Source organism: Microcebus murinus, chromosome 7 (genome assembly GCF_040939455.1).
Source record: "Microcebus murinus isolate Inina chromosome 7, M.murinus_Inina_mat1.0, whole genome shotgun sequence".
Taxonomy (NCBI): Eukaryota; Metazoa; Chordata; class Mammalia; order Primates; family Cheirogaleidae; genus Microcebus; species Microcebus murinus.
In genome coordinates this window covers 64,218,187-64,362,365 of record NC_134110.1, presented here as the reverse complement: position 1 = coordinate 64,362,365, position 144,179 = coordinate 64,218,187, and the positions used below count along the sequence as shown (strand labels likewise).

The 144,179-nt window shown below is 39.8% G+C and overlaps 1 protein-coding gene and 1 non-coding gene across 4 annotated transcripts; one reads left to right on the top strand and one right to left on the bottom strand.

The window, feature by feature from the left end:
* Window positions 1-64,422: 64,422 nt before the first annotated feature.
* On the top strand, window positions 64,423-132,282 carry MTDH (metadherin). Of its 3 annotated transcripts, XM_076005136.1 has the most exons (13): window positions 64,423-65,160; window positions 83,567-83,665; window positions 97,531-97,615; window positions 98,295-98,471; window positions 99,876-99,941; window positions 101,541-101,777; window positions 105,288-105,377; window positions 108,091-108,189; window positions 115,095-115,219; window positions 119,160-119,267; window positions 123,030-123,170; window positions 128,397-128,553; window positions 129,192-132,282. In XM_076005136.1, the coding sequence occupies exons 1-13, from the start codon at window positions 64,780-64,782 to the stop codon at window positions 129,260-129,262; spliced, it is 1,836 nt and encodes a 611-aa protein (XP_075861251.1). In that variant the 5' UTR covers window positions 64,423-64,779; the 3' UTR covers window positions 129,263-132,282. The 3 variants fall into 3 exon arrangements, with proteins under 3 accessions (XP_075861251.1, XP_075861252.1, XP_075861253.1); XM_076005137.1 differs by lacking the exon at window positions 105,288-105,377; XM_076005138.1 differs by lacking the exons at window positions 105,288-105,377; window positions 108,091-108,189.
* LOC142872277 (small nucleolar RNA U89) lies at window positions 92,371-92,609 on the bottom strand. Its single transcript, XR_012920485.1, has one exon. It is a non-coding gene; the product is annotated as a small nucleolar RNA U89 (small nucleolar RNA).
* Window positions 132,283-144,179: the final 11,897 nt, after the last annotated feature.

Sequence of the window (144,179 nt, the reverse complement as noted above, 5' to 3'; positions counted from 1 at the left end):
CTTTCCATTTGTAGGGAAGAGAAAAGAGTGGAGCAAAAGGCCAGAAATGTGGATGAAAATTCCCTCCTCATGGAAATCAGAGGAGTGGGAGGAAATGTTCTCCTCCAACAAGGAATCATAAGAGCTATAAAGAACATAAAATAGGGTAGTATGAGAAAGGAGGGAGGGAGAGTGTTGTTTGTCTGGGATGTTCAAGGTGGCCTCTCAGAGGAGATGCATTTGAGCTGGAGCCAGCCACACAATGACTGGGAAGAAGGACATTTTATTATCTGACATGTAGTGTTAAGAAAAAAAAAGGACATTTTAAGCAGAAAGAACTTTAAGAGCAAAAGCTCTGAGGTGGCAATGAACCAGGTGGGATTGAGGATTGAAACAAAGCCAGAGGAACTGCAGTAGTGGAGTAGGCTGGATAATGGTCCCCCAAAGATGTCCACGTCCTATTCCTGAGACCTGTGAATATGTTACCTTAATGGCAAAAGGGACTTTGCAGACATGATTTAGTTAAGGATCTTGACATGGGGAGATTATCCTGCATTATCTGGGAGGGCCCAGTGTAATCACAAGAATCCTCATAAGAGGGAGGCAGGAGAGTCAGAGAGAGAGAAGGTGCCACATCGCTGGCTTTGAAGATGGAAGATGGGACCACAAGCCAAGGGCTATAGATGGCCTTTGAAAGCTAGAAAAGGCAAAGAAACGGATTCTCACCTCATCTCCAGAAACAACACAGACCTACTAACACATTGATGTTAGGATTCCTGACCTCCAGAACTATAAGAAAATAGATTGATATTGTTCAAACCACTGAAGCTCATGGTAACGTGCTACAGCAGCAAAACTAATCCAAGCCAAGTGAACTAGAAGAGAGTAGAAAAGACAAGGTCCAAGAACTTGGTAAGGGCTGGATTATGTAGCCCTTGTAGGGTGTGGTGAAGAGTTTGGATTTTATTCTGGTTGCTACAGGAAGGAAGCCACAGGAGTGATTTAAGTAGAAGTGTGATATTTTCTAACTTACGCTTCAAAAAGATTACTCAGCCAGGTGTGGTGACTTATACCTATAATCCTAGCACTCTGTGAGGCCGAGGCGGGAGGATCACTTGAGGCCAAGAGTTTGAGACCAACCTGAGCAAGAGCAAGACTCTGCCTCTACAAAAAATGGAAAAAAATTGCCAGGTGTCATGGCTCATGCCTATAGTCCCAGCTACTACAGAGGCTGAGACAGGAGGATTCTTTGAGCCCAGGAGTTGAGGTTGCAGTGAGCTATGGTGACACCACTGCATTCTAGCCCAGGCAACAGGTAAAATGCTGTCTCAAAAAAAAAAAAAAAAAAAAGACTACTCTGGGTGCTACATTTGGATTTGGAAAGACCAAAGGCCAGAAGACCAGTTAGGAGGCTGTTGCAATACTCCAGGTGTCTTGAACCAGGCTTGCAGCACTGGAAAGAGTGGAGAGCGGTCAGCTTTAGGTTATAACTTAGAGGCAAAGATGAGAATATTTATTGATGGATTGACTGTGAATTTTAAGGGAAAAAAAAGAGAAAAATCAAGGAGAACTTCAGGCTTTTTAGCCAGCGTTACCAAAATGAAAATGATAGATGTTAGTGCTTCTAACTCAAATAAGGAAGACATTGTGGAAGGAGAGGATAGGTATGGGGTGAAATATAGCTCTATATTTGTCATACTAAGTTTGCTATGCCTAGTAGACATCCAAGTGGAGAAGTTACTTCAAAATGTGGAGTCTAGAGACCGGAGGACCTAGGGTGGTAATCAAAATTTCAATGCCATGAGCACATAGATGGTATAGAAAGCCCTGGACTGGAAGATCCACCCAGCAGGAGGGTATAGAAAGAGAGAAGGAGGATTGAGCCCTGGAGCACTCTTACCTTTAATGGTCAGCTGGGGGAGGAGGCGTCAGTAAAGTAAATGGAGACCAAGTGATCAATAAAGAAGAAAGGAAGGCCGGGCGTGGTGGCTCACGCCTGTAATCCTAACACTCTGGGAGGCTGAGGCAGGCAGATCGCTCGAGGTCACTAGTTTGAAACCAGCCTGAGCAAGAGTGAGACCCCGTCTCTACTAAAAATAGAAAGAAATTAATTGGCCAACTAAAAATATATAGAAAAAATTAGCTGGGCATGGTGGCATATGCCTGTAGTCCCAGCTACCCGGGAGGCTGAGGCAGGAGGATCGCTTGAGCCCAGGAGTTGGAGGTTGCTGTGAGCTAGACTGACTCCACAGCACTCTAGCCCAGGCAACAGAGGGAGACTCTGTCTCAAAAAAAAAAAAAAAAAAAAAAAAAGAAGAAGAAGAAGAAGAAGAAAGGAAATCAGGAGAATGGGTGTCTCAGAAACCTAGAGGAAAAAAGTGTTTCCAAGTGGAAATGGTCTACCAATGAATTCTACACTTTTTAAAAAATTATTTTCAGCCACCAATTCAGACTTATGATGTCTGATTAGTGAAAGAGGCCTGAGAGTTAAGAGTTTCATAAGCTTAAAAAAGGAAAAGGCACACCACTCTCCATAACAGATCCTAGCCAGTTTGAGAATTTACTTCAGCTGGTGCAGAATATGAATAAACTATTTGGCATTTTTATGGTCACTTCATTATGTTGCACATTATGTTAACATGTATCATGAAAATTTATATTTGTAGTAGGTGAATATTAGCTTCCTTTTATCATGACTCTTTTCAATTCCTTACAAGTGAAGTCAATACCTTTGTTATTTGTCTCACTTTTGAATAAATAAATGTCTGAACATTTCATGAATGAGCGTTAGACTCAGCAGATGTTTTAAAGTTGCATTCTATTAATATAAGCGAACTTCATAGATAGCTATAACGGATATTTGGAGCCTTATCTTACCAAACCTTCTATAAGATTGGATTCTAGAGTTGGAAAGTTTTAGCACATCGAAAGAAGTCAATGACAAAAACAAATCTCCCAATGTGTGTATGAGACAGAGAGAGAGAGAGAATATGTGTGTCTGATGTTTTCTTGTAATTAGACCCAGCTTCTGCATCATCTTTGTCAAAAATAACACAGAAGGCCAGGCGCAGTGGCTCACGGCTATGATCCTAGCACTCTGGGAGACCAAGGTGGGAGGATTGCTCGAGGTCAGGACTTCAAGACCAGCCTGAGCAACAGCGAGACCCTATCTCTACTAAAAATAGAAAGAAATTAGCCAAGCAACTAGAAATATAAAGACAAAATTAGCTGGGTGTGGTGGCGCATGCCTGTAGCCCCAGCTACTAGGGAGGTTGAGGCAGGAGGATCACTTGAGCCCAGGAGTTTGAGGTTGCTGTGAGCTAGGCGGACACCACGGCACTCTAGCCCAGGCAACAGAGTGAGACTCTGTCTAAAAAAAAAGAATAACACAGAAGTGATGCTGCATTCTTCTCAGTGCCTTCCACCAAAATCTAGAGTGCCCCATAAGTCTCCATACAAAAGAAAAATTTTGTAAAATTTTGTAATGAATATTTCATAAATAAAGGCACATTTAGCTAAAATTTCCCATTTTCCCTATATACGGTGACTTTGGGAATATCCTATATTAGCAATGATATTAACTTTAACCACTTGATTAAGGTAGTGTATGCCAGACTTCTCCAATATAAAGTTACACTTCTCCCCTCTGTAATTACTACATATTTTCTAGGGAGGTACTTGGAAAACATACAGATATCCTGTTCCTCCCCAACCTTTGACTTATTTATTTACTTATTTGTATCATATTGATTCTCAGTTCTATTTTATTCAATGGATTTTACTGCACTACTATCAAGCTGGCTTCTGCATCCTTTGGCACAAGAAGATATTTCAGGATCATCCTGTGCTTTCCCCGCTCGACTTCTCCTAGGGGTCCTGGATCCTTTTAGTGGGGGGTGGTTCTTACAAAGAGAGACCTCGGCCAGGAGCAGTGACTCACACCTGTGACCCTAGCACTCTGGGAGGCCGAGGCAGGAGGATTGTTCAAGATCAGGAATTCAAGACCAGCCTGAGCAAGGGTGAGGCCCCATCTCTACTAAAAATAGAAAGAAATTAATCAGCCAACTAAAAATACATAGAAAAAATTAGCCAGGCGTGGTGATGTGCGTCTCTATAGTCCCAGCTACTCGGGAGGCTGAGGCAGTAGGATCGCTTGAGCCCAGGAGTTTGAGGTTGCTGTGAGCTAGGCTAATGCCATGGCACTCACTCTAGCCTGGACAACAGAGTGAGACTCTGTCTTAAAAAAAAAGAAAGAAAGAAAATGAAAGAGAGACCTATATGCTAGATATGCTCCTTGCTATTGGTGTGTACTACACGCAGGCCTCTCGGGTAGCAGAGCTAGGGAGTATATGTATGTACACACAAACACACATACACACACACACACACAATCTATGTTTATTTCTGTATCTGTCCATCTAGGTTTCCTGAAAACTATGACCTCGCAATAATATCTCCAATTCCAAATGAACAACAGAGAGAGTTCATCAGTGTTCTCCCTTTCCGTGTGTTGTCATTCCCTTCTCTGACAGTGAGAAACATTGTTCTGAAGCATGTAACATGTAACATCCCCCCACCACCATGCCCTGTCTACACAGACACCCCTGGCCCACTCAGGCCCTGACACGCCCCCGCCAGGTTGCCCTCCCTTGGCTGCCAACACATGCCGCTTGCCCTCACCAAAGGCCCCTCTCATCCCACTCGGCCTCTGACACCTCATGCTGGGCTACCATAGAGACATGCTCCCTCATTCAGGACCTGACACCCGTGCCAGGTCCCGTCACACCCCCCCCCCGCCCCCGCCACCGTGCATCTGTCCTCACTCTGCTTGGCCTCCGCCACCCCACCCTGGCCTGCCTCCCTGCGTGCTCACACACCTGAACTTGTTCAGGTGCTGATGCCCATCTTGGGTCACTGATCTGCTCAACCTTGTCTACTAGCTTTTGAGTTGAACTGTTCTGGAAGGAAAGACAAGGAGAAACAGAGGAGGAAAAAAGAATAGGACAATGTTGGGGTTTTTTGAGACTGGGTCTCGCTCTGTTGCCCAGGCTAAACTACAGTGGCTTCATCATAGCTCACTGCAACCTCAAAATCCTGAGCTCAACTGATACTCCTGCCTTACCCTCCCAAGTAGCTAGCACTACAGGCACGCATCATCATGCCTGCCTAATTTTTTTTGTAGAGACAAGTTCTCATTATGTTGCCCAGACTAGTCTCGAACTCCTGGTCTCAAGCAATCCTCCCACCTTGGCCTCCCAAAGTACTGGGATTACAGGTGTGAGCTACTGTGCCTGGCCTAATATTCTTCTTGAAATGCTATTAATATGATTTAAAAGCTATTTTTGAAAAATATTCTGTGAAAAACATTCTATATGCTTTTTAATTGCAACTGTTTATAAATGTTATATGTTATCAGAGACAACTCAAACAAGTGAAATGCTGTCAGATTTAAATTTAGGAATATGTAAGCATTGTATAAGAAGCTCAAGATATGGTAGTGGTTGAGAGCAGAAGTGGTTTCTTTCTCTGTTTTATTAGGCAGTGAAAAATGAATTCTTTTTCTTCAAGAGAAAAGAGATCTTATTGTTAGAGCAAACATGGGGTTCATCATTTGCAGTCTCTCTTTCTGCTTTGAAGAAGATGCAGGGGAATCAGAGGGCATGACAACCTTCCAAAGCATTAAGGAGGCTAGGAGGATGAACTTGGCTGACCTTTAATGAGCGTGGATAATGCCACATGCAGATGAGCATCCAGGAGCTGGGAGAAGTGGAGCCCCAAAGGGGCCTGAAGTCCAGAAGTGTATGCCTTCCTCGGAGTGATCTGACTCCAAGATTAGCCTTCAGAGTGAATTACAAAGATCAGGACTGGCTATTTTACCAGAGTTACTTTAAATCAGAACTGTTAAAGACTGGCTCCAACTATTATGAAAGTTACCAAATTGTACTAAGATGTTTCATTTTTATGCTAGCATAAAAATGACATTATATGTGACATTTAAATTTCAGCTTTCAGGGCCAGGAGTGGTGGCTCTCACCTGTAATCCTCGCAATCTGGGAGGCCAAGGCAGGCGGATTGCTCAAGGTCAGGAGTTCAAAACCAGCCTGAGCAGGAGTGAGACTCGGTCTCTACTAAAATTAGAAAGAAATTAATTGGCCGACTAAAAACATATGGAAAAAATTAGCCAGGCATGGTGGCGCATGCCTGTAGTCCCAGCTACTCAGGAGGCTGAGGCAGGAGGATCGCTTGAGCCCAGGAGTTTGAGGTTGCTGTGAGCTAGGCTGACGCCACAGCACTCTAGCCCTGGCAACACACACACACACACACACACACACACACACACACACACACACACACACAGAAAAATGTCAGCTTTCAGTAATGATGAGCTAGATCATGCCCAACCAACTCTTCCACCAAGAACAACTAGAAAAGGTGGATAAAATACAAAGGCATCAGAAAGCTAACGAAACAGCCAGGAATTGAGAGCCAAAGATCCTGTCCTTGAGTTCTCCATTGAAACAGATTCCAAAAGATGGATTTGAATATAAAGAGATGATTCTAGGCAATATTAGTAGAGAAGTGGGGAAGTGAAAGGAGGGGAAGACAACCAAAAATAAATAAATAAGAGTTGAATGTTAAGCAGACTTCCACTATTAGTAATTGGAGTGTCAGTCCACTCGGGAAATCTAGACTTCGTGCCTCAGTTATTCCATCTAAGGGACAAGAGAGCTAGAGTATTTATATTCCAATTGCATTTTATCAGGTCTTCGTGATCATGATACCAAAACTAGACAATGATATGACAAAAAATAAAAATTGTAGGCTATTCTGTCTTACGAACATAAATGCAAAAATCTAAAACAAAACATTAGCCAATCAAATATAGCTATAAATTATATGTCACATTCAGATTGAGCTTATTCAAAGAATAAAAGACTAAGTTATGCTTGAAATCAGGCAGTGTAATTTACCACACGAACAAAATAAAGGAGAAAATTATATGATCATCTACATAAAATGTTATTTAACTTTCAGTTTGGATATTTATTATATATTTATGTTTTTTAAAAAACAATGCATGCTCATTTCCACTCAGCTAATGCATGACTTATTTTAAATCTAATAAATAAAATGACCAGGGTATAAGACTAGTACACACTCATTATAGAATCAAGTTTTAAAGGACTTGGGGAACCTCTTGAATGGGTATATCTATATTGAAAATAATGACAATGATCATAAAAGAAAATGTGTATAACTTAGGATCCAGTGAGTTCAAACCAATTATTCAGAGGTAGCACATTGGAATATATTGAGAGAGGGCAAGACCCAGGCCAAAAATGTAGGTAATTTATAGTATAGATATGATTATGGGGAGCCAGCATATAGAAGCATGAGTCTAGAAGATAACGGAAACCAACATATCAGTCCAGAAACAGATAGATGGTCACCTTAAGTCATGATCCAAGTAGAACCTTACATGCTAATCTAGGTAGAGGGGGAGCAAGTGGAAAGTGTGTTGTAATTCCCACAAATGTGTGCCTTCTTAACTCCTTGGTGTTTGGGTAGCTTTTTGATGCCTTCAAATAGATGACTTCTGTATTTTACCCAGCTTTTCTAGGAATGAAGTGAGTCTAGCAGAGATTCAGGTCTAGTTGGCAGCCTGAGGGTGAAGGCCCATTTGGACAGCCAAGGCTCCATCAGTGCATGCGGCAGATGCTGGTATCTGTCTGGAAGGCCCGGCACTATTCACTCATTCAACTGACATTCATGGAGTGGACCATGTCGCGAACCCATCCTTTCGCTCAATGAGGGCGCCATCTGGTGGGGGAAACAGGAAAAGAAAAAAGCAAATGTGACATAATGAGGGAAATGCAAAATTAGAGCAACACAGAATGTATTTTATAAGCATGAAAAGGAGCACCTACCTCACTCTAGAGCTGCACTATCCAATACACTAGCCATTAACCATGTGTGGCTATTTAAATTTAAATTAATTAAAATTAAAAATTTAGTTCCTTAGCCAGGCTAGCCACATTTTAAGTGCCCAAAAGTCACATGTGTCTAAGGCTACCAGAAGGGACAAAGCAGATATAGAATACTTTGCTGTTGCAAAAACTTTTATCAGACAACACTTTGATTCTTGAGAATTCAGAGAAGGCGTTTTGAGACCTGGGTTGACTCTTTAAAAATGCATGTAAGTGCAAGATGCCACTAAATCATGCATGGGGAAGAGAGTCATTCAAGTACAAGACCAATTGGTTTTATGTAACAGAGATCATTATTCTGTTCAATATGATTTCAGATTTTATATTTCAACTAACGTTTAAGAAGCTACCACTTGTTTTGTCATAGTAGCAAAGAATAGCCACAATTACTTAAAAAGACTATTAAAACATTCTGACCCTTTCCAAATACATTTTGTATGTGAGGCTGGGCTCTATCCATTTAAAAAAATGCATCAAATTCAGGCAAGCATAAAACAAAGCCCCCAAAAAGTAAGATGAATATTATTCCAAGAAAAGAAAATGAACATAATAGAGAATAATAAGAATGGATCTGGAAATTTAGGCAGGAGCAGATCATTCGGGATTCGAGAAGATCATTCATTATATGCCATGTAAATGAGCTTAGGCTTTATCCCCTATGTAGGAGGGCCCCAAATTAACTCTCAGTGCAACTCAGAATACAGAGAAAACGTAGGTAGGTTTCTTTTAAGTATGACTTACGTAACGTCACAGTGGCAGAGAAAGAGGGTGTCAAAACTGGCATCCGAGCTATTTTGTTTTTCCTGGAGCACTAATTTACCAGCATGTCACCAATTTCCCCCTCCACAGGGACAGGTGGGGCTCCCTGGCTGCTTCAGCCTCACCTTGGCCTTCACTGGCATCTGTAGCTCCTCCGAGTCTCTTCCACGTCTCCCAAATGATCCTTGGCCTAGGACTCAGGTTCCCCTTACATTTTGCTGTGGCAGGCCCCGGGGCAACTCTCCTGGCTCTCAGCTTGGTAGACAGTATAAAGATGGGGCTACACAGGGAAATAGGGGCAACATGTATTAAACCTTCTGCTTAGGAGGCACAGGTTTCAGAGAATAGTTCTTTCTAACTCGGCCTGGTTTTCCTTTGGATGGCAGTTTTGTGATGGTAATTCACTATTTCGTGATGTCCAATACTCCCGTTTAGCCTAAAATGTGTTATAGTCCTTCTTTTTTTTTTTTTTTTTGAGAGGTTTAAGACATGAAATTTTCAGTTTTTTTAAGATTCATACAGTTAGAAGTGATGTTTTTGGCCCCAAGATACCTCTGAGGAATTTTGTGGATGCTGTATACCACAGAACGTATAGAAACCAAAAGAAGAGAAAATCACAAAGGCTACCACTGAGGAGAAGACCTTGCAAATGGTGGCAAAGGCACAATTTACAAGCCCCCTGGCTCCACTTGGATACTCCTTCCCCACCACCATTCTTACCAGTACATAGTCATGGTGATGGGGAGTAGGCTGAAGTGGGAGGTGCTTTTGTGAGATTTGTAACATGCAAGTTACAGTGTCTAGATCTGTCAGCATTTGCTCCCCCGAGCCAGCTTGGACACAGCATATTTCCCATGGCCATGTTTCCAGGGGACGCCACATGGTCAGTTATGTGGCCCAGGAGTCTGCAGGGCAAACTTCTGTCTGATCTCAGTCCACTGCTCAGGGACCCTGGGGAGGCCACAGTTATACTATGAGAAGAATCCCAACAGACATCCAAGCTAATGATACAACAAAAGGCTGCATCATTTTAAGACTTTCTCCAGCAATATCTAACCTTACATTTATAGGAAGAGAGAAGACAGGTTGGTTTAGCGTTTGAATTCTAAGGGAGAGTGAGAGAGAAGGGTAAGGATGCAAAGAAATGGTAGAGCAGTTTAGGTGAATAACCCTAAGATGGCCAGGTAGGGAATGAAGAAAGCCTAGAAGGCTGGAAAGACTGGAAAAAGACTGAGTGATTCATCCAGCATCAGAGAAGGTGGGGAAGGAGGTCGAGATGAAGGTGCAGTGGGAGTGAGGCCGTGGGGAAGACAGAAGGATAGATGGCTGAGGTGAAAGAACAGAAAAGACAGATGAAACCTCTCATAGTTGTTTCCAGTGACAACACAAGTGACAGTGAGGCCCACGAAGCAGGTGGCTAACAAGGATTAGAGGTGAAAGTTGGGAGAAGTTCAGGAACTCAAGGCCACGTTCTGGGATGAGAAATCTATAAGCCATTGAAATATCCTAGATCGTGGCAGGCTTCCTTAGCAAGAAGAGTGAGCCCACCTCAAGGTCTTCAGTGAACAAGGGGGATGAGCTCCAGCTTGCTAGGGGGTGACCCTGAGCAGTGGGGCAGATCCACCTGAATACCAGGGCCTCAAAGGGGGATGCTCTCGCACGTGAGGATGGAGGATCCACGGCCAGGAAGAGGCTGAGGGGAGCCAGGACGAAGCCAACACTTCCTCCCTGCCCTCCTCCGCCAACAGTCCTTGGGTGGGGAGGATAAAAGAGCTACAGAAGAATGTTTTGGGGATTGAGCCAGGTTTCAATTAAGGCCAGGAGGGGGAGACGGGAGTCTGAAAGTACACGAGATGTGGAGGAGTTTGCTAACAATGGAATCGATCGCAGACTGTGCAGTGGGAAGGAGGCTGAGAAAGCGCAGAACAGTGAGACAGGAAAGGCACAGTGAGGATGGGGAGCAGAAACCAGGGGCGAGGGGAGAGAGATGGCTTTAGCTTTTCTGGTCATAAAGGCTCACAGAAAGGAGAGGCCCAGCTGCAAGTGACTGACAGGGCCGGGGTTAGCGCCTCACTCGCCCGGGGCACAAAATGTAAGAGGGTGCCAGAAAAACTCATTAACCAAGATAAATATTTTAATAGCAAATGTTTAAAAGTCAAAGTTAATGCCAAAAAAATCCAATGATGACCCAAATATCAAAATGTTAAATAAATATGGGAGAAGGGCACGCTTGTAGCCCTGGCTTGGACGAGGCAAAGGCATTACATGTAACCAAAATATTTGTACCCCCATAATATTCTGAAATTAAAAATAACAGTTAATAAAAATAAATAAATGTTAAATAAAGACAAGCTGTCTGTGCTATAGCACTACGCTATTGTGCAACAGGAACAGTCATTTCCAATTAGCCCACTGTTCCCAGATCCAGCCTGTGGAGTCCCCGACTAGGGGACTGGGGTTTATGATAGTTGACAATGGCAGTCAAACAGATTGAACAACACAGGACTTTATATACAGTTATGTTTGGGGACTATTCAAAATACAGGAGGAAGTTTTGATAAGTATAGATAGGGGGCCACGTTGCTCTTTTTGCCTCAGGCTTCAATATGGCTCCGCAGGGCATTGTGACTGGCCGCACAGGGCCTAACTTCCCCGAGTCTCCCTGTGCAGGGAGTGACCAAGGGGCAGGCAGAACCACCTGGTCTGAGAGGGGTGGGCGGATTTCCTGGGACTGTGACAGGTTGTGCTTTGAACAGGCTGAGCCACAAGGTGCAGGGCAGGGGGGAGCCATGCTGGTGGCAGGGGTCCCACACAATTGTAGAGCAGGCATGAGGGGTCCACAGACCCCAGAGTGGATCCTGAGCAACTGCACTTAAGGGCAAGGCACCGAGAAGCACAGGAAACACCAAAATCTAGATAGACCAATGTATCAGGAGCAGAAACCAGCTGCAAAAAGGGTGAGTAACTAGTAAGAGATGAATCCAACTGCTAAAAATCTGAATCCCAAGAAACATTTAAGGCTGGACTACATAGGGCAGAAATCAGCTCTCAAACACCGGGCCACCAGGGTCAGGGGATAGGCCAGAACAAGGTGACTTGACCCTCAGTCCTTGTCCCTGCTTCCCAGGGTAGGCAGAGAGGCCGAGAAGAGGGGGATAAGAGGCTCATGGCAGGAAGGCTAAAAGATTCGGACCACACCTGCTCTCAGGAAAGTAGATCACCAAATGCCTTGTAAGCCTTATTCAAGTGGGGTTGGAATTTCAGAATCCAAGAGAAGGTGTCTGGTTACCAAGCAGCTCTGTGGTGGTGGGAAGGACATTACGTGAGGAGTCAGGAGACTCGCCATCTTGAAGTATGACCTCACGCAAGTGATTGGGTTTCAACCGCCTCGTCTATAAAATGATGATGCCCTTTCAGCCACTCAATAGGTGTCAAGATCAAAGGATGTGGTTGGTGTAAGTGAAAGAACTTGGGGGAAAAAGCAACCTTCTTCGAAAATCATAGTGTCATTTATCTATTTGTAAAGCATATTTATAACTGTCTCTGGGTAAGTTAGCCCTCCAACTCACTCCCTCATTCAGCCAGGAAATAATTAAGAGTTGACCATTTGCAAAAAGCACTATAACAGGTGCTGTGATATTTGTCAGTTGATGTTTTGGTTGCAAGAAGTAAAAAATGAGGATCTCAAGCTAGGCTGATGCCACAGCACTCTACCCCTGGCAACAGAGTGAGACTCTCGTCTCAAAAAAAAAAAAAAAAAAAAAATGAGGGTCTCTGCAGCTCGGGGCCTCTGCTAAAAACTTCTTCCTCATTTCCTTACCTTATTTCCTGGGTAGCTCTATGAACATGAATCAAGCTCTGGTATGATCACATTTGTGTATATGATTATGTCTTTCAAAAATAACACAAAAATGATTTAGGAATGTCTACCATAAGCTACGTTTAATGAAACTAGTATTTATAAAATCCAGCTCCTCTTTGCTAATGAGATCAACAGGTAACTTACTCAACTGTCAAATCCAGAAGACTGAACCCTTGGAAATAATACCATGAAAGAGCTCTAAGCAGAACAGGTGAAAGGGAATGCCTTGTGGCATGAATTCATTTTTAATTGATAATATAAATTGCACGTGCTGCCTGTGTTTTTATTTTAAACCTCAAGAAGGTAGAGCATATTCCTATGATTTTTTTCCAATGTCCTTTCACACTCACATTTACTCGAATCACAATAAATATATAAATCAAACATAGAAGCTCCTCCTACTTTTAGCATATTGGCATTCATCAACTGAAAAGATGCAAGGAATTTACTATTCAACTGATAAAATTCCAACCAAAGAATGATAATTAAGAAATATAGTTGCCTTTTAGGCACCAAATAAAATTTATACCCAGAAGTTGCTAGTGTGGAGACGTGAATTTCAGTATTTAGATAAAGAAAGCAAAGTTCTCTTCAGGGCAAAAAGTCTTCAACACTGAATGGATTATAACTGAGTGGGTTCTCATGATATTTCAGTCAACTGCAGACATTTCAAGTAGGCTTAGAGAGAAAAGTCAGACCGGATATGCTGCAGGTAGTTATCTTTCCTCCTTGCCAATAAAATCCTGGTGCTTAACTACTTTCTGGCAATGGTAGAACAGACATTCAAATTATAAGCCTTGACTGTTTTTATGAACTAGCTGTTGTAACAGGGTTATGAAGGTCCAGTTACAGACAAATCAATAGAGATTTATTAAAGAAAGGCAAGATTCCTAAAAATAATGGTTGTTGATTAGAATCCTTACAATGATTACTAAAGAAAGCTGAGCTTGTTTCATTCGATAAAAGCTTATCACTAAGGTTTCTGGATTTAGCTCCTTCTTGAGGAATCAGCTACCTGAGAAAGTGAGGACAGGGGAGACCCACTCATGGAGTGATAGATAGGGCTGATAGGTTTCTGTACTTATTGCAAAGCCCCAAAAAGCTTTGCAATAAGATTGTGTTTCACAGTATTGCAGGTCTCACGCCTTTAATATAAACATCAACTCCTAGGACAGGAATTATGTTTGTGCTTGATAAATTTCTGATGAATAAATGAAGCTTTCATGTCATTTTTGTTGTTGTTGTTGTTGTTGTTGAGACAGGGTCTGGCTATTTTGCCCAGGTTGATCTCGAACTCGTGGGCTCAAACAATCCTTCTGCCTCAGCGTCTGAAAGTGTTGGGGTTATAAGCATGAGCCACTGCACTACATTATTTTGGTGTTTTGTTTTGTTTTGTTTTGTTTTGAGACAGTCTCACTATGTTGCCTAGGCTAGAGTCCCCTGGCGTCAGCCTTGCTCACAGCAACCTCAAACTCCTGAGCTCAAGCGATCCTCCTGCCTCAGCCTCCTGAGTAGCTAGGACTACAAGCACGCACCACTATGCCCGGCTAATTTTATATTTATATATATATACTTTTTTTTAGTTGTCCAGCTAATTTCTATTTTTTTAGTAGAAACAGGGTCTTGCTTGCTCAGGCTGGTCTTGAACTCCAGAGTTCAAACGATCCTCCTGCCTCGGCCTCCCAGAGTGCTAGGATTACAGGCGTGAGCCACTGCACCCAGCCATTATTTTGTTTTAATACAATGAGAATTTCAGAAAGCAGGTTCTGAAAGGTAAAACCCTCAGCCTAGCCTTTTCCCATCCCTCCACAGGGATTAAAGCCTCTCGCTTTTGGGAGGCCGAGGCGGGCGGATTGCTCGAGGTCAGGAGTTCGAAACCAGCCTGAGCAAGAGCGAGACCCCGTCTCTACTATAAATAGAAAGAAATTAATTGGCCAACTAATATATACAAAAAATTAGCCGGGCATGGTGGCACATGCCTGTAGTCCCAGCTACTTGGGAGGCTGAGGCAGGAGGATCCCTTGAGCCCAGTAGTTTGAGGTTGCTGTGAGCTAGGCTGACGCCACGGCACTCACTCTAGCCTGGGCAACAAAGCGAGACTCTGTCTCAAAAAAAAAAAAAAAAAAAAAAGCCTCTCGCTTTAATCCAGAGAACACCTGGATGCCCTTCAAATCACAGCTCACCCATCATTTTCTCTTGAGAATATTCCATCACCACCTTCCCCCAATGCTGGGTTTAGGTGACCCTTGTGTGGGGGTCCACAGAAGCTTGTGATGATGATGATGATGATGATGATGATGATGATGATGATGAATACAAGCTACCATTTACTGAGCACTTACTATGACCCAGGCACTATGTTAAGTGTTTTGCATGCTTTATTTCATTTATTCAGTCCAGCAACCTCATATAGGTACTATTATTATCTGCATTGTCACAGATGAGGACAAGAGACTTAGGGACCTTAAGTAACTTGTCAAGATTGTACGAGAAATCACTCCCAAAATTATGATGATATATAATAGCTGCTCATTTTTCTGCCTTCCTCCACTGGACTGTACGCTTCTAGAGGGCAGTAACTGTGTTCCATTCACCATTCACAGTTGCCTCCCTAAGGTTGAACTCTTGCCCGACACACGGAAACATTCATCAGATAACTCGCTGCATCCTTCCCATTGCTCAAGTCAAAAACCTTGGAATCAGCCTTTATTCCTCTCCTCCTTTCATACCCACATCCTGTCCATTAGCAAATCCCATCACTTCTACCTTCGACACATATACAGAATCTGACCACTTCTTGCCACTTCCACCACCACCATCCTGGTCTAAGCCACCATCACCTCTCCTGAGTCAGCCTTCTACTTGTTTCTGCACTTTGGGACCTTGTCCCCTACTAATGCTGTAGAAACTTAAGGCAGGTACTCTCGTTCACTGCTCAGAACCCTCTAACGGCTTCCCATCTCACTCAAAGGGGAAGCCCAGTGCCCTAAAAGACCCTGCCTCAGTCCTCTCCTCCAGCCATGCTGGTCTCCTTGGTGTTTCTTGAGCACACCAATGTGCTCCTGCCTCAGGGCCTTTGCACTGCTCCCTTTGCCTGGCATATCTGGCCTCAGGTATCTGCACTGCTCGCTCTCTCAACCTCGTTCAAGTCTGTAATCAAATGCCACATTTTCAGTGAGACCCTCCCTGGCCACCTGAGTAGTTATTTCTACCCATCCCACTTCCCAGCACTTCTGGTCTCAATTCCCTGTGTCATTTTTTTAATCAAAATTTAGCATCATCATATGCTATATAATATACTCTTGTTTTGGGTATTGTCCATTTCTTCCCTTTTCTCCTACTAGCATGTAAGCTCCACGAAGGCAAAAACTTGTTGTTGTTGTTGTTTTTTACTAAAGTATCATTGACACATAAGTAGGCACTCAGTATATATTTATCAAATACCTGAAAAAATGATTGAATAAATGAATGAATTGAATAAGTGGATATTTTCCCAACTATACCAAATTTCTGATACCACGTAGTGGGTGAGTCACATTCACCAGCTCATGGGGTCCATCCTGAGAGAGGCCCGGGGAAACAGGCTGCCTATGGTCTATGGCTCCCAGCCTGATTCTGGGGATCCCATCTCATTCAGTGCACCTTGCATTCACAAGAGAGTCCCAGAGAGACAGCTTCAGCCTGTGCAGGGTGCTTCCAGGTCCCTGGCCTCCAGGGAGAAGTTCTGCACACTGAAGTCTCTTCAGGTAAGTTAATAATGTGCTGAAGGAAATGCCATGTGCCACTCGCTACCTGGGCACATATAAAAAGCTTGTTCAGGCCAGGCGCAGTGGCTCACGCCTGTAATCCTAGCACTCTGGGAGACTGAGGCGGGAGGATCACTCAAGGTCAGGAGTTCGAAACCAGCCTGAGCAAGAGCGAGACCCTGTCTCTACTAAAAATAGAAAGAAATTAATTGGCCAACTAAAAATATAGAGAGAGAGAAAAAAAAAAATAGCCGGGCATGGTGGCACATGCCTATAGTCCCAGCTACTTAGGAGGCTGAGGCAGGAGGATCGCTTGAGCCCAGGAGTTTGAGGTTGCTGTGAGCTAGGCTGATGCCACAGCACTCTACCTGGGCAACAGACTGAGACACTGTCTCAAAAAAAAAAGCTTGTTCAGGGGAGATTCCCAAGGGAGGGGGTCACTAGCAGAAAAACACTGTAATTCTCACTTACTAATAGAAAACTTGACAGGTCTAGAATCGTGCAATCATAGTATGTTAAAGTGGAAACACCCTATAGATTAGGAGTTCTTTGGGTCCTGGGTCTATTTATGGTGAAGCAACTGAATCCCTTCTAAGATTAATGCTTCGTTTTTATATATTTGTATAAGTTTATAGAGTACAAGTATAATTTTGATACATGGATATACTGCATAGTGGTAAAGCCAGAACTTTTGGGATATCCATCACTCAAATAATATACATTGTACCCATTAAGTAATTTCTCATCATCTGCCCCCCTCACCTCTCCACCCTTCCAAGTCTCCATTGTTTATCATTCCATACTCTATGTCCATGTGTTCACATTATTAGCTCTAACCCCAAGTTAGAACATGCAGTATTTGTCTTTCTGTGTCTGAGTTGTTTCCCTTAAGATAATAGCCTCTGCTTCCACCCATGTTGCTGCAAAAGACATGATTCCATTCTTTTTTTGGTTGGATATATTCCATTGTGTATATATGCCACATTTTCTTTATCCAATCATCCATTGATGGATACTTATGTTGATTCCATAGCTCTGCTATTATGAATAGTCCTGTGATAATATGTTAAGAGTGCAGGTACCCTTTTGACATAATTTCTTTTCCTTTGGGTAGGTACTCAGTAGGGGGATTTCTGAATCAAATAGTATAAGACTAAGCTTTTAAATGGATAAAATAAATAGAATCACAAGGAAACCTGTATTAGTTAGTTCAGGCTGCTGTAACAAAATTCATAGACTGTGGGCATTAATCCTATCATAAGGACCCCACCCTCATGACCTCATCTAACCCTAATTATCTCACAAAGGCCCCATCTCCAAACATCAACATCTTCAGGAGTTCAGCATATGAATTTTGGAGGGATAAAAACATTCAGTCCATAACAGAATCTATTATGTTGAAACATAGCTATCAAAATACTTTTAAAATTCATGGTATAGTAATATGTATGAAATAAGATCTATCCACAAGTCTAATAACTACCATAATTTCAAAGCAGTGAGGGGAGTAAATATTTTGAGATATCTACAATTACTGTAATGTGAAAAGAAAATATCTGTGATTTCTATGAATCAGAAAGTCTCAGGTACAACCACTACAATTGCAGTCTGTTGCCTGTATTAGTAATTAAAGGAAATACTAAACATCAGAGGTTAGTGAAAATAAAGATGTTTTTATGAGCCACCCATTATTCACCATCTTGCTCTGCCTCTTCCTTTTAGGAATGAGAAGTCTAAGGTGGGGGGACAAAGATGACACCCAGCCTCCAACTCCCCAACAGGGCCCAGTGCATTGGAGGAAACTCAGCCGACATAGCAGGATGTTAAAGACTCAAAAAAGTCATTTGGCTTATGACTGTGAATGAGTCAAATAAATGAGAATTTAGCTTTTCCATCTTCCCTTAAGGTCTAGCTTCACTGTCATCAGAAACCTCTTTGTGGGCCGGGCACAGTGGCTCACGCCTGTAATCCTAACACGCTGGGAGGCCAAGGTGGGAGGATCGTTTGACCTCAGGAGTTCGAGACCAGCCTGAGCAAGAGCAAGACACCATCTCTACTTAAAAAATAGAAAGAAATTAGCTGGACAACTAAAAATATATATATAAAAAATTAGCCGGGCATGGAGGTGTATGCCTGTAGTCCCAGCTACTTAGGAGGCTGAGGCAGGAGGATCGCTTGAGCCCAGGAGTTTGAGGTTGCTGTGAGCTAGGCTGACACCATGGCACTTTAGCCCTGGCAACAGAGCAATACTCTGTCTCAAAAAAAGAAAGAAAGAAACCTCTCTGTGTATTAATGCCACCATTGAGACCTAAAACAGATCTTAAATCTTGCTATTGAGTTTCCTCGTCTGTAAAATGAGACCGACAACTGTACTTACTATACTGGGTCGTTGTGAGCACTATATAAAATAAAATATTGAAAGCTCTTATCATAGCACCTGGCATGTTATATAAGATCAATAAATAATACTTATTAAATTACCTTCTGCTACCTTACCTGTAAATTCTTCCTGATGCCAACAGGTCATCTGGCAGCTAAGCTATAGAAGAGTTAAATGTCTGGGCCTCTGTTAAAGACAACAGATTAAACTTAGAGGTCATGTTTTATTTCTTTCTAGTCCTAGTTTAATTTCTGGACTCCTGCTGTTGCCTCCTCCTTTCTGCAAAGAATGAGCTGCCACAAACTCTTAAAATAATGCCTATGGATTCCCTCAGGAGTTTTTATGTCTGGAAAGACAAAAGAAAACCTCCTGCGTGGGGTGAGGGTGGAAAAGGAAGCCCACCCTCCACGTCACCCAAGGGATATACTTGACTGACGTTTTCTAGCTTTCCTACTCTGCGGGGGCCTAGGCGTAAGTATCAGGCAAATTAGATACAAGCCTGGACCTCAAAATATTTCATGTGTTAAGGTAGAAGTTCTGCTTAATTCACAGAAAATGCCTGACTACTCTGCAACAAGGCTTCCTGACACGGTAATTTTCTGTGAAGGAAGGAGAACAGTAGACACTGGAAAGTATGCTAATTTGGGGCTCTAGGGTATATGAAGGAGACTGATAGGGGGTCCCAGGAGGCAGGCCATGGGTGGAACATTTACTGGAGCCACTGGGTAGAAGTGTCCTGGCCTTTTCTTTTCACATTCTGCTCTTTGTCCCATCTATGCCACATCTTTCTGCTCTTCTGTCTCCACATCCCTCATCCTTATCCCTCTCCAGGACCAGCTACATAATCTGGAGGGCCCCATGCCAAATGAAAATGTGAAGCCCTTTGTTCAAAAATTATTAAAAATCCCAAGATGGCGGCCAGGTGCGGTGGCTCACACCTGTAATCCTAGTCCTCTGGGAGACCAAGGCTGGTGGATGGCTCGAGGTCAGGGGTTCGAGACCAGCCTGAGCAAGAGTGAGACCCTGTCTCTACTATATAGAAATAAATTAATTGGCCAACTAAAAATATATAGAAAAAATTAGCTGGGCATGGTGGTGCATGCCTGTAGTCCCAAGCTACTTGGGAGGCTAAGGCAGGAGGATTGCTTGAGCCCAGAAGTTTGAGGCTGCTGTGAGCTAGGCTGACGCCATGGCACTCTAGCCAGGGCAACAGAGTGAGACTCTGTCTCAAAAATAATAAAATAAAATAAAATAAAATAAAATAAAATAAAATAAAAATAGAAAGAAATTAATTGGCCAACTAAAAAAATATAGAAAAATTAGCTGGGCATGGTGGCGCATGCCTGTAGTCCCAGCTACTTTGGAGGCTGAGGCAGTAGGATCGCTTGAGCCCAGGAGTTTGAGGATGCTGTGAGTTAGGCTGGCGCCACAGCACTCTAGCCCGGGCAACAAAGTGAGACTGTCTCAAAAAAAAAAAAAAAAAAAAATCCCAAAATGTCAAAAGCAGGGCATTAAACCAAGCTCAGCACCCGTCATGACTGCATGAGCCACACACACCAAGCTCGGCACAGGCCACACACCCATGCAACTGGCCTGCCCCTCCTGGTCCCTGCTGATGCCTCTTTCTCACCTGGCTGCCTCTCCTCCCAGATGACACTTCCCTCTAATCCAGGACCTGCCCAACGCTGCCTCCTGCAGCCATTAGGATTATAGACTCCCAGATTGTTCTAGCTCCAAAGGATGCCAGAGACCAGCCCGTTTGTTTTGCATACAGGAAACCCAGGGGTTGGTTGAGAGACAACTGTGAGGACATACAGGGTTGAACCAGAGTTTTCCGACAACCATCTCAGGGCTCTTCCCACTGAATCACCTCCCTGCCTACTTCTCTCCTCCAGAGAGTTTTCTAGTTACACTCATTGGGGGGAATGTGTATGGGGGGGGCCTTCTGTCTCTCACCCCACCTGACTATAGAAAAGAGTAAGGGAAAAGAAAGAGAAGGAAAAACAGAACTAAGAATAGCCTGAAATGATCAGCAAATTAAAACATTAAAATCATTTTCCCTTAAGGTAGGATCAAGAGTTGCATGGCCTCAGAGATATAATCTTATAAAAATAGAGGGGAAAGAAAAAAACACACATTCAGCTCTTGGAACATTTTGCTTAGTCATGTGTTACTGGGAAACTTTTTTAAAAGTTTGTACTTGTTCAATCATTAACTGAACAGGCATGTGCCAGGCACTGTTGCAGGTATTAATAATACAACAGAAAATAAAATAAAGTCCCTGATCTTAAGGGCCTTATAGGAAGTCAGATCAGTAAAATGTCACAAAAATAAAAAGGTGAAGTTAAAAAAAAAACAAAAAACAGGCTATTAAACTGTGTATACCTATAACACCAATTTTGGTTATTTATTTATTTTTTTGAGACAGAGTCTCGCTTTGTTGCCCAGGCTAGAGTGAGTGCCATGGCATCAGCCTAGTTCATAGCAACCTCAAACTCCTGGGCTCAAGCGATCCTCCTGCCTCAGCCTCCTGAGTAGTTGGGACTACAGGCATGTGCCACCATGCCCGGCTAATTTTTTCTATATATTTTTAGTTGGCCAATTAATTTCTTTCTATTTATAGTAGAGATGGGGTCTCGCTCTTGCTCAGGCTGGTCTTGAACTCCTGACCTCGAGCAACCCACCCACCTCAGTCTCCCAGAGTGCTAGGATTACAGGCGGGAGCACCATGTCCAGCCTGGTTTTTTAAATATTAAAATAAAATGTACCTAAATGGCACCTAAAAATTGGTTTTCTGGCTAGTGAAATTACAGGTCATTTAATTTTTCTTATACCTTAATGTAATTTCATTCTGTATTATATTTGTAATATACATTACATTAATGAGACAAAAAAATTTTAATGTTTATATCTTTTGACAATGTGATAGTATTTCTAAGACTCTTTCCCTTAAGAAAATAATCTAAACATGAATACATTTGACAATTACAGCATTATGTATAATAGCAAAAAACTGAGAACATTTTGCTCAAGGCAAAATTGTTCCTGAATTATTCCTGAATAATTTCAAAATGTTGCTACAATTTAGAGATGGAGCCACTAGGTGGAAGTAGGGAGTCTCTGCCATTAGAGCCCAACTTCAAGGTTAGCTTTCAAGCTTTCAGAGACCAAGGCTGGTGGAGTATCCATTGAGAATCTTTATCAAAGTGATCTAAAAATGTTGCCAAAATAAAAACCAAGCCTTTATCCTAGAAATCCCACTTTTAGAAATAAATTATTAAAAATAATAGACTAAATGAACAAAGATATATGCACATGTATTAGTCTGAGCTCTCCAGAGAAATGGAACCAACAGAATAGATAGATAGAAGATAGATAGATAGATAGATAGATAGATAGATAGATAGATAGATAGATAGATAGATAATAGATAGATAGATGGTAGATAGCTAAAAAGAGATTTATTATTATAAGGTAGTGGCTCACCTGGTTATGGAGGCTGAGAAATTCCACCATCTGCAGCCAGCAAGCTGGAGACCCAGGAGAGTTGGTGGTGTAATTCCAGTCTAAATGCAAGGGCCTGAGAACCAGAAAAGCTGAAGGTGTAAGCTCCAGCCTGAGTCTGACTCTGAATGCAGGAGACCAATGTCCCAGCTCAAAGACAGGGAGAGAGAGCAAATTCTCCCTTGTACAGCCTTTTTGTTCTGTTCAGGCCTCCAACAAATTGGATGGTGGCCACCTACATTGGGGAAGGCAATCTGCTTTATTCAGACTACCATTTTAATGTTTCTTAATCTCACCAGAAGCACTCTCATCAACACTCCCAGAATAATGTTTAATCAAATATCTGGGCACCTCATGGCCCAATCAAGTTGACACATGAAATTAACCATCACAGTATACAACAGCAAAAAATATACTACAACTTAAATGCTCATGGGTGGAAGATTGAATACATACATTATGATACCTTATTAATGACAAAGATCTATACTATCATGGAAGGATATCCATTATACTCTATTATTAAGTAAATAGAAAGCAGATTACAGAACACTAATATGGGACATAATTTGTTCTAATAGTTAAAAGCACACAATCTAAAGTCAAATGGCCTGGGATCAAATCTTTCCCATTAGCTGTGTGACCTAGGGCAAGTTTCTTAATCTCTCTGGGCCTTATCTATAAAGTGAGAATGTACTCTGTCACCTGATTGCTGTGAAGATTAAACAGGATAAAGCCCCAAGAATAGTGTCCAACATATAGTAAGCTGTCAGCAGCTGTTAGCTACCATTATTATGTATAATGTGATCAATTATCTTTTTAAATATCCAAAATATCTATCCATATGTGAATACATGCATTTTCTAGAAGGATACATATCAAAATGTTACAATGGTTATATCCCAGTGGTAAGATTACAAATAGTATTTTAATTAAAGCTCTTAATAGTTTGGGAGAAAAATTCTGATGGTGGCTCTGTATGCCCAAATACACAGAGATCTGTAACTATGACTTCCATACCACATTTAAAACAAAAAAATAAAAGATTTTTATTCAGAACAATTCTATTTAATTAATAAAAAATCACTGTTTTGGGCCAGGCGCAGGCTCATGCCTGTAATCCTAGCACTCTGGGAGGCTGAGGCGGGAGGATTGCTCAAGGTCAAGAGTTCGAAACCAGCCTGAGCAAGAGCGAGACCCCGTCTCTACTAAAAATAGAAAGAAAAAATTAATTGGCCAACTAAAATATATAGAAAAAATTAGCCGGGCCTGGTGACACATGCCTGCAGTCCCAGCTATTCGGAAGGCTGAGGCAGAAGGATCACTTGAGCCCAGGAGTTTGAGGTTGCTGTGAGCTAGGCTGATACCATGGCACTCTAGCCCTGACAACAGAGCAAGACTCTGTCTCAAAAAAAAAAAAAAAAATCAGTGTTTTAAAATAAATCCTACAGTGCTTCTCACTAATAATTTTCCTTTCAAAAAAAATTTTTTTTAATTTCATCTCTAACCTAACCAGCACATATTTGGAATGTTTATATCTAACCCAAATTCAAGCTTGGTGTAGGGCCAGCCAGGGACCACTCGGAGCACTGGTTTCTGCGCTGGCCTCCCTGCGCGGTGCCCATTCCCCTTCCCAGCTCTCTGGCGGGCTAAAATAGGATCCTCCCATCCCACTTCCACTTCCTTTCTTCCTACCACAGGGACCCCAGACCCCCAGAAAAATGAATTCCCCAATTAGGTTCCCTTGAGGCAGACCAGGTCTTGGCCTCTTTACCACCATTTCCCTTTTGTTCCCTTTAGATAAAAGAATGGCTCCTTTGTCCTTAGCTCACTGCACCCACCTTTCAAACCCCCTTCCTTTGCCATTGTCTGGTCGCTTTGTGTACAATGTCTCAGTGATGAAACACCCCTTGGCCACTTCCCTTCACAACCTTGCCAGTTCCCTCAGAAACCAAGATTAAAGTTTCAAAATCCTCACATACACTAGAATGTTTTGTGAAGAGAATTAACAGCAAATTAAATGGCTTTCATTACTGCAATTCACAGTACAGTATTAGCTTTAATTGTAGCCCCACTCAATTGCTAACATGAACTTGATATTTGGTTATTGAGTTACGAAACTAACTCTTTTACCTTCGCCCTCATTCTCAATGCTAAGAACAAATAAATGGCCTTCAAATATGAGCCTCTACATTTCAACCTTTGGAGGTAGAAGTAATGAATTCTCAATAGTAGGAATCAAAACTGAAGCTGACCCCCTCTGCTGATTTAAAAGGGCCAGAGCTTTGCTGACACTGAGAATTTGCCACAACAGATACTGACTATGGCCCAACCAATTTTTTGCATTGGTTTAGTGATTAAAGCAATTGGAAGCAACTGCTATTACAACTTTATTTTATTTTTTAATTGAAGCAAGAAGCAACTATTAAATTTAATTTATAGGCCTGGCGAGGTGGCTCACGCCTATAATCCTAGCACTCTGGGAGGCCGAGGCGGGCGGATTGCTCAAGATCAGGAGTTCGAAAACAGCCTGAGCGAAAGCGAGACCCCATCTCTACTATAAATAGAAAGAAATTAATTGCCCAACTAATATATATAGAAAAAATCAGCCGGGCATGGTGGCGTGTGCCTGTAGTCCCAGCTACCTGGGAGGCTGAGGCAGCAGGATTGCTTGAGCCCAGGAGTTTGAGGTTGCTGTGAGCTAGGCTGACGCCATGGCACTCACTCTAGCCTGGGCAACAAAGCGAGACTCTGTCTGTCTCAAAAAATAAAAAAATAAAAAACAAAAATAAATTTAATTTATAGAAATGCATATTGCAGGTAAAATAATGGCACACTTTCTAAGGATAAAATACAGTAAATGAAAATAACTTCTGAGTTTGCTCCAATCAGCCTTAGAAATATAGATTGATTCAAAAAATAATTTTTAAATCAGTTTTCTGTTGTTTTATGTGGGGTTTTTTGTTTGAGAGAAGTTTTATTAATGTGCTAATATTTCAGCAAAGTTATTTCAATAATTTAAAAGGTAGACAGACACTATTACAGGCTGTAAAGTAACAAAAGAATTCTGCACAATTAAAATATTACACAGACCTATGGGATTTATTGAATAACTAACAGACCTATAAAAGAAATTAAATCTGAAAGATTAAACCAGCATTAGCACCTACAATATCTCTAAAAGTAAAACTTTTAACCATTTCACTCACCTAATGTATTCCTTAACTTTCTCCCAAATACTGTGCTCTCAAACCCCAAAGATAAGCAAAAAGCATAAGAAGCTCCAATACTAAGAACATATGATGAAAAGAAGAGCTAGAAATATTGGCTCAGAAATGAGAGTTTTACTTAGAAATAACTTAACTTATTCTATTTGACCCAATCATAAGATTTCTGGGCATTAAATACTGTATATGAGGCCGGGCGTGGTGGCTCACACCTGTAATCCTAGCACTTTGGGAGGCCGAGGCGGGTGGATTGCTCAAGGTCAGGAGTTCGAAACCAGCCTGAGCGAGACCCCGTCTCTACCAAAAATAGAAATAAATTAATTGACCAACTAAAAATATATATACAAAAAATTAGCCGGGCATGGTGGCGCGTGCCTGTAGTCCCAGCTACTCGGGAGGCTGAGGCAGTAGGATCGCTGAGCCCCGGAGATTGAGGTTGCTGTGAGCCAGGCTGACGCCACGGCACTCACTCTAGCCTGGACAACAAAGTGAGACTCTGTCTCAAAAAAAAAAAATAAAAAATAAAAATAAATAAATAAATAAATAAATAAAAAATAAATACTGTATATGAGGAAATTCTATAAGTCATAAGGTTTGCCAGGAGGGATATTTAAAAATTAGTAATATATAGTATTATTCCTTTCAATTTTTTCCTCCTAAGTTGTATTTATTAACAAAACTAAATTAAACCTGTGTAAATCCCATAGGTCTGTGTATTTATTTTACTTGCTTATTACACATTCAGGGACATTTATGTGTTTGATGTTTTAGCATCCACTTTATTGTGCTTACTTATTTTTTATAATGAACAAGCAACATATACCACATCTTCTCAATAGTTAAGGTAATGCAGTAATAACATAAAATTCTCCAAAGAAAATAACTAGAAATTGCATTAAATTTTGCTTTAATTAGGAATAATTGCTATAATAAAACAAATAACATTGTACAGTAATTTTTCAATGAGCTTCAGGTTGAGAAACTGAATAGCAGAAATAGATCTTAAGATCTGAGTCATGGCAAAACTGGTAGTTCTTTAAAATCTGAGAGATGCATTAGCAAAACCACAGACACAGCCAACCTCTCACCAAAATCCTGGAGAAAAAAATTTTATTAATTTGAGGAAATAAAACTAAACCCTGAGGCCAGGGGTGGTGGCTCACACCTGTAATCCTAGCACTCTGGGAGGCTGAGGTGGGAGGATGGCTCAAGGTCGGGAATTTGAAATCAGCCTGAGCAAGAGCGAGACCCCGTCTCTACTATAAATAGAAAGAAATTAATTGGTCAACTAATATATATAGAAAAAATTAGCCAGGCACAGTGGCGCATGCCTGTAGTCCCAGCTACTTGGGAGGCTGAGGCAGGAGGATTGCTTGAGCCCGGGAGTTTGTAGTTGCTGTGAGCCAGGCTGATGCCACAGCACCCTAGCCCGGGCAAGAGTGAGACTCTGTCTCAAAAAAAAAAAAAAAAAAAGCTAAACACTGGCTAAGTTCTGACTTGTGGACGTCTAAAGCCACGTGAGAAGCTGGTCCAAGGAATGAAGAGAACCAATGGTTCCTACTGGTGACTGACAAGAAATAAACTTTGCATTGGGCTGAACAACTGCCTATTTTGCTAAATGGCTTTGGATTAAAAAACTGAAATGCTTCATTGTGTTTGCTCAGAAACTCACTAAAAGATTGCAGAGTCACCCCAGGTGTGGAATTTTAGAAAGTTATTCCTTGGAGTAAATGGCTCTGGCAGCAGATACAAAGAAATAAGAGGAGGTAGGGACACTCTGGAAAGGAGGTAGGGACACTGCCATCAGCACCTGGAGAGATGAGGGCCCCAGCTGGAGGTAGGATCTTTAATTCTATGGAGTATCTTTCACTGCTCATGCCTTTGTCTTCAGAATGGCAATTTCAGTCTATGCCTTGGGAAGCATCTCTCTTACTCCCCCCCTTTTTTTTTTTTTTTGAGACAGAGTCTCACTTTGTTGCCTAGGCTAGAGTGAGTGCCCTGGTGTCAGCCTAGCTCACAGCAACCTCAAACTCCTAGGCTCAAGCAATCCTACTGCCTCAGCCTCCCAAGTAGCTGGGACTACAGGCATGCGCCACCATGCCCGGCTGATTTTTTCTATATGTATTAGTTGGCCAATTAATTTCTTTGTATTTATAGTAGAGACGGGGTCTCGCTCTTGCTCAGGCTGGTTTCGAACTCCTGACCTCGAGCAATCCGTCCGCCTCGGCCTCCCAGAGTGCTAGGATTACAGGCGTGAGCCACCGCGCCCGGCTTTTTTTTTTTTTTGGAGACAGAGTCTCAGTCTGTTGCCCAGGCTAGAGTGCCGTGGCATCAGCCTAGCTCACAGCAGCAACCATGCCCGGCTAATTTTTTTTTTATTTTTAGTTGTTTGGCTAATTTCTTTCTACATATAGTAGAGACAGGGGGTCTCGCTCTTGCTCAGGCTGGTCTCGAACTCCTGACCTTGAGCAGTCCTCCCGCCTCGGCCTCCCAAAAGTGCTAGGATTACAGGCCTGAGCCACCGCGCCCGGCTTCTTACTCCCCTCTTGAATGTATTTGAAGACTTTCTTCAGAACCTTCTCATAATGAGTTTCTATGCATGAGATGATGGTATATGCTGTTAAACAAGCCAAACAGCCTTCAAGGTATGATTGGCCCCCAAGCTCTTCTGCTTCTGCATAAAGGTTATTTAGAGTCTGAACTGTTCCTTCAAACTGCTGCCTATGGCGTGGTTCTCAGCAGCCACCGGAACGTGGTCTGGAAGCAGCACTGCCACACTCCCGCCGCGTGGATACCTTCCGGACCCGGTGCCCACTGCGGCCTGCAGCGAGCACAGGACCGGCCACGTCAGCCACGCGTCGGAGCCCCAGCCTGGACCCGGGACTCCGGCCAGCCAGCCCCTCGGCCACCCACCACGCAAAGCAGCCCAAGGCCTACCACACCCTGCGTCCCTCCACCCACGCTGTCACAGCTGGCCTTTAGCCACCACCCTGCCCCAACCCCGGGCCTCCAGCAGCCCAGTTCACGCCGGCTGCTTTATGTTTCAATCTCAGAATTTCCCCAAGGATGTTTTCTCATCAATAGAAAGCAAAGCTCATTTTGAGTATGTATTCATTCACCCTACATGAGCTAGAAGGGATGGACCACATATGTTGGGAGCACCAGGGGAGGGAAGAGCTAGGCTACAAAAAACAGAAGACAGTTTCCATTTTCAAGGAGCTCATAATCTACTTAGAGAACAAGATCGATGCATAAAATCTTACTCGTAGAAAATTTTGCCAGCAACATAATAAACAAGTGTATAGTACTCTGGGAGGCCGAGGCAGGCGGATTGCTCGAGGTCAAGAGTTCTAAACCAGCCTGAGCAAGAGCGAGACCCCGTCTCTACTATAAATAGAAAGAAATTAATTGGCCAACTAACATATATAGAAAAAATTAACCGGGCATGGTGGCGCATGCCTGTAGTCCCAGCTACTTGGGAGGCTGAGGCAGCAGGATTGCTTGAGCCCAGGAGTTTGAGGTTGCTGTGAGCTAGGCTAACACCATGGCACACTCACTCTAGCCTGGGCATCAGAGTGAGACTCTGTCTCAAAAAAAAAAAAAAAACAAGTGTAACAATGTTTAAGAACTATTTATTTTTCAAAACCTTTACATTTGAGTTGCCAGGTAAAATACAGGACCCCCAATCAAATCTGGATTTCATAAACAGTAAATAATTAGGTTAAGTACAATATGTCCCATATTTTTTTTAAAAAAGTATTCATTATTTATCTGAAAATCAAGTTTAACTGGGCATCCTGTATTATTACTTGCTAAATCTGGCAACCTTAAACTAGAGGCACATAGGGTACAAAAAGGATCCTTACAGAGTGGAGTTGGTCAGATGAGCTTCCTGGAGAATGTGAATTTTAAGCCAACTGCTGACGAAAGCAATGGCTGGAAACAGAAGACATTCCACGTGTGGGCAGAGTATGTCCATGGCACTGAAATCGAGATGAGCAAGTAATTCCTGGTTAGGTCGGCAACCAGATTAGCTTAGCTGGAGGAAGACAGTTGGACAAGAGAACTGAAAACCACCAATGGGAGTGATCACTCTTAATTAGATTTCTTTCTGTGGAGTTTGTTTAAAGGAAAATATTCTAATCAATGAGACCTTATTTTTTTAACTATTTCCTCCATAGAGGTGAAGACCACAGATTCCAATGATTTGGACATACAGGATTTAAATAGTAGAGGTGTTTATCTCTCTAGGTGACATACATGGATGTTACAAACCCAGTTTTGCAGGTACACATCTTAAAAATTGAAAATGATCTACATATAGTCCTGGTGTAAGCCAAGAGCAGAGTCCTGATATCTGGCCAGGCTTCGTTGGGTGGGAGTCAGGAGGGTTGCAGGGAGGAGAGGGGTGAGACCTTCTGTGCACTGCACAATGACAGGAGCAAGCCTGAGACTGGGGAGCTTGGAGCCTGCAGAGTGCTCCTGCTGGTGCAGAGAAGGTGCTGGGGAGAAGTGAAATAATGAAATAAAACTTCTTGTCCTTCTGCTTTCAAATCTCAATTTCCCATATCTTTTTTTTTTTTTTCTTGATCCAAGGCACTTTGGATCAATTTCCCATATCTAACAACCCCTTTTCTAGAAATCTATCACAAACATATATTGGCCAAACTAAAATTAAACATATGCACAAAGGTATTGATTTGTTTTTATTTTTTTTATGTCAGCGTATTACGGGGGTACAAATGTTTAGGTTACATATATTGCCTTTGCCCCACCTGAGTCAGAGCTTAATGCATGTCCAAAGCTATCCCCTGTAGCACTACTGGCACCAACAAAAAAACTGGAATTTACCTAAACGTTCATGGATAAGGGACCAGTTGAGTAAACTACAGGGCATCCCTACAATGGAAGACTGCACAACTGTCAAAAGAGAGAAGATGGCCAAGCACGGTGGCTCATACCTATGGTCTCAGCACTTTGGGAGGCTGAGGCAGGAGGGTTGCTTGAGACCAGGAGTTTGAGACCAGTCTGAGCAACATAGCAAGACCCTGTCTCTCTATAAAAAAAAAAATTAAAAATTAGCTAGGTGTGGTGGCACATGCCTATAGTCCTAGCTACTCAGGAGGCTGAGGCAGAAGGATCACTTGAGCCCAGGAGTTCAAGGCTGCAGTGAGCTATGATCACACCACTGCACTCCAGCCTGGGTAACAGAGCAAGACCCTGCCTCCTACAAAAAAAATTTTTTTTTAATTTAAAAAAAGGGAGAGGATACATTTTTAAGCAAATAAAGTCAGATGTAGGAAAGTGTGTATATTATGCTACCGCTTATGTAAGAACACAATATATAAATATATTTGCTTATATTTAATAAACATATGATTATATTTTTAAAATAACAAAAGGATAACCATAAAATAATAATACCTACCTATGGGGGAGAGAAGAAATAGGGTAGAGAAAAGAGGGACAGAAACTAGATTTCTCTAAATATGCCTTGTTGAGCAGATTTAACTTTGGGATCATGTAATTATTTAATTAATTTATACTTAAATTATGAAAAAGCAATTCTGAAAATAAAAAACTAAAAGGAAACAAATGGGCCGGGCACGGTGGCTCACGCCTGTAATCCTAGCACTCTGGGAGGCCAAGGTGGGTGGGTCACTCAAGGTCAGGAGTTCAAAACCAGCCTGAGCAAGAGCAAGACCCCATCTCTACTAAAAATAGAAAGAAAACTAATTGACCAACTAACATATATAGAAAAAATTAGCCGGGCATGGTGGCACATGCTTGTAGTCCCAGCTATTCAGGAGGCTGAGGCAGAAGGATCACTTGAGCCCAGAAATTTGAGGTTGCTGTGAGCTAGGCTGATGCCACGGCACTCTAGCCCTGGCAACAGAGTGAGACTCTGTCTCAAAAAAAAAAAAAAAAAAAGAAACAAATGAACATAAATGTGTATCTACTTGGTGTCATAATCACCAAAGAGGAACCATTCCAAGTGACTTAAACACAGTAATTTCATAGGCATTCCCAGTGGGATATACTCTAAGGATAAAAAGAATTATAAAAAAATTGAATAAAGAAATCTTTAAACTTTTGGAGTTTGTACTGTTCGTATCTGAGATTGTCATATGTATAACTTGGGACAAAGCAAATGAGTAAGTATGTGATGTTCAAATTCTCTCATACCCAGAGTTATTGAGAAACTGAGATTCTTGACATGGGAAGAAGGAAATAAATATTAATAATTTAGATAGAAGAGGTTAGAATCAGATAGTCAGAAATTTGAATATGAAGTATCAATATGAATAAAAGCTGCATTTTATCCTTACAACAAAACCAAAAACAATTATTTCCTAGCTCCATTTGATGAAAAGTCCTAGAAACAATAACAAAAAAAGTAGCAATGAATATCTAGCGCCCCAATTGAGACCTTGAAATACTGTTTTCCACTAAAAGAAACAAGGGCTTCTTAGAAAGGACTAATCCTAGGGGCCAGAGAAATAAAAGATGAGCTTGGAACATCTTGTCCTACCCGACAACAAAGACTACAGAATCATGTCAAAAGGGCTCAGGAGGCTGGGCACGGTGGCTCACAACCTATAATCCCAGCAATTTGGGAAGCGGAGGCAGGAGGATCGCTTGAGGCCAGAGATTCAAAACCAGCCTGGGCAACATAGGAAGATCGTTTCTACAAAAAAAATGTTAAAATTAGCCCAGCATGGTAGTGTGTGCATGTAGTCCCAGCTACTCGGGAGGCCAAGGTAGGCAGTTCACTTGAGCCCAGGAGTTCATGGTTGCAGTGAGCTATCATGACGCCACTGTACTCCAGCCTGGGTGACAGAGCAAGATCTCATCTCTAAAAAAAAAAAAAAAGAAAAGGGAAAAGGACTCAGAAGCCAACTTTAAGAGGCTCCTACTGCAAGAGATGAGATAATTTGAGCACAATATGAATAAAAATGACAAAGGATTGACATACATCAAATATGTTTACTTCATGAGTTTGTAAAGGTAGTAAAGCAAAATAAAGCCTAATTGGCCACTATTGGAGGATACTAATGAGCCAGATTATTATTCTGAAAACTGATAAAGGGAAGGAATCAAACATTTATCCTGCTTTTCCTGTACCAACTATACCACCGTGTAACCAAATAATATTCCAGCTAAGAAATGAAGGATGACTGAGAATTAGAATATTACCATTTTGCAACCCCTAATGAATTGATGGATCTTGGTATTAATCATCAGTGCCCGCTAGCATCACTAACCAGACATTAGGTACCTCCTGATGGAAGGACTGCGTAACCTATGAGGTGGTCTTGCTGAAAACTTAAACTGAATCTGACCAAGCTTCAAGATCTACCAGTTCACGAGAACCACAGGAGACAAAGGAAAATGCTACATGCTCTGGGAGTACAATGAGCAAAAGCCAGATGACCTAGCATCTTGCACAATTAAATTGCAAAAAACAAAGAGAGAGTGAGGAAATCTGTGGATTAAAAAAGACTTAATAAGCCGGGCGCGGTGGCTCACGCCTGTAATCCTAGCTCTCTGGGAGGCTGAGGCGGGCGGATTGCTCAAGGTCAGGAGTTCAAAACCAGCCTGAGCAAGAGCGAGACCCCGTCTCTACTATAAATAGAAATAAAATTAATTGGCCAACTGATATGTATATAAAAAATTAGCCGGGCATGGTGGCGCATGCCTGTAGTCCCAGCTACTTGGGAGGCTGAGGCAGAAGGATCGCTCAAGCCCAGGAGTGTGAGGTTGCTGTGAGCTAGGCTGACGCCATGGCACTCACTCTAGCCTGGACAACAAAGCGAGACTCTGTCTCAAAAAAAAAAAAAAATAAAATAAAATAAAATAAAAAAGACTTAATAGACATATCAACAATCACAATATGTGGACCTTAATTGGATCCTGATTAAAACAAATAAACTGATTTTTTTAAATTTTGATAATTAGAAATTTGAACAGTGGATTTAAGGAATTTTTATTAATTTTAATATGTAATAATGGTATTATGGTTAGCTAAATACATGAGGCTTTTCTTTATCCTTCAGAAACATATACTAAAATATTTATGAGTAAAATTATATGAAATATGAGATTTGCTTCAAATGAATACTTGGGTAAGGACTGGGAAATAAGGTGAAATAAGATTGTCCATGAAGTAATAATCACTGAAGCTGGAAAATCAGTACATGTAGGTTTATTGTACTTTTCTCTCTACTTTTATACACACTTGGAATTGTCTTTAATATTAATAAAAAGTTTTTAAAAATCTATATTACCCATTAATAAATAGCCACAATTTATTGTAAATTAACATGAATTATTATTTTTTGATTCTGACAACAACCTTGTAAGGTAGGTGTTATTACCATAATCTCCATTATAGAGATGAGGAAACTGAGGCTTGGAGAAGTTAATGTATTGAAGGTCACATAATCAGAGCAAAGATTCAAATCTACCTTTATTAACCACCATCCTGTAAGTGGGTTTTCTGGAGACTGCATAATGGTGCCAAGCCATGTGTCTAGGTTTGCATTCAGTGAGAACAGAAGCTGTCCTTGGGGACAGCTGGCATCTGGGTTTCAGTCATTTAAAAACCCTAACTCTCCAAAATACATAACAAAAATAATTGGGATAACAATAGTGTGTCCAAGCCATGCCAAGGAAAATGTATCACTGCTTCTATTCATAGTAAAAAGCCTATTTAGACCAACACATTACCCAAAAAAGTATTACCGAGCCTTTCAAGGAATGAAAAGCAAGCATAATACTTGTAGACAGGCAAAAAGACATATGGTCCTTAAGGGAATATGAATTTGAATAGAAAAATTTGAACAATGGAGAGCAGTCTGCCTCTTAGATCCCCTGATGTATGAAGTCTGGCCCGTTTCCAGCAGCAATCAGCAGTTCTGGCCCTGGCACCGGCCCAGCTGGCCCGCCTGTAAGACCATCTGGAAGAGAGGGAAGTGTCCGCCACACACTGGTCAGGCTGACACCAGCACTCAATTGTTTGCTCATTTCTACAGTACCTGGGGAACGACCAGAGAAGGTTAAAGAGGAGTGACATCAACTCCAAACCATCCACAACTTCACAGGAATTAAAGTGTCTGCACAAGTTATTAAAGGGGACTTTTTCAGAAACATAAGGAATCAAGCTTAGAATGGACTTATTATCAAGTTTTCAAAAATTGGTCTGGAGTTCATCCCCGGTCTAATTAAGGCCAAGATTATCTTTTCCCCTGAATGTAACTCAAGAAAGCTATCTTTATCATTCTGCTTGTATCTTACAACACAGACATTAAGTCTCTGACTTGAACATGCTGCTTTGAGGTTAAAAACTGTTCTCTCTCCTACACTGGCTGTTGTGGGAGGAAATTGCTTTTTATGCAATAAAAGATCAGACTAATTTTTTACTCTTTTCTAAGAAACAGAAATAAATATTCACAAATATTCCTCAGACACGAGAGATAAAATACTTGATCACAAAAAAGTGATTAAAAAATTCTTACTAGATTCATAGGGGAAGTGTGATGGATTTGAACAATACAACCAGAGTTGTTTTACCACAAATTTACTGATACTAAAAAGGTTTTCGCATGGTAATAAGATATATGTGTGTGTGTGTGTGTGTGTGTGTGAGAGAAAGAGAGAGAGAGAGAGAGAGAGAGAGAATGCAAAATTAATCACTATTTAATGCAAATAATCTATAAAAAAATAAAAACCTTAGGGGGGAAAAACCATCTAGATCCTCTAAAAATTTCCAAAGGGGTTAAAAAAGAACCATGAAATTGAAAAAGCATATAGTAATATAAATATAGGTAAATTAGAAAATCTAAAATAGTTATAGATTTCCTATTTTATCAATTTTTTCCATTGAAGAGAATGTGTTGTGTCAAGATTTTGTATGCAATCAGAGAAATAATAGATGTTGAATTGCTAAAAAGAAAAAATATATAACTGCAAATCAGGTCCACCATCATACTCTCAGATTACTGATAATGTAGACGTTGTCATCCTCATTTTCACTTTTTTTTTTGTTTTAGACAGAGTCTCACTCTGTTGCCTGGACTAGAGTACCGTGGCATCAGCCTAGCTCACAGCAACCTCTAACTCCTGGGCTCAAGCAATCCTACTGCCTCAGCCTCCCAAGTAGCTAGGACTATAGGCACACCTCACCATGCCCGGCTAATTTTTCTATTTTTAGTTGTTTTGGCTAATTTCTTTCTATTTATAGTAGAGACAGGGTCTTGCTCTTGCTCAGGCTGGTCTCGAACTCCTGAGCTCAAGCAATCCTCCCGCCTCAGCCTCCCAGAGTTGCTAGGATTACAGGTATGAGCCACCATGCCCAGCCCATCATTTTCACGTTTTAAAAGCACTTGTTTATAATGCGTGTAACTCTTCCCTACCATAGGTCAGAACAATGTAGATGATATGTCTATTCATTCACTTAACAAATATAGCAGTAAGCTTGACAAACTACTACATTATATGCTAGGCACTGGGAATACAACTGTGAATGAGATATATACGGTCCTTGCCTCCATGAAGCTTTGGGAGAGACAAATAACTAAATGGATAATTACAGTAGCATAAATAAGATATCAGGAATTAATTACAACCATGATAACTCCCAGGAAGGAGAATATAAGGTGCTATGAGAGAAAATAAGTGAAACCTAAATTTGAATATTTTTTTCACCAGAAACCTCAATGAAATACTTAGGGTCTTTAGAATATCCACATGGTCCCCCAGATTTCCCAAACTTCCTTGCAATTAGGCAGTCATGTGATTAGCTTTGGCTAATGGGCTGGGAGAAGAAAGGTATTCCTTCTAGGAGGAAGCATTTAAGAGACAGAGTCACCCTCCAGCTCTTTCTTCCTCTACTATGATAGTCATGGAGGCCACATGTGGACATAAAGACTCACAAGAACCTGGAGCAGCCTGGATTGTTAGGTCCCAACAAGAGGGACAGGTACCCTGGAAAGTCGCCAACTTCCCTCAAACTTCCTGTGAGCAGGAGATGAACTTCGATGTGCTAAGCCACTGAGATTTAGAGGTCCATCATTACCACAACATGGCCTATTCTTCCTTGACCATAGTCTCACAAGAATCATTCATTGTCATGACATCTCTCCAAAAATGGAGAAATGAAGACACAGAACATTTAGTGAGTTGCCAAAAATTAGTCAATAGTGAAATAGGATATCCTGCCTTCTGGGTGAGAGCTGTATTCAAAAGGCAAGTATTATAAATAAATAAATAAATAAATAAATAAATAAATAAATAAATAAATAAATAAATAAATAAATAAATAAATAAATAAATAAGGCAAGTATTTTTCAAAACCAGGTCGAGACTCACAAATTTTAAAATCAGTTTAAGTCGTCACAATCTGGAATTTTTAAAAGATAAATTAGGACACACTAGCCTAAGGTAGAAAATATCAGAATGCATTCCATTAATTATTGTTTTAGAAAACTTTTTTTTTTTTTTGAGACAGAGTCTCACTTTGTTGCCCAGGCTAGAGTGAGTGCCGTGGCGTCAGCCTAGCTCACAGCAACCTCAAACTCCTGGGCTCAAGCCATCCTTCTGCCTCAGCCTCCCGAGTAGCTGGGACTACAGGCATGCGCCACCATGCCCAGCTAATTTTTTCTATATATATATTAGTTGACCAATTAATTTCTTTCTATTTATAGTAGAGACGGGGTCTCGCTCTTGCTCAGGTTGGTTTCGAACTCCTGAGCTCAAACGATCCGCCCACCTCGGCCTCCCAGAGAGCTAGGATTACAGGCGTGAGCCACTGCGCCCGGCCTGTTTTAGAAAACTTTTGTTAAAAAATACACACACATTTTTATTGCATTATACATACACATGTATGTGTGGATGCATTAGAGGGTTACCATGTAAAATGCATTTCTTACTGTGTCATAATAAAAAAGTTTGAAAAATACAGCATTAGACTGCAAAATAAGTTGTTAATTAATAAGTTGTTAATAAGTTGTTAACATAGAGAAAGCAATAGAAGCATATTAATGAAGTGGAGGCATTGTTTTGACACCATTTAATCAGAAGCTTTGTTAGCAGGGAAAAAGTAGCACAGCATAAGAGGAATTATAGATCCACTCTAAGATGCCAAAAAAGTCATTAAATAATAATTAAAATTATATTAAATGTAAGAAAAATGTAAGTGTATCTTGGGCAGAGGGAAAGTGAGAGTGAGAATTTGGACTTACTCATTCGTCCATCTGTTCATTCAGAAAACATTTATGGAGCACCCACCATGTGCCAGATCCATAGCTGTGCCATGGCTAGGCTCTTAGACAATGGCTGTGGACAAGATAGAAATGTTCTCTGCCCTTAAGGAGCTTATATTCTTAGCAGGGAAGACAGACATTAGATCTTAAAAACACACATTTAGTTATTGAGGTATGATTGCAGTGAGTGCTAGGAAAGAGAGGACTTTGAATGCAGCAATGTGCTGCTAAATAATTAAATCTGCTCTCTAAGAAAAAAAAAACTTTTGTGCATATATAGGAACATATGTTTGCTATAAAACATAAAGGATGTGTAGCACACAATTTTAAAATAATACTAAAATATTCAATACTCTATTGTAAATTCAATGCAGACAACTGATTCTTATGGAGCATTTTCACAGATTTTTGATGAACTCCTATATCTGTAGCCAATGTATGGTTGCAACTGAGAAAAGATTGTAGCTCTGATGTAAGTGTCAGTGGATATTTTCATTTATGTTAAAGAGTAAGATGAAAGTAAAACAATGAGTACCTATGTCAGAACTTGACTCATGCATCGATGACATCAGTGATTTCTCTGCTGAATCAGATTAATTGCTTTAAATACCAGAAGAATATTTTCTCCATTTTTTATGCTCTTCACAAAGGAACTGTTTGAACACTTTTAAATTTAATCTGCATTATTAACATTTTCTCCATCAGTTTCTTAAGTACAAAGAATAGATAAAACAATAATAAATCAGGCATTGATTTGTAGCATTTGCAGATATCCATGGTGGAAAGTTCATGGGAAGAGCATGGCCATTTCAAGCTAATGAGGTGACATCACAGGTCATGGAAAACACAGAGGTGGAAATTGCTTTTCGATACTACATCATTAGGTTGTATTTCTGCCACACAGATAGAATAGATATAAATAACCTCAAGAACTCAGATAACAGTAAAATGTAGTAAAATCAGTGCAGAATGAGGAGCTTTGAGTATTTGTCTCAAAATACTTATGTTTTTAACATAATTTTTGTTTTGAATATAATTGTAAGTGTATATAACTTAGTTTTTAATTATGGCTGTCCCCAAGAGAAGCACTTGACAACTAGCTCTTAGGCAGCGGAGTGGGGGAGAGACCTGATTTGTAGCATTGCCAACTTCTGTGGCATAAATACTCTCATGATAGCTGATTTCAAGTTACCAATGTGACTTCATTGAACACAGATTTGAGAAGAGATGCACTTCATAGACTCTCACAACCCTACGTCAGCTCACCGTCGATTTAAACCTTATCAGTAGGCAGTGGTCACCAGCATGACGTTGGAGTTGGACAGAGCTGAAGTCTACTTCCAACTCTTCCACTGTGTGACTCTGGACAACTTATTTAACCTCTCTAAGCTTCTGTTATATTTCTTTATTCATAAACTGGGTATAATAGTAGTAGCTACCTCATACTTCATGAGTGTTAAATGAGATGATGCATATAAAGTGCTTACCACAGTGAGGTGCTTAAGAAATGTTAGCTACTATCATCATGATCATCATCATCTTTATTAATCTCCTACCCTGTAAGGGTCACCATTCAGTGCTTCCACAGGTTGACAGACATCCCCATCCCCATCTGCACGGCCTGCCAGTTGTCACAGGCAACCACATCTTATCTGGCTTATTGTACAAATATTTGCATAAGCATCAGCACACACAAATCCTGTTATATTTTTGTTATTCAACTTCAAACAAGATGGAGATAAGTCTGGAATATTTGCCACTAAGAATGAATGGGACTAATTTATTTCTGTAACAGAAAGAAAGAAACAGAGCCTGCCACTTGTTGAGTACCTACTTTGTGACCCACAAGACCTTGTGCTAGGGACTTTCCTTGTTATCTAAATTTAATCCTAACAACAACCAGGAGATATTAAATCTTAGCCTCATTTCTGTGGATGAGAAAACTAAGGCTCAAAAGGATTAAGTAACTTGCCTGAGGTTACATGGCCAGTGTTACACAGAGCCAGGATTCTTCCGACTGATTCCGAAGCCACCCGCAGCACTGTACCACGGTATTAACCCCATCAAAAATACCCAAGTAGTGAGATGAAATACTAAAGCAATGCAAGCATGCACAGCTGCCACACTGGATGGCAGTGAATGTATCGGACAATTAAGTTCAGACTAAATTGAAGCATGTTTTCCCATTATCCTAGTTAGGTTCGTGTTAGCCTGCATGTAACAGTAATTCAATTAGAGTGTCTTCAACAAAGATTCTTTTTCTCATGTAATAAGAAGTCCAGAACCAGGCTCCTTTCGCTTCCTGATCGTCAGTTTTTAGCACGTGGCTTTCTTGTTCAAAGTTATAACAGGGCCATCCCATCTCCAGGTATTACATCTACATATCAAACAGGAAGAAGAAAAAAGACACTTATCTTCTAACTGTGCTCTTTTTCTATAAGGGAAATAATCAATTTCCCAGGATCCCTATCCAGTGGGCTTTTGCTTACATCTCAGAACTAGGTCACAAGGCTGCTCCTAGTTGCAAAGAACCTAGAAAATTATTTCTTTTTAACTGGACACACTAATGCTCTAAACACAATTGGGTCTTTGTTACAAAGGGAAAAGGAGAGACTAAATGTAGGAAAAGCAAGCAGCAGGGCCTGCCCTTCCATGAGTATTCAGAGAAGCCTGGACTTTTTCAGGGTTGAAAGGAGAATAGACTCTTAGGATGTAAAGAAAACTTTGGGGTCATTGGTCTAGTCCAACGTCCTGCCTAATGAAGAAGTCACTTCTACAACTTCTCTAACAATGGCCATCCGGCTCCTGCTGGATATAGATGAAGAAGCATTGCTTGATTATTACATGCAAAAGAACAAGATTGAGAGTTCTATCAATAAATTGACTATAGAATTATGGTCAAGAGCCAGATAAGAAAAAATATAAAACCAATGTATAGTCCAACCAGATAGCAAGGGGGAATATTACAATACAGATGAGGAAGTATAGAATTCAATGAGTACTAATCATGCAGTAAAAGGATTTTAATCTTCAGCAAAAATTATTTCAATTAAATCATATGATTAAAAGTTGGAAAAATGGGCTGGCTCACACCTGTCACCCCAGTACTTTGGGAGGCCGAGGCAGGAGGATCGCTTGAGCCCAGGAGTTCAAAACCAGCCTAGGAAAAGATTAAAAAAAAAAAAAAGAAAAAGAAAAAAAAGATTAGAAAAAAAAGAAAATAACAAAGAAAAAAAAAAAAAGAAAAAGCATTAAAAAAGAAAAAAAAAGAAAAAAAAATAAATAAAAAATAAGAAAAAAACAAAACAAAGAACGAAAAAAACAGAACAAAGAAAAAAATGAAAAGATAAAAAAGAAAAAGAACAAAAAAAGAAAATGAACAAAGATGCAAAATACAGAAAAATAAATAGTAAAAAATAACAAGAAATAAGAAAGAAAAAAAAAAGAAAAAAAAACGAAAACAAAACAAACAAAAAAAAAACCAGCCTAGGCAACAGGCAACACAGTGAGACCCTGTCTCTACAAAAAAAAGAAGAAGAAGAAGAAAAAAAGAAACCTTGGTGGGGTGTGGCACGTGTCTGTAGTCCCAGCTGCCCCATAGGCTGAGACAGGACGATCAATCAAGCCCAGGAGTTGGAGCTGCGGTGAGCAATGATCGTGCCTCTGTGCTCCAGCCTGGAAGACAGAGTAAGACCCCGTCCACAAAAAAAAAAAAAAAAAAAAAGTTGAAAAGATTAAGGATGAAATCTAAAAGATGCTTAAGAGATGCATGATGAAAAGCGTGAACTGCCCCCATCGACACAGCAAAGAAAGCTAACTGTAAGGGAGGGCTTAGCATGTTAACCTGTGGCTTGAACAGAATTATCCTGGTATGGAACACCCAGGTCCTGGACTGGTTATCTAACTCAGTGGTTCTCAAAGTGTGGTCCAAGACTTTCAGGGGATCTATGAAGGCAAAATTATTAATATCTTCCCAGCAATCATGAGAAATCACTGACCTTTTTCTCTCTCATTCTCTCATTAATATACAGTAGAGTTTTCCAGAGCCTACATGATCTGGGGTTATCACCACAGAGTGAATGCAGAAGCAGATATGAGACTCCAACTCTCTTTAATTACAGAAGACATTGAAAAAATTTGCAAAAACATAAAATGCAACTTTTCTCACTAATATTTTACTTTTTTGCTTTATGTTAACATGTAATGGTTTTTTTTTTTTTTTTTTTTTTTTTGAGACAGAGTCTCACTTTGTTGCCCAGGCTAGAGTGAGTGCCGTGGCGTCAGCCTAGCTCACAGCAACCTCAAACTCCTGGGCTCGAGTGATCCTTCTGCCTCAGCCTCCCGGGTAGCTGGGACTACAGGCATGCGCCACCATGCCCGGCTAATTTTTTATGTATATATCAGTTGGCCAATTAATTTCTTTCTATTTATAGTAGAGACGGGGTCTCGCTCTTGCTCAGGCTGGTTTTGAACTCCTGACCTTGAGCAATCCGCCCGCCTCGGCCTCCCAAGAGCTAGGATTACAGGCGTGAGCCACAGCGCCCGGCCTGTAATGGGTTTTTTATTGTCATTTTTTAAACGAAGCAATAAAAACGTTTTTAATTTCTCAGATTTAATTTCTATTATAGTAAATATAAATAGTTATAACCCACATAAACAAGAGCTCTTTAGAGATCTCAATAATTTTTTTTTTTAATACAGGTTTCACTCTGTCACCCAGGCTGGTAGAGTATTTCAGCACAATCATCGCTCACTGCATCCTCGACCTGCTGGGTTCAAGTCAATCTCCTGCCTCAGTCTCCCAAGTAGCTGGGACTACAAGCATGAACCACTGCACCTGGCTAATTTTTTAATCTTTCTGGAGAGATGGGGTCTTGCTGTGTTGCCCAGGCTGGTCTCAAACTCCTGGCCTCAAGCGATCTTCCCACCTTGGCTGTCCAAAGTGCTAGGATTACAGTGTGAGCCACTGTATCCAGCCTCTCAATAATTTTTACATGTAACGGTGTCCTGATACCAAAACATTTAAGAACCACTGATCTAGCACATAATCCAAAGGAGAGTTTTAAGAACCAGTAACCCCAGCCTGAGATGGTAAATCTGCTCGCTAGACAAGTGACTCTACAACACCATGGCCACATCAAAATAAGAATAAGGATGATCAGGTAACTAAACCCATGTATTAATTCTTTGTTTAATCTGTTTTATAAGCATCAAGAAAATCTATGTGTGTTTACAGTTTAAAGTGTTTGGAATGTTTAAGAGAGTCTGACATATTATAGAAATGACATGATTTCTTGCTTTCTTGAAATTTTCCTTTTCTAAACTTATTTCAAAATGTATAATAGAATTTGATTACATTTATAAACAGTATCTAAATACTTAATATTTAGAAATCTGCATATTGGCTGGATGCAGTGGCTCATGCCTGAAGTCCCAGCTACTCAGGAGGCTAAAAGAGGGAGGATCGCTTGAGCCTAGAATTCAAGGCTTGCAGTGAGCTATAATTGGGCCACTGCACCCCAGCCTGGGAAACAGAGCAAGACCCATCTCTAAAAAAAATTTTTTTAGAAGAAATATGTATATTAATCTAATGTGTTTAGAATTATAAGAGCTGCTTAAATGCTTAGAAAGATTTTGCTTGTCTCAAACCTAACAAGAAAAAAGTCTGCATTTTCACTCTCTAAGATATTCAGATATATATAGCATTTTATCAATTCCATATGCACATTTTTTTCTCATTTTAGCAAATGTGCAAAATGGATCTGGATGTCTCTTACAATCAATGTGATAAGATAGCATTAGCAGTGTTTTCTCTTTCTGGTAGTACATAAAATAATCATGTATCTTATAATTGATGGTATCTTAGATTTGATGCTATAGTATTAAACTCGTAAAAGTAGTTTAAAATGTTGAAGGAAACTCAATAAACTAATTTTACTTAGAAAACTCTAATATGTTGAATTTTAAATTAATAGAACATTGAGGCCAGGTGAGGTGGCTCACACCTATAATCCTAGCACTCTGGGAGGCTGAGGAGGGCAGATTGCTCAAGGTCAGGAGTTCAAAACCAGCCTGAGCAAAAGCAAGACCCAGTCTCTACTATAAATAGAAAGAAATTAATTGGCCAACTAATATATATAGAAAATATTAGGCTGGGCGCGCTGGCTCACGCCTGTAATCCTAGCACTTTAGGAGGCCGAGGCGGGCGGATTGCTCAAGGTCAGGAGTTCGAAACCAGCCTGAGCGAGAACCCGTCTCTACCAAAAATAGAAAGAAATTAATTGACCAACTAAAAATATATATACAAAAAATTAGCCGGGCATGGTGGCGCATGCCTGTAGTCCCAGCTACTCGGGAGGCTTAGGCAGTAGGATTGCTGAGCCCAGGAGTTTGAGGTTGCTGTGAGCCAGGCTGATGCCACAGCACTCACTCTAGCCTGGGCAACAAAGTGAGACTCTGTCTCAAAAAAAAAAAAATAAAGAAAATAAAAAATTAGCCGGGCATGGTGGCACATGCCTGTAGTCCCAGCTACTGGGGAGGCTGAGGCAAGAGGATCACTTGAGCCCAGGAGTTTGAGGTTGCTGTGAGCTAGGCTGACGCCATGGCACTCACTCTAGCCTGGGCAAAAAAGCGAGACTCTGTCTCAAAAAAAAAAAAAAAAAAAAGAACATTGATTTTTTTAAGTGAAAGTGATTTTTTTCTTAATTTTTACAACAATTTACAAGATTTATTAATAAAATAACAGAAGTTGCAAGTCTAACCTAGAGGCATAAGAAAAACAAAATTTTCTAATTTATAATTCTAATACATTGAACATTAATTAAATACAAACAAATGCAGACAACCCTTTCCATGCCCAATAGTGCCCTCAGATACAAACTCAAAAGACCTCATAGAATGGCATGCAGAATAGGGGTTACAATCTCCATTGAGAGTTCTTCTCGGTATCCAATGGGTTAAGAAATATATGGCTGGGTGCGGTGGCTCATGCCTGTAATCCTAGCACTCTGGGAGGCCAAGGCGGGCTGACTGCTTAAGGTCAGGAGTTTGAAACCAGCCTGAGCAAGAGCAAGAGCAAGACCCCGCCTCTGCTATAAATAGAAAGAAATTAATTGGCCAACTAAAATATATAGAAAAAATTAGCGGGGCATGGTGGCGTATGCCTTTAGTCCCAGCCACTCGGGAGGCTGAGGCAGGAAGATTGCTTGAGCCCAGGAGTTTGAGGTTGCTGTGAGCTAGGCTGACTCCACAGCACTCACTCTAGCCTGGGCAACAAAGCTAGACTATGTCTCAAAAAAATATATATATATATCATCGCTTGTATATACCTGGAATATTTTAGTAATGAGCAATTTACCTTTCTCAAAGATTAATTTTGAAATTAAATCAATAGATTCATTGTGATTGGTCTTATACAAATTCATGAACTTTTTTCCATAACCAAAACTTTATATACAGACGGGCGTGGTGGCTCATGCCTGTAATCCTAGCACTCTGGGAGGCGCAGGTAGGTGGATTGCTCGAGGTCAGGAATTCGAAACCAGGCTGAGCAAGAGTGAGACCCCATCTCTACTATAAATAGAAAGAAATTAATTGACCAACTAATATATATATAGAAAAAATTAGCCGGGCATGGTGGCGCATGCCTGTAGTCCCAGGTACTTGGGAGGCTGAGGCAGGAGTAATGCTTGAGCCCAGGAGTTTGAGGTTGCTGTGAGCTAGGCTGACGCCACAGCACTCACTCTAGCCCGGGCAACAAAGCAAGACTGTCTCAAAAAAAAACAAAAAACTTTATATAAAGGAGTTCCATCTGCACTGGATAATACGTCATGTGCGTTTAGAGGTTATCCTAGGAGAACACTTATTGCAAGCACTGCTAAAACAGAGGACAATCACCTCACTAGAGGAAATGCTCTGACTGTAATAGTATTACCTACAAAAGCAAGACGCAGGCAAGTGAAAACATCTTGTGTGTAAACCCTTCAACTGGCCCATGGTGAATAATATTACCTGTCCTTCCAGTGATCAAGCTTGACCCCTTGTCTGATCTCTGTCCAGTCAGGAACCAAACTTCAGCTCCTCCTTTCACACAGCTCAGACCAACTCTTTCCTCCCCAATTTCACAACCACCATCACACAATTGGCCTTTATTCGTTCCCAACAAATGCCTTCTAAATAGGGAAACATTTAAAAATTCAAAACCCAAGTGTGACAAGCATCTCTCTTGATTATTACAAAATTGAATTTAAATAAAAGGCTAGTCTGCTGGCTTTGGATTACTGGAAAAAGAAAAAAAAAGAAATAAAAATACAAGGCTAGTTTTGCTTTTTCTAAGGTGGTATCTATTTTATCTTCAGCAGATCCCTAAGGAACTAACACAGTACCTGTATGTGAAAATACTAAAGAATTCTGCAATTCTTTTTGCAGTGCCTAATCTTTGGTGTCCTGCAGGAATACTAGTCCTCCCAGTGTCCATCAGTTGTCCCTGTGAAAGCCATCAGAGTTGACCCTGGGGCTGCCCGTGCAGTTGCTCTCAGAATGACCAGCTCAGCCTCTCCTGCCGGGGTCACAGCCTTGCAAAGGCGCCTTCACAGCCAATCAGCTGTTTCTTCTGGCTCTGCTTCAGTCCTGGTTAGTACTCTGTTTAAAGGACTGAAGGTTAAATTTGAGCCAAAGAAACAGCTAGGAGGTGAAAGCAGTTAAGCCCTCATGGCTTTAAATAGAGTAAGACACTGAAATAGAGTAAGACAGGGAACAAGAAGCTTCCCTGGAGCGCTCCTGCGTGGTGAAAGGGATCTTTCATGAAAGTCACCCTCTGTGCATCATGCCTGCATGCACGCAAAGGCCAGTTTTAAAAAAAGGTGGAGGGAGCAGGAGACAGATTACCTTATTACTGTCGTTATAAAGTATGGAAAACACATCATTTGTTATGCCAGGGGGAAAGATGTTTCACACAACAAATGAGAGGAATGTGTCTATTGATCCATCATTTTATCTTACTCTAGGCATTACTGAACTTCAGATAAAGGATTCTTCACCACAGGAGATATCGTTCCTAAAGAGTCCCCCAAAGACAAAGCCAGGCAAGCCCTTAAATGTATGCAAGATAAAAGTGGAAAACAGGAGTTAATGGGTAAGTGCACCCCCACCTGAAGACATTCAGATTTTAAAATATTTATAATAAAAACAGTGAACTGGCCTTACAAAACCAAAACACAGCTGTAGGCAAACCTGGCACACTGATGCTGGCTTTCCTCTCTGGCTCTCAGGTTAAGCAAAGAGATTATAAGAATCATCGGAAGTTTGGAAACCTTTTTGTTTTTTTAACTACATGGTTTAATTTTAGATCGCATGGGTTGACTCCCTGCTATGAAAAATGAGGTGATTACACTCTTAACAATTTCTCCTTCCTACACTCTTCCCCATTCCTTTTCTCATTATGTTTTACTTTGCCAGGTTATAAACCATCACATCATGTTCTATAATTATGATACTCCTAGTTATTTAGTCTTTGTTCTAGTTTAAAATAGATCCACTGTTCATTTCCAGTTCTTTTACCACTCCTAAATTTTTATCTTGATTCATTTCTTTGGCTGGAATTTCAACATCAAATGGTTTTTTGTGTTTTTTTGAGAAGAGCTTACAGGTTCTCTATCTTTTACACACTAGATTCTAAGTACTGTGTTCCCTTTGTTTTTTATGTTTAAGAAAGCCTCCTTGTTGACTTTATAACCAAACAACAATTTTGCTGGGCCACATTTCCTTGTCCTTAGAAGTTTGTAGATATTGCTCCATGGCCTTCTGTACATCAAGCCCAATTTTCCTCCTTATGGGAATATGTATATTATATATATGTCTTATTATTTTACTGTCTTTGTCCTCCATATTATCTTCTATTTATTTTAATCTTTGTCTCTTTACTCTGCATTCACTGATTATTGTGAGGATGTCATTAACTCTATTTTCAACCATGTTTATCCTATTCCCTGCTCTTCCAGAAATTATTTATTAGATCTATAATAGCTCTCTTTGGGGTTTCAATTAGTTTCCTTAACTCTGAAAATTCTCTCATTCATTTCATTCTGTTATTGTATTACCTCATTTTTGAGCCTTAGTGTTCTAGAATAATAGTGTTATAAAGTTATTCTATACCTTAAAACAGTGATCACCAACCTTTTTTGGCACCGGGGACCGGTTTCATGAAAGACAATTTTTTTTCTGGACTGGGAGATAGGGAGGCGATGGTTTCAGGATGATTACATTTATTGTGCAATTTCTATTATTATTACATTGCCACTCACCACTCACTGATAGGGTTCTGATATGAGGCTACAAGAAACTGATTTATTATGGTCTCTGTGCAGTCAAACCTCTCTGCTAATGATAATCTGCATTTGCAGCTGCTCCCCAGCACTAGCATCACCACTTAAGCTCACCTCAGATCATCAGGCATTAGATTCTCTTAAGGAGCATGCAACCCAGATCCCTCACGTGCACAGTTTACAGTAGGGTTAGTGCTCTTATGAGAATCTAATGCTGCGCTGATCTGACAGGAGGCGGAGTTCAGGCAGTGGTGCAAGTGCTTCGGAACAGCTGTAAATACAGATGAAGCTTCACTTGCTCACCCGCTACTCACCTCCTGTTGTGCAGCCCAATTCCTAAAAGGCCGCTGACTGGTACCATCTGCAGTTCAGGAGTTAGGGACCACAGCCTTACAGCACTTCCAGGGAAATCTTTTTTGTTGTTTGGAGGAGGCATATTTTCATTATTTCAAAAGCTATTTTTCACCTCAAAACATCTGTCTTTTTATACCATGTTCTTTTTCTTCTCATTTTTCTTTTCTTTCTCCTTTTTGTTCCTCCTGCTCTACTGTGTTTGCTTACTTGCCCTGCCATTTCTTTTCATTTTTCTCAATTTAAATTACATAGCTTTTGGCTGGGCGCAGTGGCTCATGCCTGTAATCCTAGCACTCTGGGAAGCCAAGGCAGGAGGATCGCTAAAGGTCAGAAGTTCAAAACCAGCCTGAGCAAGAGCGAAACCCCATCTCTACTAAAAATAGAAACTAAATGGCCAACTAAAATATATAGAAAAAATTAGCCGGGCATGGTGGCACATGCCTGTAGTCCCAGCTACTCGGGAGGCTCAGGCAGGAGGATTGTTTGAGCCCAGAAGATTGAGGTTGCTGTGAGCTAGGCTGACGCCATGGTACTCACTCTAGCCTGGGCAACAAAGTGAGACTCTGTCTCAAAAAAAAAAATTACATAGCTCTGTCCTCTTCATTTGGTCTGGTATATTGTTTCTACTTTATTTAGGACCAGACTGTCTGCCCCATTTGGAGCTAGTTTAAGGTCTTGGGGTTGCTTTCTATCCACTTACCTTTAGCCTGAGTACATGGTGAGGGTTAGGTGAGGGGCGACCCACACCAGGTCGGGAGGAGCTCTGATTTCTCTTTTGAAGTCCTGTTAAGCATCCCGAACCAGTGCACACCCCACCCAGCTATGGATATATCCCTCTTGTTTGTCCAACTCAGCACAGGGGCCTGGAAGATCGGAAGCTATGGAGGCCCTACCTACCTCTGTCAGGACCCACAAGGGTAAGCAGAGTCTGATACACTTGAGGCATTTTCTGTTACATTTCCTAGGACCACCTAGTCACTCCTGTTTCTTTCCAAACTGGAAGACATTAATACAGATTACCAGAGTTCTCAGCACTGTGCCTGCCAGGTGAGTGTCAGAAACTTCTGCCACTTCCTTTGGCCATTGCTTTTTGAGGTTTATGGTGTGTAAAGTAGTTTTCCTTTGTTTTTGTTTTTGTCACTACTTCTGCTCATTTCATTAGATTTGGAGGCAGATTATTCAATCTGGCTTTATTTTACCATTGGTAGTCAGAGATCTCTTTCCTTTTTCTACTTGCAAATCTTATATACTTATAATATTGAATGGACAGAAAATATCTAGAGAATTATTACCAACCTATAACTTGTTAAAAAATAAAAATTCTTGATCAGACTGTTTCTTGCTCTTGGGTAGTGAAACATTCCTCAAAACTGCTACTGTGTGACAGTTAAGAGCCAATATAGCTTAGACGTCAGCCCCGAACTCTGGAGTCTGGCAGACCCATATCCACAATCCCATCTCTGCCACTCACTAGTTGTAGGGTACCGGGCAAGTTACCTAATGCCTGTAAGTCTTAGTTTCTTCATCTATGAAAAGAGGATGATAGGCTGGGCGCGGTGGCTCACGCCTGTAATCCTAGCACTCTGGGAGGCCGAAGCGGGAGGATGGCTCAAGGTCAGGAGTTCAAAACCAGCTAAGGAGGGTAAGGTCTGAGTGTTGCAAGAGTGAAACCCCGTCTCTACTAAAAATAGAAAGAAATTAATTGGCCAACTAAAAATATATAGAAAAAATTAGCTGGGCATGGTGGCACATGCCTGTAGTCCCAGCTACTGGAGAGGCTGAGGCAGGAGGATTGCTTGAGCCCAGGAGTTTGAGGTTGCTGTGAGAGAGACTGACGCCATGGTACTCTAGTCTGGGCAACAGAGTGAGACTCTGTCTCAAAAAAAAAAAAAAAAAAAAAAGAGGATGATAATAATACCTACTTCATCAGTTGCAAGAACTAAATGAAATAATGCGTGTTAAATGCTTATCACAGTCCCTGACACCAAATCCACCCATTAAGTTTTGTGTGCTGCTTCCACTTTCCATGATGCAGACGATGGAATAGGAACATTTACAATGAAAGGAACCTTAAAGGTTATCTTATCCAAGCCTCTAACATTACAAAAGAAGAATTAAGATCATGAGAAATGACATCAGAAATAATATTATATCAACTCCCCAATATCTTGATACTGGAATTAGATCCTTGGTCAAGGGATATGAACATTCTGATCATTGGGAAGGGGTATTTCTCATCATAAACGACTAACTAGGTGTCTAATTTATTAAAAACACAACTAAATCATTTTAGCAGGACCTGTGACAACAACCTAGGACCTCTGAATCTAGGTCCAGTATATTTTCCATTAATAATAACTATATTATTAAAGAAATTATCTTTAATCCCATAAAGGCTTATAAAAATATTTATATATAAAGAAATGTAGGCCGGGCATAGTAGCTCACACCTGTAATCCTAGAACTCTGGGAGCTAAGACAGGAAGATCTCTTGAGCCCAGAAATTTGAGTTGCAGCCAGCTACGATGATACTACTGCACTCTACTGAAGGTGACAGAGTGAAATTCTGTCTCAAAAAAAAAAAAAAAAAGTAAAATTTTAGAAATAAAGAAATGTAATTGAGTTTTTAAAAAACATGTTTAAGTTAGATACAGAGACATATCATTAAATATCCAAACTCTTCATAAGATATGTCTCTCATAGAGCTACATTAAGCTCATGAAAAGCTTGCCTTTTTCTTATTTTTTGTTTTTGTTTGTTTGTTTGTTTTGGTTTTTTGTTTTGTTTTGTTTTGTTTTTTGAGACACAGTCTCTCTTTGTTGCCTGGGCTAGAGTGCTATGGCATCAGCCTAGCTCACAGCAACCTCAAACTCCTGTGCTCAAGCAATCCTTCTGCCTCAGCCCCCAAGTAGCTGGGACTACAGTCATGCACCACCACTCCCAGCTAATTTTTATTTTTCTATTTTTAGTTGTTCAGCTAATTTCTTTCTATTTTTAGTAGAGATGGGGGTCTCACTCTTGCTGAGGCTGGTCTTGAACTCCTGACCTCAAGCCATCCTCCCGCCTCGGCTCCCAGAGTGCTAGGATTACAGACATGAGCCACCACGCCCAGCCCCTTGCCTTTTTTCTATACCCATTAGCATAAAAGTTATAACTCAATTCATAAATCATAATAATATACCCATTTAAAGATCACAGTACTAAAAATCAATCAGTATGCAATGTAATTAGCTCAAAAAAAGCAAGAATCCTTAGAAGAAAAAATGATTAATAGAACACAGTGATTTGGACCCTCATAACAATGTATGTTGCTTCCAACCCAGAAGTTCTAAGCCTAAAAGAAGTCAGAGAAGGAGCAGCCTTGGAGACCATGTTTCACTGCATAAAGCTTGTGTGCCACTCTGTTCTGGTGCATGGCCACCAGGCCCTCTCCTTTGTGCAATGCAACACTCAGACCTTACCCTCCTTAGCTCACACCCTCAAAACAGCCCCTGGTTATTCGGACTGTATTGTTGCTGGCATACTTGTCACACTATTGCAGCCTGAAATGCAGATGCCATTAATTCAGATCTCTCTTACTCCCAATGTGGCAACCAGAGAATCAGATAAAAAGGTAAGTGATAAGATGTGGTTATGATGAAAAAATAGAGATGCAACATCCTACTCCCTTAGCCTCTCTGGAAATATATACATGTCTGAGGCTTTCAGAGACGGTGTCTTCACCTTTATGGCTTAACCTAAAGGAATGCCTTCAGTGGTAGAAAATTCATGCCACTGAAGCCAGAAGGAAGCTATGGCATCCCATATTTGCTAGAGGTAACTAAGGGCTATAGTAGACCACTAAATGAAATATAATATGGCTGGGTGATATTTGGAGGACTCCTCAAAGATGCCCAAGTATATGGCTGTTTAGACTGCTCTGTCATCAAACATCCCAAGGCACAGTGGCTCCAGTGTTGCAGAAGATGGCCACACCCAGACTCTCCCTCACCACCTGCTGGGGTTCTGATGCTCTCAAATGGACCAGAGGGGAGAAGTACCAATCTTTTCCCCCACTGAGCTGGACTGCTGACCTTTCTGATCATCCTTTCCTCCATTCCAGTTGGACCCAGGCTGGGTCACTGGCACTCCACACTTTCTGATCCTTCACATGCTCATAGGCTGCACTCTTCTTTTCCTTCCCAGTCAGGTCTGACTGTGCTGAACAGAGCACTGGCCAGAAGACTGGAGGATGCTGTTGCCCTCCAGGTCACCTCTGGTTGAGGTAGACAATGACAAGCCGGATGATAGAGTCTTCCCTGTGCATAAAGTCAAAGTACTTTCCAACGCTCAACAGACGGCCGGGCACGGTGGTTCATGCCTGTAATCCTAGCACTCTGGGAGGCCGAGGCAGGCAGATTGCTCAAGGTCAGGAGTTCAAAACCAGCCTGAGCAAGGGCAAGATCCCATCTGTACTATAAAAAGAAAGAAATTAATTGGCCAACTAATATATATAGAAAAAATTAGCCGGACATGGTGGCACATGCCTGTAGTCCCAGCTACTCGGGAGGCTGAGGCAGTAGGATTGCTTGAGCCCAGGTGTTTGAGGTTGCTGTGAGCTAGGCTGACACCACAGCACTCACTCTAGCCTGGGCAACAAAGCGAGACTCTGTCTCAAAAAAAAGACAAATAAAAAAAATAATAATAATAAAGCTCAACAGAGAAGCTCTGTCTAGGAGGTATTGAAACCCACTGCACTGTACTCTTAACTGAAAACTTGGCTACCCAAAGCATTTAGCTTTTCTAGTAAAGCTGATTGATTCTACCATAAAATTTCAAAACAAAGGACAAGCCAGAAATTTCCATACATTATACTTCATCTTTTAGATTTGGTTTTTGACAACATATTTTTAGCATATTGCTAAAGATGCACAATTTTGCTATTGTTTTTTTCTTTGCAGTTGAATATACAGTCAACTAGATTAGTCCAATGAACATTAATTTGAGACCATAAAGTCACAACTTCTGGCAGGCCAAAGCCATACTTTTCATATTCCCTTAACAAATAGAATATCCAAGTTTTAGCTGGGCATATTTCCCAACCTAACGTGTAGCTGTATGGCCATGTGACTACATTCTGTCCAAGAGAAGTAAACAGAAGTAACATATGGGCCGGGCGCGGTGGCTCACGCCTGTAATCCTAGCTCTCTGGGAGGCCGAGACGGGCGGATTGCTCAAGGTCAGGAGTTCGAAACCAGCCTGAGCAAGAGCGAGACCTCGTCTCTACTATAAATAGAAATAAATTAATTGGCCAACTAATATATATAGAAAAAATTAGCCGGACATGGTGGCACATGCCTGTAGTCCCAGCTACTCGGGAGGCTGAGGCAGTAGGATTGCTTGAGCCCAGGTGTTTGAGGTTGCTGTGAGCTAGGCTGACACCACAGCACTCACTCTAGCCTGGGCAACAAAGCGAGACTCTGTCTCAAAAAAAAGACAAATAAAAAAAATAATAATAATAAAGCTCAACAGAGAAGCTCTGTCTAGGAGGTATTGAAACCCACTGCACTGTACTCTTAACTGAAAACTTGGCTACCCAAAGCATTTAGCTTTTCTAGTAAAGCTGATTGATTCTACCATAAAATTTCAAAACAAAGGACAAGCCAGAAATTTCCATACATTATACTTCATCTTTTAGATTTGGTTTTTGACAACATATTTTTAGCATATTGCTAAAGATGCACAATTTTGCTATTGTTTTTTTCTTTGCAGTTGAATATACAGTCAACTAGATTAGTCCAATGAACATTAATTTGAGACCATAAAGTCACAACTTCTGGCAGGCCAAAGCCATACTTTTCATATTCCCTTAACAAATAGAATATCCAAGTTTTAGCTGGGCATATTTCCCAACCTAACGTGTAGCTGTATGGCCATGTGACTACATTCTGTCCAAGAGAAGTAAACAGAAGTAACATATGGGCCGGGCGCGGTGGCTCACGCCTGTAATCCTAGCTCTCTGGGAGGCCGAGACGGGCGGATTGCTCAAGGTCAGGAGTTCGAAACCAGCCTGAGCAAGAGCGAGACCTCGTCTCTACTATAAATAGAAATAAATTAATTGGCCAACTAATATATATAGAAAAAATTAGCCGGGCATGGTGGCTCATGCCTGTAGTCCCAGCTACTCGGGAGGCTGAGGCAGGAGGATTGCTTGAGCCCAGGAGTTTGAGGTTGCTGTGAGCTAGGCTGACGCCACGGCACTCACTCTAGCCTGGGCAACAAGTGAGACTCTGTCTCAAAAAAAAAAAAAAAAAAAAAAAAAGAAGTAACATATGCAACTTCTGAGCTGTGCCCCTTAAATGGATGATGTGTCATTTTACTCTAACCTGCCATTTCCCATCCTGCTGCCTGGAACTTAGATGTGGTAGCAAGCCATCTAGGACCAAGCAAATGAAGCTAATGTTTTAGGGATACCAGAACTGCAGGACGGAAGGAGCCAACTTACCAGCATTATATGAGAAATGAATCAGACTGTTATATGAAATATACAAGTCTATCTTGTTTAAATTCTTGTTGGCCTTTGTTAGAGCAGCTGAATCTTCATCCTAGTGGAAACATCTTATAATTTCAATTTCACTTGTATTACATTTAGTTTTTGTTAGATTTCATATTATATTACATTTAGAATTCATGTTACTAATTGCTACTTCATTTTGACTAATTATTACAGAGTATTTAAGGTAAGGAGCAAACATTCAAAGAATTATACAAATTCTATACAAACAGGAATAGTAATTTTGCTAAAAGTAGTGGGCATTTACATCATGCAATAGTTCCAAGTGGTCATTTTATCAACTAATTATAAAAATCCAAATCCAGTGAACAAGTCCGATATTCAAGTTTATGTAAAATGCTGCCTACTCATGAAGAACATTATCGTAGTCTGTTAGGGGAGTGTGCCTGAACACTGAATTTGGTTCTTGGACTTTTGGAGTGGTTAGGGCAAAAGCTAGAAGAATGCATTCCAGTCATTCATTGCAAACAAGTAATTTCCTGGTGCTAAATCCTATTAGTGGATGTAATCCAATTACTCTCAATCTATATTTAACAACTTTTTAGAGTTGGCCAAGAATAGTTTGTTCAGAAGAGATAATGGCCATGTTCAAAAAGTTTCTGACATAAATTGAGATTGTTGTAATTATAAGCTCTTTCAGAAAATAGATTGCTATTAGATGCAAATTTCCATTCGCAAATAACTCAGCTAGGGAACTGAGAAAGAAAGTTTTGAGTCATTTCTCTTAGAATTATTAATACAAGGAAGCAGTAAGGAAAAGAGAAATAATCTTGAAATAAACAGCACTAGTGCCTATAAGTTTTATTTCATTGTGACACCTGGTATGACCATAATTTCTATTTCTACTATGGCTACCACAAATACAAGAAGTAGTAGTATTAGAAAGAGAAAAGAAATGTGTATTTCTAGTCCTTATAATTCTCTTTGGACTACCAAAGTAGGGTGAGAGTGGTAAGAAAATAGGATCCTTGAATGTTGCTGGAAGAGAAAGACATCCTATGTCTTCAGAGAACCCTCAGGGAACATGTGGGAAAAGCTATAAGGATTTTCAGTTTCTCAACCCATGAATAAGTCCTAAGAGTAATCTCATTTTAAAGTAAAGTCAGTAGTAGTGAACTAACTTGTCTTAGCTTCTCTATTTTCACTAATGGGACAGTGATCACCATGTCACTTGGTCACAGAGCACTAGTCATCCATGGCTCTTCCCTCTCCTTTATCCCACTTCTTGTCACTGCTCATTGTCACCCTTCTTTATTCCCACCACCACTGAGTTTAGGCATTTGGTACCTCACATCTTAAGCCACTGAAATAGCCTTCTTTCCTACCAAAATTTCCAATCACCACATTCATTAGTTCAATATTTATGCTAATAGGTACTACAGTAAATTCTAGAAGTACCACAGCATACAAGTCAGACACCCCCATGGAGCTTATCCTCTATCTAGCAGGGGATGTTAGCTAGCCAATTGTATAACATACTTGTCCTTAAATCTATAGAATAATTCCAGGCCTTATGCTCTGTTATGAACTGAATTATATTCCCTCTCCTCGCAAATTCATATTTGGAGCTCTAACCCCCAATATGACAGTTATTTGGAGATAGAGCCTTTAAGGAGGTAATTAAGATTAAGTGAAATTTTATGGGTGTGGCCCTAATGCAACAGGACTGGTGTCCTTATAAGAAGAGACATCAGAGACCTCTCTCTCCCCAAGGATACCCATAGCAAAGGCCACACAGAAAGAAGGTAGGCATTTACAAGACAAGCAGTCCAGGAGAAACTAATCCTGGTGACATTTGATCTTGGACTTACAACTTACAGAACTATGAGAAAATAAATGTCTTTTGCTTAGGCCACCTAGTTTGTGGTATTGTTATAGCAGCCCAAGCTGACTAATACATCCTGTAACTATTGTTCCCACCAGATTTAGGCACTCTTCTCTACTACCATCTGTCAGCTCCAGTTAACTAAAATTTTCCAAAGACATACCACTTCCTTTCTATTCCAAACCTTTGCTCAAGTTGCTCTTCATTATTACTAGACCTGACTCTTTGAACACAAAACTCCATTATTTCTAAGAGCAAAGCCTGTTAATACCTCTCTTAGATCTTCCTGCCTGTGATTGAAGTCTGAGTATTTGGAAGAGGAGGCTATAACTAAAACACTAATAGGAGGTTTTCTTACTTTAGTTGTAAAGTAGGGAACAAAACAACTCCTTAGGAATAAGAATCATAAGTATAAAGTAACTGCCTGCTTGGTAGATTTGCACCTGTCCAGCACTTTCACATATTTAGATTTCATCTGTAACTTACAGAAAAGTAGGAAGCTGATAGTTATCTTGGCCAAAACTAGGTACAATTATGAATTTTATTTTAAAGTAATTAGGTATTCCATATTATAGTTTTTGTATTTATTTTTCCAAGAAAATAATGTCCTAACATGTTTATCTGAAAAAACACATCACCTATCAAAAATCTATTTTTTTGGTAATGGTGACAGGTTTGCACTGAAGCTCTCATATATATTCACAAAATGGCTTATCAGGATTAAAAGTCATGGCAGAGACAAAATAAGTTTCTCCAAATAGTAACCACACTTGCAACTAACTTGCACCATATTTTAAGGAAAAGAGGGAAAAAAATTCACTAGGTTCCAGTAATTCATCAAATGTAGGATTTATTATAATAATGTATGTAGCAAGGCCATATTGGAGTGAAATACATTCTCAGTTCTTGTTTGCGTATCTGAGGTTACTAATTTGCATAAACACTTTGGTCTTTCCCAGCAGGGACAGCTGTTTCTTTCCTTTCTGCTCAGCCACCAGAATAGCTACTCATTTTCTTATATACTTTAGGTCTCAAACGAGGTTTGAGGTATAATTTTTTTGTCTCTCCAGGAGAGGCTACTTAGCACCTTCTAAAGAAGTTTTTCCTTTCAGCAACAAAGGTTTCATGGCTTTAGAAAAACACTTTAAAGTAACTAGAAGGCTCTGGGGATATATTAATAAATGAAATGGATTGACATATCTTAACATTTAGTGGTGGTATTATTTGGCAAACTGCACCTCAATGAAACACAACACTTAAATAAATATTACAACTCTTAGAAAGTGTTTCCAGGGAGGCATTTTCAACTTATATTATACTAATAAATATTACTCAAAAAATGATAATCCTTTCATCTCTTCCTGTTGTAAAAAAAAAAGAAAAAAAGAAAGAAAAAAATGATAATCCTTTTGGGACAAATTTTTCTGTGGTCAACAATAAGCTTCTTCTCGAATTTTATTATTTTTTATTTATTTATTTATTTTTGAGACAGAGTCTCACTCTGTTGCCTGGGCTAGAGTGCCGTGGTGTCAGCCTAGCTCACAGCAACCTCTAACTCCTGGGCTCAAGCGATCCTCCTGCCTCAGCCTCCCGAGTAGCTGGGACTACAGGCATGCGCCACCACGCCCGGCTAATATTTTTTCTATTTTTAGTTGTTTTGGCTAATTTCTTTCTATTTATAGTAGAAACGGGTCTCGCTCTTGCTCAAGCTGGTCTCAAACTCCTGAGCTCAAGCAATCCTCCTGCCTCGGCCTCCCAAAGTGCTAGGATTACAGGCGTGAGCCACCGCACTCAGCCTCTTCTTGAATTTTAAAAGACAAATGAAAACTTATTTTATTCTGATTAATTATTTACATAAAATATTCAAATAATTCAGAAGAGCATAGAGAAAAAAGTAAAAATCACCAAACAATGCTAATCCTCAGATACAGCCCTTGTAAACTCTTGTAATGATTTTGGGAATGTCTTGCCAGATGTCCCTCTATCCACATATACACCTACACATATTCTAAAATGTTAATGAACTAATGCTAAGCATGTTATTTTTGTAACCTGATTTTATTCACTTAGCAATGTGGCTTTTCATGTCACTGAATAATTTATATTCATAAATATATATCATATTCTTTAGTGGCTGCATAATACTTCTATTCTTGTATATGTCACAATGTATCCAAACAATCACTTCTTTAGGTTTCTTCCAATTTTTTTTTTTTTAGATTAAAAACTGTAATGTAGTGACTATGTGATTATACTTTTGTATTTTGTCCAATTATTTCTTTTGGATAGTTTCCTAGCAATGGACTTCAGTGGATAAAAAGATATTTACCTTTTGGGATTTTGATTTTTTTTTTCTTTATATTGTCAAGTTGCCTTCAGAAAGCTGTGTACCAATCTACTCTCACCAACACTGTTTGAGAATGCCTGTCCCCTTACAACCTTGCAAATATTGAGTATTGTCCATCTTTTCTAACTTTGGCAAAAATAATAGGCATTTCCATTGCTGTGTAACAAGTTACCACAAACTTAGCAACTGAAAACATATTATCTCACAGTTTCTGTGACTCAGGCATCCAGCACACTTAAAACTGAGTCCTCCACTTGAAGGTCTCTCATAAGGCTATGATCAGGGTGTTAGCCAGGGCTGGGGTCTTACCAAAAGGCTTAACCAAAGAAGGATTCACTTCTGAGATCACGTATATGGTTGCTGACAGGATTCAGTTCCTTTTGGGTTGTTGGCTGGAAAGCCTCAGTTCCCAGATGGCTGTTGGACAAGAGGCTGCTCTCAGTTCCTTGACACGTGTCCTTCCAACATGGCAACTTGCCTCATCGAAGCCATCAGGGAATAAAGTCTGCTAGCCAGATAGAAGTCAGAATCTTCTGTAATCTGATCATAGAAGTGATATTCCCTCAATATCAAGTATTCTATGGGTTAGAAGCAAGTTACCTAAGAGAATGGGATTACACAAGGCTGTGAATACCAAAAGACAGGGATCACTGGGGACCATTTTAGAAAGTGCCTAACACAGACTGGGCACAGTGGCTCACACCTGTAATCCCAGCACTCTGGGAGGCTAAGGCGTGAGGATCGTTTGAGCTCAGAAGTTCACCAGCCTGAGCAAGAGTGAGACCCCATCTCTACCAAAAAAATAGAAAGATATTAGCTGGACAACTAAAAGTATATACATATAAAATTAGCCGGGCATGGTGGTACATGCCTATAGTCCCAGCTACTCAGGAGGCTGAGGCTGGAGGATCACTTGAGCACAGGATTTTGAGATTGTTGTGAGCTAGGCTGACACCACACCACTCTAGCCCAGGCAACAGAGTGAGACTGTCCCAAAAGAAAAAAGAAAAGAAAATGCCTACCACAGTCTGCCCTTTTGTCCCCAATGATTTACATCACTTCCACATGCAAAACACATTTACCCTCTTCTAACGTCTTCAAGAGTCTCATCCCATTACAGCATCTGCTCAAAGTCCAGAATCTCACCATACAAACCAAGTCCAGGTGTGGATGAGGCACCTTTAGGTGTAGCTTGTTAAGCACACCTCCTGAAGCACAACTCCTCTCAATCTGCAGACCTGTAGAGAGACAAGTTTCCTTCCCCTAGACGGCCAACATACAATGGTGCTACAGGCAAAGAAAAACAGCACAGGTATTCCCATTCAAAAGTAGGGGAATGGAAGGTACAAAGGCAGTGGTCCATAGCAATTCTGGAATGTAGCTCAGCAAATGTTGGAAGTTCCTTGATTAAGTTTCAAAATCTGGGAATACTTTTCTGTAGGTCTTGGTGCCACCTTCTGTGCTCTTGGTTCTACCTCCTAAGTCTGCCTGCCTTTTTCATGAAAGGTGTAAAGTTTAAAGCTAAGTGGTTTTCTTATCCTGCTTCCTGCTAGTAGAATTTTTGAAATCCAACACCATCTTTTCGTTTCATTAGATGTGGGCTATCCCTGGAAAGAGGCATGACCTTAACTGAGAGTTTTCTTCAGTAATTTCCTCAAAAGTATGACAGTCTAGGAATGTCTTCTGGCAATACTCTCAGTGTTTGGGAATAACTCCTTCATTCCTGAAAAGGGATCCAGGAGGTACATTGCAGCACTCACTACAATCCTCAGGCTCAAATCAACTTACTGTAGTCACACTCCTTTGCACTAAGGAAGGCTCCAACATTCTCACTAGGTTTTGAGATTTTTGAGGATACTATGCATTTAAAGCTGAGAGTTGGGATTTAATAAAAATCTGGTGACTGAATAAGTGACCTAGAGAGACTGATTAACCAAAAGCCCAGGACCCAAACTGAGAAAACAGAGTGCCAAATTCTTCCTTTACACCAGTGTTTCTCAACCATTTTTCATCACCACCCCCCTCAAGTCTTTTATATTTTTTACCAATTGCCCCTCATGAAATTTTAATGCCACAGATATATATCTGTGTATATACTATATCTGAAATTTATGCATTAAAAAAGATTTTTTGCCTCCAAGAACCAATAATTTTCACTCCCATGGGAGCTATACCACTTCACTGGGAATGCATGATTCATACCTGTAATTGCTAAGCAGGTCAGATTTACTAAAAGCCAAGCTACATTTCACGCAATTACAGTGCTAGGATTCTAACCTCAGGAAGTAATCATGAATATTCACAAAGATTTAGTTACAAGCATGTTCATGACAGAATTGCATTTAATGGCAAAAAAAAAAAAAAAAAAACGTATGTTAAACTTCAGCAGAGACAGACAATAGAATATCTTGCCATTAGAAATGATACTGTAAGTGAATATTTATCATGCAAACCTGTAAAAAAATACTTTTGCTAATTAACATCAAGGATGTAATATCAAGAAACCTTGTTCTTTGAAATCATAGATTGTCAAAAACTTTGTTAGAAATCCCATCAGTGAGAATGGAACATCTCACTGAGGGATGTTAGGATCTGAGCCATGAGTTGTTTTATAAAAACTTTTCTGAACTGCTTTATTGGAGCATAGTTGACACTAATTAAACTATAGAACTTAAGTATACAATTTGATAAGTTTTTGAAATATGTATATCCATAAAACCATCACAATATCGTATCCGAGTCACGGCACCAAAAAAAAAAAAAAAAAAAAAAAACCATCACAATAAAAATAATGAACATAACCATCACTCCCAAGTCTCCTGGTGCCCCTTAGTAATTCCCTCCTCCCATATCTCCTTGCTCCCATCCCATATACCCAAGTAACCACTAATTTGCTTTCTGTCACTACAGATTGGTTTGCATTTTCTAGTTTTATATAAATGGAATCATATAATATATACTCTTTACTGTCTGGCTTCTTTCAGTCAGTATAATTATACTGAGATTTGTCCATGTTCTTGAAAGTATAGTTCATTCCTTTTTATTTCTGAGTGGCACTATGTGTTGTCACTCCTAGAAAAAAAGTCCTTATTTCCAGCCCAGGTGTAGAACTTCATGTAAGGGGTTTCAAACACAACATCTTAACTTTGTCATTTACAAGGAATTAGGATTCTCTGTCTACTTAGGCCAGACCTGATATTAATTCATTTACGTACAGCCCTGCTTTGCTTTGAGTTTTTCAAAATATTGCTTTATTTAAATTTAGCCTAAACTCCATCCTGCTGCAAATGAATAAACTTAAATTTGTGGGACTACAGGTGTGTTCTTGGTGCGTTTACCAGATGGGCTTTATCAGTTGGAATGAATGTTGATGACTGCATTAAGTGCAAAACAGTAAATAGTGTCTGACTCCATTTTTGTTTTTAAAACGTAAACAAATGGAAAGATGACAAGAAAGTTATACATGGGCCGGGCGCGGTGGCTCACGCCTGTAATCCTAGCTCTCTGGGAGGCCGAGGCGGGCGGATTGCTCAAGGTCAGGAGTTCGAAACCAGACTGAGCAAGAGTGAGACCACGTCTCTACTATAAACAGAAAGAAATTAATTGGCCAACTAATATATATAGAAAAAATTAGCCGGGCATGGTGGTGCATGCCTGCAGTCCCAGCTACTCGGGAGGCTGAGGCAGCAGAATCGCTTGAGCCCAGGAGTTTGAGGTTGCTGTGAGCTAGGCTGACGCCAGGGCACTCACTCTAACCTGGGTAACAAAGTGAGACTCTGTCTCAAAAAAAAAGTTATACATGAAAAATGAGTTTATCTGTATTACCAAATACAGGTAAACATATTTTTGTTTTTCCATTTTTAAGATTTAAAGGTCACAGAAAAAAAGAAAGTGATTGATTTTACTGAATCAATACTTGCTAGTCTGCCAAAAGGACTGGAAATCCCACTACTACTACTATTAATAGTTTAATGCGTTAAATCCATAGGTGTTAATCTACAACAGCTAGTGAAACTTCTAAGGAAAATCATGACCCTTCATGTCTCTGGAAACAAAATATATATGTAGAATTACAAATTTTATTTCACAAATATAAGTGTAACTTGGAAACTTTTAGAGCTAAAGCAAATCCCGATGACATCTTCTAAGTTTTGGGCCTTGTAATTTAATTTTTAATTATAAGTCTGTATAAAGTTTAGCAAGAGTAATTTATTTCTATTATTTACAAAACTCCCTTCCACCCATTAATCACAACATGCGTTACAACACTGTTGCAAAGTAGGTCAAAATACTCCCTAATACATTTTTGGCATTCGGTGCTTACTAATATTAGCCCTGCGATATTCTTTGAGAAAGCCCATATTTAGTTCACTTAAGACACTTGCTCACATGCTAATTATCATTTAATGATAAAACAGTTTTCTTACAGAGAAATGGAATTTTAAAACCCTCTGGCAGCCTCCAAACATTTTCTTGTGATTAAAATTTGAAAAGGCAATTCCTTCCCTTCTAATTGCATCCCACAGGTGGTCAACACAGCATATAAAATAGGATTTTGTAAAACTCTTTTTGCGGTGTTGTATAAAAGCTTAAAATAAAACTCAACGAGAAAGCTACCTCTACACGTAAATACAATCTAATGTGCTTCCTCTTATTTCTTACTAAAGCTACAAATTAGTAGAAGAATAGAGCCGCCCACCAGCTTGCCAGCTTTTGAATACTGAGAACTAACAACAGTGAAAAGCAAGAGTGAATGAGCGAAACGATGCGAACGCGCCCTAGCATGGCTGGCAAATGGCAGGCACGCCAATACGTTAGCTGGCCCTGAAGAGAAATATCCAATTTGTAAATTAAACCTAGGCCTTGCAAGAAGAGTGCCCGGCTTCAGTTCAGACTCCAGTGAGTTCACTGTGGAAGCATCCAGTGGACTGGAGTCCCCAGGAAGAAAAAGCTACATCCACCTCAACACCAACCCCGAAAAGAAAACGAAAACCCTACACCCGCTAGGACGACTTTGACCTAGCAGGTTCCAGACTCTTCACCCTCCTCCTCCCGCCCCCTGACTCATTCAGAGCGCCACGTCTCTGATCTCCGCGCCACCAGCCACCCCGCGGAGGCTTCCGCCACTTAACCCCTCCCAGTCCCCTGTCCAGAGTCACCGTCCCCATGCCCCGCGTCTCAACTAGGCCCAAAGGGCTACCGGCAACCGCACCACAGCCGCGCCTTCGCCCCAACTGCTCCCGCCCAGCCTGACCGCGCCCGCGTCCACGTGACGCCCACGCCCCGCCCACCTGCGCCCACGTGACCGGCGGTCGTCCCCGCGCGCGGCGTGGATCGCTGCCCGAGCCGCCATTGTTCCTCCCGGGGAGGACAGCGGGGCCTGGCGCTGGCGCGGAGACGCCGCTTAGCGGCCGCCGCTGGAGACACTCCCTCCCGCCTGCCCCCTCCTCCTGGCGGCGGCGGAGTGAGGCTGACTAGGGGGAACCTGGGAGCCCCCTCTCGCCTCCCGGTGGCGACAGCGGCCGATCCCCGGCTCGGGCGCGAGGGGCGGCCGCGATGCGCTCGGCCTGAGGCTGCCCGGCCCGGCCCGGCCCCTCCTTGCTTCCTTGACTAGTCCACAGCGTCTCCGCGCCCCAGCGTCATCCTTGAGTCCCCCTGACGGGAGGGAAGATGGCTGCGCGGAGCTGGCAGGACGAGCTGGCCCAGCAGGCCGAGGAGGGCTCGGCCCGGCTGCGGGAAATGCTCTCGGTTGGCCTAGGCTTTCTGCGCACCGAGCTGGGCCTCGACCTCGGGCTGGAGCCGAAGCGGTACCCGGGCTGGGTGATCCTGGTGGGCACGGGCGCGCTTGGGCTGCTGCTGCTGGTACTGCTGGGCTACGGCTGGGCCGCGGCTTACGCCGGCGCCCGCAAGAAGCGGAGGAGCACGCCCCGCAAGCGGGAGGAGGCGACAGCCGCGCCGGCCGCGGCCCCTGACGACCTGGCCCTGCTGAAGAACCTCAGAAGCGAGGAGCAGAAGAAGAAGAACCGGAAGAAACTGACGGAGAAACCCAGAGTGAGTAGGAGAGGAGAAGCGGTGGAATAGGGGCTAGGAGCTGGTGCGACGGGCCGGCGTGGATACAGACCCTCGAGCTAGGGGAGACCAAACCTCAGCTGGGAAGGGAAAAGAGAGGCGTTAGTTGAGACGTAGAGCTCCAAAGTGGAGGAGAAGGTGATAGGTGGACATGTTACTTGGGGAATGGGGAAACTCAGGAAGTATAGGACGGGTGAGGAAGACCAGTTTCAAGGAAGGAAGTTGAAACATCTGGGGGTCCACTTAAATAAAAGTGCCCGGGTTTCAAACTATTTTCGGAAAACGTGACGGCTGGAATAACATATCAACCTTCCTTAAAGGCCTGCAAGGTAGGTTGCATGTGAAGGGTAGTGGGACCATAGGCTGGGAAGTTATGGAAAGACTGCGCTTGGAAGACAGATGTCTATCTCAAATCACATTGAAACGGTAGCCAGTGGAGGAGATACGGTGACCTAAAAACTCTGGGGCTTACAGAGGATTAAAGGTGTCCAGGTCTAGACGCGCTTCCATTTTAGTTGGGACTGTTAGAGGGAAATGGTTCCTTACTCTTGTTCTGGTGAATGTGGCCAACGGAGACCGGAACATGAGCAAGGCAAGAAAGAGTGGGTTACCTAATATACTTTGGGGTATATGGCCCTATGAGAAAGAGGTAAGCCGAGTTCAGTGAAGAGGTCTGTTGTACACCCCTGGTATGGGAGGTTTTTGAAGTAGAGTAAAAGGGAATGACAGGGCAGAATGGTGAAAGCTGAGAGGGGAATTCAGGCAGAGATTTACTAGGCCACGTGTGGAAATGCAGAGGGCATCACCTAAATTTTATCATGCCTTCATGTTTTACTTCTACATTCTTTATTGCCATTCCCGTGATATCTATTATAGGTTTTATGTTTTTTAAATACTTTACAATTGAGCAAATTAAGAATATGGAAGGTGTGCAGAATTAGAAACAACTTCTAACCTTTTTTATTTGTTTTTTGAGACACAGTCTCCCTCTGTTGCCCAGGCTATATAGCACGGTGGCATCAGCCTAGCTCACAGCAACCTCAAACTGCTGGGCTCAAGTGATCCTTCTGCCTCAGCCTCCCGAGTAGCTGGGACTACAGGCATGCACCACCATGCCCGCTAATTATTTTGTATATATTTTTTAGTTGTCTAGCTAATGTCTTTCTATTTTTAGTGGAGACAGGGTCTCTTGCTCAGGCTGGTCTCACTCAAACTCCTAACCCTGAGTGATCCTCCGGCCTCAGCCTACCAGAGTGCTGGGATTAGGCATGAGCCACCACCCCCGGCCCTAACCCATTTTATATCTACCCAAGATAGTGCTTTTACCTTTTCAGTACAATTCAGTAAGCCAGTACCAAGGCCTTGCTATGTAAAGTGTGCTCTAGTGTTTCATGGGCAGTGCGAGGTATACACATACGAGAGTTAATCACGGAGACAGATTTATAATTATAAATTCCATAGACTGATAGGTGCTATAGAGGGGTGAATAGAATGTTTGAAGATTGGAAGACTAATTCCATTGGAGGGCTTTAGGAAAGTTATTGATGGAAATGGGGTTTGAGTTCAAACCAAGAAGAGTATTATTGGTAACAGGACAAGAAGACGACTCTATTAGAGATGTGATAGGTCACAGTGTGTTATCAGGCCTAGATTTTGTCAGCTAATTAAGCAGATGCGAGATACATACAAAACCTAGAAAAGGGCACAACTTTATTAATGTGAATACTCCCTTAAGTTAGGAGAAGAGAAAATAGGACTGATTTGGAATATACATAATTTAAAAATTTATAGAGAGTATCAGGGATTATCTGAAAGTAATGTTATGATAGAAAGAGAACCTGGCTCCAAAGTAAGGGAAGAAGTTAATCTTGAGAAAAACAGATTAAGCGTAAGCCTGTGTGGATGAAGCAGGTTGTAAAAAGTTCAAAGCCCTATTTGGGACGTCTAGAATTTCAGATGGACTTGAGTTGAGAGACAGGTGTTCTAAGAGCCCATATGAAGTACATAACACTCAGATGAGTCATCTGAAGAAGGAACACTGTGGTGAATGCTTATACAGTACTGTGGAAAATGCTCATTAGCCTTAGGACTTACCCCCTCCTCCTTTTCATCTGAGCTAAGGAAATTGAAAATGAATAAGTAAAGCTAGTGTTATCTTGAGTGAAGAATGGGAAGACTGGGTGGCTGAGTATTGAGTGGGAAAGTATCTTTGTATACAGAATGTTGAAAATGTATTGGAGAAGTTTAGTTTAATCAGTATTTACAAAATTGTGGCTTTCGAACCTTTTTGACTGCAACCCACAGTAAGAAATATAGTTTACGTTACAATACACCCACACAAAACTTGTTTTTCTTAATATTATATGTGACCTGCTAAATTGGTTTCACATTTGATTGTGAGGCATGCCCTACAGTTAGAAAACTGCTTTCCAGGGCTAAGGAGTATTTTGTACTTTTATTGCCTTCAATTTGTAAGCCATATCTCACAAATTGTAGGCAGTGAACAGGAATGCAATATTAGTATATCTCACTGTGAAGGGGGATACAAAAGTAAAAGCTCAGTTTCTCTATGGGGAGCTTTTTGTTCCTGTTGTGGAAAAAGGTATACTCAAAAAACTAACAATACAACCTCAGTGTGGGCCCAGGTGGGCTTGATAGGCCTTGTCACAGAAGCTGGCTTTGAAAGTGATAGGAGCAAGATAGTGGGAAGGCCTTGAGAAACAGCAAGGGACCAGGATTGGAGGAAGATTTAACTGTGTCAGCCTGGCAGGAATGAAGAACTCTGAACTTAAGTAAGGCATTTAACCTTGCTCTGTTTAGCTTATCTTGTTTATAAGTTGGAGATCTTAATTAAGTTAAAATACTGAGAATTCTTCAAGTGTTATCCCTGGCTATTTGCAATAGAGTACCTTTTGAATGCTTGTTAAAATTTATATAGATTCCTGAGGTCCACCATAGGTCTTATAAATTCAGAGTCTCTATTCAGGTATTTTCCTTCTTTGAGCTTTTAAAAAAAAAAAAAAGAAAAAACAAATTAAATTAAAAAAAAATCTCTGGAACTGGGTCCAGGAAATCTGCATTTTTTTTTAACAATCTCTGTTGGTGAATTCTTGCCTATTAGTTTGAAAATCACTCACTAAAATAGGGCTATAAGATCTCTTAGTGGAGCCATGTATAATCTTATAATCCATCTTTTATTACTGCATCTCTCTGATATACATTTTAGGATATACATATTCTGATTCAAGTGGATTTTGTGATGTAAACTGCTGCAATTTCTTTAAAAGGGCGTTACATGTTCTTTTTTTTTTTTTTGAGACAGAGTCTCACTCTGTTGCCCAGGCTAGAGTGCCGTGGTGCCAGCCTAGCTCACAGCAACCTCAAACTCCTGAGCTCAAGCAATCCTTCTGACTCAGCCTCCCGAGTAGCTGGAATTACAGGCATGGGCCACCATGCCCAGCTAATTTTTTCTATATATTTTTAGTTGGCCAATTCATTTCTTTCTATTTTTAGTAGAGATGGGGTCTCCCTCTTGCTCAGGCTGGTTTGGAACTCCTGACCTTGAGCGATCCTCCTCCTGCCTCAGCCTCCCAGAGTACTAGGATTAAAGGCGTGAGCCACCGTGCCTGGCCTACATGTTCTTTTAAAACATTTTGCTTAAATATAATTTTTTTTGTTGTTTTGTTTTGTTTTTGAGACAGAGTCTCGCTTTCTTGCCTAGGCTAGAGTGAGTGCCGTGGCGTCAGCCTAGCTCACAGCAACCTCAAACTCCTGGGGTCAAGCGATTCGCCTGCCTCAGCCTCCCGAATAGCTGGGACTACAGGCACGAGCCACCATGCCCGGCTGATATATATATATGTGTGGGTATATATATATATATTAGTTGGCCAATTAATTTCTTTCTATTTTTATGGTAGAGACGGGGTCTCGCTCAGGCTGGTTTTGAACTCCTGACCTTGAGCAATCCGCCCGCCTCGGCCTCCCAGAGTGCTAGGATTACAGGCGTGAGCCACTGCGCCCGACCTTAAATATAATTTTTACTTTCATTTTTTTATTTCACTATTTTTAGCTTTCTGTTAAATCATTTTAAATTTTGCTCCCATTTTCAAAATTTGTTTCCAATAGTTTGTTTTTATTTGTAGAGTAGGTGGTGGTTAGCTTTTGAAAATCTGTTATTTACTTCAACCTATTCATAAACATTTTTGGAAATTCTTTTATCAATTTGGTTTTTATCCCCTAATAAAATCTTGCCATAGGTCTTTTAGAGTATGAATTGCAGTTTTACTCCCTTATTAAAAGTGAAGGGGCCGGGCGCAGTGGCTCACGCCTGTAATCCTAGCACTCTGGGAGGCTGAGGCGGGCGGATTGCTCAAGGTCAGGAGTTCGAAACCAGCCTGAGCAAGAGTGAGACCCGTCTCTACTATAAATAGAAAGAAATTAATTGGCCAACTAATATATATAGAAAAAATTAGCCAGGCATGGTGGCACATGCCTGTAGTCCCAGCTACTTGGGAGGCTGAGGCAGCAGGATTGCTTGAGCCCAGGAGTTTGAGGTGAGCGAGGCTGATGCCATGGCACTCACTCTAGCCTGGGCAACAAAAGTAAGACTCTGTCTCAAAAAAAAAAAAGTGAAGGGGAGGGTGCATTTTTCATTGGACTTAGTTTTTAGCATTTTTGGAAATCACTGTTATATATATTTTTCATGAAACCTAGTTTGATGTGAGTATTACATAGGCACTCAGTAAATATTTTTTTGCTTGATTTTTAATCTGAATGATTTAGATGAATGTGAGATCTCAAATAACTAGTCTATAACAGCTGTTGGCTTTGAATTTCAACTGTAGTAAGTACATAATCAGGATTGACTTCAAAGAAAATTCATTTTAGTGAACAAGCTATTTGTATATTAGTGTAGAAAGTTTCGTAAAGATTTTCTGTAGTGTAATTGTCAGTATTTCTTAGCTTAGATAATAAAGTGTTTCCTCTTGTTTGCTACTATATAACCTTGCACAGTGCTTGGCAGTCAAAAAATAATTACTGAAAGCATAATATAGTAAGATGTCCCACCAAAGTATTTATACAGCTTACCCCTATTCTTCATGCCTGGTAAATAACCATATGAGCCACCTTTTTATTTTTACAGTAGAAGATGGCTTTTTGCCTCATCTGGGTTTCATTTTGTGAGGTCCATTCTTCTGCAGCCAATAAATTACAGTTATGTGCTACATAATGATGTTTCAGTCAACAGTGGACCTCATATATAATGGTGGCCCCATAAGATAATACTTTTACTATACCTTTTCTGTGATACACAAATACTTACCCCATTGTGTTACAGTTGCCTATAGTATTCAGCCCAGTAACATGTTATACAGGTTTGTAGCCTAAGAGGGAAAGCTATACCATATAACCTAGGTATGTAGTAAGCTCCACCATCTAGGTTTGTGTAAGTATATTCTGTGATGTTTATACAATGGTGAAATCGCTTAAAGACACATTTCTCAGAGTGTATCTCCATCATTAAGTGATGTATTCTAATGGTATGAAGTGTCTTTTGTAGTCATTACTTCTGTTCCAGTTTCAGTGCCACTACTCTATTTTAGGGCTTTTATTACCTTTTGCTTAGACTATTCTAACATCGTCCTAACTGGTTTTTCTGCTTCCAATGTCTGTTGCTAATCTTTTCCACCCACTCATGCCAGTTGAATCTTTTGAAGCCCAGTCCTGATCATGTGACTTTCATGTTCACATCTTTTCAGTAGTTTCCCTACCACATGTTGAATAAAATCCGAAGTCCATACTATAGCACTCAAGCTTCTTCATGATCTAACCCTATCTTAAACTTGTTTCGCACCATTACCACTAAGACAAGAAAAAATTCTGCTTAGCTAGATTTCTATCTCTTTGTTTAATGTTTTCGTCATTAAAAGGCCCTTCTATCTCTGTACCAATTTCTACCTGTCCTTCAAGGCCCAGCTGAGTGCTGCTTCAACTGTAAAGCCTTCTCTAGCCCCCCAGCTAGTTATGTGTTCTTTGTAACACCTACCATAATGTTCTATATTTAGTAGAAACGATGCAGTTGCTGTATTTTTAGATCAAAATCGTCTAATATCACCATTTTATGTGATTCTGTCTAAGAGTCATTCAGCAAGTAACTAACCATCTACTCATTATCCATATTAGCATAGAGCAGAGGTCCTCAAACTTTTTAAACAGGGGGCCAGTTCACTGTCCCTCAGACCATTGGAGGGCCAGACTATAGTTTAAAAAAACTATGAACAAATTCCTGTGCATACTGCACATATCTTATTTTGAAGTAAAAAAACAAATGGGCAAAAACACCTGCATGTGGCCCGAGGGCCATAGTTTGAGGACGCCTGGCATAGAGCATATTGCTAGTTGTTTAGGCACATAGAAGGTACTTTATAAACAGTAATGGAAGGCTGGGTATGGTGGCTCACGCTTATAATCCCTGCACTTTGGGAGGCCTTGGCAGGAGGATCACCTGAGGCCAAGAGTTCAAGACCAGCCTGGGCAACATAATGAGACCCTGTCTCTTTTAAAAAAAAAAAACGGCTGGGTGCCGTGGCTCACACCTCATGCCTTGTAATCATAGCACTTGGGGGGGGGGATCGTTTTTAGCTCGAGTTCGAGACCAGCCTGAGCAAAAATGAGACCCCATCTCTACTAAAAATAGACTGAAATTAATTGGCCAACTAAAACAAAATGTGTGTGTGTGTGTGTGTGTGTGTGTGTGTGTGTGTGTGTGTGTGTGTGTATAAAAACTTAGCCAAGGCCGGGCGCTGTGGCTCACGCCTGTAATCCTAGCTCTTGGGAGGCTGAGGCGGGTGGATTGCTCAAGGTCAGGAGTTCAAAACCAGCCTGAGCAAGAGCGAGACCCCGTCTCTACTATAAATAGAAAGAAATTAATTGGCCAACTGATATATATATAAAAAATTAGCCGGGCATGGTGGCGCATGCCTGTAGTCCCAGCTACTCGGGAGGCTGAGGCAGAAGGATCACTCAAGCCCAGGAGTTTGAGGTTGCTGTGAGCTAGGCTGACGCCACGGCACTCACTCTAGCCTGGACAACAAAGCGAGACTCTGTCTCAAAAAAAAAAAAAAAAAAAAAACTTAGCCAAGCATAGTGGCACATGCCTATAGTTCCAGCTACTAGGGAGGCTGAGGCAAGAGGATTGCTTGAGCCCAGGAGTTTGAGGTTGCTCTGAGCTAGACTGATGCCACGGCACTCTAGCCCTGTATCTCGGGCAGAGTGAGACTCTGTCTCAAAAAAAAAACCAACAAAAAACGTAATGGAATAAATCAATATAGTCAATTCTTATTTATTTTATTTTATATTTTTGAGACTGAGTCTCACTCTGTTGCCCGGGCTAGAGTGCCATGGCATCAGCCTAGCTCACAGCAACCTCAAACTCCTGGGCTCAAGTGATCTTTCTTTTTTTTTTTTTTTTTTTTTTTTTTTGAGACAGAGTCTCGCTTTGTTGCCCAGGCTAGAGTGAGTGCCGTGGCGTCAGCCTAGCTCACAGCAACCTCAAACTCCTGGGCTCGAGTGATCCTTCTGCCTCAGCCTCCCGGGTAGCTGGGACTACAGGCATGCGCCACCATGCCCAGCTAATTTTTTCTATATATATCAGTTGGCCAATTAATTTCTTTCTATTTATAGTAGAGACGGGGTCTCGCTCTTGCTCAGGCTGGTTTTGAACTCCTGACCTTGAGCAATCCGCCCACCTCGGCCTCCCAAGAGCTAGGATTACAGGCGTGAGCCACAGTGCCCGGCCTCAAGTGATCTTTCTGCTTCAACCTCCCAGGTAGCTGGGACTACAGACATGCGCCCCGATAATTTTTTCTATTTTTGGTAGAGACAGGGATCTCGCTCTTGCTCAGGCTGGTCTCTAACACCTGAGCTCAAACAATCTGCCCGCCTTAGCCTCCCAGAGTGCTAGGATTATAGGCGTGAGCCATGGAGTCTGACCAATATAGTCAATTCTTATTCGTGGTAGTTCTATAAAATTGCCACAAACATTGAATTAATACTGAACTAGCACTCCTAGGAAAAACCAAAGGTTAGGTTCCTCTAAGCCTCTGGTCACAGTATTTTCACCAGCCAGTCAATACCAGGCCTGTTTTATGTGTGTTTCTATTTAAAAACATTTTCGAACTCCTGACCTCAAGCAATCCGCCTGCCTCAGCCTCCCAGAGTGCTAGGATTACAGGCATGAGCCACCGCGCCCGGCCTAAACACATTTTAATTAACATAGTTGATTCATTAACATTGAACTCATTACTGACAGCAGTAGAACCATAGCTGAACAAAGCTTATTTAATGTGCATATTTTCTCTGTAAGGTATATCACAGCCTTCTTACACATAGGAACACTAGACAGCAAGCACTTCAGTACTACAGTTGGGGATCATTTTAAACAATGAAATTACCAGCAAAAAGCATAACAATGCAAAGTATGTGACACTAAATGACCTCAAATCAGGTACTTGTTTATAGTTATCAGAGCTCAAGTAAGAAGGTAGAGTAGTGCTATATTGACCTCAGCTTGAGAATGTACCTGTATGAGGACTCAAATTTTTTGCAGCTCAATGCATGTCCACAAATGACTGTGAAAGCACAAGTATTGATTTTGATTCTAACAACATCCTAATAAATCTTAGTAGGCAAATTCACCAATACAGCATCCATTGATAGTGAGAATCAACTGTGTATTAATCTACATCTATGTCTGGACCATTCCTTTCATCTCCAGATCGTCATGTCTAGGTGTGTATTTGATTTCTCCAATTGGAAGTCTGACATTTATCTCAAACTTTTTCTGTTTTTTTTTTTGTTTGTTTGTTTTTGTTTTTTTTTTTGAGACAGTCTCACTCTGTTGCCTGGGCTAGAGTGCAGTGGCGTCAGCCTAGCTCACAGCAACCTCAAACTCCTGGGCTCAAGTGATCCTCCTTCCTTAGCCTCTCAACCTGAGACTATAGGCATGCACCACCATGCCCAGCTAATTTTTTCTATATATTTTTAGTTGTTGAGCTAACTTTTTTCTATTTTTAGTAGAGATGGAGTCTCACTCTTGCTCAAGCTGGTCTTGAACTCCTGACCTCGAGCCATCCTCCTGCCTTAGCCTCCCAGAGTGCTAGGATTACAGTCACGAGCTACCATGCCCGACATATCTCAAACTTTTAATATCACCAAAACAGAACTAATAATTCCCTGTCCTGTCCCAGGCTTCTCCATTTCTATCAATGGTAAGCTATTCCACCATCCATTCAGTTATTCAAGCCAAAAATCTAAGAATCATCCTTGATTCTAACCTTTTTCTCATTTCCTGATATCTTCCTCATCCCATATATAACCCATCAGTTTTATCTCCAAAATATACATTCAGTCTGACTATTCTCTTTCTGCTATCACCTTACCTCACCTGAACTTCAACAGTAGCCTTCCCTTAACTGCCTCCAGTCCTTTGTCAGTGCTCTAGTAAGGAGTCTTTTATCAAAACAAATCACCGTCTTGCCTAAAACCAACACTTCAGTAGCCCTTTCATTTAAAATCTAAACCTCTTTCCATGGCCTTTATGGTCCAGCACCTGCTTTTCTTTCTAAGCTGATCTTGAGTTAGTTTCCTTTCACTCACTATTTCCAACTACACTGATCTTTTTTCAGTTCTTCAAACTCTTTCACAACCCAGTGCCTTTACATGAGCTATTATTAATGCTTCTAGAACAACCTTCCCCCCACTATTCTCCTCATCCTTAAGCTCTCCTCTTAAAGTCATCTTCCCAAAAATCCATTCCTGATCATCCTATTTGAAATTGGCATCCTCTTCTGTTTTCTCTCTCAGCCTCATATGTTTCCTTCATAACAGTACAGTTTCTAAATTATTTGGTTTTTTGGGTTTTTTTGAGATAGAGTCTCGCTTTGTTGCCCAGGCTAGAGTGCCATGGCGTCAGCCTAGCTCACAGCAACCTCAGACTCCTGGGCTCAAGCAATCCTGCTGCCTCAGCCTCCCAAGTAGCTGGGACTACAGGCATGTGCCACCCTGCCCGGTTAATTTTTTCTATATATATTAGTTGGCCAATTAATTTCTTTGTATTTATAGTAGAGATGGGGTCTCGCTCTTGCTCAGGCTGGGTTTGAACTCCTAACCTCGAGCAATCCGCCCGCCTCAGCCTCCCAGAGTGGTAGGATTACAGGCATGAGCCACCACACCCAGCCTAAATTATTTGTTTACATATCTGTTTTTGTGGGCTTCCTCCCTACCCCCAGATTGTAAGCCAGTGGTAAACAGTGCCTGGCATATAAGAATTTGTGGTAATTATTTGTTGAACCAAATGCTGGATTAAGTGGCTAAAATGACATCTCATAGTTTAATTGGGTAATCTGTTATTGAGCTAAATAAAATTGTCTCTTAATATATTCCCAGTAGAATTGTCAGGGTTTTTTAATTCTTAGGTAATGGTTTTGCTGGTAAGTAAATTATATCACTTACCACCTATAGGGTTTTCTTTTTACCTTTAAGTCACCATCCTTTTTAGTTTTAATTCTTCAAAGAATAATCATTTGATTAAAAAATGCCAAGAGTTAGGTAAAACAAATATTTATAATTTTACAAAAGAGGAATCTTGAGATTCAGAGCTTAAGTGACTTATTCAAGGTCATAAAGCAAAGATGTTTCAAAGGTTAAACATCATCCTAATTTTTAGTCTCAGAACTTACTGTTATTTCCACTATACCTCTCAGGCTTCTATGGCATGTTCTAGGATATTAAATTGTATTCAAAGAACAAATCCAATTTTCCCAGTGAGTTATAACTTACTTTATTACTTTTAAAATTTGCTTTTAGAGTCAGAAGTTTCTGATGAAAATTATAATGACCTTTACAAAAGCTCCAGAATTTTGGCCCCATTTGTTTGGTTATATGGCAGGACTTTTTCATCTTTTGATTTTATTCTGCCGGAGGCCTAGCATAAAAGACCTTTAACAGTTCTGTCAGAAAAGACCTTCAGTAGTTGTGCTCATCTTAGTTACTAAGAACAGCAATAAATCCTCTCAACATTCATTTTTGTTGTGCTTTGGCATTATTAACTAGTGCATTATTTCTCAAGGTTGTGAAAGCCTTGAAAGTATTTTTGAATAATATTCAAGCAAAATCAAGAGATCTAAGTGAGGGCCGGGCGCGGTGGCTCACGCCTGTAATCCTAGCACTCTGGGAGGCCGAGGCGGGTGGATCGCTCAAGGTCAGGAGTTCAAAACCAGCCTGAGTGAGACCCCGTCTCTACCATAAAAATAGAAAGAAATTAATTGGCCAACTAATATATATAATATAAAAATCAGCCGGGCATGGTGGCTCGTGCCTGTAGTCCCAGCTACTCGGGAGGCTGAGGCAGGAGGATCACTTGAGCCCAGGAGTTTGAGGTTGCTGTGAGCTAGGCTGACGCCATGGCACTCACTCTAGCCTAGGCAAGAAAGTGAGACTCTGTCTCAAAAAAAAAAAAAAAAAAAAAGAGATCTAAGTGAGGAATTGCTGTTATTTGTAACTTACTTTATTTTCTCTCCAGCTATGCTCGTAGTTTTCAAACTGTTCCATGGAATGCCAGACTTCCAGAAGGCATCCATCAGTATCTAAGAAAGACATGCATGGATATGTGTCAGCTATATCACTTGTAGTCCTTATCTCAGTACCCATCAGATATAAAATCTTGAAAACCAATGCTTGTATTTTTTCAGAAGTCATCTTTAGCATAATTTGGCCATGTGACAGGTATTGTCACTTCCCCATCTCATTAAAGTAGCCCTGAGCATCCCTGATGTAGTCAACGAGAAGACAGTTTGGAATCCCCAAAAAGAGTTGAATTTTTGGCTAGCTGTTTAGAAAGCACACAGACCTTCACCACTAAAGGAAATATCTCAGGAAATATAGCAAGATTTTACAAATTTGAAGTATAGGTCATATTTGTAAGATTGTTCTCTTGGTTATTAAGAGTTTAAAATTAGGCCAGGCGCTGTGGCTCACGCCTGTAATCCTAGCTCTTGGGAGGCCGAGGCGGGCGGATTGCTCAAGGTCAGGAGTTCAAAACCAGCCTGAGCAAGAGCGAGACCCCGTCTCTACTATAAACAGAAAGAAATTAATTGGTCAACTGATATATATATATATATACATATATATATATAATTGGTCAACTGATATATATATATATATATATATATATAAAATTAGCCGGGCATAGTGGCACATGCCTGTAGTCCCAGCTACTCGGGAGGCTGAGGCAGAAGGATCACTCGAGCCCAGGAGTTTGAGGTTGCTGTGAGCTAGGCTGACGCCACAGCACTCACTCAAGCCTGGACAACAAAGTGAGACTCTGTCTCAAAAAAAAAAAAAAAAAAAAAAGAGTTTAAAATTAAGGTTTAACTTAAAAATAAATAGGTAAATTATTAAATACTGTGGAGCTGTAGTTCATGTGTATGTTTAATTTATGTAGTTGATATGTGCACATTTGGCAGGGAAAAAAACACATGTTGTGCTTTCACACAGACTGACAAGAAATTGTTCTATCTTGAATTTGTATCAGAACTCCTTACAACTAAAACTAAGAAACCGATCAAGAATAGGTCTTGGCCGGGCGCTGTGGCTCACGCCTGTAATCCTAGCTCTTGGGAGGCCGAGGCGGGCGGATTGCTCAAGGTCAGGAGTTCAAAACCAGCCTGAGCAAGAGTGAGACCCCGTCTCTACTATAAATAGAAAGAAATTAATTGGCCAACTGATCTATATATAAAAAATTAGCCGGGCATGGTGGCGCATGCCTGTAGTCCCAGCTACTCGGGAGGCTGAGGCAGGAGGATCGCTTGAGCCCAGGAGTTTGAGGTTGCTGTGAGCTAGGCTGACGCCACGGCACTCACTCTAGCCTGGACAACAAAGCGAAACTCTGTCTCAAAAAAAAAAAAAAAAAAGAATAGGTCTTATCCATTAAATGAGATAATGCATGTAACATACCTAGCAAGTACTTGGAAATTGTTAGTTATTGTTAGACTATCTTTTAGTGTAACCTATCAGCTAAAGATGATGCCTCTTTTCTTTTGAATTTCCTTTTACCTTTTTTATGATGGACATAATATATATACTTATGCCTCTTGTATGCTAAGTATAACTTTCAGCCAATAAAATTGAGACTCCAATGAAGTAGTAACTTGTCCATGGTGACACATGTTTGGGATTTGAACCCTGGTCTCTTAGCTTGCCTTCAAAACCCATACTCTTGAGAGTATGAGGGCGAGTATACCTTTTGCCTTGTATCTTAGCATGTGCTCTTGTACACCTGTGTCTCTTTGCTAGGTTTAAGCTGCTTAAGTGCAGAGATTGAGCCTTACTTGCCTTTGTTTCAAAGTTCTAAGGATTCTACACATTACTGTATTTGCTTACTGAGCATTGAGGAATGAACACACGAGTGAACATAGTATTATGTAATTTTCTTAGAAAACAGCAATTTTTTTTAAAAAGAAAGATAACATTGCAGTACTGTCCTTAGAGTGAGCCTGGACTATTTTTTAGCCTCTGAGAGGATATATACTTATATCCTCTTATATATATTTACTTATCATTTGTAATCCATTAATTTCCCAAAAGAGTTTGTGTCTGGAGCATTAGGCCCTTTTGATCACCAGGACTTAATGTTTATTTTGAGCTTGCTAGTATGAAAAATGACCCAAATGCTTGAACATGGGGAAAGAAGGTATGGGCCATCATAACTTTGGAGAGAAAAGGATATTAGAAGAGAAGAAAATATTTCTTGAGCAATATGCTTTCAAAAGTCTCTCACTTGGTGTAATTATAACAAGAAACCTGTAAGACGAGTATGTATTTTTCTTATAATTGATGAAATCAAAGGTTAAGTCAAGAAAAATGCTTAAAATGACAGTGATTAAATTTCAAAGTTGGACCTTAATCCCAGGTTCATCCAACTCCAAAACCCATGGTCTTTTCATATTTTTTTTTTTTTTGGTAGTTGGTAGACTGCCCTTCTATATTCTAAACCTAAGGAATTTCCAAGTAATTTTAAGTCATGATCTTTACATTTTGTGTCTAGAAATAAAATTTACATAACTAAGTGAAAATAGGGTTCTAAATGATTTCATTTTAGAAGTCAGTGTTAAGCCTTATGTATGCTTACCTCAAACACACAGATTCTTTTGCAACTCAGTTTAACAAGACTACTCAGATGAAGTAGAAATCTACTATTAAGCATACCTTCTTATTCTGAACTTTAAAATTCAGGAGAGCAGATTACTTTCATATGTCTGTTTACAAAGTCAGTCCCTATCCTGGTGCCTGATACTTGAATACTTAATAAATGCTTATGGAATTGTATGGAATTAATAAGTTTAAGATTGATTAAAATGAAGCATTTTCTTTTCTTTTTTTTTTTTTTTTTTTTTTGAGACAGAGTCTCGCTTTGTTGCCCAGGCTAGAGTGAGTGCCATGGCGTCAGTCTAGCTCACAGCAACCTCAAACTCCTGGCTCAAGCAATCCTCCTGCCTCAGCCTCCCACATAGCTGGGACTACAGGCATTTGCCACCATGCCCGGCTAATTTTTTCTATATATATTAGTTGGCCAATTAATTTCTCTTTATTTATAGTAGAGACGGGGTCTCGCTCTTGCTCAGGCTGGTTTCAAACTCCTGACCTCGAGCAATCCACCCGCCTTGGCCTCCCAGAAAGCTAGGATTACAGGTGTGAGCCACCGCTCCCGGCCTCTTTTTTTTTTAATTTTTTTCTCTTCCTTTTTTCTTCTTTTTTTTTCTTTCTCTTTTCCAATTCTAAGAATTACTACCCAAAGCATTTTATTTTCTTGAAATCAAGAATCATAACTTTAGCTCCTGCTCTCCTAATACTGTGGCCTCCTCTTCCATTCTCCTCTGATGTTTAGGTGTCCTTGTTCTGGTTTACTACCACCCCTGCCAACACACACACACAATTCTTTTGTGCATGCATTTTAAAAAAGGATCCAGGTGGGGGTTTGAAGGGAGTTATATCAATAAGGTAAACATAGCAATAACTACAATGAGTTTATCCATATAAATAAAATGATTACATTTTTCTGTTACTGGTTGACTTTCACCAAATTTGAAGGACATCTTTGCTCTAACTTAAGATACAAATTGTATGCTGTAAGTTTGATTGGTTCTAGAGAGGAAGAACTCAAAGTTCTCCAGAGAATTTTACGATAGGGTACAACGGGAGGCCCATATCTGTATAAATCCACCTTATAAAGTTACATGATCAGAGAACACAATACTTTCACATAAAATCCATATTGGCAGTAACTAATTAGTCACATTGGATTTGAAGTGTTGGGTTTTTTTGAGACAAGAGTCTCATTCTGTTGCCCTGGTTAGAGTGCTGTGGCGTCAGCCTAGCTCATAGCAACCTCAAAGTCCTGGGCTCAAGCAATCTTTCTGTCTCAGCATCCCGAGTAGCTGGGGCTACAGGCATGTGCCATCACTCCCAGCTAATTTTTTCTATATGTTTTTAGTTGGCCAATTCATTTCTTTCTATTTTTAGTAGAGATGGGGTCTTGCTCTTTTCAGGCTGGTTTCGAACTCCCTGACCTTGAGCGATCTATCCGCCTCAGCGTCCCAAAGGGCTAGGATTACAGGCGTGAGCCACCGAGCCTGGACTGAAGTGTTGGTTTGCATTTAGTTGCTTTTCATGTGAGCAGATCTATATAATCTCCCATTTAGGGATTTGCTAATTTACATGTGGTTAATGATTTTCCAGGACAAGGCCTTCTTGACCAGCTAGTGTAGAATAAAAGGACTGATTTGTGCTGCTCTGTGAAGGAGAGCTGCTATAGTATGTTCTTTTTTCCTGCTACCCAAGAATTCTGTTGACTTTACTCTTGAGATAGAAGGCTTTTCGTTTCATGGTATCAGGCGTGTGTGGGGAATTGTTGATGACTATGGAATCTAGTAGTGATGACAGCTGTATAAATCCCAAGAGTTAGTGGAAAATTTGTTGATCTGCATAGGCCAGAGAGAACAGCTGCAGTTACAGCCATTATATAGGTTGATGTTGCAAAGAAGGAACTGAAATTGGCGCAGGTAGGGGCACATGTGCACCTTTGACTTGCTAATCATTTCAGAGCCTGTAGAAATGGAAACTGAGTGTTCCTGGATCTATGAGAGTGCTGTTGGTCACTGATTGAGGACTTCAGAGTTTGTATTTATTTGAAAGGAAAGATTGTTTCATCTTTCATTTAGGAAACTACATCAATAGTGTTTGCAGTTGGTCTCAGATAAATAGCATTGAGCTTTTTGGTAAGTTTTTAAGACAGTTTTTGACAGTTTTCTCATCTTTTAGCATTTAGTAAATAAATGATTCAGTGTATTCAAGTATATGAGTAAAATGGAAGTGGTATATAAGTAACTATGATGATGGCTGGGTGCAATGACTCACGCCTGTAATCCTAGCACTCTGGGAGGCTAAGGCAGGAGGATTGCTTTAGCTCAGGAGTTCAAGACTAGCCTGAGCAAAAGTGAGAGCCTGTCTCTACCAAAAAGAAAGGAAATAAAAACCCAGCTGGGCATTGCAGTGTGCACCTGTAGTCCCAGCCACCCAGGAGGCTGAGGCAAAAGGATCACTTGAGCCCAGGTGTTGGAGGTTGCAGTGAGCTACAGTGATGCCACTGCACTCTACCCAGGGGGACAGAGTGAGCCTCTGTCTCAACAAAAACAAACAAGGCAACTGAACACCCCGCTCACAGCCCCCAACCCCTTCATTAAAAAACAAAAAGTGACTATGGTGGAGTTTCCTATGAAAGCCTTGTGAGTTGCCAGTTGAAGAGGTGGAAAACTGTAATAGAAGCTGCGAAATTATCAATTAGTGTAAGGCTTTCGTGGAATGGTGAGGCTAACCCCAAGAAGTCAGAAAAGGTAAGTTTAGCTAGGAAAGATGGTATGAACTAAGAAGTAACATGAGAATAGACCAATAAGTAGATAATGATATTGGAAATTAAAGTCTTATCCTCCTAATGTAGGAATATATATTTATACTCCTAATGTAGGAATATAATGTAGGAAATCTCTTACATTTCTCCATGTACTACCTCCCTCTTCTATCCTCCCACCATACACATACATATATACAGAAAGAGAGATTAGAAAAGGCAAAACAGCACAGAGGAAAGAACCAAATCAAGAGTGAGGAAACCTGATTTTGGCATTAGCTGTCTGACTTTTAACAAGTTGCCTAAGACCCAGCAGATTAAATTTGGATTAATTAGGAATTTAAGCAGCTAAAAGACAGCTTTTGTTTTGATTTTCTGCCACAAATCTTTGGAAAGCCTACAAATTGGATTTTAGAATATAGACAGCCTCTTTTTCTGTGTGTCCCTAATTGTTTTAACAAATGCAGGTAAAGTCACATTATAGAAACTTTAAACATTCATATTGTTTTCTTGAGTATAGCTCTGCTATAATGAGTAAGTAGTCTGGTAGAAGACTGTTGTGCAAGAACTAAAATATAAAGCCATTGGAACTGTTATAATAGTATATTGGTTTGCTAACTTCATTGAATTTGAGGGGAATGCACAAATGGAAAGAAGTGGTAGAATTTATAAAGAAGGTTAGAATACAGATACCTAGGCTCCATTCTTAAAACTCTTCAATCTATATACATTTCTGATGATGAAGCTCAGAAATAATTATTTTAAAAGATTCTGATTAAAAGCCAGATTTGGGAATCACAGATTAGACTCTGCTCATAGACACTTCTAAGTGCTATCATTTTATTTTAAGAATATTAAGAAAGCTGAGATAGCCTTTTTAGTCTGTGGCAATGGGTTGGAAAAGTTTCTTAATCCCTGAACAGTAGAGTCATTAAATTATAGAATTAGAGGTGACATTAGAGATATTTGACATTCATTTGTTTGTATACTATCTATGGCTGCTTTTGTGCTACATTGGAGAAGTTACATAGTTGCAACAGAGGTTATATGGCTCACAAAACCTAAAATATTGAGTGCAATGTTCTGAGATTACAAAGCTAATTGGTGGTCAAAGTGCAAATATAGGTTAGTTCTCCTTTTAACTGTCACTGTTCCATTTTTGTTAGAGGGACTGATAGATACCTAGATGAGATTAGAAAATTTGTGAGACAGAATTTTGTTTATGAGTATATTGTGTTTATATTCCAAAGCAGTGTTACTGGGGACAATAATCAACCAAGTGTTAGAAACATTGCTGGACAAAAACCTTTTTAATTTAGGTCAGGCAGAAGATTTTGGTTGTAGCATATGCTGTTTCCTGAATATAAATCTTTAGTTTGATCTGCTAAGCATTTGATAACATGATCCTTTTTGTTGCCTGTGCAGCCAAATGGACGGACTGTTGAAGTGGCTGAGGGTGAAGTCCGAACTCCTCAAAGTGTAACAGCAAAGCAGCTACCAGAGATAGATAAGAAAAATGAAAAGGTAAGTTTGGGAGCATATGAAATTGTATGCAAGGTTCTTAATAAAGCGAGTGACATAAAAATGATGCTTTCCTGTTGTGTCAGCTTGTACGTATATCCCCCATTTAAGGGAAACTGAAAATCTGAATTAATCATAGTGGATGGTTGGTGAAAGTTAAACTAGGTTATTTTTTAGTTTTTGTTTTTTTAAAGCAAGGATGTATTGCCAAATATTTTAAACATTGCTATGGCATTATTAAATATTCATAATGCCAGAAATAATTTATTCACAACTTGAACATCTTTTGTATGAGTAAGGTTCCAGATATATAACATACGTCTGATTCAAAAACAGAATTGTGGAATTTTGTTACCTTTATTAATAGTGCATTTCTAGCATAAAAAGCCTAGCAAAATTGTCCAGTGGTATTTAGTATTTAAATAGATTTCTGTTGTACTGGAGATATAATCATTTACTTACTAGACAATTTGACTTTAACAAAAGAAGTGTTCTACACTTGGGTCATTATTAAAAAGCGTGGTTATGCACTTTGATTTGGTTGTAAAGTTTTCCAAATAGGACGACATATCATAACCCAAAAGTGGTACATTCTTGTTATTTTATTAATTTTCCAGTTGCTGGTGTGTTAGAACTGACACATTTTTACTTAATCTAGTTGGGAAGTAGGCAAAATAAATAAGAAACTTAACAGTGGTTCCTTCTGTGAGAGAGTGACTTTTCATTCAATTCCTTTATGTACATTGAATCACCTCTCCCCCCACCCACCTTTTTTTTTTTTTTTTTTTTTTACTCTGCATACGTAACCCCTTTTCAGGATATGCTAAAAACAACAACAACAACAAAAAATCACTGATAGGTAAGTGATTTCTAGGAGCCAGGGTGCAGCAGCTTCAGCCTCATGGAATATTGGTATGAAATGATTGCTGCAGTTTCTTAATGCTTCTAGTTTCAGAATGTCTTGAAAGAACTGGTAAAATCACTTCTTCCCCTGTAACCCAGTGAAATTGGTCTAGAGCCAGGACAGCTACAGGACAGCTCGAAGTGAAAGGTAGTTTGGGAGGGAATTAAATTTGTTTGACTTTGCCTTTGACAAAAAACTAAATAGTAAATGACTTTCATTAATAAATAAGCATATAATTTAAGGATTGTGCATTTACAGAGTGAATAGTTGATATGCCTAATATAGATTGACACATCTCACATGTACTGTTTTCTTGTTCCTGGGCTTTCTTTCTATTAGTGAACAATTTATACTTATTTATACCTGCTTCCACTCCCTGAATTATCCTGAAAAATTTGTAGTTGGGATAATTAAGGAACTACCATTAAGCTCTTATTGCTTAATCATATATAGGTTGAGTGTAACAGGGTATAAAATTGCAGTTTCAAGTTTATAATCATCATTCTAAAATTTCTTATTGTAGGAAATAATTATAATAAGCATAATATAATATAATAAGCATACATAATACAGCAGGCACCATGTAAGGTGAGGTATGTGGGTATGTGTGAATATATTTACAAATCTAATAGGGACAACTTACTGAGCACTTACTAGGGGTACTTTTAAGACTTTGTAGACATTATAAAAAATAATTTGTGGCATTACTTACCCTCACAAGAGCTCTGAGGAAGTAGTAGTATACCATCTTACAAGTGAGAAACCTGAGGCTTACATTAAAGTATATATAGGCAGTTCTGACCCAAACCCATGTGACTTCAAAGTCTGTACTTTTTACTGCCCTAAATTATTTCTAATCCTCTCAGAAACATTGCTGGGCAGATAGTAATAACCCCATTTTATAGATAAGGGCTTTGAAGCCTAGAAGAATTTGTGATTTCATTAATTTCATATAGTTCTGAACTAGAATCTGAACACAGCTTATTCTGAAACAAAGTCCCATGATCTTTTTATCACTTGACAACCTTTCAGTTGCTGTTGCTTTTTCAGTAAAAAATTTCTACCTTTGGTTTGTTGCCTATTTGATTTGAGTTTTTGAATGATGATAAATGCTACAATTCATGGCTGGTGTTTGTTTTTTGCCATCCTGCATTTTGCATTTGCTTTTTAACTTAGTTAAGTCTAAGTAATGCTCATTTTAGTTCATTTTTTATGTTGTTGCACTGTGTGTGTTTTTGTGTATTTTAAATAGGTGGGTTTTTAAAGACTTATTACCTATCTTTTTAAAGAAAAATATCTTAAATCTACTTAGTTATCTTAATATACATTATCATATGTTTTCCTCTCAGAGCTACATCTTAGGCATTTTGAGAAGTATGATTTTTGTCTATAGAGTAATTGTACTCTAAGCTGTAATACTGATTACCTTGCTCTATCACTGGAGTAAGACTTATAGATAAAACTTGTCCAGAAACTGTATATGACGAGCTATAGATCTTAGGTCTATAAAACAGGTTAAACTACCGTAGTCCTCTAGGCCTTTATTTGGGTACGAAGGTCAGTGCTTCATTGATTTTAGTCTCTAGTAGAGTACACATAGGACCAAGAGACAGGCTGAATACTCTGTGCTAATAGATGCTAAAGGGAATAAAGAGAAATGTGTAAAATGTACTTAACCCTCAGAGAGATTACAGTCTAGTTAAGGAAAGGCCAGCAAAGAGAAGTTATCTAGTAACATAAGGCATTAAGTACCAGATATTTGTAGGAGAAAGGTTATCCTGCTTGGGTAGCCAGAAAAGACTGACTTAATTGGACTCTTAAGGATGGGAATGGTATTTCTGTACGTAGAAGTAGGGAGGCCAGTTTTGGAAGGGAAGAGAAACAAATGGACATGCTCAGACATATTCAAGGGAAAACTTTAGACAAATTTGACCATGAAGGTGAGGTAGGAGTATGATAAAAGCTTAGATATGTTCAGCTGGCAGCAACATTTATTAATATTCATTCATTAATTAATGAATCAGTTTTGCATCTCTGAGGGGCTAAATTCAGGTAAAAATGTGTAAAGATTGCTAGTAAGAGAAACAACAGAACCAAAATGTATAAATTTTGGTCACTACCAGGTTGTTAGGGTAGTCAATGGTATCCACTGAAACCCTGATATCATTCATTAGAAATATTAATAAGGTCTTAGATTTTTATGATCCTGTGCAATGTACAACATATTTTCACATCTCTTAATACTGATGAATAACTCTGGAGCGATATTATTATTTCTTTTATATAGCTCAGTAAAGAGTTTAGTGGATTGCCCAAGATCACATAGCTGATAAGTAATGTTCCTTCAATTTTTCTAAGGCAGCAGTTCTCGAAATGTGGTCATTGAACCCCTGGGAAGGAGCCCCAGGTACCCTTTCATTAGGTCCCTGAAGATAGAACTATTTTCATAATAATTAAGACATTATTTGCTTTTTCCACAATGTTGATGATTGTACTGATGGTGCAGAAGCAATAGTTGGTAAAACTGCTGGCTCCTTAGGATGTGAGTCAGGGCCAGCTAAACTACCAGTACTTATTGTATTCTTAACTGCTACCCTTCACAGTAAAAACAAAACAAATCTAATTTCACTAGAATGTCCTTGATGAAGCAGTAAAAATTATTATTTTTATTAGTCAAAATTCTTGGATACATGCTTTTACTTATCCTATATGATGAAATGGAATATATGCATAAAGTATACTACATACTGAAGAATGATGGTTGTCTTAAGGAAAAACAGTTGTGCAGTGACTTATATGCTGAACTAGCCACTTATTTCATGTTGCTCCATTTTTATTTGAAAGAACAACTGATAGACAAGTCATGGTTATTCAGATTTGGGTATTTGCAGACATTTTCTCAAAAATAAACAAGATGATCCTGTCATAACAAAATGATCCTGTCACTTAAAGGAAACTGATAGTACTTGCTGCAAATGATAAAATGATTTGTTGCCACGTGAAGATTAGATATTTGTATCCACAACCATGAACTAAGAATTTCTGATGACATCAGTTGTGATATTAACAAATGTGATTTAAAAAAAAAAACTGTTACAATGGAATGTTTTAAATTTTAGAAGCTCTGTTTTTAACAGTAAACCAGTACTTTCCAATTGACCAATGCTTGCATGTTACAAAATCATGAATAAAAGATTCGTTCAAAGTATAAGGTAGGCTGGGCGAGTTGGCTCATGCCTGTAATCCTAGCTCTCTGGGAGGCTGAGGCGGGAGGATTGCTCAAGGTCAGGAGTTCGAAAACAGCCTGAGCAAGAGCGAGACCCCGTCTCTACTATAAATAGAAAGAAATTAATTGGCCAGCTAATATATATAGAAGAAATTGGCCGGGCATGGTGGCGCATGCCTGTAGTCCCAGCTACTTGGGAGGCTGAGGCAGGAGGATCACTTGAGCCCAAGACTTTGAGGTTGCTGTGAGCTAGGCTGATGCCACGGCACTCACTCAAGCCTGGGCAACAAAGTGAGACTCTGTCTCAAAAAAAAAAAAAAAAGTATAAGGTAAACCAATGGATTTTAATGTAATAGAACATGGAAAGTTCACTGATGCAGTTTCAGATTCCACATTGCAACAACTTTTTTTTTTTTTTTTTGAGACAGACTCTGTTGCCCTGGCTAGAGTGAGTGCCATGGTGTTAGCCTAGTTGACATCAACCTCAAACTCCTGGGCTTAAGCAATCCTCTGCCTCAGCCTTCCAAGTAGCTGGAACTAAGGCATGTGCCACCATGCCTGGCTAATTTTTTCTTCACATTTTTAGTTGGCCAATTAATTTCTTTCTATTTTTTAGTAGAGACAGGGTCTCGCTCTTGCACAGGCTGGTCTTGAACTCCTGACCTTGGCAATCCACCCACCTCAGCCTCCCAGAGTGCTAGGATTACAGGCATGAGCCATCGCGTGCCCAGCCTACAATATCTTTCTAAAAACTACAACTTGATAAGTTTTAGTGTAATGTTTTTCCCTTCCTCTGTCTAAAACCATTTTTTTTTTTTCCTTTTTGCTTTGAGACAGAGTCTCAGTCTGTTGCCCTGGCTAGAGTGCCGTGGTGTCAGTCTAGCTCACAGCAACCTCAAAGTCTTGGGCTCAAGCGATCCTTCTGCCTCAGCCTCCCAAGTAGCTGGGACCACAGGCATGTGCCACCATGCCCGGCTAATTTTTTCTAGATATTTTTAGTTGGCCAATTCCTTTCAATTTTTAGTAGAGACAGGCGTCTCGCTCTTGCTCAGGCTGGTTTTGAACTCCTGACCTTGAGCCATCCTCCTGCCTAGGCCTCCCAGAGTGCTAGGATTACAGGCGTGAGCCACCACGCCCGGCCTGTCTAAAACCTTTTATGCTTTCCTATGGCTCTTAGAAAACACTCCACAACCTTAAACATGACCTAAAAGCCCTGGCTGTGGCACTAGTCTCATCTCCTATTAACATCTCTAAGCTCCAGCCATGTTGGTTTTCTCCTTTTTGTTAAACAGCTTTATTTTAAAATATGTAGTCAAATCACTTGTTTTAAGTGTACAACTTGTTCACTTGTTTTAAATGTACAATTTTAGTGTTTTTACAGAGTTGTACAGCTATCACCATAATCTAATTTTATTAATAGAACATTTTCTCACCCCCAAAAAATCTTGTGCCTATTTTCCCCTCTCCCTAACTCATCTCTAGTCCCCAGCAACTACTAGTTTCTGGTGTAATATCAAAGAAGATTATCTGCAAGTATCTGGAGAAGCTGTTAAAATACTCCTCCCTTTTCCAATTGCATATCTATGTGTATGTAGCCTGATTTTCTTCTTGTGCTTCAGTCAAAACAATGAATCACAATAAATTGAATACAAAAACAGATGTGTGAATCCAGCTATCTTAAGCTAGACATTAAAGGTATTTGCAAAATGTAAAATAATACGAAAGAGCGTATCCTGTGACCAAGATGTTTAAGAATTGCTGTTCTAGGAGTGATCAATGTCTAGAAGGCCAAAAGTGAAATAATTCTGAGACAATGTACATTTACACAAGCGTAAGCTAGAGCAACTCTTAGCAAAATAGAATACCTCCGTGCCTAGCAAGCTTACATACATTTGTATTTTACCCTCCATAATACATCTTAGAAACTACAGTTCAAAACTAGTGGTTGACAAACCATGGCCAAATCTGGTGTTCTTCCTGTTTTTGCAAATAAAGTTTTATGGGAAAGCAACCACACTTTTTTTATTTATTGTCAGCGGCTGCTTTGACACTACAGTGGCAGAGTTGGGTAGTTGCAACGGAGGCAAGGCTTTATGTTCTGCAAAGTCCTAAAATATTTACTATCTAGACTTGTTTGTTTTGGCTGAACCCCTGATTTAAATTCCCATTGTAGTCTTTTGGATTCATCAAATGTTTTATCTGAAGTGCTTTGATGTGGTCTGATTCTCTGAGTCTTGCACTATTGATCAATAGTCCGAGTTCCCTTGTGCCACAATTTATAGCTTTGTGATTACTTGGGTTTCCACCCAAGGAGTTAGTTTTCAAGGTTCTCCATAAGGTAAGCAAAACTAGTAAAAGAGAGAATATCTTACCAGGGAAACTTCATTTCTGCTTTTCTGTCTAAACTCCAAACAAATAGAGGAACAGAGACCAAAACGAGGACTTTCTGCCTCCAGTTCATCATATTTCTACTAGATGATGGTTTTACCAGACAGGGAGTGAGTGGCAAGAGGGGATTGAAACACAGTAAAATGGTGAATTTGGCTTATATATATTAAGATAGAGGTGAGAATAGGATGGCAAAGTGAAATTAATTTTTTAGCCTATTGGAAATCTTGAGACCCAATCTGGGATAGAGTTCATGGCTAGATAGAAGGAGTTCTTAAAAAAGGTTTCTTATAAATTTTTTAAGACTGAATTGATAGCCATGCTGCTTGTACAGTGTACCATACCTTATGAGTCTATACCAGACATACTTAAATAATTTAATGACTTGAATTATGGATCAAGTATAGAAATATAATAGCTGAGAGGTTTTATTTGAGTGAGAGTTAGGTAGACGGAGCTATATGTAATGCAGTCTAATTTTAGGCTCTTTCATTGGTTAACCAAATATTAATTGAATACTTTCTGTGTGCAAGGTACATACAAAAAAATTTTTTTGGCTGGGCGCGGTGGCTCACACCTGTAATCCTAGCACTTTGGGAGGCCGCAGTGGGCAGATCGTTTGAGCTCAGAAGTTCAAGATCAGCCTGAGCAAGAGTGAGACCCCATCTCTACTAAAAATAGAAAGAAATTAATTGGCCAATTAAAATATATATATATATAAAATTAGCCAGGCATGGTGGCGCATGCCTGTAGTCCCAGGTACTCGGGAGGCTGAGGCAAGAGGATTGCTTGAACCCAAGAGTTTGAGGTTGCTATGAGCTAGGCTGACGCCACGACACTCTAGCCCGGGCAACAGAGTGAGACTCTGTCTCCAAAAAAAAAATTTTTTTTGTAATTATCTAGGCATGTAGTCCTAGCTACTCAAGGGGCTGAGGCAGGAGGATTGTTGGTTGTTTTTTGTTGTTTATTTTTTCCCACTCCTCACCTGGCTCCAGGAGGATTGTTTGAGCCCAGGAGTTGGAAGTTGCAGTGAGCCATGATCATGCCACTGCACTCCAGCCTGGGCAACAGAGTGAGATCCTGTCTCCAAAAAAAAGAAAAGACAAACAAAACAAAAGAACTTTTATCAGCCACATAATCATGAGGTAATGGTGATTTAACCAGATGTCATAAATTGGTCCAAAAAAATTAAAATCATCAATTTTTGAAATAGGAATGTATTTTTCTTTTTTTTTTTTTTTTCCAGCTCAAGTAACAAAAATTTATTAAGAATTCCTGGGTTGATGGTTATCTCCTCTCAACCTTGAGGGTAGGAACAATATTAGGAAATCCCTGAGAAATAACACACTGTCTCAACATCCCTGGCCAATACAAAGGAGAAAAATCATTCCCCAGAAAAAGGGCTGGTCTTCAAGTCTTCCTTAATCCAAGAGGGGTAATGAGGCCAGTGCGGGTGCAGGGGACCATCACAAGATACTGGGTTGGGAGTATGCTGGACCACTAGCTGGCTCCTCAAAAACTGAAGAAGCAGATCCACTTGCTTTCTGGAGGTGGAGTTCTTAGTTCCCAAGCTCATGTCTTACCCTTGATGAGGCTGTCACTTCCCCAGGTGAAATTTTCATCCTGTAGGTTCAGCACAGGGTTGTTAACAGTGGGACAGATATGATTCTGTGATGTGGCAGTCATCTTGGAGATGTTCTGGGCTGCCCAGATATTGCGAAGTTTGATGTAGCCAGGGTTCGTTGTTTTTTTGAGACAGAGTCTCACTCTATTGCCCAAGTTAGAGTGCAGTGGCATCAGGCTAGCTCACAGCAGCCTCAAACTCCTAGGCTCAAACAATCCTTCTGCCTCAGCCTCCCTGAGTAGCTGGGACTACAGGCATGCGCCACCGTGTCCAGCTAATTTTTTTTATATATATATTTTTTTAGTTGGCCAATTAATTTATTTCTCTTTTTAGTGGAGACAGGGTCTCGCTCTTGCTCAGACTGGTCTTGAACTCCTGAGCTCAATCTGCCCACCTCAGCCTCCCAAAGTGCTAGGATTATAGGCATGAGCCACTGCGTCTGGCCTTAGCCAGGATTCTTGATCAGCATTTCTCCTTGAGCAGGGTAGGGTTAAGGCTTCACACAAAGGCAGGTCTCATCCCTGACCTCATCCTTACCACTCCTTTGGTCTAGTCCTCCTTTGGGCTGTCAGATCCAAGGTGGCACTCAGATAGCTAGTGCCCAGCCCTACTTTGAGCCTCATCTGTGAGCATCCCTGCAGGCTGCTGCCAGGAACTAGGGGCAGCAGCAGAAATGGAGGCAAAGCCAACATGCTTTCTTTTTTTAAGACAGGGTCTTGCTCTGTTTCCTAGGCTACTAGAGTGGTGCAGTGATGTCATAGCTCAAACTTCTGGGGTCAAGTGATCCTCCTGCCTTGGACTCCTGAGTAGCTGAGACTATAGGTACGTGCCACCACACCTGGCTGATTTTTCTTTTTTCTGTAGAGAAGGGGTCTCACTACGTTGCTAAGCCTGGTCTTAAATTCCTGGCCTCAACTGATCTCTCTGGTCTTAAACACCTTGGCCTCCCAGGTGAGAAACCTACAAGGATTACAGCTGTGAGCTACTACACCTGGCCTTTTATCTGCTTTTGATAAGAAACCTTGGCCAGTTACACTGTGCCTTCAATTTTAGCTAATGATAATCTTAAACTATCCCAATTTAGCAAGATATCTAAACATTTACAATGTGAAGGCTGACCTCAATAGTTTTTTTAGAGATGTTTGTTTATGCATTATTCTATATAATAGAACTTTACTAAATATATTTATAAGTACTTAGAGTAGATGCCTCTCTTGAGGTTTCTTGTTTAAATGAAGAAAGACATATTATGGGAAAATATTTGTTGTTTCTGGCTGGGCGCAGTGGCTCATACCTATAATCCTAGCACTCTGGGAGGCTGAGGTGAGAGGATCACTTGAGGTCACAAGTTTGAGACCAGCAAGAGCGAGACCCCATCTCTACGAAAAATTAGCCGAGTGTTGTGCCCCTGTAATCCCAGCTATTCAGAAAGCTGAGGTAAGAAGGATTGCTTAAGGAGTTTGAAGTTGCTGTGAGCTAGGCTGATACCATGGCACTCCAGCCTGGGTGACAGAGCAAGACTCCATCTCAAAAAATAAAAAGAAAAGAAAAGAAAACTATGAAGACAGGCAGGGCGCAGTGGGTCATGCCTGTAATCCTAGCTCTCTGGGAGGCCGAGGCGGGCGGATTGCTCGAGGTCAGGAGTTCGAAACCAGCCTGAGCAAGACCCCGTCTCTACTAAAAATAGAAAGAAATTAATTGACCAACTAAAAATATATATATACAGAAAATTAGCCAGGCATGGTGGCGCATACCTGTAGTCCCAACTACTCGGGAGGCTGGCAGGAGGATTGCTTGAGCCCAGGAAATTGAGGTTGCTGTGAGCTAGGCTGACACCATGGCACTCACTCTAGCCTGGGCAACAAAGTGAGACTCTGTCTCAAAAAAAAAAGAAAAAAATTGATTACAATGGAAACAAAAGTAGAAATAATTAAGCCTTTAGAGATAGGCCAGACACCATAATTCAGTGAGAAAGCATTAGGCTTCAATTGTTGGACTATTGAAACAATTATGAAGGATAAAGTGAGAATAATGGAACATGTGAAAGGCAGTGCTCCACTGAAAGCATCAATTACTAAGCAGCACAGTGGATTAATTATTCAGAGATTATTCTGAGAGGCCGAGGCGACCGGATTGCTCGAGGTCAGGAGTTCGAAACTAGCCTGAGCAAGAGCGAGACCCCGTCTCTACTGTAAATAGAAAGAAATTAATTGGCCAACTAATATATATAGAAAAAATGAACCGGGCATGGTGGCACATGCCTGTAGTCCCAGCTACTCGGGAGGCTGAGGCAGCAGGATTGCTTGAGCCCAGGAGTTTGAGGTTGCTGTTGTCAGCTAGGCTGACGCCACAGCACTCACTCTAGCCTGGGCAACAAAGTGAGACTCTGTCTCAAAAAAATAAATAAATAAATAAGAAAGGTTATTATTGATTTTGTTAGAAGATCAAAATAAGTGTGATATTCCTGTTAGCTTGGCGTTGATGCAACATTAGATGAGGGTTATTAACCTTTAATTTCTCTTATCTCCTATCTGGACTTTTTGTCTGAGTTTGTTTTTATGTTCCGTTCGTTTGAATTAAAAAAAAGAGCACAGTAGTTTCTGTAACTTATTACAGTACAGGGTATTATTATTACAGTATTACACTATTATTATTACCACATATGAGCCATTATAGTATTGTTGTTTTATTGCTGTATGTGTAGTATTCACCAGGAATCTGAGTTACATGCAAATCTGACCTAAAGATTTTCTCAGGAACGTATCTCATCCATAACCTGGGGATGGCCTATATTCAAATAAAGTAGAGAGTCTAGAGAATATAGTGAAATATCTCTTATTCTCTTGCTTTCGAGAATTTCACATTATTGTTAGATAAACTATGAACACTTGCACACATGGGAAGGTATAATAGTACTGGAAGTTTCCCCAGGAAGTTTGTGACAAATGGCCAAGTCTGTGACAGTTTTAATGTTTCAAGATGCTTATATTTAAGAGAAAGGAAATGGGGAAAGCAATAGTGATAAAGCAAAGGGAGTAGAACTTGAGCTGGAGCAAAACAATTGAGGTCAGGCCTCAGTTTCCTTATCTGTAAAATGGGGATACCCACTTTAGTTAGTTCCTGTAGACCTGTTCATATGGTAAACACTTGACAGGTGGATATTGAACACTTGAAATATGACTAGTCTGAATTGACATTGCTGTTAAATGTAAGATACACATCAGATTTCAAACTTAGCTTAACTTCTTTTTTATACTATCTTATTAAGAGTTTTTTAATATTGGTTACATGTTGAAATGATAGCATTTTTAGATATGTTGTGTTAAATACATTATTAAAATTAGGCTGGGCACAGGGGCTCACGCCTGTAATCCTAGCACTCTGGGAGGCCGAGGCAGGTGGATTGCTCGAGGTCAGGAGTTCGAAACTAGCCTGAGCAAGAGCGAGACCCCGTCTCTACTGTAAATAGAAAGAAATTAATTGGCTAACTAATATATATAGAAAAAATTAGCCGGGCATGGTGGCGCATGCCTGTAGTCCCAGCTACTTGGGAGGCTGAGGCAGAAGGATTGCTTGAGCCCAGGAGTTTGAGGTTGCTGTGAGCTAGGCTGACACCACGGCACTCACTCTAGCCTGGGCAACAAAGCAAGACTCTGTCTCAAAAAAAAAAAAAAAATTAATATCACCTGGCCGGGCCTAGTGGCCCTTACCTGTAATCCTAGCACTCTGGGAGGCCAAGATGGGAAGATCCCTTGAGGTCAGGAGTTTGAGTCCAGCAAGTTCGAAATCAGGCACAAAGGAGACCCTGTCTCTAATAAAAATTTAAAAAATTAGCCTGGCATAGTGGCTCATGCCTGTAATCCCAGCTACTCAGAGGCTAAGGCAGGAGGATCTCTTGAGCCCAGGAGTTTAAGGTTGCTGTGAGCTAGGCTGACACCATGGCACTCTAGCCTAGGCAACAGAGCAAGACTCTGTCTCAAAAAAAAAATTTAATATCACCTATTTTGACATTTTAAAAACGTATCTACTGGAAATATTTAACTTATATATTTGGTTTGCATTATATTTCATTGACCAGCAGCACTCTAGACCAGGGATAGCAAACTCTGGTTTCCTAAATCCAGCCAAATGACTGTTTTTATAAATAAAATTTATTGGAATGTAGTGGAACCCGTTTGTTTATGTATTGTATATGGCTACTTTCATGCTACAGAGGCAGGGTTGTGTGGTTGCTACAAAACCATATGGCCTACAAAGCCTAACATACTTCCTATTTGATCCTTTACAAAAGTTTGCTGCCCCTGCTCTAGACTATTATTGACAGATGTTCGATGTGTTGTCTTTACTTAAGAGTAGATATGATGGAAACAGACAATAGATTAGTGATTGCCAGCAGGGAAAAGAGACATAAGGAGTGATTGCTAATGATTAGAGTTTCTTTCTTTGGGATAAAGAAAATAATGTTACTTGTGCAACTTCTAGTATATTAAAAACCACTGAATTGTGCACTTTAAAAGGGTGAATATTATGGAGTGGATGATATTTCAGTTTTTAGAAAGTGGATATGAGTTTGGTTTGTTAGATATAATAAAGTAGTATGTATGAAACATGGTACATGTTAATGATAACAAGAATATGCAAGGAAACAAATAAATGCAAATCAATTATGAGCACAGTAAAAGAACTTTCAAAAATAGTTTTTTATGTACTCCCTTGTTAAAGACAATTTTTAATTATATTTAAGAGATCTTGCCACTTGAAAATATTTACAAGTCGTTTATTGATAGGAAAAGCAATTAGCTGCCATTATTGCTTACTCATACAAAAGTCTTATAATTAAGATACAATCTCTTATTTAGTTGTAAACTTAACTTTAAGCTGAACATAGTTGATCTCAATAAATAGCTAAAATGAGTGAATACAAATTATAAATAAAAACATTATTTTATGAATGTTAATTCTCTTCTGTAAGCACTTACATAAATATAGAAATCATTGCTTTATAGAATTCTTAGCAAGCTTTTGAAAAAAATAATATTAGCTGAAGGGAGTTGGAAAGTCTTTCCAAAATGTCTGTATCTTGTATATGTATAGGTATTTTATCTTTATAGGATTATTAAACATCAATATACAACTCCCAGGTATTTTTACATTGCTTTGAAACTCATAAAATATTACCAACTTTATATAATTGACTCATTAATTTGTTATACACAGGTTGCATTGACTATCTGCTTTAGGTAATCCAAAAACCAATAATCGGTACATCATTTTCCTTCTGAACAGTGGCAATAGGTTTTAATTTTATTGCTCTGAAAATGCCATAGTACAGTACCTTATTTATGATGTAACTTAGTATAACATGATGTCTGAGAGCACAGACTTTGGAGTCAGACAGACCTAGTTCCTAATTATAACTTAATTTATTAAATGTGACCCAGGACAGCCTTTTTATTAATAATATTTAACATCGCTAAGTTTCCATTTTGTCTCTAAAATGGGGACAGTACCATTTTTTAAAGGAATAAATAGAAAATGCAAATTAGCACATAGTAACCAGTCAATAAATGGTAACTATATTATTACTGCTACTTAATATGTTGAGTTTTTTTAATCAAACATTAAATTTTTTTAGTTGTCAGCATCATACATTTCATTATGTATTTTACTGACTCTACCTTTTCAAAAACAACGAAATATTAAGTAACATTCTATTTTACTTTCAGTCAAAGAAAAATAAGAAGAAATCAAAGTCAGATGCTAAAGCAGTGCAGAACAGTTCACGCCATGATGGAAAGGAAGTTGATGAAGGTACTTGAGCAAGGGAAAGGACTGTAGAAAAATTTTAATCCTTTTTTACCAAGGTGTATTATATAAAAGCTGCATTTGTTTCACTTAATTTTGTATCTAGCTCTTCTTTTTCATTACGGTAGATTTTAATGTACAAATCTATGACATCGTTAGGAAACACTTTTGTTAAGGATCCAATAGTGCTTTTTCTGAGGGGAACTGCCTTATTGAAATGTAAGGTCACACTCAATATTTTGAGCAATTGAAAAGCTACTTGTCTTCGTTTCCCAGAAGTGTGTTTTGGATTTTTTGCCCCATTATCCTTAAACATACCATTCCTGGAAGGCCAGGTACAAAATTCTTCAGGAAGCCATTTATTAGTGATTACATAACACTCTCCTATCACTTCTCCCAGCAAGATAAAAGATATAAGATGACTTACATCTGTCACTTTCTCTAAACTACAGAGGGAGGATTTGATAAAAATTACTAGGATCAATAATAGCAGTTTGTTGCCTAAAACATAATGGGATTAGAATAAATTTTTAGGATAAATTAATATAATCAGCACTCTTGGTTTTTAGCTTAATATCTAAATTTATCATGATATTTTGTGTGCTCCACCCCATTTTCCCCCCAAAACTACAACTTTTTTGTCTTCCCCTTACTGAATAACATTTTTTTTCTGGGGCTATGTCAGGAGCCTGGGAAACTAAAATTAGTCACAGAGAGAAACGACAGCAGCGTAAACGTGATAAGGTGATGACTGATTCTGGTTCATTGGATTCAACTATCCCTGGGATAGAAAATACCATCACAATTACCACCGAGCAACTTACAACTGCATCATTTCCTGTTGGTTCCAAGAAGAATAAAGGTATATTAGTGGAACATAAGAGTGGTACATCAAATCAAACTCCTTTTATTCAGATGTACATAATATTATGTCAAAACCTATTTTGAACTGCTAACATCATTGTGCTGATATACCCTTCTTCGTGAGAGTATTGTGAACCATGTATTGGTCTACCTAATACCAGCAGTGTTACGTGTTACATATTGCCTAATAAATGGCCTATTAAATTAAAATTTGCCTTTCTGCCTTGAGTCACATGAGAAAATGATGTTGCCTCTTTTCCTCGTGTGTATTACTTTACCCCAACTCTCTTGCATCTCCATTTCTTACAGTGGATAAGACATTTACTAAATGAAATAATTTATCATTATTCTGCATGTTGTACGCTTTCATTTAAAGATGAAACAAGCATGTTCTGGTTAGTGCAGGTTGTGTCTGGATTTCTTATTCCCCCCCCCCAGCTTTTTGAGAGTGCCATAGGTGTTTGATAAAGCTAGACCAGAATTTCAAAGATTGTGAGCTAATGTTCTTCCTCCCAAGTATTTCAGATGTTCATACTATCCAATACTGATGGCTTCTTGGTACCTCTTTACATTGCCATCATTTTTACCCTGGCATCTGCAAAGTGATACTATTCAACTTGCCTCAATGCATTGGCTTATCCTTCCTTCATCTTTTTGTTAATGACCTTCCCACCTCCCCATCCTTCAGTTATTTCTGGATCTCACTTTCTTAGCCTTGTTACCTTTTACTGTTTTGCTTGATAATTTGGTGGAATTTATTGCCATGTTACAGCAATGACTTCTACTGAATCCATTTTCATTGTCACATATTAGCTTTGCTTTAGTATTTTTGTTGGAGATTCTTTTTCATTGTCTTGTGCATGCCTTCCATGCTAGCACAATCATATGTCATGCTGTTTTTTTGATGTGTTGTGATCATTATGCTTCTTAGTGTCAGAGAAATAGTATTTTTGTGTTATATATTTTCACCTCTTGCCATATTTCCTAAGTCCTGGTCCCAAATACTGGCAAAGGTCTTTCTTAAGTTGATGTGTTTGCTTCCAGGATTGTTGAAAAGGCAGCTGGTATTGTTGAGAGGTGGCAAAGTTGAATCCAATTACAGAGCCCAGTGCTCCAGTTCCTACTTAAAAGAATCGTGGTAACTGTTATAGAATAGCAAACTCTATCTGTACTTAGGCAGTTTTCCAGGTTCTTTATTGGCATTTTAGTTGACTAAGAATGTGGTAACTAGAGAACTCAATTTGTTACAGACATGTGAAATATGTTGTAAAATTGACTTTTTTCCAGTGGAAGAATTTAGCACTTGAAGGAACAATTTATTATAGATAATAAGTAAAAATTAATTTTTAATGTGCATAGTGCCCTATTTAGTATTAAATAATTTTATTTCTATTTCAACCAGGTGATTCTCATCTAAATGTTCAAGTTAGCAACCTTAAGTCTGGAAAAGGAGATTCTACACTTCAGGGTGAGAGAAATTACATGTAACTTAAATTGAAGGCCCATCAAAATAGAAAATTATATACATGTCTCTTTCCTCATATGAATGATGCAAAAGGAAAGAAAAAGTCTTAAAAATGATTTTTCATTACTAAAGTAACATAATCATAGTCCAGGATTTTGGAAAATAAAAGAAAATCACACCTACTTCTAACAGTCTTTGGTATGTTCTAGTCTTTCCCCCCCCCCACATATAAAAACATTCTTTCAGCAATAGTTTATATGCCGTTTTGATTCTTGCTTACATCACTTAATCCAGTAGAGAAGAAGGATCTTTGTTAGACATGGGTTTAATATAGGTATATGAGATAAAAGACTTTACTCTTACATGTTAAGAAAAAGCCTAAGTTCCTATAATTTTTAAACTGTTTCCTTGATACAGTATCAAATATTTCACAATAAATGGACTATAGTTTGAGCTTTTTTAGTGCTTCACAAATAGAAAATATATTTTATTTACTCATTTATAATAGAGATTGAATTAAATAGTGTATTGCTGACCTGAAAACAAAAGTGTTATAGTAAAACATAAATTCAGAAATGAAAAAAGCACTTTCTTGTTTCAGGCTTGTTCTTAGCACTGGTAGCTTCCTTTGTGCCCATGGTTCTTGATCCTGGCTACACATCACAATCATCTAGGAAGCTTTAAAAAAACAACACGTACACACACATATGAAAAGAAACGTGTGTACACACACACACACACATACATACTGATGCCTGGGTTCCATCACAGAGATTCTGATTTTAATTGGTCTGGGCTAAGGCTCCAGAGTCTGTTTTTAAGAAATTTCTCAGTTGATTTTGATGTGCATCCAGCTTTTAGAATCACTGCCTTAGGGCAGGCACAGTGGCTCATGCCTATAATCCTAGCACTCTGGGAGGCCAAGGCGGGTGGATTGCTCGAGGTCAGGAGTTCGAAACCAGCCTGAACAAGAGCGAGACCCCATCTCTACTATAAAATAGAAAGAAATTAATTGGCCAACTAATATATATAGAAAAAATTAGCCAGGCATGGTGGCGCATGCCTGTAGTCCCAGCTACTCAGGAGGCTAAGGCAGAAGGATTGCTTGAGCCCAGGAGTTTGAGGTTGCTGTGAGCTAGGCTGACGCCATGGCACTCAACTCTAGCCTGGGCAACAAAGCGAGACTCTGTCTCAAAAAATAATAATAATAATAATCACTGCCTCATCCATAATATATGTAAACATTTAAGGAAAGAACATGTATCTAAGGAGAAGTCTTCATATTCTTAGTGGTGAGTATTCTGAGTGTTCCAGAATGTGTCATTTTTCTGTTTGCTCTGTTGTACTTCCTTTGAGCAAGTCGTTCTGCTATTGAAAATTTCACTACATATATTTTACCTTCAAACCTCTGATTAAATTTAAGGCATCTACGGTGATCATGTCACTTTAAAATGTATTTATCTTTAAAGCTCAAGGTATTTAAAGGACAATAGGGGGAGTGAATGATAAATATAAGTTGAAGAGTCATAGACATTTTTAAATATCCCACTTTTAACAAGAAGTCATGTACCTGTTTTTAATCTTTATTTTCTTTTCTTTAAGTTTCTTCAGGATTGAATGAAAACCTCACTGTCAATGGAGGAGGCTGGAATGAAAAGTCTATAAAACCCTCCTCACAGATCAGTGCAGGTGAGGAGAAATGGAACTCTGTTTCACCTGCTTCTGCAGGCAAGAGGAAAACTGAGCCATCTGCTTGGAGTCAAGACACTGGAGATGCTAATTCAAATGGAAAAGACTGGGGAAGGAATTGGAGTGACCGTTCAATATTTTCTGACATTGGTAAGAACCGTTGGAAAAATTTAAGTTCATTTGAAATTGCTAATCTTGTTTGTACGTTTTTTAATTTTCCAGGAAGAGAATACCTCATGAATAGAAAAATTAGTAATGTCATACAGAAATAATATTATAGGAATAATTAACCTCAGATCCTTTTCATGGAGCAAAGTGGGAACTAAATAAGTAAATAACAATGTTTATCATCTACTCTTTACCTAGTGCTTTAACATACCTTATCGTATTTGATTATCAATGTAGCTAACTAGTATAATAGTGTATTCTTAGTGATGTGATACATGTAATGTGTGAACAGGGTTTTTGATTAATTTCAACAGTTCTAATGACTCTAAATAAAAATAGTAAATGGAAGTACAGTTTATAGCATTCATTCATAGAGTATTTTATAGTCTGCAAAGTACCTATTTATAATTAAATTTTCCCCTGAATTTTTGGTTTTTATTTTTATTTTTTTTGAGACAGTCTCACTTTGTTGCCCAGGCTAGAGTGAGTGCCGTGGCGTCAGCCTAGCTCACAGCAACCTCAAACTCCTGGGCTCAAGCAATCCTGCTGCCTCAGCCTCCCGAGTAGCTGGGACTACAGAGGCATGCGCCATGCGCCACCATGCCCAGCTAATTTTTTTTTCTAAATATATTAGTTGGCCAATTAATTTCTTTCTATTTATAGTAGAGACGAGGTCTCACTCTTGTTCAGGCTAGTTTCAAACTCCTGACCTCGAGCAATCCGCCGGCCTCGGCCTCCCAGAGAGCTAGGATTACAGGCGTGAGCCACCACGACAGCCTCCCCTGAATTTTAGTGATAAAGAACAGTAGTTGATCCAAAACCTGTTCTATCAAAAAAAAAAGAACAGTAGTTGAGAAGCTTATTTCAGTTGAGAGCCATCAAGTTAAAAGCAACTTAATTTTCAGGTGTGTGTGTACTATGGAAAAGAAATCTGTGTTAAATGTGGAAAATTGCAAAAAAAAAATAAGGAAAACCCCATTGTAACCATTGTACCACCCAGTGACAACCACTCTTAGTTCTTTATGGTGTTTTTTCCCCTTCTCTTGTGTTTAGTTTTGTTTTTGCTTTTTGTTTTTGGCATAACTCAAATTGGGTATGCATTTTTATATTCCTTCTCCACCCCTTAACATTGTAACAAAACATTTTCCTCACTGCTTATATTTTTATATATTGGCCATATAATGTGTAAGCATACCATAATTCACCTAACTATTCACACATTATTGGAGAAATTATTTTTCTTTTTTTAAACCATTGTAGATAACACTGCATTGAATGTATTTGTTTTTAGGACAGAGTCTTAGGAGTGATTAAAGGGAATACGGATGTTTATAATGCTCTACTACATATTGTCTAGTGCTTCCTAAGAGAGTTGTTCTAAGTTATACTCTCAGCATCAGTATAAGTGCCCATTTATCATGTGCTTACCAAGGTTGAGTATTTTTTTATTTAATCTTTTCTAATTTGATAAGCAAAAAATGCATAAATTGTTTTGGTTAACTTTTAAAATCACTAATGAGATTTTATGTTTTCTCTACAACTTTCTTGATCATTTCTGTTTCTTGTATGAATTGTCTATTCATGTTCTTTGCCCATTTGTCTAATGACCTCTTACTGTATTTTTTTTATCATAATAATTTCTTGTGTGTTAAATATAGGTTTTTTTCTTGTGCTTATTGCAGATATTTTTGTTTATTTCTTTTAATTTAGGAGAATAGACACTAGAAAGTTTGTAGTGTTTAGTGAAAAAAATGTTTCTTTCTTTGTTGTCAGCTTTTCCTATCACATTTTTACTTATTTATTTATAGAGATGGGTCTTACTCAGTCACCCAGACTAGTGACTTGTGCATTGGCACAATGATAGCTCATTGCAACCTCGAACTTCTGGGCTCAAGTGATCCTCCTGCTTCAGCCTCCCAAATAGCTAAGACAACAGGGACATGTCACCATGCCTAGCTAATTTTTTTATTCTTTTGTAGAGACAGGTCCTGTTGTGTTGTCTAGACTGGTCCTGAACTCCTGGCCTTAGTCCTCCTTCCTCAGCCTCCCAAAGTGCTAGGATTACAGGTGTGAGCCACTGCACCTCGCTCCTTATCACTTTTTTAAAGGTTAACACCCTCAAGAATCAAACTGTAGATATAATTTACTAGTACTGTTTTTAAGCTTACTCTCCAAATCCTCCTGCCATGTCCAAAAATTGGATATAGAAGTATCAAAATTTGTTTGAAAGAAACATTCCCTAAATTCTCATTTTTATTTTTTTTGTTTGTTTTTTGTTTTTTTGTTTTTCTTTTTTTTTTTTGAAGCAGAGTCTCACTCTGTTGCCCAGGCTAGAGTGCCATGGCATAAGCCTAGCTCACAGCAACCTTAAACTCCTGGGCTCAAGCAATCCTTCTGCCTCAGCCTCCCAAGTAGCTGGGACTCTAGGCATGTGCCACCATGCCTGGCTAATTTTTTCTATATATTTTTAGTTGGCCAATTAATTTCTTTCTACTTTTAGTAGAGATGGGGTCTCGCTCTTGCTCAGGCTGGTTTGGAACTCCTGACCTTGAGTGATCCTCCCGCCTCGGCCTCTCAGAGTGCTAGGATTATAGGCGTGAGCCACTGTGCCTGGCCCCCATTCTCATTTTTAGCAGAGAAAAAAGCATGAATTTTTGTGCTGTAAAAGAAATGGTCAAGTTTATGGAGTAATGTTAGGAACTGTGACCTTTTGGGATATTTTCAGTTTATTTATAAAAGCTATGTAGTGTTTCACAATTAGGACATACATTAGAAGGTACTTACTTAATTTTGCTACAATTTAAATTAAGCAGCAGGTTAAAGTTCTTGCCTAGATGGATTAGGACCTTTGTTGAAATTGAAAGGGAACTGTATTAGGTTTTCAATGGGTCACTGAGAAGAGACAGGTTGACTAGTCTCATGGAGGTTTATTTAAAATAACTCATATATAAAAAAGAAATGTCTTAAAAGTATTGAGAAGATAGCATGGTATAGAGGAATGAGCAGGGACTAGTTCAGACGGATCTATTAGGTATGAATCCTTTTATGGACATTTAGGCTAGTTATTTAACCTGTATGACCTCATATTTAAATAATTATGAGGATTGGTTATAATGAATGTCAAGTACCAAGTTCAGTGCTTGGCCCAAAGTAGTTGCTTCATTATGATTGATGATAAGGTAGCTTGATATAGTGGAAAGAGCATAGACTTTGAAGATCGACCTGAGTTCCAGTTGTTTTCTAGCTATCAGCAAGTCACTTAACTGCTTGAAACTGCCTAGCAGGGTTGCCATAAGAATTGGAAGTGGCTGGTGTAAGGGGCCCAGCCACATAATGGATATTCAATAAATATTTAGTTGGCTATTACTATCTTAAGTGGTTCTAATCTCTAAGGTTATCTTTAAATATTGTTATCATAGTTTTAAATCTATACATATCTTTCAAGTCTCGTTGCAAATTGAAGGTTCCAAGTGACGTTCTTTATTTTAACAGCTGCTTGGTCTAGTGTGGATAGGGGAATGAATACCTCTGAACAGAATTCTGCTTCTTTTGCATCTCTCACACTTAACTCTGCTGTTTCTGGTATGTGAAAACAGTCTTTCATTTAGTTAACCAAAAAATTTTGTTTAAATTAATTTTAGTGCTTGTTATTTGAAAAACTCATCTGCAACAAATATTGCTAGCAACATAAGTAATAGATACATAAAGTGGCAGAGGCCTTTAAAAAGAGGGGAGAGAAGACCTAAATTCTTATGCACAAGTGACTTAGTTCCTTTCTTTAGGAAAGTAAAGAAAAAAATCTGTGGCCAGAGATCACACAATTCATTGGCACATAGGTATATATGTATGGAAGGCCTTCCCTTCATGGGTCATAATTTTTCTGTTACTACCGTGTTTCCCCAAAAGTAAGACAGGGTCTTATATTTATTTTTCCTCAAGAAGGCACCCTAGGGCTTATTTTCAGAGGGTGTGTTATTTTCCCCTCAAAGCCTCAGCTTGCAGCGCGCACAGGATGGCTGGGACCTGACAGGGGGAGCTGACCTTGTTGGTGGGGCTGCCTGCACCTTTCCGGTCACCTCTGGGATGGGGCAGATGAGAAGGGCTGCTCATCTTCTTTACTGCTCTGCGATGAAATGCATGGGTTGTGCAGTTTCGCTGCATAGCCACGCCCATCACTAGGTCTTATTTTCGGGGTAGGGTTTATATTACGCAAATGCTTAGAAATCTTGTTAGGGCTTATTTTATGGATAGGTCTTATTTTCGGGGAAACACGGTAGTATACTCCTACCATACTTCTAGTTGCAATTTGGCATTTTATTTTTATTCATCCTTACTTATCATGAGTTTCTAGCTAAGCATGTCAGATTTTGTGGACCTCTGCTTAAAAACTCTACTTTTGAGTATCCATTGATTTAGAAAATACACAATTACACAAAATACACAACTTCTTTCAGTTCAGCATTACTTAAATGCATATGCCACTTATTAATCATCTAGAAGCTATGTATAACAAATATTACACAAATGTGGTAGACATTGTTTAGTTTGCAGTATCTGGTTCACATTGGAATTCACGGACTCAGTTTACTAATTGTGTAGTTCAGTAGTATCTAGAATCATGGCCTAGAACAGAGGTCAGCAAACTTTCTCTTTAAAGGGCCAGATAGTAAATATTTGGGGCTGTGTGGACCGTACTGTCTCTGTTTGCAGCTACTTAATTCTGCCATTGTAATAGGAAAGCAGCCAGAGACAATATATAAGCAAATGACTGTGTCTGGTTCCAAAATAATTCTTTTGGTATTTTTTTGTTTTCTTTTCTTTTCTTTTTCCCATTTAAAAATGGTCCTCTAAATCTATTAATGTAAAGAAAAAAATTTTAATATAAAAACTATTCTTGGCTTATGAGTCATGCAGAAACTGGATGGTTGGATTTGGGTCTACAGGTTGCAGATTGCCAAACCCTAATCTCATAGACCACATTTCAGTTCCAGAGGCACAAGTTCATTGTCTCCCTCTTTTGGTGACTTTGTATAACACAGATGCTATTCTCTTCATATATGCAGAGAAAGCAGCATATACCTTTAGTGAAAGGAATAGCACCACTATTGACAATAGTGCTTCTAAGCAACTAATATACTAATTATATATAAATTTTATAAAGTTACTGTTATTTGTTAAAATTTACATTAAAAATATATAACTATTTTATATATATATATATCAGACAATTATCATATTAGTGGAATGCTAGTAAGATCATCTACAGCCAAGTAGAAATGTATAAATTGGTAAGGACTCTGATGGTAGAAAGTGATTATATATAAGTTTTATATTAGCCATGTATCTTTTCTTAACCATTTCTTCATATCAGTGGCTTTGAATCCAAAGTGAATATCAGAGTCATCTAAGGACTGCAGTATACATGGAAAGTCTGATTCAGAAGGTCTAGGGTATATATATACCTGATAGAGAACCACTGCTTTACACTTACAATCTAAAATGAATTTATGTCTATAGAACAAGGCTTTTTGACCTGGCATCTGTGAACTGATATGCTGCAAAGACTGTGTGCAAAATTTAAGTTCTGGAAGTAGGCCTCCATAGCATTTATCAGATTCCTAAGGACTGTGTGAACCCACTCTCACCCCACCTGCTTCCCCCCTGCCACACACACACACACAAAAAAAACAGACAAAACTTAGAAGAAAATATTCTGTTCTCTTTAAATGTACCTGAATTCAGTCTCTAAACCTCCAGCAACTCTTTTGTTTCTTTGGCTTCTTTCTGCCTCACCTGTCTAGATAATTACCTGTTTCTTTAACTTTCCTTAGCCTGATAGTTCTAGCTAACTCACACATTTTCTAGTTCTCTTTTTCAGGGTTCTGAGGATATACGTATACCCTGAACATCCAGGACTAAAATGATCAATGGCAGAGATTTCTTTTATGTTTTATTATTTTCCATTAAAAATAAAAAATTTTTTGACTTCTCAAAATGTGTAGATATCTAACTACCTTGAAGCATAGTAAGACAAAATCATAATGGATTGGTACTAGGGAAAAAATATATTTCTGATCAATGAATTAGATCAAGTGATTATCATAGTTAATTTAAAATTACTCTAAACTCTACTTTTCCTTTTAACTTAAATCTTTTTCTAATGTCTGAATTTTTTCTTGTAGGAGAAATTTTAAAAAATGATAAAGTCTCCGTGTGCGAAGTATAGAGCTATTATTATAAAAGATCATTAGGAAATTCCATTTTTTAATTTTATTGCATTCGTTTTTCATTTAAGGGTCTACTGCTGAGCCAGTTTCTCAGTCTACCACTTCTGATTATCAGTGGGATGTTAGCCGTAATCAACCCTATATCGATGATGAATGGTCTGGGTTAAGTATGTCCTTTTAAAAATTATCAGTTTTTTTATTTGTTTTTTTTTTTTTTCAGAATTTTCTTTCTAGCACCCTGAATTCATGCTTTATGTTTTAATTTTAATCCTAATTTCTCACCTTTAAAGGTCATAATAATACACCAGATGTACTACTTGAAACTTGATTATTGAATATATCTGTAGAATTAAAACTAAATTTTCATAATGACTGAGGCAGTATTTAAATATGAAGTTTTCTTATAGTTGCTCTGTAGTATTTCTGGTTTTTAAAGTTTTTGCTTTAAATTAATGAATGTTTCTTCTCCTAGTTTTAGTGTGATGGAGTAAATAGAATGTACAAGAATGGCTTTGAATTTGTGAAGTGTGCACATATTTGTGCTCGGTAGAAAACAGCTTTCTTACCCCAGTTTCTTATATAAGCATAGGAGGGTTAAAGGAAGTCATAAAGGAGGAAAGGGAAAAAGAATAAGGTTTTTATGTTCAGAAAGTTCATGCTGTCTTCATTTTTTAAAAAAAGATATCTGGAGTTTTTTCCCACATCCGCAAATGTCAGAATTTACTCATTTCTCTGAACTTTTATATCATATTCTTTTCTGCTATTTACTTAGCACTTATATGTTAACCTGTGAGGCTTTTCACTATTTTGGTCTTTCTAAACATTTATTTTAAGAATGTGTTTTATATCTCCAAGTGGAATTGAAACCCTCTGTAAACAGGAACTATCTTTTATTCTTTTATACACTCAGTTCCTAGGGCAGTGCTTTCTGCCTAGATGTTCAGTAGTAATAATGTAATAAAAGTAAACATTGGACTATGCCAGGCACTGGTCTAAGTCTTTTGCACCTTATTAAATAATCTAATATTTATAACTATTCTATAAAGTAGGTTTATTTTTTCTTTCACACTTTCCAGATGAAGAAATAGTGACAAAGAAAAGTTATCTAACTTTGAGGCCACACAGCTAGTTAAATGGAGGACGGTGGTATTCAAACCTTGCCAGTCTGGCTCCAGAGTTCATGCTCTTAACCACTACATAGTACAGCCTTAGTGATGATAGTAATCATGAAGGTAAGCAGGTAACACAGTAGTTAAAATACATTTCTCACAGATTAAGGGAGATGAGGTTAGAAATGTAGATCAGGGAGGGCCATATTATGAAATGCCTTGAATTGCTGGCTAAAGATTAGGGAAGTTTTGAGTACTAGCTTAGAAGGTAGATAGGAGTTTTAGTCCTGACTCTAAAATACAGTATCTCATATGGCTTGGGCTTTCATTGTCACTTATCTGGGAGCTGTAAAATGGAGCAAATAACCTGTCATATCTGCTTCCATAGGTGGTTGTGAGATTTTAATGAAGTAATGGATGAACCTAAAAGCCCTTTGTAAATTACAGTCATTCTCTGAGTAGCCATGGGGGATTGATTCCAGGACCCTCCTTGGATACCCAGATCCACAGATGTTCAAGTCCCTTATAATAAAATGTTATCGTATCTGCATATAACCTACACACATTTTCCCATATACTTTAAATCATTGCTAGATTACTTATAATACTTATTATAATGTAAATGCTAAGTAGATAGTTGTTATACTGTACTATTTAGAGAATGATGGTGAGAAAAAAGTGTACATGTTCAGTACAGACACAACCATGCTTTTTTTCAAAATATTTTTCATTCAAGGTTGAATCCACGTGTGCAGAACCCACAGATACAGAGGGCCAACTATATAAAGTATCATCTCAATCCAAGCTATTACAAGAATGTGAAAATGCTATTTTTGGAAGAAACAATCTACCTGTGCTTTAGGAAGAATTATCAGCTATATGCAGAGTAGAATTGATAAGTGATTATTTAAATAATAAGAGTGAATGTAGAAAAACAGCCATAAAGTATCTTGGGCTGCCATGGGTTGAAACAGGAAAATTGACCTAACAAAACTCCAGGTTTTCCTGCTGAGACAAAATAGCTCCACTTTTATCTGTATTAGCATTCTTTGAATATGAAAAACATGATTGGCTGCTAAAATAAAGAATTTTAAAAAACATGTATCTACAGCATTCTGTATTTAAAGTAGTATGTATCAGGTACACCATCTTCTTCAAGTTTGTTATGCTGTGTTGGTGGTCTTTAAGTCCAAAGTTTCTCTTTAACCTCATTGTCTCTGTGAATTTTATTTTTTGTGTTACCATCTTTAATGTAGCTATTTTTTGGTGCTCAGTGGATTTAATTATTACTTCTGAATTTATAGAATGCGTAATTTAGCATTTGAGATTACTAATCCATAAAGTATATTACATTAGCTTTACATTTATAGTATGATACGATTAATATATTGACCTTCTGGTGTGAGGTATAGGCATCATTATCTTGACAGAAAGGCATTAAATTTGTCTAAGTTCTTATGTATAAGATTAAGATGCTAAAGTACAAAAGATAACATTCTTTAAAGACATATTAATCTATCATTTATTTTGACCATAAAGGAACAATGTCATTATGGCCCCTGTACAAAATCAAATGTTGAATAGAACTGTATTTTTGTTGGCACACAGAAGTGAATGAATTAGCTGCAATATGGTAAAGTGATTAAGAGCATGAGCTTTGAGAACAGACTAACTGAATTTGAATCCTAGCTTCCTGGCCTTTGTCCTTTATGCAGGTCACATGATCATTCTATGCCTCAGTTTCCTAATCTATCAAAACAGTAATCCCCTTCCCACAGTGCTGTTGAGAGGATTAAATGAGTTAAAACACATAATGCGCTTAGAACTCTGCCTCATACATGGTAAATATCCAGTGTTACTGTTGCTGTTGTTGATATTCTTCTTCTAGTGGCAAAATTAGTAGTCTACTCAATGGGGTTAATTAATATTGTCTGTTTAAACACTAGAGAATGTCTTTCTAATGTAATTGTTTTATTTCATTAAAGCTATTAAAGTTAATGTTGAATTAAGTTCTGACAAGAAACAACTGACAACCAAATAAAGACCAGTGATGAGTTGCTTAAGCCTAAAACATTTCACAAGCAAATTAAATAGAACAAATTTCTTACCCTTTTGAAAAGAAAACCAGTATGGCTCTTTGAAAAGACATTGGCAAACTAATGGGAGAATTTTGAGAAGAGAAATTACTCTGTTTATAAATGTAGAAAACTATACTGTGTATCATTTTTAAGGGAACTATGTCCAAGAAGTTTATGGCACATTAAGCCAATGAATCATTTATTGAGACATCTCCTGGTGACTATATTTGGATTTACATGACTGATCTATTGTTTTAAAGTAGTTTTATTTGATCCCATTTAATTAAAAAATATCCAAAATCAATAAGCATGGAAAAATCACCACGAGACTCTATAAAGTCAGTAGAGAATATATGCTTCTGTTAATGTTCTTACAGAAGTTAAGCCATAGGCTATAATTGTTCTCCCAAACTTAATGGCCATCTGAGTGTTTTTAAAAAATAGTTTTACTAAGTACTTTCCTAGATTTTTATCCCTGATCACCTCCCACCGTAATTAAGAAAATAGATCGTATGTTAGTATATTGCCCATTCAGTTGCCTAAACTTTTTACCACTTGATAGTTTCTTCTTTTCTGGGAAGAGGTCTTAGAGATAAGGCTTATGGACAATTTTCCAAATCTGTGTTTCTTATCTGTGAGATTTAAGCAAAACCAATGACAGCTTTGGCATTTGAATCTCCTGATGGTATTGTTAATAAATACTTGTCTAGCACTCTGGGAGGCGGAGGTGGGAGGATCGCTCAAGGTCAGGAGTTCGAAACCAGCCTGAGCAAGAGTGAGACCCCATCTCTACTATAAATAGAAAGAAATTAATTGGCCAACTAAAATATATAGAAAAAATTAGCTGGGCATGGTGGCGTATGCCTTTAGTCCCAGCTACTCAGGAGGCTGAGGCAGAAGGATTGCTTGAGCCCAGGAGTTTGAGATTGCTGTGAGCTAGGCTGATGCCACAGCACTCTAGCCCAGGCAACAGAGTGAGACTCTGTCTCAAAAATAAATAAATGCTTGGTATAAAATTAGCAAATAGATTCCTTTGTATTTGTAAAAATGATTTCTATATTAAAATATACTGAGTGTATCTTATTGAGAGATTATCATGATTGTGAGAAATAAATTCTTCTCCCCCCATGGGGCTATTTGGAAAGAAATAAATTCTTAATTAAATATGCCTGATATATTAGAAACTGGTTTTAATGTTATCAGTGATATTAAAAACAATAGCGGCCAGGCACGGTGGTTCACACCTGTAATCCAAGCACTCTGGGAGGCCCAGGCAGGAAGATTGCTTGAGGTCAGGAGTTCATAATCAGCCTGAGCAAGAGCGAGACCCCGTCTCTACTAAAAATAGAAACAAATTAATTGGCTAACTAAAAACATATAGAAAAAATTAACCGGGCATGATGGCGCATGCCTGTAGTCCCAGCTACTTGGGAGGGTAAGGCAGTAGGATCACTTGAGCCTAGGAGTTTGAGGTTGCTGTGAGCTAAGCTGATGCCACGACACTCTAGACCGGGCAATAGAGTGAGACTCTGTCTCAAAAAAAAGAAAAAAACAATAGCTACCATTTATTGAACACTTAACTGCATTGTTTTGAATTGTTTTACATGTATCTTATGTAATCCTCTCATCAAACTTATGAAGTTGGCATACATCCCATTAAAATTAAGAAACTTGACCAAAATCACATTGTTATAAAGTGGTAGAGCAAAAAAAAAAAAAAGTGATAGAGCAATATTCAAATGTACATCTGTTTGACTCGAAGGCCCATGCTCTTAACTTCTATGCTAATACTGTGTAATCCTGACTCCAGATACCTGCCCATGATAGTGAATTTAGAAATACAGGAAGGGACATCGTTTTTTGGAGCACATTTCACACTTGTAATCACTTGTTCCGTGTTCTTCCTCCACTAGACTATAAATTCTTATCTTCAGTCTCTCCCTATCCTCTACTGGTTTAGCTTCTCTTCTCTGTTTCCATAGCCCCCATGGCAGAATCTGTTACACTTGTCTATTGTACTTACCTATCTCTATCCCTGACTAGACTATGAGCTGCATGTGAGGAGGGATTTTACCTTACTCATTTTTGTACCTCTGATTTTTGCCTAGCTTAAGTTCTAATACCTAGTAAGTGCTTAATAAGGATTGAAAAGATGAAATTCTTGTAATTTGACTATTAAGATATATTTATTAATGTGTTATTTTCTTCTGTCTCTTCATCATATAAAATTGTGATCATACTGTGTAGACAATTTTGTCCTTTTTTGGTGAGCATTTTCCCAGATCATCATATATTCTTCCAAAATAAAGCCTTCATGAGGATGTATAATACCTCCCTATTAAACAAAAATAATAGAGTTCACCTGGAAAATAAGATAACAAAAATAACAGAGTAATGCAAGCAGATTTGTCCTTATAGATATGAAAATGTATTACATTTTCATTACATTTCATATTATGTATGGCACGATCCCAGGAATAGATCAGTGGAATAGAATAGAAATTCCAGAGACAGACTGCAGTGCATATGAAAGAACTGAGTATTTAATAAAAGTAGCATTAAGTGTTAGTGGGAAATGGTTGGATTTTTTTTTTAGTTAAGCAATGTTAGGACAACTTGTTAACCATTTGGAAATAAAGCCTAACCTCTGTATTTTTTAACCAATGTAAATGAAACCTGACCATAAGTAGATATTACAGGAGTGTATATGGGAGTATATGCAAGGAAAGGGGGGAATAATTAATTTTAGGAGCTATTTATTTAACACTGGGAAGAGCCAAAGAGTATTTTTTCCTTTTAGAGTAAGTCGTTGATAGCTTCCTGCAGGAAGTAAAAATTCAGTGCCTCCTAAAGTGAAAGAAATGTATTTGGAAATCTAAAATAACACTTATTTCTGATATTAAGATGATTGAATCTTTGAAGTAACTTAAATATCAGATAAAAGGAACATTGAATAATCTGAAAAATATAAGAAGGTAGAAGTATTAAAAGAGGAGGAGGAAAAGAAGAGGTTAAATATTCTGTCATGACTTGATGAATTTGAAGAACCTAATCTTGAAAGGTGCATAAGGATGGGAGAGTTAGAGTGTGAAATGACAAGTGGAGAGTATAATGTGGGTACTGCTGTTAAAAATTAATTCTGTACCCTAGAAAATAAATCAATTGCAGAAATGTTGTAATAATCAGGGCAAAAAAATAACCAGGTCCTAGACCAAATTAAAAATGAACAGGGGCCGGGCGCGGTGGCTCACGCCTGTAATCCTAGCTCTTGGGAGGCTGAGGCGGGCGGATTGCTCAAGGTCAGGAGTTCAAAACCAGCCTGAGCAAGAGCGAGACCCCGTCTCTACTATAAATAGAAAGAAATTAATTGGCCAACTGATATATATATATACACAAAAATTAGCCGGGCATGGTGGCGCATGCCTGTAGTCCCAGCTACTCGGGAGGCTGAGACAGAAGGATCGCTCGAGCCCAGGAGTTTGAGGTTGCTGTGAGCTAGGCTGACGCCACGGCACTCACTCTAGCCTGGACAACAAAGCGAGACTCTGTCTCAAAAAAAAAAAAAAAAAAAAAAAAAAAAAATGAACAGGGAAAAGATAGTAAATTCATTGATAACAAGGAAGTAGGGAGACAGGAATTAAATGGCCAATAAATACATTTTCTGGAGTTTCTCAGAAGTTCCATTTAACCATATAATATACTAACAGAAGTTTAATAAAGATTGTTACCCATCATGTTACTGGTTTTTTTTCTAGCTCTTAAAATGTGCTTGGGAGAAATAATAGTTTAAAATTACATCTTAGTTCAATATAAGATATTTTTAGTTTTTGTCTTTTAGTTAATGGCAGAAATGATAGATACCTAATTCACACTGTTAAATTTTAGATGGTCTGTCTTCTGCTGATCCCAGCTCAGATTGGAATGCACCAGCAGAAGAGTGGGGGAATTGGGTAGATGAAGAAAGAGCTTCACTTCTAAAGTCCCAGGAACCAATTCATGATGATCAAAAGGTGAGTATAAGAGATAGGTGGGTGTTTATTTGTTAATGAGAGAGTCTGAAGTAGGAGAGTTCTGGGTCACAGAGGCTGAGAAAAATTAATTTAGGATAGGAATTGAGGAGAGGTTGTGGATGACAGGAATATGTGGTATCAGGAAGGGTCCTGCAAGGGGGGGTAGGAGAGTTGTTTATATTTTAATAATAGGAGAGATTTGAGTGTAGGGTTGGCAGCCTTTTTATTAAAGAGCCATACAGTCTGATACAGCAAGCAGCTGTAGACAATATGAAAATGAACTTTGGCTGAGCTCAGTGGCTAAACCCTGCAGTCCCAGCACCTTGGTAGGGTGAGGTGGAACGATCACTTGAGGCCAAGAGGTCAAGACCAGTCAGGCAACATAGTGAAACCCTGTCTCTACAAAAAGTAAGAGAAATTAGCTGGGCATGGTGGCACACACCTATAGTCCCAACTACTTAGGAGCAGAAGCAGAAGGATTGCTTGAGCCCAGGAATTCAAGCCTGCAGTGAGCTATGATCCTACCACTGCACTCTGGCCTAGGTGACAGAGCAAGACCCTGTCTGGGGTAGGGGCAGGGGTTGAAAAAGAAAAGAAAATGACCTTTATTTGCAAAACCTGGTGTTGGGCTGGATTTATTTCTTGCCAGTCCCTGTTTTAGCATATTTGTCAACAAAAAGGGAAAGGATCTAGAATAAAGTAAAAATTTAAACATAGGCTGGACATGATGGCACACACCCATAGTCCCAGCTATGTGGAAGGCTGAGCTGGGAGGATCACTCGAGCCCAAAAGTTTGAGGCCAGCCTGGACAAAATAGCAAAACCCAATCTCTTAAAAAATAAAATTAGGGGCCAGCTGTGGTGGCTCACACCTGTAATCTCAGCACTTTGGGAGACTGAGGTGGAAGGATTGCTTTGAGCCCAGGAGTTTGACATTGCAGTGAGCTATTATGATGCCACTGCACTGCAGCCTGGGTGACAAAGCAAGACTCTGTCTCAAAAAAAAAAAAAAAATTGGGGGCATAGTGGCTCATGCCTGTAATCCTAGCACTGTGGAAACCCAAGGTGGGAGGATCACTTGAGTTCAGGAGTTCAAGACTAGCCTGAGCAAGAGTAAGACCCCATCTCTAAAAAAAAAAAAAAAAAACATTAAAAATATAAAACAAAAAAATATATTTAAAAAAAATTAGCTGAGTATGATGGTATGCACCTGTGGTCCTAGCAACTTGGGAGGCTGAGGCAGGAAGATTACTTGAGGCCAGGAGTTTGACTCACAACAAGCTATGATCATGCAACTGCACCCAAGCCTGGGTGACAGAGCAAGATCCTATCTCTAAAAGGTAAATAAATAAAAAATTAAACATAAATGAGAGGAAAGATTTGACTAATGGTGCAAGATCCTAGAAGAGGGCAGGATCTTCTAGGATCCTATCCTAGGACCCTTCCCCTAGGACCCTTCTCCCTAGGGGAAGCCTTAGGCACAAGTGAATGGAATTAAAAGGCTATAGTACCTCTCATCTTTGTAGACCAGAGAAAGGGAGAGGTATTAATGGGGGACTACTGGTTAATGTAGAGGGGAAAAGTTAACAGGCAATATGAAAGTTGAAGGGACAAAATGAATTTTAGATTGGACCTACAAAAGCTTCTAGTATAGTACCTTAACACACAGTAATCAAAGTCTTTATTCTTCCAACTGGAACTTCCCTATGCCTAGTCACTAGAATTTTTTATTTTTTTATCTTTTTATTTTTTTTTTGAGGCAGAGTTTCAGTCTGTTGCCCCGGCTAGAGTGCCGTGGCATTAGCGTAGCTCATAGCAACCTCAAACTCCTGGGCTCAAGCAATCCTCCTGCCTCAGTTTCCTGAGTACCTGGGACTACAGGCATGCGCCACCATGCCCGGCTAATTTTTTCTATATATTTTTAGCTGGCCAATTAATTTCTTTTCTATTTTTAGTAGGATGGGGTCTCACTCTTGCTCAGGCTGGTTTTTTTTTTTGTTTTTTTTTTTGAGACAGAGTCTCACTTTGTTGCCTAGGCTAGAGTGAGTGCCATGGCGTCAGCCTAGCTCACAGCAACCTCAAACTCCTGGCTCAAGCAATCCTTCTGCCTCAGCCTCCCAAGTAGCTGGGACTACAGGCATGCGCCACCATGCCCGGCTAATTTTTTCTATATATATTAGTTGGCCAATTAATTTCTTTCTATTTATAGTAGAGACGGGGTCTCGCTCTTGCTCAGGCTGGTTTTGAACTCCTGACCTTGAGTGATCCTCCTGCCTCAGCCTCCCAGAGTGCTAGGGTTACAAGCATGAGCCACCTTGCCTGGCCTAGTCACTAGAATTAAACAGTAGAACCAATGAATGGAGTAAAGACTGTATCACTGGCTGTGCACGTTGACTCATGCCTATAAAATTGACATTGATGCAATAAAGATACAGAACATTTCCCTCACCACAGTGATCCCTCATGTTGCCTTTCTACAGCCATACTTTCTTCTGTGTCATCCCCACCCCTTCCAGAACCACTGGCAGCCAGTAATCTGTTCTCCCATCTCTATAATTTTGTCATTTCATGAATGTTACATTAATGGAATTATATAGTATATATTAATATTTAGTATTTTTTTAATCAGCATAATTCTCTGGAGATTCATCCAGATTGTTGTATGTATCAGTAGTATGTACTGAGTGATATTGCATTGTATGGATGTACCTCAGTTTGTTTAACCATTCTCTTATTGAAGGATGTCTGGGTTGTTTAGCTTCAGTTTAGAACTTCAAATAATAGCTTCAGTTTGGAGCTATTATGAATAAAGCTGCTAAACACATTATATTCAGGGATTTTTGTGTGAACATAAGTTTTCTGTTTTCTCGGATAAATGCCCAGGAATGCAATCACTGGGTGGTATGGTAGTTGCATATTTAATATTTTAAGAAACTGTCAAACTATTTTCTGGAGTGGTCTTCTCACTTCACATTCCTACCAGCAGTGTGTGTGCTCTGGTTTTTCTGCATCCTCACCCATATTTGCAGTATTCTGATAGGTGTGTAGTGATAATTCATTGTGGCTTTATTTTTTATTTTATTTTATTTTTTTTTTTTGAGACAGTCTCACTTTGTTGCCCAGGCTAGAGTGAGTGCCGTGGCGTCAGCCTAGCTCACAGCAACCTCAAACTCCTGGGCTCAAGCAATCCTCCTGCCTCAGCCTCCCAAGTAGCTGGGACTACAGGCATGCGCCACCATCCTGGCTAATTTTTTCTATATATATATTGGTTGGCCAATTAATTTCTTTCTATTTATAGTAGAGACAGGGTCTCGCTCTTGCTCAGACTGGTTTTGAACTCTTGGCCTCCCAGAGTGCTAGGATTACAGGCGTGAGCCACCGCGCCCAGCCTCATTGTGGTTTTAATTTGCATTTACCTAATGACTAATAAAGTTGAACATCTTTCCCTGTGCTACTTTGCCATCTGTATATCTTCTTTGGTAAAATGTCTATTTGTGTCTTTTGCATATTTTCTAATTGGATTATTTTTTACTGTTGATTTTTGGTGTACTTTATATAGTCTAGATACTAGTTCTTTGTTGAGACTGTATGATTTGCTTTGTAGCTTATTATGTATTTTGCAAATAGCTCTACATTTTAACTTCAAAGTAATCCAGTGAGTTTTAAAACACTGAAGTTGTACAGCTCTCTAATTGTCTTATAGCGAGTGATGAAAGACATAAGAAAAGAGGAGTCTATCATAGACAATAAGAAAGAAGTTCCACATATTTTGTTATTTTTTAAATATGTAATTTTCAATCAGTATTATTGCTAATTCTTATTTAGATTTGAGGGGATAAAGACTGAACCAAGTGAATGAAATTATTTAATGATAATTTTATGACTAATGGAAACTTAACCAACCAATTGGTTCACTGTAATATTTTGCTTTTAACATCAGGTTTCAGATGATGATAAAGAAAAGGGAGAAGGAGCACTTCCAACAGGGAAGTCTAAAAAGAAAAAAAAGAAAAAGAAGAAGCAAGGTGAAGATAACTCTCTTACACAGGTAAAATATCGAAACACAAACATTCTTTAAGCGCCTACTGGTGAAAATGTGAAAAGATGATGTACAAATGCTAAGAATCTGTAAAGATAAAAGACACATGAGACATCAAATTTATTTGAAAAAAATCAGACTTTTTAAAAATTAATACATCATTGTAATAAAAATGTTACTTCTCTAAAAATTCATATTAAAAGTGCTAAGCCCAAAAATAGTAAAATTTCAAATTACTCAGTGGGTATTTTATTATGTAATGGTGAAATGGAAAAGGAAGAATAGTATTTTACACATAAAAAATTTCTTTGAGTAACTGAAAGGTAACATTTAGCACAACTAGAAAAACCATATGCATAACAAGTGGTCTTTCATGTGACTCTGAGTTTGCTAGTTATTAATATTTCGCTTAGTTATCTTTTCCTGCTGTTTTTGCTTCTAACCAACAGAAACTTTGTGCATCACTCCTGCATTTTCTTTTTCATTTCTTTGATCTCTCCTATCTGGGAAAAAAATTTAGATTGTAATAAAGATGAAGTCAAAGATACTATTTTAATTTCAGGCATACCAAATTACTAGGAACATGCATGGATTTATTTTAAAAGCACTAATACTGTTAAAATTTTAACTTATGGGCCGGGCGCGGTGGCTCACGCCTGTAATCCTAGCTCTCTGGGAGGCTGAGCTGGGCAGATCGTTTGAGTTCAGGAGTTCGAAACCAACCTGAGCAAGAGCGAGACCCCGTCTCTACTATAAATAGAAAGAAATTAATTGGCCAACTAATATATACAGAAAAAAATTAGCCGGGCATGGTGGCGCATGCCTGTAGTCCCAGCTACTCGGGAGGCTGAGGCAGGAGGATTGCTTGAGCCCAGGAGTTTGAGGTTGCTGTGAGCTAGTCTGATGCCACGGCACTCACTCTAACCTGGGCAACAAAGCGAGACTCTGTCTCAAAAAAAAAAAAAAAAAATTTAACTTATGAAAATATTTGTATTCCTTACTGTAACCATGTAACTAATTATTTTCATTCCTTTAAATGTAGGAGGGTAACAAAAATTTCTAGAGATAACCCCCACAGTATTTTTCCTACTTGTTCTATTTAGAAGAACTTCCTACATGACATTCTAAGAAAATACATTGGCCGGGCCCAGTGGCTCACGCCTGTAATCCCAGCACTCTGGGAGGCTGAGGCGGGACAGATTGCTCAAGGTCAGGAGTTCGAAACCAGCCTGAGCCAAGAGCAAGACCTTGTCTCTACTATAAATACAAAGAAATTAATTGGCCAACTAATATATATAGAAAAAATTAGCCGGGCATGGTAGCGCATGCCTGTAGTCCCAGCTACTAGGGAGGCTGAGGCAGGAGGATCGCTTGAGCACAGGAGTTTGAGGTTGCTGTGAGCCAGACTGACACCACAGCACTCACGCTAGCCTGGGCAACAAAGTGAGACTCTGGCTAAAAAAAAATTAAAAAAAAAGAAAGAAAATACATCTTTAGTTCTTTTTTATTGAGCACAAACCTTCATAAATGATACCAATCTATTATCAATATGAGGATTTTTTTCTATGAGTAATAGTAATTTTTGTCTGTATAAAATACTAGTAAAAATGAATGGGTATTAAGGTTAATGTGGCTGAGATTAATAGATATGAACAACTAAAACTATATAATAGTTGTACTTTTCTTGTTAGTTGGAGCAGGCTGATGAGAATGTTATTGACAGCTATCCTTTGTAAATAATACTATCTGAACTCCATTCTGGCTAAGTCTTTCTTGAATTTCTGTGACTTAAATTATGGTCTTTACTAATACTGTTTTTCTGGATTGCAAATTAGTTGAGTTCCTTGTAAAAGAAATTTTGTGGGACAGATCTATTTTGAAATGTTCAATCTACTGGCAAAGGTCATTAATTTGTGAAAGTTCATTTGGTATTCTAAATCCTTTCTAAAATGACCGATTTGTTTTTTAAAATATAGTAAATATGTATTCTGGGTTTAGATTCAGATCTGTATTCAAAATCGACCATTTACTTTTTTTTTTACCTTGCATAAGTTACTTAATTGTCAGTTGTTTTAAGAGTTAAATTAGATATCCTTGAAGTTCTATGCAGAGTACATAGCACATACATCCTATTCATAAAAAGTTATATTTTGGAATTTGTTCTTTTTTTTAGTAAAGCTTTTTTTAGCTATTGGTATGTGGCTGGTGCTGTCCTTTATTATTAGAGTTCAATTTCAAATGGAAATAAACTCTTATCTTCTGATTAACTTTGTAAGATTTAAAACCTCACATATTTCCAAAGCTACCTGGCTCAGCTTAAATTCACAGCAAAATTTTGAATTACTATCTAAATTCAAAATTTACTATTCTGCTATCCTGAAAAAGTTCCATAGAATATCAGTGTTGGAAGAAAACTTTTAAGATCCTCTTAGCCAGTTGTTAAAAAGAACAACTGCTATTTATATGGATGTGTTTACTAAAGAACAATACAATTCACGGTGATGTTCCAGTTCATACTTATTTCACATACCTAACTGTATAATGTGCTCTAGAATTACTTTGTAGAAATTTTTTAAAAGTCTGAGAGACTAAAGGATAGAAATGTTAAAACTTGGATAGGACTTTAGAAATCATCTGGGCAAATTTTATATTACAGTTGAGGAAACAGGCTCAGGGAAACCAAGTGATTTGTCCTGAGATTATATAGCTAGACTGTGGCATAGCCAAAATTGGAAATCTCTATTTCCTTCCTCCTATGTAAGTTTAATTTATCTAGAAAATTCACTTATGTGTAAACATTTTCTTTCTTGAAGTCATTGTAAAGTCTTAGTTCAAATATCAACTGGTTCACTGTGTATTTTTTATTTTTAATCAAAAATATACTAGTTTAGGCTGGGCACAGTGGCTCACACCTATAATCCTAGCACTCTGAGAGGCCGAGGCAGGAGGATCACTTGAGGTCAGGAGTTCAAAACCAGCCTGAGCAAGAGCAAGATCCTGTCTACAGAAAAATACAAAAATTAGCCAGCCATGGTGGCATGTGCCCGTAATAGCAGCTACTGAGGGAGGCTGAGGCAGGAGGATCCCATGAGCCCAGGAGTTTGAGGTTGTAATGAGTTATGATCATGCCACTGAACTCTGGCCAGGGCAACAGAGCAAGGCTCTGTCTTGGGAGGGGAAAAAAAAAAATATATATATATGACTTTGTTTATTCTGTTTATTTTTTTTTTTTTTTTTTTTTTTTTTTTTTTTTTGAGACAGAGTCTCGCTTTGTTGTCCAGGCTAGAGTGAGTGCCATGGCGTCAGCCTAGCTCACAGCAACCTCAAACTCCTGGGCTCGAGCGATCCTTCTGCCTCAGCCTCCCAAGTAGCTGGGACTACAGGCATGAGCCACCATGCCCGGCTAATTTTTTATATATATATCAGTTGGCCAATTAATTTCTTTCTATTTATAGTAGAGACGGGGTCTCGCTCTTGCTCAGGCTGGTTTTGAACTCCTGACTTTGAGCAATCCGCCTGCCTCGGCCTCCCAAGAGCTAGGATTACAGGCGTGAGCCACCGCGCCCGGCCTATTCTGTTTATTAAATTAGAATTGTTATCATTTGGGGATATGTATGTATGTATGTTGTTTAATTCATAATTGGAGTTGTTGGGACAGTTTCTGAATTAAAATTATTTTCTTGGGATATTTTCTAGACAACAAGCAAAATAGATTTTAATTAGTAGAGAACGAATGCTTTATGTAATCTGATAGAATACTTTTCTCTGTAGGACACAGAAGAATTAGAAAAAGAAACTAAAGAAGAGCTTCCAGTAAATACCTCTAAAGCCCGTCCAAAACAGGAAAAAGCTTTTTCCTCGAAGACCATAAGCACTAGTGATCCAGCTGAAGTACTCATCAAAAATAGCCAGGTAATTTTTTTTTTTTTTTTTTTTTTCTTTTTAACAAGTAACTGCTGGTCTAATAGCCAGGTAATTTTTAAGAATAATAAAGTTTTAAGGCCGGGTGCGGTGGCTCACGCCTGTAATCCTAGCTCTTGGGAGGCCGAGGCGGGTGGATTGCTCAAGGTCAGGAGTTCAAAACCAGCCTGAGCAAGAGCGAGACCCCGTCTCTACTATAAATAGAAATAAATTAATTGGCCAACTGATATATATATATATAAAATTAGCCGGGCATGGTGGCGCATGCCTGTAGTCCCAGCTACTCGGGAGGCTGAGGCAGAAGGATCGCTCGAGCCCAGGAGTTTGAGGTTGCTGTGAGCTAGGCTGACGCCACGGCACTCACTCTAGCCTGGGCAACAAAGCGAGACTCTGTCTCAAAAAAAAAAAAAAAAGAATAATAAAGTTTTATTGCTGGACACAGGGGCTCATGCCTGTAATCCCAGTGACACAGGAAGATCACTGAATGCCAACATAGCAAGACCCTCATATCTAAAAAGAAATAAGAGTTAGGCACTGTGGCGCATGCCTATAGTCCCAGCTACTTAGGAGGCTAAGGCAGGAAAATCACTTCAGCCCAAGAGTTCAAGGCTGCAGTGAGCTATGATGCTGCCAGTGCACTCCAGTCTGGGTGACAGAGCATGACTTTGTCTCCAAAAAATAATAATAATAAAAAGATCTGGCTGGGCGCGGTGGCTCACGCCTATAATCCTAGCACTCTGCGAGGCCGAGGTGGGCGGATTGCTCGAGGTCAGGAGTTCGAAACCAGCCTGAGCAAGAGCGAGACCCCGTCTCTACTATAAATAGAAAGAAATTAATTGGCCCACTAATATATATAGAAAAAATTAGCCGGGCATGGTGGCGCATTCCTGTAATCCCAGCTACTCAGGAGGCTGAGGCAGTAGGATTGCTTGAGCCCAGGAGATTGAGGTTACTGTGAGCGAGATTGGCGCCACTGCACTCACTCTAGCCTGGGCAACAAAGCGAGACTGTGTCTCAAAAAAAAAAAAAAAGATCTGTTGACTCAAGAATTGTATCATAATTAATATTTTAGTAAAGCACTGTACTAAGCATTGTAAATACATGGACTAATTTAGTCCTCAAAAAATGGGCCAGAGCCGGGCGCAGTGGCTCACGCCTGTAATCCTAGCACTCTGGGAGGCTGAGGCGGGCGGATTGCTCAAGGTCAGGAGTTCGAAACCAGCCTGAGCAAGAGCAAGACCTTGTCTCTACTATAAAAATAGAAAGAAATTAATTGGCCAACTAATATATATAGAAAATTAGCCGGGCATGGTGGCGCATGCCTGTAGTCCCAGCTACTCGGGAGGCTGAGGCAGGAGGATCGCTTGAGCCCAGGAGTTTGAGGTTGCTGTGAGCTAGGCTGACGCCACGGCACTCACTCTAGCCTGGTCAACAAGCGAGACTCTGTCTCAAAAAAAAAAAAAAAAAAAAAATGGGCCAGGCCGGGCGCGGTGGCTCACGCCTGTAATCTTAACTCTCTGGGAGGCCGAGGTGGGCAGATTGCTCAAGATCAAGGGTTCGAAACCAGCCTGAGCAAGAGCAAGACCTCGTCTCTACTATAAATAGAAAGAAATCAATTGGCCAACTAATATATATAGAAAAAATTAGCCGGGCATGGTGGTGCATACCTGTAGTCCCAGCTACTCAGGAGGCTGAGGCAGGAGGATTGCTTGAGCCCAGGAGTTTGAGGATGTGAACTAGGCTGACGCCACGGCACTCACTCTAGCCTGGGCAACAAAGTGAGACTCTGTCTCAAAAAAAAAGGGCCAGGCACAGTGGCTCATGCCTATAATCCTAGCACTCTGGGAGGCTAAGGCGCACTCTAGGGGGCCGAGGCGTGCAGATCGCTCAAGGTCAGGAGTTCGAAACCAGCCTGAGTAAGAGCAAGACCCAGTCTCTACTAAAAATAGAAAGAAATTAATTGATCAACTAAAAATATATACAGAAAAAATTAGCTGGGCATGGTGGCGCAGGCCTGTAGTCCCAGCTACTCGAGAAGCTGAGGCAGGAGCATCTCTTGAGCCCAGGAGTTTGAGGTTACTGTGAGCTAGCCTGATGCCACAGCACTCTAGCCCAGGCAACAGAGTTGAGACTCTGTCTCAGGGGAAAAAAAAAAAAACAATCCCAAGAGAAAGGACTCGTTACATAAATGAGGATAGAGAAGTTGAATAATCTGTCTGGAGTTACATAACTATCAGTAGTAAAATCAGAGCCACCTACTGTGTTTCCTCCTACTAAATATCTTGTTGGGAGTCGACTGCCTCTCGCCACCCTACCCAACAGAGAGACAGAGACACCAAGGATGCAAATACACAAGAGGAGTTTATTTTCTGGCTAGCAAGGGTCCAAGCCTTGAGCAACAACACAGTGGCCACTCTGGTAGGCAAGGACCCCGACCAGGGTTGCAGTGTGCCTTTTATCCCTATGGTGCCTACGCTATGCATTGGCTGATCACACGTGGATCATGCATTGACCTTTAACATGATTGGTTGGCTGGTAGCCCCACTATACAGGGGTTCAAACAATGCAAAGTTGGCGCAAGCAAGCAAGCAACAGTTTCCATGGCGCAGGCAAGCAAGCAACAGTTTCCAGAAGCGGACGTCTCGGTTAGCCTTCCCGGATGTTGCTTCCAGCTTCACTGGGGGCGCGGGGCCTTGCAGGTGTGCAATGACTCAACCCCTCACAATCTAGGCATAAAGGGATAGGTGGCTTAGAGAAAATGTTACCAGTTGCATCTTCCACAAAAAAACGCACATAATATGACTGTGATTCAACCTCCCAAAATGTAATATTTGTTTAAAATTTGGTGACAGGTTCTTGAATGATATGCCTTCTATGGGAAATATTTATGTGGCAGAGGAACCATTTTATAAAAGGTCTAGGCCAGGGACACTAATTAAAATCTGATTTCTAATTGAGTATATTATACTATATTTAAATATTATACTAATTTTATATTAGTATGTTATAATACACTAATGTCATAATATTAAATATTATACTAATACTATATTAAATTTGGCCAGGTGTCATGGTTTACACCTGGTTCACATTGCTCAAGGTCAGGAGTTGGAAACCAGCCTGAGTATAAGAGCAAGACCCCCATCTCTACTAAAAATAGAAAGAAATTAATTGGCCAACTAAAAATATATACAGAAAAAATTATAATCCCAGTACTTTGGGAGCCCAAGGCAGGAGGATCCCTTGAGCCTGGAGTTCAAGACCAGCCTGGGCAATACACTGAGACCCCATCTCTACAAAAAAATAAATAAAAAGTCAGCCAGGTGTGACATCACACAACCATGGTCCCAGCTAATCAGGAGGCTGAGCCAGGAGGATCACTTGAGTCCAGGAGTTGGAGGTTACAGTGAAGTGTGATCACAACACTGTAATCTGGGCAGTAATACAAGACTCAAAAAAAAAAAAAAGATATATATATATTTATTTGGCTTTTTGGTAGAGACATGGTCTCACTCTTGCTCAGGCTGGTTTCGAACTCCTGACCTTGAGCGATCTGCCCACCTCAGCCTCCCAGAGTGCTAGGATTACAGGCATGAGCCACTTCGCCCATCCCTGGAACAGAGTTTTGTTTGTTTGGTTTTTTTTGTTTTGAGACAGTCTCTCTTTGTTTCTCAGGCTAGAGTGAGTGCTGTGGCGTCAGCCTAGCTCACAGCAACCTCAATCTCCTGGGCTCAAGTGATCCTACTGCCTCAGCCTCCTGAGTAGCTGGGACTACAGGCATTCGCCACCATGCCCGGCTAATTTTTTCTATATGTATTTTTAGTTGGCCAATTAATTTCTTTCTACTTATAGTAGAGACAGGGGCTCGCTCTTGCTCAGGCTGGTTTCAAACTCCTGACCTCGAGCAATCTGCCCGCCTCGGCCTCCCAGAGTGCTAGGATTACAGGTGTGAGCCAGCCCCTGAAACAGAGTTTTAATCATACTTCTTATTTGGACTTAATGCTTTTAATTCCCTGTGGGTCTTTTGGATAGAAAGATTGGATCTCAGTATATGTTTAGATTTAATAATAAATAGCAAAGGGTTGTTTGATATTTTGATGTTTTGATGATTAAATCATTTTCAGAAGCCATCCTGTAAAGAATATTTTAACTCTTCTGTGATTTAATGTAGATAAATAAGAGAATAAAGAGGAAAAGGCAATTAAAATAAAATATATCTACTCCCACTTCCTTATAAAAAATAAAAATAAATTAAAAATAAATAAATAATAAAGCTTTTAGTTTTGAATAAATACAGGGAACATTAAGATGAAGCAAGCAGCGTAAATACAGCTTCAAATACCTGGGATACCTAGGCTCACACCACTTCCTCCTCTTATATCCTTTTCTCATTGTGCTTTCTTGAACCCATGGAGCCTGGAAGAACAGAGGCAAGAGAAATGTTACTTACCTTCTTAGCACCAACAGGTGAAACGATCTTCTCATCTCTCACAACCTTAAGGGCAGTCCAAATTACTGGCATTTTTATCATTACCAGGTCCTGACCATTTATTAACAGACATGCCTCAGTGAGGCAAATCAGTTTATCTCCTTTCTGCTCCCAGGTGTCTCAAGAGAAGCAGAGCTCAAGAATCTAAGCCCTACCCAAGCATTTAATTGCACTACCTGACTGGATAAAACTCTGAAATTTTGGACCTGAGTGGTATTGGTTGCTTGAAATCAGACTGGTAACCACAGTCTGCTTGTAGGAAACAGAAGCTGTTGCTGCTGCTGTTTGAGATATCCCTACTTGGAAAGGAGATAAAGGGGTGTCACCTAGTGGTAGTTCTGAAACTGTTTTCTTTTTGTCTTAGCTGTTTTCGTTTTGTCTTTCACAAAAAGTTCTGAAGAGTTCAGAGTTGGTGGGAAATGGATAGACCCTCTGAATTGCATACAGAAAGTTAATGAAAATGGAATTATTGAATCCTATTGGACATCCTAGAAACATTTTATAATTTATACCTTTATTTTTATCTTAGCCTATAGACATAAATATTGTAGGTTATTTATTTGGTTACATCACTAGAGGGCAGGTGTGAGTTACATTGCTTGTGATAAATTACTTGGAAATCATCTTAGTATTTTCTTGGAGCTAAACGACCTCTTGATATTACTATGATATTTAATTTTATTTGAAAATTCTACAAAAATATCTGAGATAATTTTATTCCAAAATAGCCTATCAAGACTCTTCCACCTGCTGTTTCTACCGAGCCATCTGTTATTTTATCAAAAAGTGATTCTGACAAGAGCTCTTCCCAAGTGCCACCGATGCTACAAGAGACAGAAAAATCCAAGTCAAATACCAAGCAAAATAGTGTGCCTCCTTCACAGAGTAAGTAATCCTCATTTTTGGTTCCTTTGTATATCTTTTGTGCTATGTACATTATTCTTACATAAGTGTTAAGGTTCTTATCTTAGACATCTATCTAATAGATTAATCAAGCAGCTTTTTCTTCATTTACAAATGCTAGATTTTTTGGACTCTTGTGAACTTCAGTTGAGAGGGCCAAGTTGCTAAAATAACTGAACATAGAGTAGGTTGCTGAGGACAGAGAGGGAGGACTTGGTACCTGCCTGCTTGTCTGTCTGGTCCCTCTCTCTTTTTTTGCACACATTCTTGCCACAGCTTGTCCTATCTATGCCTTTTTTCCTCTTTTTCTCGCTTCAACTACCTTAAGTATCTATTTTACCCATTTTTCTCTTTTATTAGCCATATTAAATGGTGGTTTTTCTAGGTCAAAACGGATTGAATATCACAATTCCATATGGTTAAACCTAATACATCCAGACTGAAAAGAAAGGGGGGCGGCAGGCATAGAGTAACTCTAAATACATAACTAAGACTTGAAAACTTAAACATAAAATTTGAGGGTTTTAAAGCATTTTTTCATACTTACTATTTTTGTATTATTGAGACATAACAGTGTTTACCATCCTCCTAATTTTTTTCTCACCCCTTTTTTCTTGTAGCCAAGTCTGAAACTAGCTGGGAATCTCCCAAACAAATAAAAAAGAAGAAAAAAGCCAGAAGAGAAACGTGAATTTTTTTTCCAAAATTGGACAGACACGTGTTTGCAAACACTGTCTTGAAGATATGCTGTTTATGCAATAATTTGTGAACATGTACAGAGTTTTATATAAATTTAAACCAATTTTTAAAACAAAACTGTGAACACAACCACCATAAAAATGGAATCAAAGGAAAGTTAATTTATGAAATTAAGAGGTCAGCAGAATATACTACAGTGCTGGAAGACACTTGGGAAAGTCTCTTTAATTGAACAAGAGTGATCTTAATTTAAGAATACTATCCTGGTTTTACAACAGTGCCCTGTTTACAACAGATTGTGCCCTAACTCATCTGCAGTCAAGGAATAAAGGATTCTGATTAGAAAGAGGGTTGCCTGCAAATTAGTAGGCAACTCCTTGGATCTTATGCACAGAACTTGTACCATTTGCATCTGTTTTATGCTTAAATCAAAGTGCTTTGATCAAATGCATAATCTGCCATATCTTTACATATTTGTTGGTTGCAATTTGTATTAAAGGAATCACAAGTGCAAATAAAAAGTCATTTATCATTTATTTAACTAAACTGTCATAGTTTAGTTTATAATTTTTAAAAAGTTCTTAATTAAAATATTGAAAATGCAGTTGACACTTGTATGGCTTATGAAGTTATTTTTGATAGTCTTACATTACTTGAATTGTTCAAAGTACAGTATATTTTAAATTAAGAAAAGTAAACTATATGTATTTGTTTTATACATTGAAGGGTCAGACTCACAAATAATGCTCTTGTTTATGATTTGAAAACTTTCAGGCAAAATCCAACTTACATTTTTCCTTTCCCTAACAATTACTTTTTTCCAGCATCAGCTCTCCTTAGTTACTGATACTTTTTGACTTTAAAAATGAAATCATTCACAAACTTTTAGTATATGATGGAGAATGAAAAACTAGAGTCAGACAGCTTTAATTGACATTGTCAAGACCTCCAGTTATCAGGAATACATTTTTTTACTGCCTTAACCTGTAGTGCGTAGAATATGCATCAATTTCTTGAAGGGGATTCGTGTTTTTATAAGAATTTTCATGTAATTATTGCAATTGTGGTCAAATAAGGAACGTTTCCTGCTTGAAACTATATTGATTTAAATGATGTGTGAGATGTTTCACCATTTTCAGGCACTGTGTAATTCTATTGTAATAAACTGGCAGGTATCTTTGTAACTATAAATAGTGCATGCTCAGCCATGTACACTGTAAATAGCCTTTACCAAACGTGTTTGACAAGGACCATAATTAACAACACTTAGTGAATTGTGATTTTAAAAAAGCCATGATTTATTTGATGTGATTGGCTTAATTGTTTTTACGTGGCGCCAAGAATGAAACTGTTTAACAGCTGTAACCAATGGTACTGATCTATCCATCCAATGTTGTCTATATTATATTTGATTGTGGTTTGATAGTATCACATCAGACTGGGAAAGCTAAAGAAACAAAATGATTTAAGTTTTGCTGAAGACTGGCCTTATTAATGGACAGCTTTCCTAACAAGCTATTATTAACTTTTATCAGGTGTCAACATCTGTTTCAGGAACATGGCAGTATGTTTACATGTCAGAAGTTTTGTTTAATTCTATGGTATTTCTAAATTGATTTGTTTAAATAAATTCAGCAAATGGATAGCATTGTTTTTATTTGCTTCAATATGGGGGTAAATAATAGCTAATGAGCCAGGAATGGATTTCTTCAAGTGTCTTTACTGTTAGTTTTACATAAATGTTTCATAAATATATTGGAAGATTCCTAAGGTGTCAGCACTTTGTAAAGTTATCACAAAGGAGAATTTGATGGGGAGTCTGTAATTTTAGAATGTGCCAAATCGTCTATGCTCAACAATTTAATTGAACTCTCTCAACTCTACCTCACCATTTCTTTATCTTAGAATTCTGTTGGCTGTGTCAAACATAATGAGACTTTTTTCTCCAGTTTGGTATCTTCCCATTCAACCACCTATGCCAGGTGTTAAAGACACCATCTTTTGAGGAGACACATATTGTGGAGATGGAGAGACACGTGGCTAAATTGCGGTGGATCCAGTATAGAGATACCTCTCTATCCCTTCTCTCTGGCTCAAAAGTTAGGACGTGGGTTTTGTTTTAAGATATGGCAGCTACATGAATGGTAGAAGTAATTACATTCTCTTTCACATTCATGAAGTGCAAACTCTTTTTGCACAATTATTGTTTATCACTCTTTACCTGAAATCAAAGCAGTTTCTGGCATCTGAACAGGAACTGATTTCCATGTCAACTCAGGAGGCACTAAAATCTAAGTAGTGATTCAGGGAGGAAAGGGAGGGAAAAGACCTATTGTTCTATGGTGGCATAGATTAGATGTTCCCAGAACTGCTAGTAGGGAAATAACTGACTCCTTCAGGCTTTGTCAGGCCTAGAAGAGAACCTTGTTCCTATTAGCAAGCAAGGTCTCCTCAAGAAACTACCCAGAAGTCTCCCTGATCCTGCCTGCCTCCACATACTTACTGAAAATCCTTCCCTATTCTGGAGCAGGGAGTAGTGGTTTAGGGTTTCTCCAGACTGGAATCCTACCTGTCTACACCTGGAATTGAGCAAAACAAAAGTTGAGAGAGTCCAAAAAAATATATTAAAATAAAATGAGATTAATGTAACTTACCATGTTTACTTTGTGCATGCATTTTATTGGGGAGGGAGGTTGGAATAATTCATCCAAATCTAATGGTCTTATTTCATAGGCTAACCCGGTTTATATTTGGGTTAAAAATACTAGAGGACAATATTTACAGAGTTTAGTTTTTCTTAATTAAAAACAGTCCTCTATTAATACAGTGTGAAATATCTTTCAAAATTTAGAATTTAGGTTTAAGATGTCTATTAGATGTCTTAAAATTTTCCTGTAAACCTCTTGCACAAACTGGAATTACTTTCCAAAAGGCTTAGGGAATGCAAATATGTTATTTGTAAGATGCATTGAGTATTATAAATAAAACAAACCATTTTTGATTTGTTTAAATTGCTTGTTATAGTTCTCTTGTGGGAAGGGACTTTGTCAGTCACTTTGCATCCTAAGCTATTCTAAAGGCAGTTGCTTTTTGATTGTTTTTCCCTAAAAACCATAGGTGCAGGTTTTACCACTGGGAAAGCAAATTAAATTAAACACCTCAGAAAATGTCTGTGACACAGTGTTCTCTGTGGGAAACATTCTCCATCTTTTAAGTAAATTAGACTGAAACTTGGCATTTCACATTAGTTTGTATGTATTGGTTTGGCTGTTTCCACAAACAATGATGGCTTGTACAAGATAGAAGTTTGCTTCTCTTGCATATAAAAGTCTGGGAAGACAGTCCAGAGCTAGTATGACACCGCAGGGCCAGGTATCTAGGTTCCTGCTATATTGCTCCTTCTCACAATGTGGCTGTCATGTCTTGGTTGAAGACATCTGGTCCAGCTAGAAACATCCTATCAACATTTGAGCCTGCTGGGAGAGGGCATCCTCCCTCCTCCAAGAACACTTCCTAGCAGTCATGCACACCACATCAACTTACATTTCAAACTTAATCACTTGATCCCACTAGCTACGAAGAATGAGCAATAATAGTCTTTATTCTGTCTAGATTGTCAGCCAAATTAACATTTTGGGATTCTATTATTGAAGAAGAAAAGAATTGGATATTGGGCACTGCTGGCAGTCTTGTCACAGAGTTAATGTACACTGTGAATCTCCTACACCCAAGCATCATTTTTGAGGTCAGATACTAGCTTTTCCAGCTGAGCAGAAATTTGGAAGGCTCTGGGATGCTACTTAATAGCAGCTAATAATGTCCCAACTTCTACATAATAGATTTCAGAAAAAATTTCTGCCTCTCAATGATTGCTTTAAATTCTAGAGACAAGCTGAGACAAATGTAGTAGCCTGTCATCACACACAGCAAGTATAGATTATAACAACTTTTTTTTTTTTTGAGACAGAGTCTTGCTCTGTTGCCCAGGCTGGAGTGAGTGCCATGGTGTCAGCCTAGCTCACAGCAACCTCAAACTCCTGGGCTCAAGCAATCCTCCTGCCTCAGCCTCCTGAGTAGCTGGGACGACAGGCATGCACCATCGGCATGCACCATCATGCCCGGCTAATTTTTTCTATATATTTGTAGTTGTCCAATTAATTTCTTTCTATTTATAGTAGAGATAGGGTCTCCCTCTTGCTCAGGCTGGTCTCGAACTCCTGACCTTGAGCAATCCTCCCACCTCGGCCTCCCAGAGAGCTAGAATTACAGGCGTGAGCCACCGCGCCCGGCCTATAACAACTTTTAATAGAATTACCCTGGTATATATTATAAAAATTAAAAAGGCATTATATAAAAATAGAAATTAATTGGCAAACTAAAATATATATATAGAAAAAATTAGCCGGGCATCCCTGTAGTCCCAGCTACTCGGGAGGCTGAGGCAGGAGGATTGCTTGAGTCCAGGCTATAGCTTTAATTTTGTGATGATATGTGTTATAGATTTCCTGGTATCAACCTATCCTTGTATCCTTGATCAGTGTTCTATTCTTCTGATAAATTATTAGATTTTATTGTTTAATAATAGAAATGCCCCAAAATTTCTGGCATTTGGATGCCCCCCTTCCTAGTTCTAGTGCTAAGGCAGGTTTTCTTGCATTTTTCCATTGTTTTGGTCATTTCAATTTTGATTAGAAATGGGAACAGCTGCAACTTTTCCAGGTACTGTTACATTTTTTAATTATTAAAGACTGTTTAGAAGAGAAAGAAATCATTGGTAATCCCACTACCTTAAGTTAACTAATAGCTCTTGCTGTTTTGCCACAAAATATTTTTTCCAGGCTATAGCTTGTCTTTTTATTTTCTTATCAGGCTTTTTTGCGAAGCAAGAGTTTTAAATTTTGATAAAGTCCATTTCATTGACTTTTTCTTTTATGAATCATGTCTTTTGTATCATGTCTGAGAACTCTTCACATAAAGATAATTGACAAAGGAGGAAAACACAAGAGAAAAATAAGCAAATGATGGGAATAGATAATACAAATCTATCCCATGAATAAGCAATACAAAATGATCAAACATATTAAGAAATGGTTAAACTTATTAGCACCTAGAAAAGACAAATTAATGCAAGCATGAACTATCACTTCATACCCATCAGACTAGCAAGACTTAAAAAAGAGGCATAATTCCAATTACCAATGGTGATACAGAGAAAATAGTATTCTCTTTCACTGCAAGTGGCAGCATAAATTAGTATAGTCCTTTGGGAGATCAATCAGGTGTTATTTATTTTTAAATTTTTTTATTTTTATTGTTGAGAGGCAGGTCTCACTCTGTTGCCCAACCTAGTGTACAGTGGCGTCATCATAGCTCACTGCAGATTTGAGCTCTTTGGCTCAGAGGATCTTCAGCTTCCTGAGGAGCTGGGACTGCAGACGTGAGCCACCGTGCCTAGCAAGTACAATTTTAAAAATTAAAAGTAACTATAGGCCGGAGTTCGAAACCAGCCTGAGCAAGAGCGAGACCCCGTCTCTACTATAAATAGAAAGAAATTAATTGGCTAACTAATATATATAGAAAAACATTAGCCGGGCATAGTGGCCCATGCCTGTAGTCCCAGCTACTCAGGAGGCTGGGGCTGTAGGATCACTTGAGCCTAGGAGTTTGAGGTTGCTGTGAGCTAGGCTGATGCCTCGGCACTCATTCTAGCCTGGGCAACAAAGCGAGAGTCTGTCTCAAAAAAAAAAAAAACTGAGGGTACTGCAAGAGAGACTGAAGATATACCTTGTCAGCTCAGATAGGGGGCATCCCTTCTCACTTTGCTGGGTTTTAATGCCAACCCAGAGCAATGGGAAGCCTTTTTAAAGAAACTAAGTGGCCCATGGGGCATCATAGTCAAAGTAACAGCTGTCAAAGACAATCAGTTGAAAAGGAGCTGGTGGCTTCTTTGACTCCAAACAATTTTGCTGGTAAATGCCCCTCAAGGTATCCTCAGCCTTCTGTGGCTGTCATTTAGAAAGCCACAGGGCATGTTTACAAATAGTAAGGCTAGGCCAGGCGTGGTGGCTCACGCCTGTTATCCTAGCACTCTGGGATGCCGAGGCGGGAGGATTGCTCAATGTCGGGAGTTCGAAACCAGCCAGAGCAAGAGTTGAGACCCTGTCTCTACTATAAATAGAAAGAAATTAATTGGCCACTTAATATATATAGAAAAAATTAGCCGGGCATGGTGGCGCATGCCTGTAGTCCCAGCTACTCGGGAGGCTGAGGCAGGAGGATCACTTGAGCCCAGGAGTTTGAGGATGTGAGCTAGGCTGACGCCAAGGCACTCACTCTAGCCTGGGCAACAAAGTGAGACTCTGTCTCAAAAAAAAAAAAACAAAAAAACTTAAGGCTGTGGCCCTGTGGGCCATGGACAGGTTAGGTACCTGGCCACACGGCAGGAGGTGAGCAGCTGGTGAGGGAGTGATCAAAGTTTCATCTGTATTTACAGCCGCTCTCATCACCGCACAAGCTCCGCCTCCTGTCAGGTCATTGGGCATTAGCATTAGATTCTCGCGGATGCTCATAGGAGCGTGAACCCTACCGTAAACTGCAAGTGGGAGGAATCTAGGTTGCACACTCCCTAGGAGAATGTAATCCCTGATGATCTGAGGTGGAGCTGGGGCGGTGATGCTAGCGCTGGAGAGCGGCTGCAAATACACATTATCATTACAGACAGATCTGACTGCACAATGCATGTAATGTGCTTGAATTATCCCGAAACCATCCCCCCACCTCCCGGAAAAATTGTCTTCCATGAAACTCATCCCTGGTGCCAAATAAGTTTGGGACGGCGGCCTTAGAGAGAAATATGAAACCACCACAAGGTGGCAGTCTAAACACAGGCATTCACTTCCTATCCACATTCCCCTGACTGCCATTTTTCAAATAAGGAAACTGCAAGCCAGAAGTTGAGTACCAATTGAGGTTGCGTAGTTGACAAGTGGCAGAGACTGTTGGAAGCCAGGTCCCCTGTTCCCAGGTTTGGAACACTTTTCATTTTCCCAGTCTCTGGCCATGTGCAGGTGCCTCTGCCTGCACCCTGGGTCAGTATTTCTGTATATTTGCCCCAGTTTTTCTCTTTGAATATCTCTTTCTCCCTCTGTTTATTTCTCTCCTGTGTGTCTTTCTCTTTTTCTTCTTCTAATCTCTATTTCCATTTCCCCAGCTTCCAAATTCTGTTCTCTTTTCTCTCCCTCCCACTTTTCTCTCTCTAGTGATTAGCCTAAACGTTAAACTGAAATATAATACTCAAAGAAAGAGCCAGGTGTGGTGGCTCACGTCTGTAATCCTAGCACTTTGGGAGGCCGAGGTGGGAGGATTGCTTGAGCTCAGGAGTTCAAGACCAGCCTGACCAAGAGCGAGACCCCATCTCTACTAAAAATAGAAAAGAAATTGGCCAAACAACTAAAAATAGAAAAAAAAATAGCCAGGCATGGTGGCACCTGCCTTTAGTCCCAGTTACTTGGGAGGCTGAGGCAGGAGGATCCCTTGAGCCCAGGAGTTTGAGGTTGCTGTGAGCTAGGCTGATGCCACAGCACTCTAGCAACACAGTGAGATTCTGTCTCAAAAATAATAATAAAAATAACAGTACATTTTATTCTTGAAAGTTACTAGAGTAGATTTTAAGTATTCTCACCATAGAAAAATAAGTATGTGAGGTAATGCATATGTTAATTAACTCAATTTAGCTATTTCCCAATGCATACATATTTCAAAACAACATGTTAAATGTGATAAATATATATAATTTTTATGACAATTCAACAAAAACCTTTCTGTTGAGATTATCGTAAATTTATATGCAGTTGTAGGAAACAACATAGAACCCTTCATCCAGTTTCCCCCAATGGTAAAATCTTGCAAAATTATAGTATAATATCAAAATGAGGAAATTGGCCTGTATACCATCGACTGTTGCATTTAGATTTCATCAGTTTTATTTTATTTTTTAATTTATTCTCTTTACAACCATGTATATCAATCAGTCATCAGTTTTATTTATTTATTTATTTATTTATTTTTTATATATTTTTATTTATTTATTTATTTTGAGACAGAGTCTCACTCTGTTGCCCAGGCTAGAGTGAGTGCCGTGGCCTCAGCCTCGCTCACAGCAACCTCAGACTCCTGGGCTCAAGCAATCCTGCTGCCTCAGCCTCCTGAGTAGCTGGGACCACAGGCATGCACCACCATGCCCGGCTAATTTTTTTTTTTTTTCTATATATATTAGTTGGCCAATTAATTTCTTTCTATTTATAGTAGAGACGGGGTCTCGCTCTTGCTCAGGCTGGTTTCGAACTCCTGAGCTCAAACGATCCGCCCACCTCCGCCTCCCAGAGAGCTAGGATTACAGGCGTGAGCCACCGCGCCCGGCCCAGTCATCAGTTTTAGATGCACTTCTGTGTGCATCTGATCTGTGATGCACATCTGATTAGATACACTAATACTGTGTGATTCTATCAGGTGTAGATTCACGTAATCAGCACCACAAGATGCCTTGTGCTGAGCTTCTATAACTGTACTTACATTCCCTGACCCCACACCTGTCCCTAACCCATGGCAACCTGTAATCAGTTCTCTATAATTTTACCATTTCAAGATTGTTATACAAGTAAAATCAGAGCCATTGACAGTGGCTCATGCCTCTAAGCCTAGCACTTTAGGAAGCTAAGGTGGAAGGATCACTTGAGGCCAGGAGTTCAAGACCAGCCTGGGTGACATAATGAGACTCCCTTTCTACAAAAAAAAAAAAATTGAAAAATTATCTTGTCCTAGTGGTATGCACCTGTAGTCCCAGCTACTCGGGAGACTGAGGCAGAAGTATTGCTTGAGTCCAGGAGTTTGAAGTTGCAGTAAGCTATGATAATGCTGCTACACTCCAGCCTGGGCAACAGAGTGAGACTCTGTTTCTAAATAATAAATAAATGGAATCATACAGTGCATACCTTGGATATTGGCATTTTTCACTGTACATAATTCCCTTGAGAATAATTCAAATTGTCGTATATATAAATAGTTCACTACTTTATATATATATTTTTGTCTGATATGGTAAGTAAAGATGTACCACGTTCATTTAACCATTTATTTTTTTTTCAAGACAGAGTCTCACTCTGTTGTCTGTGCTAGAGAGCTGTGGCCTCAGCCTAGCTCACAGCAACCTCAAACTCCTGGGCTCATGCAATCCTCCTGCCTCAGCCTCACAAGTAGCTGGGACTACAGGCATGCGCCACTATGCCCGACTAATGTTTTTCTATATATATTAGTTGGCCAATTAATTTCTTTCTATTTTTAGTAGAGACGGGGTCTCGCTCTTACTCAGGCTGGTCTCGAGCTCCAGACCTCAAACAATCCTCCCACCTGTGCCTCTCAGAGTGCTAGGACTACAGATGTGAGCCACCACACCGGGCCAACGATTTATTCATTGCAGGACATTTGGATTGTTTCCGGCTTTTGGCTATTATGAATAAAGCTGCAACGAATATTCCTGTGCACATTTTTGTATGAACAGAAGTTTTCATTAATTTGGGATAAACACCCAGGAGTGCAATTGTTGTGTTGTATGAACAAAAGTTTTCATTAATCTGGGATAAATACCCGGGAGTGCAATTGTGTTGTATGGTCATTGCTTGTTCAGTTTCATGAGAAACTACTAAACTATTTTTCAGAGTGGCTGAATCATTTTACACTTCCCACGAGCAAAGCTTTTAAAATAAGGCCAATTTGAAAATATGCCCAATTCCTGTTAAAAAAAAAAAATCAAGTGTTTTATTAAAATAAATTTGGTTTAGACCAAGGTCAAGCTGTGGCCTCCACATTAGATTCTGCTGCTTCATAACAGATCATAAACTCCACCTGGGGACAGTTGGTTTGGTTTGTTATCGCCTGCAGCTTGAGCATGTCAGAAAGAATGAAGTGATCATAAAGTTCTGAATAGTCATCTCCTCAGGCATCCTATGAGCAGCTGATAAAAATGTAGGGAGGCCAGTGAATTCTGGCTGATGGTGATCGTTAGGGAGATATTTTTTAAAGTAACAAAGATATTTTTCATGGCGAAATGTTAAGTGCTATTGAATTTTCAAAATTATAAACCCCAAATCCTTTACAACAGCCTTGATTGGCCGGGCGCAGTGGCTCACACCCGTAACCCTACCACTCTGGGAGGCCGAGGCAGGAAGATCCTTTGAGCTCAGGATTTTGATACGAGCCTGGGCAAGAGTGAGACCCTGTCTCTACTAAAAAAAAAAAAAAAAAAAAGCTAGAAAGAAATTAATTGAATTAATTGGCCAACTAAAAATATATAGAAACAATTAGCCTGGCATGGTGGCGCATGCCTGTAGTCCCAGCTACTTGGGAGGCTACAACAGGAGGATCACTTGAGCCCAGGAGTTTGAGGTTGCTGTGAGCTAGGCTGACGGCATGGCACTGTAGCCTGGGCAACAGAGTAGATTCTGCCTCAAAAAAAGAAACAAACAAACAAAAAAAACCAGCCTTGGTTAAAATCAGTGTTAAGCCAGAGAACACAAGGTTCTAACAGCAATATCTTTGAGAAATTGACTATCTTTGAGTTTTAACTTTGGGAAGGGAATGTACTGACCCAGCGATTGCCTTTTGTGATACATTACAGGTGAGAGCAAAGCCCTGGAGAATATTACAAGTCAGTTACCTTGAAACCACCAACAATATAAACAATAAGCATGGCCGGGCGTGGTGCTCACGCCTGTAATCCTAGCACTCTGGGAGGCTGAGGCGGGAGGATTGCTGAAGGTCAGGAGTTCGAAACCAGCCTGAGCAAGAGTGAGACCCCGTCTCTACTAAAAAAATAGAAAGAAATTAATTGGCCAACTAAAAATATATAGTGGCCGGGCGCGGTGGCTCACGCCTGTAATCCTAGCTCTCTGGGAGGCCGAGGCGGGTGGATTGCTCAAGGTCAGGAGTTCGAAACCAGCCTGAGCAAGAGCGAGACCCCGTCTCTACTATAAATAGAAAAGAAATTAATTGGCCAACTAATATATACAAAAAATTAGCCGGGCATGGTGGCGAATGCCTGTAGTCCCAGCTACTTGGGAGGCTGAGGCAGGAGGATTGCTTGAGCCAGGAGTTTGAGGTTGCTGTGAGCTAGGCTGACGCCATGGCACTCACTCTAGCCTGGGCAACAAAGCGAGACTCTGTCTCAAAAAAAAAAAAAAAAAAAAATAGAAAAATTAGCCAGTCATAGTGGCACATGCCTGTAGTCCCAGCTACCTGAGAGGCTGAGGCAGGAGGATCACTTGAGCTCTTCGGAAGATTGAGGTTGCTGTGAGCTAGGCTGACGCCACAGCACTCACTCTAGCCTGAGCAACAAAGTGAGACTCTGTCTCAAAAATAAATAAATAAATAAATAAATAAATAAATGTGATAGCCCTTAACTTGGACCCTGTTATTATGTAATACAACAAACATCCAGCCACAATGTGTGTGTGGTGTCCAAAATATTTAATGACATAAGTGTTGATTTATGTGATTACATAATAAAAAAAATACTATTTTCAGCCAGACTATCCTGTCTCATAAAGCACAAAAGTAAAGATAATGGAGGCCGGGCGCGGTGGCTCACACCTGTAATCCTAGCACTTTGGGAGGCATAGGCAGGAGGACTGCTTGAGCCCAGGAATTTGAGGTTGCTGTGAGCTATGATAATGGCACTGCAATCTAGCTGGGGTGACAGAGTAGAAAAAAAAAAAAAAGATAACGGGACTTAAACACATTTGACCAAAAGCTGATCTACGAAGGTTCTGAATGATTGTCACAAGGCAGTTACTTCTTTTTTTTTTTTTTTTTTTTTTTTTTTGAGACAGAGTCTCACTTTGCTGCCCAGGCTAGAGTGAGTGCCATGGCATCAGCCTAGCTCACAGCAACCTCAAACTCCTGGGCTCAAGCAATCCTGCTGCCTCAGCCTCCCAAGTATCTGGGACTACAGGCATGCGTCACCACGCCCGGCTAATTTTTTCTATATATATTAGTTGGCCAATTAATTTCTTTCTATTTATGGTAGAGACGGGGTCTTGCTCTTGCTCAGGCTGGTTTCGAATTCCTGACCTCGAGCAATCCGCCCGCCTCGGCCTCCCAGAGTGCTAGGATTACAGGCGTGAGCCACCGCGCCCGGCCGGGCACCCCACATTCTTAAGAGAATTGCCATCCCTGGGACATCATCCTGGTCTAAGTCCCCCTGTCTTCTTGATCCCCAACCCCCACCCAAAAAGACTGGGTTGGGGAGATAGGAGGAGGGAGAGTCACAAAGGTAGGATCCTGTTGGCTTAGAGCAGCACACTGTGGAGTGTCCCTCCGCCTTTGTGGGGGCGGGATGTGGGGGGGAAGGAAGTGTGCTTCACCACCAGCCTGCCAACTGCACAGCTGCCCCAAGAGAAATTCTTCTGGAGATTTGGGGGCCTGCACAAGGATTCTCCACACAGACGCCATTGACGCAGTCCAGTAGGCAATGGCAGAGAAGCAGAGAAGAACCTGTATCAGGATTCTCCAGAGAAACAGAGCCACTAGGATGCATGTATCTACGTATATGCATAAAGAGAGCTTTATTTTAAGGAATTGGCTCAGACGATTGTGGGGGCTGGCAAGCCTGAAATCTGCAGGGCAGGCCAGCAGGCTGGAAATTCTGCAGGCCTCAGTGTCACAGCGCCGAGTCAGGAGGCCGTCTGGAGGCAGAATTCCTTCCTCTTCCAGGGACCCAGGTCTTACAAGGCTATCAACTGCCTGGATGAGGTCCACCCACACTGAAGAGAGTAATCTGCTTCACTCAAATTCTACTGACTTAGATGTCAGTTACATCTAAAAATATACCTTCCCAGCAATATCTAGACTGGTGTGTGGCCCAACAACTGAGTATGACAGCCCAGCCAAGCTGACACATAAAACTAGCCACCACAACCTCCAAGGCCGGGAGCAGTGGCTCACACCTGTAATCCTAGCACTCTGGGAGGCCGAGGCGGGCGGATTGCTAAGGTCAGGAGTTCAAAACCAGCCTGAGCAAGAGCGAGACCCCGTCTCTACTATAAATAAAAAAGAAATTAATTGGCCAACTAATATACATAGAAAAAATTAGCTGGGCATGGTGGCGCATGCCTGTAGTCCCACCTACTCAGGAGGCTGAGGCAGGAGGATCGCTTGAGCCCAGGAGTTTGAGGTTGCTGTGAGCTAGGCTGACGCCACGGCACTCACTCTAGCCTGGGCAACAAAGTGAGACTCTGTCTCAAAAAAAAAAAAAAAAAAAAAAACTAGCCACCACAACCTCCAAGAGAGAAAACCCTCAAGTTAGAAAAGAGGCCCTGCACGGTGGCTCATGCCTGTAATCCTAGCACTCTGGGAGCCTGAGCTGGTCTCGAACTCCTGAACAAGAGCGAGACCCCATCTCTGCCAAAAATAGAAAAAATTGCCAGGTGTGGTGGCGCATGCCTGTAGTCCCAGCTACTCAGGAGGCTGAGGCAGAAGGATGGCTTGAGCCCAGGAATTTGAGGTTGCTGTGAGCTAGGCTGATGCCACCACTCTAGCCAGGGCAACAGAATGAGACCCTGTCTGGAAAAAAAAAGAAAGAAAAGAAATAAAAATAGTAATTTTAAAAAAAGGAAAGAGGCCAGGCATGGTGGCTCACACCTGTAATCCTAGCACTTTGGGAGGCTGAGGTGGGAGGATCCCTTGAGCCCAAGAGTCAAGTCCAGCCTGGGCAACATAGCAAGACCTCATCTCTACAAAAAATAAAAAATTAGGCAAGTGTGGTGGCACATGCCTGTAGTCTCAGCTACTAGGAAGGCTAAGGCAGGAGGATCATTTGAGCCCAGGAGTTTGAGGTTGATGTGAGCTATGATTGTGCCACTGCACTCTAGCTTAGGCAAAAACGATTATGCAACCTGGCTATATGAACAGAGAGAAACTGGAGTACAAAAGAAAGGGAGTCTCCAATGTAGACCCAGAAGCAACCCCCCTACACAAACACACACACTCCAAGATGCCAGAGGGAGAGAAATGGAAGCACAGAACAAGCCCCACCATCTGCAAATTCCTAAACCACGAGTGCCCAGCCAGTGCTGGGCAGCACAAGGGACCAGTTTTATACTGGCGCTATACACTGAACTACACTTTTTTTTTCTTTAAAGAGCTAGGCGTTGCTCTGCTGCCAAAGCTAGAATGCAGTGGTGTGATCATAGCTCACTGCAGCCTCCAATTCCTGGGCTCAAGAGATCCTCCTGCCTCAGTCTCCAAGTATCTGGGACTATAGGCATGTGCCACTACACCTGACTAATTTTTTTACTTTTTATATTTTGTAGAGATGGGGTCTCAGTATGTTGCCCAGGTTGATTTCAAATTCCTGCCCTCCCAAAGTGCTGGGATTATAGGCATGAGCCACCATACCAGGCAGAACTCGACTTTTACTTATTGCAAATGACAGGGAAATGATGGAATGTTCTAGTGGCATCTCTAAGGGACAGGAAAGGAGGATTCAACAGAAAATGAATAACTATTTCTTTTTTTTTTCTTAGACAGAGTCTCACTTTGTTGCCCAGGTTAGAGTGAGTGCCCTGGTGTCAGCCTAGCTCACAGCAACCTCAAACTCCTGGGCTCAAGCGATCCTTCTTCCTTAGCCTCCCGAGTAGCTGGGACTACAGGCATGCGCCACCATGCCTGGCTAATTTTTTCTATGTATATTAGTTGGCCAATTAATTTCCTTCTATTTTATAGTAGAGACGGGGTCTCGCTCTTGCTCAGGCTGGTTTCGAACTCCTGACCCCGAGCAATCCACCTGCCTTGGCCTCCCAGAGTGCTAGGATTACAGGCGTGAGCCACCGCGCCTGGCCTGAATAACAGTATTGATG

Coding starts and splice junctions, on each gene's coding strand:
- MTDH (XM_076005136.1), top strand. CDS start 64,780: ATGGCTGCGCGGAGCTGGCAGGACGAGCTGGCCCAGCAGGCCGAGGAG. Junction 83,666..97,530: donor TAGATAAGAAAAATGAAAAG/GTAAGTTTGGGA, acceptor TTTTACTTTCAG/TCAAAGAAAAATAAGAAGAA. Junction 98,472..99,875: donor TGGTTCCAAGAAGAATAAAG/GTATATTAGTGG, acceptor TATTTCAACCAG/GTGATTCTCATCTAAATGTT.